The sequence below is a fragment of the Elephas maximus genome, chromosome 3 (genome assembly GCF_024166365.1).
Source record: "Elephas maximus indicus isolate mEleMax1 chromosome 3, mEleMax1 primary haplotype, whole genome shotgun sequence".
Classification (NCBI taxonomy): Eukaryota; Metazoa; Chordata; class Mammalia; order Proboscidea; family Elephantidae; genus Elephas; species Elephas maximus.
This window is the reverse complement of record NC_064821.1, coordinates 73148463-73271188: the sequence shown is the minus strand read 5'-3', so window position 1 is coordinate 73271188 and position 122726 is coordinate 73148463. Positions and strand designations below refer to the sequence as shown.

The 122726-nt window shown below is 47.5% G+C and overlaps 6 protein-coding genes across 8 annotated transcripts; 3 read left to right on the top strand and 3 right to left on the bottom strand.

Annotated features, from left to right (window-relative positions):
- The first annotated feature begins 1133 nt into the window (after nucleotides 1-1133).
- Nucleotides 1134-25310, top strand: BSDC1 (BSD domain containing 1). The gene is made up of 11 exons (XM_049878629.1): nucleotides 1134-1179; nucleotides 1442-1502; nucleotides 5166-5282; nucleotides 7370-7537; nucleotides 10175-10229; nucleotides 12245-12360; nucleotides 12776-12844; nucleotides 13012-13090; nucleotides 15461-15940; nucleotides 22331-22434; nucleotides 23883-25310. The coding sequence occupies exons 1-11, from the start codon at nucleotides 1169-1171 to the stop codon at nucleotides 23913-23915; spliced, it is 1293 nt and encodes a 430-aa protein (XP_049734586.1). The 5' UTR covers nucleotides 1134-1168; the 3' UTR covers nucleotides 23916-25310.
- A 281-nt stretch (nucleotides 25311-25591) lies between these two features.
- FAM229A (family with sequence similarity 229 member A) lies at nucleotides 25592-28987 on the top strand. The gene is made up of 3 exons (XM_049878630.1): nucleotides 25592-28280; nucleotides 28362-28508; nucleotides 28746-28987. The coding sequence occupies exons 1-3, from the start codon at nucleotides 28144-28146 to the stop codon at nucleotides 28846-28848; spliced, it is 387 nt and encodes a 128-aa protein (XP_049734587.1). The 5' UTR covers nucleotides 25592-28143; the 3' UTR covers nucleotides 28849-28987.
- On the bottom strand, nucleotides 26035-27575 carry TSSK3 (testis specific serine kinase 3). Its single transcript, XM_049878632.1, has 2 exons — nucleotides 27431-27575; nucleotides 26035-26696 (listed from the first exon to the last, which is right to left on the bottom strand). Exons 1-2 carry the CDS (start codon nucleotides 27573-27575, stop codon nucleotides 26035-26037), a joined length of 807 nt encoding a protein of 268 aa, XP_049734589.1.
- Nucleotides 28988-51818: 22831 nt separating the features above from the next.
- On the top strand, nucleotides 51819-55368 carry MARCKSL1 (MARCKS like 1). Of its 2 annotated transcripts, XM_049878628.1 has the most exons (4): nucleotides 51819-52040; nucleotides 52251-52655; nucleotides 53035-53221; nucleotides 54081-55368. In XM_049878628.1, the coding sequence occupies exons 3-4, from the start codon at nucleotides 53135-53137 to the stop codon at nucleotides 54591-54593; spliced, it is 600 nt and encodes a 199-aa protein (XP_049734585.1). In that variant the 5' UTR covers nucleotides 51819-52040; nucleotides 52251-52655; nucleotides 53035-53134; the 3' UTR covers nucleotides 54594-55368. The 2 variants fall into 2 exon arrangements, with proteins under 2 accessions (XP_049734585.1, XP_049734584.1); XM_049878627.1 differs by lacking the exons at nucleotides 51819-52040; nucleotides 52251-52655 and having other exon boundaries at nucleotides 52670-53221.
- A 217-nt stretch (nucleotides 55369-55585) lies between these two features.
- On the bottom strand, nucleotides 55586-94504 carry HDAC1 (histone deacetylase 1). The gene is made up of 14 exons (XM_049878626.1): nucleotides 94374-94504; nucleotides 86746-86858; nucleotides 67292-67409; nucleotides 63439-63513; nucleotides 61756-61894; nucleotides 61158-61299; nucleotides 59949-60041; nucleotides 58561-58669; nucleotides 58339-58479; nucleotides 57666-57774; nucleotides 57440-57570; nucleotides 57031-57183; nucleotides 56490-56538; nucleotides 55586-56224 (listed from the first exon to the last, which is right to left on the bottom strand). Exons 1-14 carry the CDS (start codon nucleotides 94420-94422, stop codon nucleotides 56197-56199), a joined length of 1449 nt encoding a protein of 482 aa, XP_049734583.1. The 5' UTR covers nucleotides 94423-94504; the 3' UTR covers nucleotides 55586-56196.
- A 3821-nt stretch (nucleotides 94505-98325) lies between these two features.
- Nucleotides 98326-122126, bottom strand: LCK (LCK proto-oncogene, Src family tyrosine kinase). 2 transcript variants are annotated; one of them, XM_049878625.1, is made up of 13 exons: nucleotides 122013-122126; nucleotides 108094-108203; nucleotides 107759-107840; nucleotides 107478-107568; nucleotides 107104-107202; nucleotides 106859-106962; nucleotides 106482-106631; nucleotides 106038-106190; nucleotides 105745-105924; nucleotides 102243-102319; nucleotides 102000-102153; nucleotides 101784-101915; nucleotides 98326-98993 (listed from the first exon to the last, which is right to left on the bottom strand). In XM_049878625.1, exons 2-13 carry the CDS (start codon nucleotides 108196-108198, stop codon nucleotides 98791-98793), a joined length of 1530 nt encoding a protein of 509 aa, XP_049734582.1. In that variant the 5' UTR covers nucleotides 108199-108203; nucleotides 122013-122126; the 3' UTR covers nucleotides 98326-98790. The 2 variants fall into 2 exon arrangements, with proteins under 2 accessions (XP_049734582.1, XP_049734581.1); XM_049878624.1 differs by lacking the exon at nucleotides 122013-122126 and having other exon boundaries at nucleotides 107478-107840; nucleotides 108094-108184.
- Between the last annotated feature and the right edge of the window lie 600 nt (nucleotides 122127-122726).

Below are 122726 nucleotides of genomic sequence, written 5' to 3'. Positions count from 1 at the left end.
GGACTGACAACTGCCCAATGCTCTTGGCAACACGGATATCTGATTAAAGCGAGTTTAAGAGCGAGTGAGAGGAGAGAGGAGTTGCCAACAGTACTACTGTATAAGTAACTCCAATTTTGCTGTAAAGGGGAATAGGGAAATGGAGAGTCAAGAAAGTCGTTTTTGTTTTTAAGGTGGGAGAAATAACACCATGTATGATGACAGGAATAATCCCGTCAAGAGTGGAAAAACAGGCGCAGGAGAGGGTGAAATACTAGAGCTACGACCTTAAATGGACAAGAGAGGATGAGATCTAGTGCCCAGTGAAGAGGCTGGCCTTAGCTAAGTGTATCCTTGTAGAAGGCAAAGTATGTGAGCAGATGCAGTTGGGTTAGTATGTGAAGCGGTGGAAGCGTGTCCTCCTCCCCCAGAAAGTTCTCAGCTCTCAGTCTGCCTATCGAAATCAATCGAATTTAATCTCTCTCCTCCAGGCGGTTCCCGGATTTCCCTTGACCGCTCAGCTCGCGTAGTTCTAAGCTGGGTCGCCGACAGTAGGAGTAACTGAATCTCTGTCTCCCCAATATCCTGGGAGCTTCCCAAGAGGCTGCATCGAAGTCACCCCAGAATTTTTCACCACACACCTCCAAACCCGCGTCCGAAGCCCCGCAATCTGCGCACGGTGAATTAGCCCGGAGAAACCACCAACGCCTGCTACGCGGCAGGTTTCACAAAGGGGGGCGGTGCTAGCCCTGCGCTTTGGGATCCCAACGTTCGAGCTCCAGTCGCGCTCCCTCCCTTCTTCCCCTCTGCTGCCAATTCTCCGCCGTCCAGACAGCTGGCTGATCCTGTCCCACAGCGGCCACCGTACCGGACGTCAGCGGTAAGGATTTCAGGTTGGTGGGGGTGAGGCTAACGCTCGAGGTGGGGCCTAAGGCTGGGGCTGAATTAGGATTAGACAGAGCGTTCGGGAAGCAATTTGAGGGCGAACTCCGGACGGAGATAGGACCGAACCCCTGACGGAGATAGGACCGAACCCCCCGGGGGTTGGGGCCTAATGGAGCGGGGCGGAGACTGGGCCGAGGGCGGTGCCCGTGCGGGGATTGGGCCGAGCGTTCCAGGGCGGTACTGGGGGGCGGGGCCGTGTCGGAAGTCAAAGGTCAGTAAATAGTGGTGATGTCAGGCGGGCAAGATGGCGGAAGGGTGAGCCAGTCGTCCCGCTCCCGGGCGTTGGGGCCTGAGCTTTCCCAGGGTTGGGGTGCTGGGCCAGGGTCCTCATGGGGAACAGGAGATCAGCCCGGCTTGGACAGAGGTGAAAGGGTGGGGTGGAGTCTCAGTGTGAGAGGGCGGGGAAGCGGCCGGCGAAGCCTCGGCCCGCGGTCCACGTCTCGGGGAAACTGAGGCCGGATCGTGGGGCGAGCAGGGTTCGCACCGCAGGGCCGCCAGATGTGTTTGTCTTCCACAGGGAGGACGTGGGCTGGTGGCGGAGCTGGCTGCAGCAGAGCTACCAAGCAGTCAAAGAGAAGGTAAGCCGGGCCGGCGCCCTTTCTCCGGCAGGGCCCCGCGCTGCCTCTGCAGCCTGGTCACCGGCCCTGGCTCGACCAGTGTGAGCGCCGGGCCTTAGGGATGAGACAACCGGAGCACTGCTTTCAGTCCCTGCCGGTGTATGGCAGGACAGACCCTGAAGCAGATCGGTGTGATACTAGCCGGTGTGAAGTAAGGATTATTTTAAAGGCAAGAACGACCCTTTCGTAGGAATCCACAGCAGGGAGCAATTTATTGCAAGTCGAGAAAGTGAGAACTTCGTCTTAGAAGAGACGGAATTTGATCTAGGTTTTAAAGAAAAAAAGAATTAATGGTAAAACTTATTACTTTAGTTGTTCAAATATAGAATATACGCCACAGACAGCACACTGACAGGTCCTAAGGGTACAGATGTTAAGAAAACAAATGTAGTTCTGAGCCTTACAAAGCTCACAGTTTAGTGGGGAGGCAGCCATTAACCGAATAGTGAAACAAATAGCTGTTTCATTACAATTATGGTAAGTGGTGTGAAAGGAGAGTACAGGAACATGACATCTAGTCTAGATAGTCAGGAACACACCAGGGAAGACCTCCAGGAGGAAGGAACCTGATTGAGTCCAACCCTGCCTAGACAGGACAAGTAGCAAGAACCCAGGCTGAAAGTCAGCATGAGCCACAGACACTGGTACCTGATGGGTTCTGTCATACTGAGCTGTTGGCAGAGGAGGTTAGGGAGGGAGAAGGTTGATGGCCAGAAAAAGGTCCTTGAATTGCTAACTCAGCAATCCCTGTGGGATGAGTGATGCTTGGCTCTGCCAGTGGAGAGTGCCAGTATGTTCCTGTTTCATTCCATGTTGGTTTGTCAAAAACAGCCCCACTGAATTGTGGGAAGAGTTAGTTACTATACTGGGGCAATTCCTGCTTCAGGGTGGACTCCAGGAGGCTTATGGCCTCAGATAAATTAGTTCTCTACTCTGGGAGTATTTTTATTCCTCCCCCAGCCTGGGTACTCCTGGACCAGCCTCTCACCTACAGCCTAGCAAGTCAGAGACCCTGGGCGGCTTTATGTTGTTGATGAGGACTGAGAGAGGTTTAGTAGAAGAGGTTTAAGCCCCATACAAGTTTGGTTCCTGCTGAGCCATCGCCTGGAAGGAGAGTAACCTTAAGCAAATGTTGAGCCAATGCTTCTATGTGGTGTCCTCAAAGTTGGTCCTGCCATAACTCATTAAGAATAAAAAGATGGTCAGCTTTTCATTCTTGTCCTTGCGGGACCTCCCAGTTTGAATCGGGGTGGAGGGCGGGGGGTACGTGTTTTTTCTGCCTTTGGCGATTCTTTAGTTGAAAAGAAAAAACTTAATTTGCATCTTTTAGGTACTTTTAGATGAACTTGGGCAAGTTATTTAAAGTCTTTAGGTCTCAATTCCTCATTAGTAAAATGGGAATAATACTAATATACCTACCTGGTAGAATCATTGTGAGGATTAAATGATAATATCTGTACAGCACTTAGAACAATTTTAAGTACTATTTAAGCATTAGCTGCATTTATAAGTGCTAAGAGTGATGGGGGAACTTCATGGACACTATCAGTCCATTGTTGCTTCCAGTTTTTCTTGGTCTTTCAGTGCTTTCCTGCCCTTGCTTCCTTCCCTTCCATCCTGGATCCATCGGGATCACTTAACTTCTTAACACACTCAATTCCTTTGTACCCTTTATTTAGGGTACATTGCCCCAAAGACTACAACTCAGAGATAGTGCTATAATCTGCCTTCCTCTATGCCTTACTTTCTCCCATTGGAAGTTGTGTGTGTGTGTGTACCACATACTGGTGGAAAAAGTCACATTGCTCATTGACCCCACCACAGATTCCCCAGCCTCAGTACTAACCCCCCAACAAGCCTGTTCAGTCTCTAATTTGCTTCTCCTCCCCTTACCTGCAGAAACTTTCCCAAAACCTAACTCTCCTGTTAAGCCCCCCATTTTTAGCTGCTTGCCTTTTCACCTCACCTTCTACTTTTTAAAATTTGAAGTCAACAAGCATGATCTCTCTTAACACCCTCTCCCCCTGAAGCCACCACTTACAAACTTATCTGTATTCACACTCAGCTTCATATACTACTTGCCAAATCCAATGGGTAGTTTTCAGCCCTTATCTTCCTGGACTTTTCTGCTGCATTTGGCATTGGTGATCACACCCTCTTTCTTGAAACTTTACTCTTGGCTTTCATGACATGATTCTCTTTAAGTTCTCCAGATACTTCTCTCATCTTTCCTGACTCCTTGGTTCATGAGTTTCTCTACCTCTGCCTGCCCCTTAAAGCCAGTGTTCTGCAGAGCCTTGACCTCAGCCCACTGCTCTGCTCACTCTACACACACTTCCTAGGTGACCTCTGCTTTCCTGTTTCCACCAGTCTTTTCCCCTCAGCTTCAAGTTTGAGAACCGCTTCTCGGGGACAATTGTCCCAGATGTCCCTACATTCTGCTCTGGCTTCTACAAAGCTCCCTGTGGCAGTCATGAGCAGAAGGAAGGAGAAGTGTCAGCAGTGCAACCTGAGAGGAGTCCAGGTGAAAGAGCAGGGTGACCTGGAGTAAGGTGGTGGCAGTGTGGATGGAGAGTGTCAAGTAATAAATGATCCCCCCCAACTCCAACTAAGGAGCCCAGAATCTGATAGAGAGGAGCCCTGGTGGCACAATGGTTAAGTGCTTGGCTGCTAACCAGGAGGTTGGCAGTTTGAATCCACCAGCTGCTCCACAGAAGAAAGATGTGACAATCTACTTCCATAAAGACTTACAGCCTTGGAAACCCTATGGGGCAGTTCTCCTCTGCCCTGTAGGGTCGCTATGAGTCAGAATCGACTCAACGGCAACAGATTTGTATTTTTTGGTTTTTTAGTCTGATATGGAGGCATGATTCCCACCCCCAGAGAAGCCCCTGGCTGATAGGTGAGACTGTCCCACTCAGAGACTTCCCCAGCTGATGAGAAGTAGGCAGGCCTTTCCCAGAAGGAGAAACCACCAGAACACTTACTCAGAAACATGCTAATTTAAAAAATGCACGTAAATATCCCCAGTTATGTCCCCAGAAGTGAGAGGACTTGAAGGGGTGAGCCCAGAGATAACCCAGGAAGGCATCCTAGAGTTTCTGAGTATGAAAGAAGACAGGGTGAGACTTAGAAGAGAGCCAAGGGGCTGTAGGCCCAGGCCAAGTGGAGTGCAGGGCAAGAAGGAGGTTGGTTTGACAGGAGCAGATATGAGTTCTGTCCAAAGGAGCTTTCTGGATAAGTAGAACCATGGAGTGGCGGAAAAAGAAGGCCTCAAAGAGAACCTGATCCAGTGTTTCTCATAACTGCTTTCCCCCGCTTTCTTGAATGTAAAAGTCGCACACCTTTTCATGTTATTTGAAATTTGAAACAAATATTATGACTTAAGTGCCTGGGCTGAGACTCAGTTCCTGTTCTCAGAGCAGCAGGAAGCTCTCTTGCATGCTCTGCTATCAGGTAATCCCAGGTCACAGAATTGGGACAAGTGAGCATTGTTTCTGAGCCCAGGCTCCTCCTGTCACTTGCGTTTTCTGTGTGTCAGTCTGCTACTGAAAAAGCACGGGGAACAGGAACAAGGCACGGTGGAGCCAGCTGGCTCTGACGTCCCTCTCTGTCTTCCCATAGTCCTCTGAAGCCTTGGAGTTTATGAAGCGGGACCTGACAGAGTTCTCCCAGGTGGTGCAGCATGACACGGCCTGCACCATCGCAGCCACAGCCAGTGTGGTCAAGGAGAAGCTGGCTGTGAGTACCTCCCACACCCTCCAAGGGACTGCCCCCCCGGCTTCACCCACCTGGGATCCCGATGTGGGCTCCCAACCTTTCTACAGCTAGGTGATTATATTTTGCCATGTTGTTGTTAGGTGCTATGGAGTTGGTGCCAACTCATAGAGACCCTATGTACAACAGAATGAAACACTGCCCGGTCCTGTGCCATCTTCACAATCGGTGTCATGCTTGAACCCACTGTTGTAGCCACTGTGTCAATATTTCTCCCCATAGGCTCTTATTTTGAAAGATTTGTGTTAAACAAGCTAGGTAATTAAGTATTAACTATCTTTCCCGCTTGTGTATTGTGTTAGTACATGTTTTCTTTTTAGCAAAGTCATTCATTGTAGACAATTTAGGAAATACAGATTAAAAAAAAACAAAACTTAGAGACATCCATAATTCAGTCTCCCAGAGATAACCACTGTTAATTTTTTGGAGTATATGCCTTATGCACACTTTGTTTTTGAAAATGGGACCAACTGAATACAATGTTTCGTAACCTTCTCTTTCATTTAATAATCGTTGTAACTTCGTCTACAGTGTCATAAATGGGATGGTAGTCCATTAAGTGGATTTACCCAGTTCCGAGTTTCCTATTTCAGTTTTTTCCATTATTGACTACAGAGCTACAGTGAGCATCCTGATCGCTAACCCTTTGCCCATTGTTGTAATACTTTCTTTATGTTAAAATATTAGAAGGGCTCATAAGGTGAATACAGTTTTAGGCCTTTTAAAATCTATTATAAAACTGCCCTCAAGAAAAGTTGTGCCAAGTTATATTCTTACTGACCCTTTTTTCAATTAATCAGTCCTCTCATGAGGTGGGAGTTAGGTTCCAAAGTCAGTGTAAAAAGTAAAAATTGTGTATGAGCAAAGATAGCCCTGTAAATGTTACGGTTCCAGTGAAGCACTGTGTACTGGTTTGGGATCCAGATTTTCCTTTGGCACTGGAACAGGTTTTAGATTTCTTCATTTAAGCACCAGCTGAATCAGTTACATCGTAATAAGAGGCCATGTTGGAATACGCATTTTGGAGGTTTTGATTTTTTTTTTAAGCCAAGCTTATTTTGGTGAATTCTCTTGTAAAATACTGTCTGCCTGCTAACCAGCTACTGATGAGCGCGAATGATGAATGGTTTCCCCACTGATTGCTCTAAGTCCACCCAGTAGTAGACACACCACTTGTTTCTTTCATTCAGTCATTCCTTTTTTTTTGTTTGTTTGTTCAGCAAATCTGATTGTATTTGTACCAGCATGTGCCAGGCACTGTGGTGAGTTCTAGGTTTAAAATGCCTGGGCAACCTAATCAGGAATAAATATTACAGTTTTCTGTGACAGCCTGAGCCTCTCAGTACCCCATCCCTACCGGCTTGAGGGCATCCTGACCAGTGTGGCACAAGCTTTGTCTCCTACTTGCCCCTTCCAGGAGGTCCATATGTTGACCCCAGACTGGTCCCAGGTTGACCTCAGGCAAGGCTACTTGTGGTTATCCTGCCCATATTTCCTCAACCTTTTCCACAAAGTATTCTACTTCTGAACAACGATAATGATGAATTATTACAATACTGCAGTTTATTACGTGCTTGTTGTATGCCAGGCACTTTACAGGCTTTATCTCCTTTGTTCTTCACAGTAACCCTCTAAGAGATGTATATTTATGCAAATTATATCAGTAAGGAAACAGGGTAGAAAGGTCTCACAACCAACAAGTGATAGAGTTGGGATTCTAGGCCTGACTCCAAAGCTAGTACCTTTTCCACCATTCTATCCATAAGCCCTTCTCCCCACTGAAGTGTCTGTGGCATGGATCCTCTCCTGTCAATTTTTGATTAGCCCGACTAGCCTTGAAATTTTGATGGAACAGCCAATCAAGGATCTCTGCCCTGCCCTACACAGGCCTGCTCCCAGCCCCAGAGATGGGGTGAAAGGTTGTCAGCACTGCCCTGGTCCCCACACACACAGTATACCTTCACCCCTGATGCTTCCGCCCTCATACGCCATACCCCAGATCCGATCCTGCCTCTGGGGCACTCGTTTCCTCTGCTGGCTTCTCTCTGCAGACTGAAGGATCCTCGGGGGCAACGGAGAAAATGAAGAGGGGGCTGTCTGACTTCCTGGGGGTGATCTCAGACACCTTTGCCCCCTCACCGGACAAAACCATCGAATGCGATGTCATCACCCTGATGGGCACGCCCTCTGGCACAGCCGAGCCATATGACGGCACCAAGGTATTCACTGAGGGCTTCGCCTGCAGATGCCCACCAGCTCGCGGTTTTAACGTCCAACCTGTACTCACAAAAGCAATACGTGTTCAGCCTGGGGAGTAAATATATGTACGTAACTCAATTAGAGAACATGAAAAGCAAGGAGAAGGTAATTATTTCTAAACCCATACTTCGATCACCCGAAGAGAACCACTGATTTCTCCTTGGCGTATAACCTTTCCATTTCTTTTTGTTTGCAAGAGTAAGGTAACGACAAAAGCTTGAGTTTTATTTATTTTTAAAAGGGCACTTTATACATACAGTTTTGTAACTTGCTTTTAAAAAAAGCTTCACAACAGACTGAACGTCTTTCCTAATCCCCATCATCTTTAATGACTTTAAAGGTTGCAGTGAGTACAGCATAATTTATCCCACCATTTCCCTAGTGTCACACATTTCACATTTGATTCCTTTCTGCCTTCAGCCCTGATAGGGAAGCTGTGGGAAGGAGCATTTTTGGAGGATACTCTATACATTGGGGTTAAGACTGATTTCCAGTAGAAATAAATGTGAAGTGGGGAGAGTATCCTCAAGAGCACTTAAATCAACAGCCAGGGTAGTGTATTTCTATCTCATTGTATTTTCTCCTCATTCTCCTGTTTGATGTTTTCCCCTAAATTAACAGATTGGCCTTCTTTGTAGCATTTTATCACATTGAATTTCCATTCCAAATGTGCTGATTTTTCAAGCATATTTTTCAGCGCTAGCATTAGCACCACCACTTAGTGGACATTTGAATGGAATTGTGAAATCTTTAAATTATTAGGTTGCAAATGATATCTGTGAACATCACCCAAACCAGTTGGAGAATCTCTAGTGCAGACAGACAGCCGCATTCTTGAGGTGATGCTGAGGAAGGAAGGTGGAGCTTTCTGTTTTCCAGCTAAAGTCTGCCATCCCTGTGGCACCAGTGGGAACACAGCTTACAGTTCACTTGGCAGACTGGCTGTGAAATTAAGAAATTACTAATGGTTTTAATTTGGGGGGGAGCTGTATTATTTCAAAATTTGCCCATGAATTTGGGCTTTATTAGTATGTTTTTTATTTTGTTATGGAGACCATACACCCCAAAATATGCACTAATTCACCAGTTTCTACATGTACCATTTAGTGACGTTGATTACATTCTTCGAGTTGTGCATCCATTCTCACCCACCTTTTCTGAGTTGTTCCTCTCCCATTAACATAAATTCGCTGTCCCCTAAGGCTCTTATGTAATCTTTCAAGTTGCTATTGTGAATTGGATCCCATATAATCAGAAACCAAACCCGTTGCTGCCGAGTCAATTCCAATTCATAGTGACCCTATAGGACAGAGTAGAACTGCCCCATAGGGTTTCCAAGGCAGTAAACCTTTATGGAAGCAAACTATTACATTCTTCTCCTGTGGAGTGGCTGCTGGGTTTGAACCTCGGGCCTATCAGCAGCCAAACACTTACCACTTTGCCACAAGGGCTCCTTTGATCCCATATAGATAGCTCTTAAAAGAGCATAATGGCGTAAGACAGATACTTTTTACTAGTTAAGCTCGACTATTGTTTGGTTTTAAAGAAGACTTCAGGGGATATTTTTGGTTTAAGATTTAAAAATCATCTCAGGGCAATAGCTTTCAGTGGGTCATCCAACCTTTACAGCTCCAGAAAATCTGGAGTCCATAAGAATTTGAAATTCTGTTCTGCATTTTCCCTTTTTTTGGTCAGGATTCTTCTGTGGAATCTTTGATCATAAAAATTTCAGTAATGGTAGCGAGGCTCCATCCAGTTCTTCTGGTCTCATGGCAAAGGAGGCAGTTGAACTGTTCCTGACTCTCCTTCCTCTGTTGTCCCAGGCAAATAGAGACCAATTGTTGGCCCTTGGATGGCTGCTTGCAAGCATTTAGAACTCCAGGCTCTACACATCGAACTAGGAGGTAGAACAGAGGTACTAAACTTGTTATTAGGCTGGTTACCTGGATGTCCCATGAAACCATGACCCTAAAACTTCAAACCAAGAAACCAGATCCCATGAGGTTTTTGGTTATACATAAGCAGCCTCAGCAGCTCCTCTTTTTTTTTTTTTTTTTGCCATTGTTGTAAATATAGCTATCACACAGCTTTTACCAATTCAGTTTTTGACAGGTGTACAACTTAGTGACACCAATTACAATAATGGGATGTACAGCCCTACCCTTAATCATGCAGTATTTCCATCACCTTTAATCCCCCATTTTCCCCCTCCTTCCCACCCCTAGTAACCCCTAGGAAACTTTGTCTTTTCTTGTCCTTTTATATAAGTGAGGTCATACTGGACTTTGTTAATATATTTTCACTAACACTTCAAATTTCACAATTCACAAGCATTTCATACCTACAGTTCTGTAGCCTACATACACTGTATTTTCCTAGTTCTCAGAGATAGAACACAGGGTGAAGACTCTTAACCTGGTTCTCCACTCCTTATGCTGCAGTGTGAATTGACAAATGCCCTGTGGGTGTGGCAGCCAAATGGCTACCTGGTTATGGGAGAAGCTGGGTTGTGGTTGACTGGGTACCCTGGCAAAGAGGGGGTGCTATCTATGCCCTGCACCCCAGAATTTACATTCTCTATTTTCTGTTTCTTCTAGGCTCGCCTCTATAGCCTGCAGTCAGACCCAGCAACCTACTGCAATGAACCAGATGGTGAGGGGGCAGGGGTTAGGCGGTGGGCTTATAAGACAGGGAGACCAAAAGGGTCTGGCCTGTGGGCCCTGTTTGCCTCAGGCAGCAGAGGCCAGGTACCACCTACATAGAGGGGCCAAGGTGGGGCTAGGTGCTTTATGCCTGGTGGGATGGATTGATGCTCCCTTTTCCCCCCGAACCCGGGTATCTTCCTTCCCCTCTGCAGAGGCTTTGCACCTCTCTTCCTTTATCCCATCAGTTCAGCCTCCTTCCCAGTCCTGCTGCCTTCCTACCATCCTTTCAGCACCTGTTTGCTAAGCCCCATGCTGGGAGCTAGAGATGAGACAGGAGTCAAACCTTCAGACCCTGTCTAGCCCTTGAGGAACTTGCTGCTGAGAGAAATGCTGAATAAAGCAGAGATAGTAGAGTGAGGACCTGACAGAAGGATGGGGAGCCCAGAGGAATATCCTTCTGACAGCCAACCAGCCTGAGTCATCTAGGAAGTGATACTTCAATTGGGGCTTTAAGGATAAATCAGAAATAAACTAGAGAGAGAAGTGGGGGAGGGGTGGTCAAGCAAAGGAACAGTATATCTGAAGGCCCAGAAAGAACAGGGAGCACTGGCCATTTGGTAAGGCTGGGCTAAGGAGTGTGTGTGAGTGAGTGAAGGACATAAGAGATGCCCAAGGGATAGACTGTGAAAGGCTTTGTGTGCCAGATTAAGGAGTTTGAATTTCATCCTAATAGGCACCAGTTAGAGCTTCTTAACCTTTTTTAGGCAAAGGTTGTTGAAAATGGCAAACACTCCAGAATAATGCCCATGAAATTTCGTATGCAATATGGGGATTCTTTGACCCTTTGAAATCTATAGAATCTAGCTTTAAAAAGCTCTCCCACAGAGAAGTGTTGGATTTTGAAACCTGAGGTGATCAGATTTGCATTTTATGAAGAGCTTTTGAGCAGTATTTGTGTAGCATAAAATAGAGAAGGGAGAGACAGAGAGAGAAGGTAAGGCCAGAACCTAGGAAGTGGCAGGTAGAATGAAGAGGAAGGTGTGCATGTGAGATACTGAGGACATAGAATTCACAGTGATTGGGGAAGAGAGGAGGCTAGGATGGCCCCCAGGTTTCCAGGTGGATAATCTGGAAAGGAGGGGAAAAAAAGGAGTTCACATTGGGTTTGTAGCACCTACCTAGGTGGGGGTGTCCAGGGGACACCTGGTCCTGTGGATCTGGAGCCCAAAAGAGTGACCTGGGCTACAGACAGAGACTGAGGAGTTGTCAGTGGGAGAAGGGGTTGAAACTCATGGTTTGATGGAGGTTATCTTGGGAGAAAATAGAGAATGCGAAGAAATAAGGGCCGAAAGGAAAAAGAGGAGCCCGTGAAGACTTAGAAGGAGTACCCAGAGAAATGGGAAGAAAATCATAAGAGGGAGAAGCCAGGGGAGGCAAGGGCTTCAAGAGGAAGGCAATGGCTCCCAGGGTCAGAATCTACAGAACAGACACATGAGGAGAGGCAAAATAGAGGGGCCGTGGTGGGGCTAGTGTGTGCCTTATGCCTGGTGGGATGGGTTAATGCTCCCTTTTCCCACCTGAACCTAGGTATCTTCCTCCCCCTCTGTGGAGGCTTTGCTCCTCTCTTTCCTCATCCCATTGGTTCAACCTCCCTCCCAGCCCAGCTGTCTGCATGCCTTCCCTTCAGCACCTGTTTGCTTATGCCCCATGCTGGTGGCTGAGAACAGCAGTTTCAAAGAGGAGGGGATTCAGTAGCCAAGTGCCCAGGGCAAAAAACTGAGCAGGGATGTGAGAAAGTAGAGGCTGCAGCCCCTTCTGAACATCACTTAGGTACCCTGCCCCAATCTCAGTGAGCCCCACCTGTCCCTTTCACCTTTCCTGACCCCCACCCTAAGCCGAATGGCTCTGGAAAAACCCTTAAGCTTTCCTCATTGTCCATGTCCAGGCTTAGGTTTGTTCTGTAGGCCCAGTGTTCTTTCCCCAGGCCCAGGGCACTGACCATCAGCGTCTGTCCCTCTGCAGGGCCCCCGGAATTGTTTGACGCCTGGCTTTCCCAGTTCTGCTTGGAGGAGAAGAAGGGGGAGATCTCAGAGCTCCTTGTAGCCAGCCCCTCGATCCGGGCCCTCTACACCAAGATGGTGAGGGCCCAGCCAGCAGAACCTCAGCCAGCTCCAGGCTTGAGGTGTCGGGAGGTGGGAGGGGCATGTCCAGAGTCAGTGTGGGGTCATCTGGCCCAGAGAGCGATGGGAGACCCTGCAGAGCCAGACCAGCTCCATCCCGAGCCAAGAATCTGCCTGGGAGAAGCTGATTGGCCAGGCTGCTGGCAGTCAGAGAATGGTGAGAAATGGAAGGGTCCGGAAGCCTGATGGGAGTTCTTTTCTTCCTCCTTGGCCAAGCTGGGCCAGGAAGGTAGGTCTGGCTAAAACGTTGGGGGGTGGAAGCACTCTGAGAATTACTGCTAAGGCACTTACTGTGCCTGCGATTCAGAGCAGCTGAGAGCAGACCCCACGCCGCCACTCCCAAACTCTCATTCCTGCTCTCCCCTCCCTTCAGGTCCCAGCAGCTGTATCCCATTCAGAATTTTGGCATCGGTATTTCTATAAAGTCCATCAACTAGAACAGGTATGCTGGCCTGGCCTGGGGAGGCACTGCACTCAGCCCTGGGGGAAGCAGGCTGGATTTTGTTGAGGGAAGAAGGGAGTACAGGGTGCTAAGAGTTCTGGTGTCAGGACCAGGGTCTGAGAAGAGGGCACCCTGACTCTCCTGGCTGTCTGCTCCCCCACACTCAGGAGCAGGCCCGGAGGGATGCCCTGAAGCAGCGGGCAGAGCAGAGCGTCTCTGAAGAGCCTGGCTGGGAGGAGGAAGAAGGTAAGCAGTGTTGAGAGGTGATGGGCAAGGAACAGGACCTGCTCTCTGAAGCCTGGACAGACTTGGTGTCCAGGGAAGAGTAGGAAACGAGGACAGTTTTTGTCTGTGAAGAGGATAGGCTAAGCTAACAAGGGAGATGTTCAACAAGGCTGGTGGAGTCCAGGGCTTAGGTACAGAAATCACATGTCATTGGACAGAGTCCCCTGCCAGCCCGTGGTCCAGCTACTTCATGGTCACTTGGGAAGCTTTTTGAAAATCCAGACTGCCTTCCTCACCTTCTAAATAAGACCCTGTAGGGAAACTTGTGTTTTCTTTCTTTTTTATTGTACGAATACATATAACCAAACATTTGCCATTTTAACATTTTTTACATGTACACTTCAGTGATATTAATTACGTTTATCACGCACAGCCATCACTACTGTTCATTTCCAGGTGTTTCTGTCACTGTTAAGATTGCAGTGCCCTCTAGGTAGTGCCATCCCTACCCCTCCCACTTGCCCTTGGTAACCACTAATAAGCTTTGGTCTCTAAACATTGGCCAAGTCTAGATATTTCACATAAGTAGGATCTTAAACTATTTCTCCTTTTGTGTCTGACTTACTTCACTTAGCGTGTTTTTAAGGTTCACCCATGTGGTAGCATGTGTCAGAACTTGGTTTCTCTTTATGGCTGAGTAGTACTCCATTTTGTTTATTTATTTACTTGCTTGCTTTCTTTGTTACTGACTTACTTTCTTATTTTCTTACTTGCTCACTTACATATTTACTTTTTTATGTTCTTATTTTTTTGCTTTACTTACATATATACATACGTATTAAAATCACATTTTTTTTTATTAATTTTTATTGTGCTTTAAGTGAAAGTTTACAAATCAAGTCAGTCTCTCATACAAAAATTTACATACACCTTGCTATACACTCCTAATTGCTCTCCCTTTGATGAGATAGCACAGTACTTCCTCCACTCTCTCTCCTCGTGTACATTCGGGTAGCTTCTGGCCACCTCTGCCCTCTCATCTCCCCTCCAGACAGTAGATGCCAACATAGTCTCATGTGTTGACTTGATCCAAGAAGTTTGTTCTTCACCAGTCTCATTTTCCAACCCCTATTCCAGTCCAATCCCTGTCTGAAGAGTTGGCTTTGGGAATGGTTCTTGCCCTTGGGGTAACAGAAGGTCTGGGGTCCATGGCCTCCGGGGTCCCTCCAGTCCCAGTCTGACCATTAAGTCTGGTCTTTTTACAAGAATAAAATCACATTTTGTTCATCCATTCATCTGTTGATGGACACTAGAGCTGTTTCCACCTTTTGACTATTGCGATCAGTGTTGTAATGAACAGTGGTGTACAAAATATCTGTGTTCTTGCTTTCAGTTCTTTGGAGTATATACCTAGAAATCGAATTGCTGAGTCATATGGTAATTTATGTTTAACTTCTTGAGAAACCACCAAAATGTTTTCTACAGCAGCACCATTTTACGATTCCACAAGCGCTGGATGAGGGTTCAAGTTTCTCCACGAGCTCGCCAACACTTGTTTTCTGTTTTTCTGATCATAGCCATCCTTTGAAATGGATGGAGTGAAATGGTAAATCCTTGTGGTTTTGATTTGCATTTACCTAATGACTAATGATGTTGAGCATCTTTTCTTGAGCTTGTTGGCCATTCCATCTTCTTTGGTGAAGTGTCTATTCTAGTCCTTTTCCCATTTTTTGACTGGGTTGTTTGTCTTTTTGTTGCTAAATTGTAGGAGTCAAACTTGTGTTTTTAACAAGCTCTCCTGGTAATATTAATGCCCGGCCAGATTTGCGAGCCACCAGCTGTGGCGGTTTGTTGAGCATTCTCTACCTGGTAGCTCAGCTTCGAACAGTGTGTTGGAGCCACCTGCATGATACAGCAGCATTAACACATTTATTAAGTGCTTAGATTATGTGCCCAGCCTGGACCTATAGCTTACATGCATAGCTCTCACAACTCCATTATCCCTATTTCAAGAATGAGGTAGGTAAGTTGAAGTGACGTGCCTAAGATCATGAACCTACGATATAACAGACCCAACCTGAAACCAAAACAAACTCACCTTCAGGTCTTAGCTTTCTGATCTATAACACCATCTTGGGTTGTGTTGATGGAAGCTGAGTGCCAACCAAATATGTGCTGGGCCTCATGGGTAGGAGGGACTTTGACAATCGGAGAGTGTCTGGAAGAAGAACAGTGACGGGAAGGGTGTGAGGGAGGGTAAGAAAGCGTGCTATTTAATCTTGAGCAGGGTAAACTTTGGCAGGAATCTGAGGTCTGTCTTCAGAGAGCTCCAACGATGTTCAAGGTTCTTCAAAGTACACTGCGTTTTTTCTCCTACCTTTTTCTCCACAGAGGAGCCTGTGGGCATTTCACCCACATCTCCAAAGGAGGCAAAGGTCCCCGTGACTAAAACTTCCACATCGCCTGAAGGAAGAGCTGAATCCCAGAGCCCCTGTGGAGAAAATCTGGTGATTCCAGTTGAGACTCCAGCAGAGGTGACTCCATCAGAGAGCAGTGAAAGCATCTCCCTCGTGACACAGATTGCCAACCCTGCCGCCTCACCTGAGGCACCTGTGCTGCCCAAGGACCTGTCCCAAAAGCTGCTAGAGGCATCTTTGGAGGAACAGGGCCTGCCTGTGGATGTGGGCGAGACTGGACCTCCACCCCCAGCTCCCCCCAAACCCCTGACCCCTGATGGCCACCCCAGTAGCCCTGAGCCCAGGCCTTCAGCCAGAGTAGAGACTCTGAGGGAGGAGGCACCCACAGACTTACGGGTGTTTGAGCTGAACTCGGACAGTGGGAAATCCACACCCTCCAACAATGGAAAGAAAGGTACGTTTAGAGGCCTGAGCCCAGGGAGTTGTGAGGGAGCAGGGCAGGGAAGAGTTTGCCTCACAAGGTAAACTCGTCTCCTTGTCTGTTGTTAGGATCCTAGGAACCGAATTCCTTCATCTGTGATACAAATGATGGTAGCTGCTATATGTTACTGTATTTCATCAGTTTTAAGATGCACTTAAATTCTTTGAAATCAGGGTACATCTTACACTAGTTGGGGTCTTAAATTCAACAAAAAATGGTTTATTACCAGCCCTGTGCCAAGGATGTTATATTGCATTTAATTTCTCATTTACACCTCACAGCCAGTGAGATCAGTATTATTATCTTCATTTTACGGATGAAGAAAGTGGGACCCGAAAATGTTAAGTAGCTTGCTCAAATTCTTGCAGCCACAAAGTGGCAAGCCCAGGTTCAGGCCCAGGCCTGTCTGACTTCAAGCCCGTACCCATAATTACCACACTATGCCAGTTTCTGTCCTTTTGGACAGTTCACCCTTACCCTGTGTCATTAGTGTCAAGGGCCTTTTTCCCAGGGTAACCTTAGGAAAATCATTTAGCTTCCCTGAACCTTCATTAATTATTATTAAATATATAAACGAGACTTATATGTACAATTCGAAGAATCAAATGAACATCCATGAACATGCTGTGACTCAGCTTAAGTAACAGAGCTTTAGTTTCTTTTCTTGTGTAATAGAATTTTAGACTGGGGACTCTGGCTTTATGTCAAAGGAAAACCTCTCTCACCCCTGTAATTAAAGGACAAGGTGTCCTTCAATAGCTTTGGTGTCAGTTTTTCACCATATCCAAAATACCTCACCAGGGACAGGATTGTCAGCAAGACGTCCCTTCAGCCCCTCACATTCATCCTCTCTTTGCTAACACTCAGTGCCAGTCAAAAGCCCAGAGCTTGCCTAGCAGGTAAGGCCTGGCCTGCAGGTGCAGTGCGGGACTGGTTTGCTGCAGTATATGGGAAATAGGCCCTACCCATCCCTCCCCTGCCCCCCAGTGGAAACAGCAGGGTTTCCAGTTTCCACCACGGTGCTTTCCTTCTGACTCTGATTCAGTGAGGTCATCTATGGGGCTCCTACCTTCTCTTTATGAGACACTGAGTGGGGAGGGGCAAAGGCTGCAGTCTTTATGATGAAGCATGAAGTATATGGGGCAGGCTTGGTACTAGAGGAGCTCAGAGAAAGAAGGAATCTCTGGGCACCAGTGGTGTTTCCCTGAGAAGACGTCGTATGATAGTTGGATAGTTTGGAGCAGGTGCGAGGGTGTGGTAGTCCAGGCTGAGGGAGCTACAAAGTCCAAATAGTAGAAGGCACAGGGCACACTTACGGGCTGGTGACCAAAGACCACTTTTGTGTACTGTCTCTAGGAAGGGTGGGTGGGTTAGCTCAGAAATAGGATTTACATTAAGAATTTATAATCTTAATCTGTGTTCAGGAGGTTGGACTTGGCGCTATAAAGCAGCAGTGCGTGGAGGCTAAGGGCTCAGGCTCTGGAGTTCAGACAGGACTAGGTTCAAATCCCAGGTTGTTCAGAAGCTGTGTGACTTAAGTTATTGGTCTTTTCTAAGCCTGTGTGATCCTCTATAATTTGGAGGTAGTTGTTTCACAATAGGTTCTCAAGCAGGGAAGAAACTTGGTTAGAGCCCTGCTTTGGGAAAACGATGACGATAGAAAGAGACAATGTTCCCTGAGCACTTTTTATATATCTAGCTCTCTCCTAAGGACTTTATATGCTCATTACTCAATCCTTATAAAAACTCTATGACATATGTTATTTCCCGCATTCTTTACTGGTAGGAAATTGGAATTGATCACCCATTCAGCAAATACTTAGAAAAGTGTAAAGTGGTCCTTTAGGAGAGTGGGGGAGTAGATGGACCCGACAAGGGTAGCGGGCTCGCAGGTGGTTGGTACTAAGGGCTCACTGAAGTAGTGGTCATGGATTTTAAGGGATACCAGTCAACACCATTGTACTTTTGTCCGGCTACATTCAGTTGCTCAGGTGCAGGCCCAGAGCAGATGGGGAGTTGATTTTGATCAGGGTTCAAGATTAGCCAGGTGAAATCAGTGGAAGAAAAGAAGGAGAGAGAGAGAGCCCAAGTGTATGCAAGAAGGGATTGATCAAAATGATGGCTCGTGGAATCTGAGCTGGGTAAGGAAGGGAATGAGGGATAGTGAAACAGTTGGAGGGTTGAAGAATTATGTTCCGTTTGGAATTGGGCTACTGGAGAGGGTGACTCAGATAGCAGTGGTTGGAGCCTCGGTGCTTGAAGTGAGGTTATGGAAGTGGTGCAGTGTGTCTTAATCATCCACTCTGCTCCTCTGATGTACTCAGGGTATGTAAAAGGAGGGGCTGGGGATTCAATGCAGGCACCCACAGAAGCAGCTGTAGCCAAGTGGAGGGTAGCCAGGGTCTTGCTAGGACTAGGGTGGGGGCAATGGGACCAGAGTAAAGGGGGTAAACCTTAAAAGGAAGAATGGAGCTTGGAGGTAGTTTGATTCCTTTTCCCTCTTGTGCTCACATCCCAGGAAGACATGAGGCTTGCTCTCCAGGTACAGCAGAGTCTCTTGGGGTGGCCAAGGCAGAAGGTCCCAGGGCAGTCCCTGGCATTGCAGAGCTGCTTCCCACCTGCACTTTGCCCGAAGGTCCATCTGACCTAGGAGACGACCCTGCCCAGCTTCTCTCAGTGAAGACAAGGGGCTGGAGATGGGGTGCCTGATGGGGTAGGCCTGTAGACTGGAAGGCACAGTCCTGGGTGTAAGCCCCCACGTCACTACCTACAATCTGTGTGACCCAGAAGCGGTTTTTGCCTCCACTTCTTTATTGGGGAAGCAGAGATCTAACTAAACAGTAAAGTGAGCTGTGAGTGACAGCACTGCAAGGTTAGTAATCACCTGGGAACTCCCTTTCTGTAAGTTAGCCTCCATCCTGAAGCCTTCATTTGGTGCAGGTCAGCTTTCTGCCCCCTGTACAGTGGAATGGAGATCTCGGTACCTACCTCGCCCGACAGGCAGGATGGTGGGAGGAGGCAGGTGGCAGAAAGAGCCAGGATTCACCTCTCACTCTGCAACTTGAAGCCATCATTTCCTTATTTGAAAAACTGGGACTGTCACTACCCACCCGGGGGGGATGTGAAGTGCTCCAGAGACGCTGACTGATACTCTGCGTTCTCCCCCTGGAAGGGTTTGCCCTGGCATTTAAGGCTGAAGAGAGCACTTCATGTCCAGAGGGGGCAACCTGAGGAAGGAACACGGCCCTAGCCACAGCCAGCTTCTCACCCACAGGAAGCCTGTGCTGGCAGGGGTACCGCCCAAGTGTCCTGGGGTACAGACAGACTTAGGTGAGGAGTCAGAGGAAAGGGTCTTGGTTGCAGCTCTGCTTCTGACTGGCTGTGGGACCATGGGCAAAATAACCCTTAGACAAAACAAGGCCTTTAGAAGAAATCTGGCTCCACTGGTTAAATAGCCACTATGTATATATGTAACAGAGTCCCTGGGTGGTACAGACACTTAACACGCTTGGCTGTTAACCAAAAGGTTGGAGGTTTGAATCCACCCAGAGATGCCTCTTAAGAGAAGCCTGGCTATCTCCTTCTGAAAAATCTGCCACTAAAAACCCTGGAGAGCACAGTTCTACTCTGACACACCTGGGGTCTCCATCAGTCAGAATGTACTCAGTTGCTGCTGGTTGGGTTTTTTTTTTTAATACATGTAACAGGTACTTTACATTCCTATCTCTAATCCTAAATATTGTTTCTCACACTGGGCCAAGGTCTATATAGAATCACCCAGGTACTTGTTTATAATGCAGAATTCTAGGCTACCACCTAGACCTGTGCAATCTGAATGGTGGGAGTGGGGAAGAAATCTGCACTCCAGTAAGCTTCTTGGTGATTCTTTGCAGACAGAATGGTTTTAGTCTTATTTTATGAACAGACTGAAGCCCAGAATATTTCCCAAGACCATACAATAGATAAAGCAGTAGGGATTCAGCCCCAGTCAGTTGGCTCATAAGACCGCGCCTGCTCTTACCGCACTGGGGCTAGCTAGGCTGAGAGGGGGTAGTGTGAAAACATACAAGGCACGTGGGAGCGGGGCTTAGAGGGACGATTCAGAGGCGGAGTGCCTGGTGAGGAGCAGGTGGGACAAGAACAGAGATGTTCACAGGCCATCCCCCTGGGGGAGCCAGAGATTCAGTCTTTAAAGATGCCTTTTTTTTTTTTAAAACTATTTTGTTGTTAGTTGCCATCGGGTCAGCTCCAACTCATGGCAACTCCACCTACAACTGAACGAAATGTTGCCCGGTCCTGTACCATCCCCATGATCACTGTCCGTTGTTGTGGACACTGTGCATTTTGAGTGTATTCGCACCTAGGGGGGTTGTTTTCCAGAACTGTATCAGACAATATTCTGTTATGATCCATAGGATTTTCATTGATTATTTTTTGGAAGTAGATTAGCAGGCCTTTCTTCCTAGTCTGTTTTAGTCTAGACTGCTCTGCTAAAACCTATTCACCATGGGTGTCCCTACTGGTATTTGAGATACCAGAATCATAGCTTCCAGCATCCTAGCAACATACAAGCCACCACAGTACAACAAACTGACAGAAAGGTAGTGGCTTTGACTATTACAAAATAATATGTGCTCATTTTAGGAAAAAACCACCAAGAAAACTCACCCATGACCCCATCTCCTAGAAGTAACTTTTGCTAGTATTTTTGTGGGCATCTTGGTCATGTTTTCTGTATATGTGCATACATCTTTGAGTGTATTTTTACAATGGAATCATTTGTAGATACTGGGAGTTTTTTTTTTAAGTAATTATGAAGTTTGCTTCTTAGTTATAATTTTCAGTTATACTTAATATTGCCTGTTAAGAAGTCATACTTAAATATGAATATTTAAAGCAGCGGTTGTCAAACTTGAGTGGTCATCAGAATCACTTAGAGTAAGGATTGGAAACTTCTTCTGTAAAGGGCCAGATAGGAAATATTTTAGGCTTTGCAGGCCATACAGTCTCTGTCACAGTTGCTCAGCTCTGCTGTCGTAGCACAAAAGCAGCCAGAGGTGGTATGTCAACAAATGGGCATGGCTGTATTCCAGAAAGTTTTATTTATAAAAACAGATACCATATAAGATATACCGTGAGGAGTGTGCTCCTTAGCTCAAGTAGACACATGAGACTTTGCGGGCAGCTCCTGTCTGGAGGTGAGATGAGAAGGCAGAGGGGGACAGGAGCTGGTTGAATGGACACGGGAAATACAGGGTGGAGAGGGGTATGCTATCTCATTGTAGGGAGAGCAACTAGGGTAACATAACAATGGGTGTCTAAGTTTTTGTACGGGAAACTGACTTGAATTGTAAACTTTCACTTAAAGCACAATTTAAAAAAAAAAAATTGAACTTAAAAAAAAAAAACATGCCAGGCTGGGTTTGCCCCACAGGTTATTGTTTGCCAACCCTTGGTTTAGAGAAGAGGCCCACGGATAATTATTGCATGCCAACTGTGTATTCTAGGTACTTGGAATACATCAGAAAATCAAAGTTTTCTGCCCTTGTAGAGCTTACATTCTAGCTCTTCTGTTATTAAATAATAAACATAATAAGCCTGATTATATGTGTTTTTAGAATGTGATAAATATGGAAATTGAGAGTAGGGGGAATGGTTTGCAATTTAAAATAGGGTGGTCAGGGTAGGGAACATTTAGACGGTGAGATTTAAGCACAAGTGGGAAGGAAGTGAGGTAGTTAGCCGTGTAGATAGCTGAGGAAGTGAGTTCCAGGTACTGGGAACAGCCCATGCTAAGGCCCTAAGGTGGGATTGTACCACCTGGTGTGTTTGAGGATAGCAAACTCAGTGTAGGTAGAATGGAGTGAGTGGGGAGGGAGGAGGTTCACTGTTTATTTCTCCTGGGAGATTTCTGTGGCTCTCAGGGAGTCTCTAGGCAAAGTGCTTCTCTGCTATTTAGTAACCTGCTTGTTCTCACTGAATAGTTTAAGATCATTTACTATGTATGTAAATGTTCTACAGCCTAACTTTTAAAAACTACATAATGTTCTATCATGTGACTATACCATTTATGTATATTAGTAATTCCCTGTCACTAGACTTTCAGGTTGTTTCTAAGTTTTCGTCACTATTATGGCACTAGAGTGAGCGTCCTATTGGCTAAATCTTTGACTAAATCTAGGATTTTTCCTTAGATTTCTAAAAATGGGGTCACTGAGCCACTTATTTGAAAGCATAGAATATAAAGACTTTTGATATGTATCTGTCAGGCTCTCTTTAAGAGTGCCTTCACCCCTAGCCCAGCCTCTTCAGATACCTTTCCTCGCCCCTTCCTTCCTTTCATATCGTGGATTGTGGTTCCAGGCTCAAGCACGGACATCAGTGAGGACTGGGAGAAGGACTTTGACTTGGACATGACCGAAGAAGAAGTGCAGATGGCACTTTCCAAAGTGGATGCCTCTGGTGAGGTGAGTAGGCCTAGCTAGCTACAGGGAAGCAAGCCCAGTGATCCCAGGGTCTGAGAACTCTCCCCATCAAGCTTAACTGTGCCCTCAGGGTGGATCCCTTCTGTCTGAGGTTCCAGGCTTCAGGAAGGAAGCAGAAGTCTCTCACTGTGGCCCAGAACAGTTGTTGTCAGCAGGCTCTACTTCCTCCCATCTCCAGGGTAGATGGATGGGAGAGTTCTTGACCTTAGCTATGCATCAAGATCACTTGAGGAACTACTTAAATATACAGATGCTAAAACCTTGCTGCAGACCTTCTGACTCATGGTCCTGAGGCGTGGGGCCTAAGTAGATTCCTGGCCTTGGAGACAAAAGACCAATGTGATCTAGGGCAAGTCAACCTGAGCATCTGTTTCCCCACCTAAATTATGAGATCGATAATTATAAGACCTGACTTAGAAGCTACAGTGGAGTAATGCATATAGACATGGTAGGCCTTATGCTGGGGACGTGGTAAGCATCAGTGGATGTTAGCAGAAAACACCACAAAACCTATTCCACTTACTAAGTTCAAAGAGGCCTTACTACTCTCGTTCTTCATTACCTCCCAGAATCAAGACTGGGTCATTTCGAATGAAAGCCTGGGCAGTCCAAAGCTCACACAGCTAGTAAGTGACAGGACTGAGGCTCCAGCCCAGACATCTGATTCAAGACAGCATTACTTCCACTGTCACACAAGAACCACATGGTTCCTGCCATCAAGTAATTCTGAAGAGGTGGACAGATTAGAGAGACTTGAAGGGCCTTAGTTTTCATATTAGGAAATTGAAGCCTGAGGTGAGGTAGTGACCTACCCAAGAGTGTATTGCACCTGTGACCTCATGATGCCCGGGCAGGGAAGGCCCATTGCTCCCTATCACGTCGTGGGATCTTGCTGGCGTTTTGTGTCTTTGCAGTCCTTGATAGATCCTGACATATGTTACACCTGAGCAGAATCATTCTATGACCTATCACCCTAGGGATCACCTAACAGCAGGGCAAGAGAAAATTTCCTGGGGGAGGCTCCAGCTTGGGGATAACGGTGCTGGGCCTAGAGGATTGTGAAGGCCCTGTGAGCTCAGTGCCCCCTTGCTTCTGTCTCTCAGAGCCATGGACTTAACTATCCAGCAGGAGACATTTCTCCTGAATAGATGGACTGACTTGCTTCCTTTAGGCAGGGCATCCCTTTGCAGTGGAAGCATTCCTTTTGGGTCTGAAATGATGAGAACAGCAGACCTACCCTTCAGGCAGAGGACAGCTCTGTGCCCCAGACACAGCCCTTAAGGCTGGTAGTTCAGTCTCCTAGAAGGGCCAGGCATCAGGGCTATCGGAAATGGAGGTAGCCCTGCTCTCAGCAAGGGGGGGTGGGCTTGGGTTTGACTCAAAAGACTAAATACATGTCTGTGCTCCCCATTGTCCCCTCCCATTTGCAGCTGGAAGATGTGGAGTGGGAGGACTGGGAATGAGGGAAGTCAGAGCCAGCACTCTCTTACCCACAGCACCTCTCACCTCTCTCGTCCGCCTCAGCCTGGCCCTGGAAGACACTGACTGAGAATGTCCCCAAACGGCCTCTGTCAACCAGAGCTCTGGGCACAGATTCTGGGTTGCTCCCTGCTGGCTTTTTGGCACCTAGAGGGGACTTCTGCTCACACCTGGGAAGGGGCTCTCTACACGCAAGCCAGGAACTCTTGATTTGTGCCAATCACAGGGTGGCCTAAGTGGGAGGAGACCTAGCCCTCTTATGGAAGAGCCTAGATTTCTCTGCTGAGCACCCACGGTTCCCAGGCACTCCTTCTGGGAAGTCCCAAGGGATGGCTCTAGCTCTTCTGCCTGTGTAGACAGAAGCTAACCCACCAGTCTCTTGGAGTAAGCCAAGACAACACACTGTCCATCCAGGAGCAGGCAAGGAAGGCTATGCCACCTGCCCTTGGCTAGAAAGGGACAGAGAGCACATTTTGGTTCCCATCCCAGTGAGTGAGAGGCATTCATCTCTGGGAAATTCTCCTGTCAGGAATCTCTTCCCTAACCCAGGCCTTTTCCATTCCTGGAAAGGTTCCTTGTGGTTCAGAATCTGAAGACCAAACCTGAATTCCCACCTCCTTCCTTTCATCCAGCCCAACCTGGTATGTCCCCAGGCCCTTCCCAGGGCTTCTTCATGTCAGATGCACCCAAGTCCTTAGCCCAGCTGTGCTACCTGCAAGAGTCTGTTCTTGCATTTCTTCTCCTCCCCAAGAAGGGAGGAGGCCACTTCAGGCCCTTTTGTGCATTGCCTGGTGGGATACCTTGACCAACCAGCTACCCACCTCGATTCCCCTGTAGCTTAGGACGTAAGCCAGCTACCAGCGGTACAAAGCAGTGATCAAAGCTGAGTACTTACAGATCTGGTAAGTCCAACCCTTCCACCTGAGCCCTCTGCTGCTTGAAGGGATGTGCTGAGGGTGAACTTCTTGAGACATTGATCAGGCTTCTGCAAAAGCTCTTCCTCCTGAAGACAGAGCCAGCCTCTGTGGCTCTCACCCTCCACTCTGGTAAAGCCGCCCCTCTCTCGGGGTAACGAGGGGCCGCAGGAGTCCCTGGAGACCCTGGTGCTTCACGATGCTGCTCCTGGTGATTCTTGTACATAACCTGGTGTGTTCATCAATGATTTAAAGGGATCATGGTCAGGATGCCAAGGTGTGGTGGTCGCTTCCACTTCTAACCTTCAGTGAGGGGGTGGGATGGAGAGAATGCAGAATCTTTTCTTGACGGGATGGGGCTTTTCTCTTTGTAATTATTTCTTTAGTTTAATTAACCTTTTGGTTGTTTGTGCAATATTATATATTTTAAATTATAATGCATCTCCCCAGAGTATTTTGTAGCCAGGAAAAAAAAAAAAAAAAGATTCTAACAGCTGTTAGTTTTGTAATTATAAAATATGAAAGAAAAAAACTTTGTCCTGAACCTTTTACAGACTTGCCATTAACAGCATTAAAGAGATTAAACAGAAGCTGGAAGGTGTCTGGGGTTCTGTTCTTGCCCCCACAGCAGCTGCATGGAGCCAGAGCAGGACGCACGCGCTGTGCAGGGTGGCTTCCAGGTTGGAGTAGGGAGGGGAGAGTAGGGGCACCCTGGGTCCTGAGGAAGTCCCTAGTCCTCATCCCAGACTCAGCTTGGGTTTTGGGATGAGGAAGGGACCCCACCCCCCACAGGCCTCTCACCAAGACAAGGAGTCAAGAAGCTGTTTCTGCATTCCCAATGCTTCTGCTTTTATTTGGAAAGGACGTTCACCAGCAGTGGTTCCAATCGCTCTTGGGCATTTTTCTCCTCTCCTCTCTTTCCTGTGTGTGTGTGTGGATTCTGGGGTCTATTTTAATTAACATTAAACACCTGTAGGAAAATCACTTGACAGCCACGATAAAAGGGAAGTCTGAATGAGGGCCTTTGGATTCATGAAGATCTTTAAAGGGAAAGAGAAATAAGGCTAGGGAGGGTGTAGGTAAGTTTTAGGATAAGTAAAGTGTAAAATATATATCACCATCTTAGAAGCGGGTTTTTGGGTTTGCTTTCTCCCCCTGCTTTATTGGGGAGGACTTGCCATTGCTTTTATCAAGTGTTTGCTAGCCATGGATGCCAACTAATTTCTTCAATTGAAGGACGGAGAGTCATGTCTGGTTCCAGGAGCCGCTTGAGCAGGTCCTGGCATTCGGCCGAGATGCCCAGATGGGTAGGGAAGGACACCCCCTTCTGCTGCTGCCACAGCATCTTGGGGATGTCTGTGTCGTCAAAAGGTAGGCTGGCACAGAGCATGACATACAGGACCACGCCCATGCTCCAGACGTCACCCTTCTTACTGTCGTGAGGAATACCCTGCAGCACCTCAGGGGCGGCATAGGCTGTGCTGCCACAGAAGGTCTGGCTCAGCTCCCGGCGTGACTTAGGCAGCACCTTGGCAAAGCCAAAGTCAGTCAGCTTCAGGTTGAAGCCCTGCAACAAGGCGTTCTCACATTTGAGGTCCCGGTGGGCCACGCCACAGCCATGGCAGTAGCGAATGGCCTCAACCATCTGACGGAAGAGGGCCTTGGCCCGGCTTTCGGGCAGCGGCCCCCCATTCAGCACACAGTCAAAGACGTCTCCTCCCTCAGCCAGCTCCATCACCAGGTAGATTTTCCCATCAGCAGATTCCAGCATCTCATACACCCGGATGATGTTTTTGTGGTCCAGGGTACGGACAATCTGGAGCTCCCGAGGCAGAAATCTCTGGATAAATTCTGAGAAAACAAGGATAGAGATGGGGTATCAAGTCCAGAAGGGCCTAATTCCTCATTCTTGTTTCCTGCTTTCCAACTTCTGCCTGCCTGCCTGCCTGTCCACCCCAGCTGGGTCTTGTTGCTTGGCTCTCATTAAGGGTCTTAAATGTGTCTAACTGCTTGCACTTTGTAAAGAATGTTTATCTCTACTATTCTTGTAGTTAATATGTAGTTCAATGGAACTACTCCCTGCCCACCTCAGGGACTGTTAAGAGCAACCCAACATCTCAGATGTCAAAGCGCTTTGGGGAATTTTAGACAAAGACATTGAATCTCAGTTATGGGGCCTGATTTGCCCACTGGGTGGTGAACCAGCCCCACCCACGCAGCCTCCTGACCCATAGTTCTTTCCATGAGTCCTGTCTTCCTCTGCCTGCCTTGGCTTCAGCTCCTGCCCTCTGCTAGCCCTGGCTGTGGCCTCTGCCCATCTCTTTTCCCCTCCTGGAATAGGAAAGGTGGACTCAGGTTCTGCCTCTGAAGATCCTTCACCTCCTGCCACTTTAACCTTGGGCTTTGGGAGGCATGATGCACTTAGACTCCCTGCATCATCTCTTCCCCACTGACCTACCCCAGAGCCGTATCTGGCCTGCTTGCTTTGGTTCCAGACTAAAGGCCAGGGAGGAACAATCCTGGCTGGAGGAAGGACCCACCCACCTCATACAGCCCTCCCTTCCAACACAGGGGCCCCAGCTCACCTTCTGGCCCTCCCATCTTGTCTATAATTTTAATTGCCACTTTTCTTTGGTGTTTTTTGGAAAATGCTTCTTTGACTTTTGAGTAGGTCCCTTCCCCAATGGTCTTGCCCAGCTGGTACCCATTGGAGAGCAGAAAGTCCTCCATGCTGTCTAGCGCCTCCTTCCTTCCTATCACCCTCTCAGCTCATGCTGCCTCCGAGAGGCAGCTCTACTCCACCATCGCCCTTGGCCCGCTTCTTTTCCCCCCAAGGACTTCATCCGCAGCCGCCCCCTGCGCTAGAACATTCTCCGACTGGACACAGCCGCGGGTGGTAGGGAGGGAGAGGGACAGACATTTTTAAACTGCGGCCCAATTGTGATGTAAATGCTGTGTGACCCTTGGCCAAAATGAGCAGTGCCCCTACCTGCCCTCACCACCATCACCAAACCCAGCACCGGTTAAGTCATGGCCGGCCCCCCCCCGCCCCCGCCGCCAGGCAGTGAGTCGCGGTCCCGCCTCGGGATGTCTGCGTGCGGCCGGGAATGCCGGGCTCCTCTGCGTGGACGCCACCTCGCTGCGGGTTGCCCTGGCCGCCTGCTCCTCCATCGGGCCAAGAGCCCTCCAGCTCCCAGGCTCCCGCTCGCGCCAAGTGCCAGGGCTGCCCGGAGCGGCGGGGGTTCCTCGGCGGGAAGAACGGTCTCTGTGAGGTCAGCGCGCCACGGCCCGGGTCACAATGCAGCCCTCCCCCTCGACGCCCCGGCTCGGACGCGCCGCAGACACCTGCCCGGCTCCGCCCGGACCGGAGCGTCCTCCCGCGGCCAGGGCTCGGGCAGCTGCTTCCAGCCTGGGACCGGCCTCGGCCTCCCGCAGGTGAGCGACGGCCCAGGGGGCGGGCGCGGGGAGGGAGCGGCCGGCGGCCCTGGAGCGGCCTGACCGCCACTCCCCGCGCAGAGCGCCGCGGGTCCTGGACATGAGCGCTCAGGAGCCCCCGCAAGGTCGGAGATTCCCCATTGAGGCTGGAGACTCCCCTGGCCTTGCCGCCGCCCCCGAGTCCCAGGACAGCCCGGAGCCAGTAGCGACAGAGCACAACCCGGTCAGGTGAGCCCGGCGCCCACCCTCCTCGGTCCCCTCCGGCGGCCTGGACCCCCGCAGACTGCGGCGTGTGCCTCGAGCGCCCCCGGCCCCAACCTCGCCCAGTTGCTCCATGCCCCGCCCCCGTCCCACTCTCCATCCCCGGGGCCCCGGGTACAGTCCCCACATCCACACCCGGTCCTCAGGGGATCGCAGGTGCACTCCCCCTGACTCAGCGCCCCCTTCGCGCCCTGCCCTCCCCAGGCCGCTTCGACGCTGCCCCGGTTGCCACTGCCTGACCCTGCTGCACGTGCCCATCGACGTCTACCTGGCCATGGGCGGGAGCCCCCGGGCCCGCGCCACCTGAGTACGCTGAGCACAGCGGCTCCGCGGGAGCCGGGCGGGGACGAGGCCCGCCGCGGGCCACCACGCTGAGGTCGCGCGCGCCGAGCACGAGACAATGATGCACATTTTAAAATAAAAGAATGATGCACATTTTAATAAAGCACAGCATAAACTGTTCTTTCCACTTCGGGCTGGCCGTGTGTATCTATCCGTCGGACCGGGCCCGCCGGCTGCTCCGCCCACCCAGGAACACTCTCCTTCCCACCGCCTCTTCGCCAGGACGCAGCTCTGGGGACCCGCCCTGCCAGGTCCGCCTTCCTCTCGCCCGGCGCCCCGCCCCACTCCCTTCCCATCTCGCGCAGTCTTTCCCCTCGCACCCGCCTTCATCGTCTCCCGAGGCGGCTTCTTCGGTTCTTCAGTGAAATCCACTTTACTGCGCTAGGCCCAGGAGCCCTGGTGGCGCAGCGGTTAAGTGCTAGGCTGTTAACCAAAAATCTGGCGGTTCGAACCCACCAGCCACTCCGCAGGAGAAGACGTGGCAGCCTGCTTCCGTAAAGAGTGCAGCCTTGGAAACCCTATGCGGCAGTTCTACTCGTCCTGTAGGGTTGCTGAGTCGGAATGGACTCACGGCAATGGGTGGGTGCGGGACGCTGGGGACCCAGAGAAGCTTGGGACTGGAGGGGGATGGGGGGAATCAAAGTCGACTCCTAATAAAGGGAATGGCCAGCCATACCAGGCCTATTTAATTCCCCCAGGCTGGAATTAGGTTCTGCCACTTGCTATTTTGTGACCCTGGACATCACTGACTTTGTCTGCCCCAGTTCATCTTGAGCCTTGGTTTCTCCCATGGTGGCAGCACCACATAAAAAGATTGGGAAAGAAGTCTTTGAAAAACTAGTTTCTTAACAAGTGAGGGAACTTGACAGGTGAGGGAACTGTGCCTTGCCTGGGGTCCTTCAGATGATAGATGTTCTCACTGCCCTCAGAAAGATGGAATGCCCTAATCCATTCATTAAAAAAACAAAAATAAACCCATTACCGTCGAATGGATTCCCACTTAAGTGACCCTAAAGGATGAAGTAAAACTGCCCCACTGGATTTCCAAGGCTATAAATCTTTCACCTCTTTCTCCTGTGGAGCTTGGGGGGGGTTCAATTGCCGACCTTTCAGTTAACAGCCCAGCACTTAACCACTTCACGACCAGGGCTCCTTTTTAATCCATCCATAGGAGGGCTCCAGTACTCACAGGCTGTGTGGGAGTGGTAACAAGCTGAATGAGCATCAACCACTTTCCACTTTTGCTTTAATAAGCTTGTATCATTTTTATTTAAAAAAAATAATGATCATACAGGCTCACTTTTCTTACCTGTTGCTGTCAAGTCGATTCCGACTTTTATTGATTAATTTTATTGGTGAAGGACCAGCAACATGTCCTTCTGTTATACATAAGGTCATTATGAGTCAGAGTCGATCCGACCATGGCAACTAATAATTATCTTATATTGGAAAAAATTTATATATGTGTCCCCTGAGCTCTAAGTTCAACCAACCCAACGCTCCTCTCCTAATCCATGTGGGCAGAAGTCCAAGCTCTCCCTAAAAGCACTTCAGAATTCCTGGACCCCCCAAAAGGCGTAGCCTTCTAGATTTCCACATAAAATACTCTCCCAGACAGTTCCAGTGTAGGAGGCCTACTGAAAGAGGGGAGGGTGCTTGCCAAAAAAAGGGGTCGACTCCGAAGTAAGGACTTTAGATTTGACTGTTCAGCCTCTTGGTTCTTTAGATTTCTTGGGTCCTGAAAGCCCCTCCACGCCTGCCATTCCCCTTCACTGGGAGAGTCCCCAGCTTTAGACCATAGCGCTAGCTCCTGTCTCCTCTTTCCCTTCACTCCTCTCATCCTCTACTCTTTACCGTCAGACTCTCCGTTTTTCTCCCTATTAAGTGGAGTGATCCAGTTCTTTCCATCCCCAACACCAAACACCACTGCAGGCCCTACTCAGCCTAATGGCATATGCTGCTGCTGTCCAGAACAAAAGAGCTTCCTTCCCCATAAACAGTGCTCAGCCTCCTTAGGAGGCTGTTGTAATTTTTTAAAATTGGCCACTGTGTTGGTAAGGTCTCTCCATTGCAAGCAACAGAAGCTAGCTTAAGCAAAAAAGGAAGGCATCGGTGCAGATGTCTGCGAAGTATATTAATATGGACATTAATCATGGGATTTAAGGAAGAACTGTAGGGACCAGGGCATCCATTGGACTAAAATCAAGCATTCAGCTTCACCAGGACTACCCCGTTTTTCCCCTCTTTTCTGGGGATTATCTCTTCTGGGCAGGGAACAGGACTGAGGGAGCTTAGAAACCCCAGGGAGGAAGAGTTGCTTTCTCCCAGCCTTAGTATACCTATCCCTGGGAAGGACAGTGATTGGCCCTTCTTCAATCACATGTACACCCCTTGGCCCAGTCAGAAATAGGAAACTATAACTGATCAACCAGGTGGCCTACAGGCAGGCTACCCGTGAGGTGGAAGCACTGCCAGGTGATTGACAGCATCACCAGAAAATAGTGAGTAGAGATGGAGAAACATTCCAAAAGGGGGGCCAGGGTGATGACTCTATACTATGGCATGAGAAGCCTTTGACAGTCTGAACAGGAGTCAAGACACAGGGTTCTAGTTCAGGCTTTGTCCCTAATCAGTCAACACCTGTCTGCCAGGCAAGTCTGCTCAGGGTGATTCAGCAGTGAACTTGACAGGTGAACTTGATAGACACCGGCCTTGTCCTCATGGACCTCACATTTGCCTGGTGGGAGGCCTCAGGCAAATCCCTTTTCTCTGGCCCATTTCCTCAGTGATTAAAAAAAAAAAAGACACCAGGTCTTCATGGACCTGGCCAACTCCAAAATGTTGGATCCTTCCCATTCTCCATTTTCTGTCTTCTCAACCCTACTTTACTTTAAAAAACATTTATTGTCCCCTCCCACAGGTTTGGTGTGTGAGGGATGCAAAGATTCCAGACACAGACCTTGCCAGTGGGCCAGACTCTGGGGCTAGTTAACTCTAGAATATCCATGGGCAAGGCGAAAGAGCATTCCAGGTGGAGGGAACATTGTGTGCAAAGGCCCTGAAGCAGGAAAGTAGAGGGTTAGTTCAAGCAATTTAATTCAATCAACTTTCACCAACACTTACCTGGGTCAGTCCAAGTACTTGGAACCCAGGCCTGAATTTGACATCACTTGCCCTTGCAGAGCTCAGAATCAGGGGATCCGGGACAGGTTAACAGAAGAGAAGCTAGATTGGGGAGGCCTTCGACTACCAGGTTAAGGAGTCTGAACATTGTTCTGTAGGCAACAGGGAGTGTGTGACAGGCTCCAGCCTGGGGTGTTTCACTCTCCTTTCTTCTCCCCCACTTCCATTCTGTTCTCTGTTTCTTCTTCCTCCTTCCCCCTAGCAAAGCCACTGCCCTGAGCTCTAGTCCTGAGTTCAAGCTCTGACTCTGCTATTTACTAGCAGTGCAACCTTGGACAACTTACTTAGCTTCTCTGAGCCTCCATTTCCACATCTGTAAAATGGAGTTAGTGCCACCTGCCGGAGGGTTTTAGTAAGGTCGCACCAGGCAGGAACCTCATGCAGGCAGCACTTGATGAGCAAGAAAGGCTGTTGCTTCTGCTCCTGCCTTTGACTTCAAGGGGCAGTAGAGAGCCAGACAACCAAGGACACTGTTACCATGGGGCTGGGTGATGTCCACCCCTGGAGGGAGCTGGGAAAACCCCTCTTGCCTCCCTCTACCAACTTCCAGGCAGTTCCTCTCAGAAGCTTAGAGGGGAGGGGGTATGGGGGGTGACGACACCATTTCAAGACAATTCCCAGGTGGGAAAGGTAGAGCTGCCTCCCTTGCCTTGGAGGGTAAAGCTGTCCCCTAGACCCCGAAGCAGGACCCCCAGATCCCAGCCTCCTTCCCTGGGCCTACAGAATGGAGAAGGGTCTAGGGAAAGGGGGATACTCTACTCATTGCCTTCCCCAACTTCTCTCTCAGATGCCTTATTAGCCAGCCCCTCCTCTAAGGGACCCCCTTTTAGAAGGAGGGGGCGAAGTACAGATGGACCCCCCCAGGTTACCGTGGAGATGGCAGGAAAAGGGTTGCTGCATCACCATGGCAACAACTGACGTAAGCGCTACCCTTTCCTATTGCTCGATATGAGACGGGGGAAGCAGCCACCCCATCCACAAGCATATCTCCCACAAAGCCTCTTCCTCTTAATGAGCCAATCAACGAGGGGGTCGACAGGCTTAATATAGCACACGAGTTAAAAGCACAGACTCTGATGTCAGGCAACTATGGTTCAAATCCTGGCTCTGTCTCGTCCTAGTTGTGTGAATTTGAGCAAGTTCCTTAACTCCTAAGTCTCATATGTACAATGGGGATAAATAAACTTCGAGCCTGTAAGGGTTACTGTGAGGATTACATCAGCTAATGCAGGTAATAGGTTGAGGAGCCTGCTCACGTCAAGTGCACAATTGATGTTGAAACTGTCAAGAATCCTGTTCACCACCTTGGGACTTGTCAGGGGAGTGTGATCCTTCAAATATAGATTCACAGCCTCCAGATGGCCACCAGGACTCCAAGAACTCGCCCCCACGGTTTGAGCATCTCAGGATTTGAGGGTCTCAGAGTAGAGCCAGTGACAGTGGAATTTCCAGGCTCTGCGGAAACCCTAGATGCCACTTTCCCTGAAACCCCATCACATCCGGACTCTGACCCAACTTCCCCTTTCTCCTCTTCTGTGCCTCCTCCCAGGCTTTCTGAGCAGCCTTCTGCCTCTAGAGCCTCTATTTGCTCTCTTTAGGATAAAGGATGGATGAGGGACCATGGGAAGACATCAGACAACTGACTCCAGTAGGATAGTGGATTGGACACCAAAGGGATATGGGTGCCCAGGTCCCAGTTGCCTTCTCCTCACTCGTCCTTGGGGTAGGGTACTGCAGTCATTCTCATTTCCTTCCTCTTCTCCAACCCCTAACCCAGATGGCCACAGTCCCTTCTGCCCCAATGCCACTGCCACCACTCTGAACCGGAGCCATATCACTACTAATCCGGATTACTCCAGCAGCCCCAAACTGGTTCCCCTGCTTCCTTCCTCTCTTGGTTCCTCCATTCCAGAATTATTTTATAAAGGCCTCAAGCCCAGCTGTGTCACTTTCCTATTTAAATCTCATCAATGGCTTCTTCACATCACTTGTGGGATAAAATCCAAAATGGCTGACAAGGCCCTGTGGGGCTGGCCTCGGGCCACTCCTTCCCTTGAGCTCTCCAGCCACATCAGTAACCTCTCAGTTCCTGGCAAAACATTCTTCCCACCTTTAAGCACACTGCTCTTTCTGCCTGGAATAACTTTCCTCCTAATCCCACTCACCCCTCAGATCTCCACCAATCATAACTTCTCAAAGAGGTCTCCCCTCACCATCCACCTGGCCACGCACCCATCTATCTCCTCCCACGGCACCCGTTTCTCCCACTGTGTTGCCCCCCCCCACTTATTATCTATTTCCTGTTCCCTGTTTAATGCATGTCTCCCCCCTCACAGTGTGAAGTCCCTTAGGGCAGGGGCTGTCACATTCATCCTAACATCCCCAGGGCCTAGCACAGGAGCGCTCAGGAGTTCGTAGGATGTCTGTGAATTGGACTAACTAGTGAATGACTGCTTGAGAAATCTACAGAGGAGAGCCCCAATGCTGTGAGAAGGAATAGCAAAGCCACTGGCCTGGCTGGAAGTCGGAGATGGCTTCCCTAATGAATGACACTTAACTGAAGGATGAGAGGCAGTTATCCAGGCAAAGACACAGGAGTGACAAAGGTCCCTGGCTTTGGGATTGGTATGTGCCACAAGTGAACTTAGTACTGAAGACACTGTGCAGAGGACACACATGGCTGCTCTGTGAAAGACACTGTGCAGGGGATCGAGAGTGGCAGCAGGGAGATGAGGAGCCAGGAGGCTGTTGCTACCTCCTAGGCAGAAGGTGAGGGGGCCTTGGACACCAACTGTTGGCAGCAGGGGTAGAGAGAAGCTATGGGATTATATAGGTATGTCCTGGAGAGGGAATCGACTGGATCTGATAGCTGTTTGAATATGAAAAGGGAGAGAGGGCAGGGTCAAGAACCAAGCCCAGATTTGTGCTTCAGGAGACTGGGTAAATGACTGCAATGGGGAACATGGGAGGAAAGGCAGGTGTGGGACACCTATCCTGTAAGGTGGGACATCAGGAAAAGGTATCCACGAGGTAGGTGTGGGCAGGAGGGAGAAGTCTGGGCTCAGAAAAAAGAAGTGAGCCTCTGGCACTGAGTGGACACAGATGAGAGTCCCCTGGGACCGTGGTGAAGGCAGTGAGCACACAATGAGAAATTTGTCATGAAGCAGCACCCAGTAAGACAGCAAGAAAACCAAGAGTGCTGTGTCCAGAAAAGCTAGGGCAAAAATGTATTTCAAAGGCAGCTACTGCTAAAGAGTCAAGTCAGATAAGGACTTGCAAGCATCCCTTAGATTTAGCAGCAAGGAGAGGTCAGCGGTGACCTTGACAAGAGCTGTTCCCGTGAAATGGGGTGGGGGGGGGAGCAGACTACAAGCGTTGAGTGAGAAAGTGGAAACAGCGTGTGTACACAACCCTTTCAAGAATGTTGGCTGGGAAGGGGGAGCTGGAGAAGACTCTGGGGTTGAGGGAGAGCTTTCCTTTTTTTCAAAGATAGCAAAGACTAGAGCCTGTTTGTCTGCTGATGGGAAGGAGCCAGTAGGGAGGAAGAGGTTGAAGATATGGAAAAGAGGACTAAAGGAAGGAGGTTCCCCCAGGAGAGAAAAAGGGAGAGTAAATCCCTATATATGGCTGCACAATTGGGGCAGGGGGGGCAAGTTAGGGCCTGTAGCGGGCTCTGTGGGCTCGGAACAGCTGCCCACTCAACTGGCAGCCAGTGTGAGTCACTGGCGGGGGGGCGAATAACCCACACTGGCAGCATGGGAAAGGGAGCCAGGCCAGCTCATTCCTTAGGATCCCCAGGGGGTGGAGGGCAGGGCCCAGCCTGGAGTCAGAGCCCCAGCCCTGAACCCTACACTCTGAGCATGACAAGAGCACAAAAGGGCTTCTCACCCCTTGTAGGGGCAGGCAGAGTAGTAGGAAGCCTGGGTTTTATCTCTGGCTTTTCTCTACTCCTCTCTGAACATCAGTTTCCCCTTCTGCAAAAAGAGTGGGTTGAACCAGATCAAGGGCTTTTAACGTTCTTTGGGGTTAAGGGCCCTTTCCTGATTCTATTTAGATATAGATGTGTGTGTGTGGGTGCTATCTGCAGAGAGTTTAGAGGGTCCTTTAGCCCCAGAAGCACATCCGTGGCCCCCTGATAAGAACTGCACGCAGTTGGCTGAGGACCCTTCTGGCTCTGACATTTAGAGCTCCCCCTGAACAACGGAAAAGGCTCTCAGAAGGCATGTGGGGGGAAGAGGTGAGAGTGCTCCTAAACCGGAGAGCACAGAGGCCTTTTTAGGTGTGGGTTCCGCCTGAACACACGATCAGGGGGGTGTGAGCAGAAGCTGGAGGCCCTGGGTGAGATGAGGGTTTCTCAGTGGGCAGCTGACCTTCCCGATCACGGCCCCTCTTGGCAGCTTCCGTCAGTCCAAGTCCTCAGGGGTCTTCAGATCCGGTGGCTGGCCTCCCCCCACTAAAGCGGCGGTGGGGGTAGACCACTGACTAGACCACGCCTAAGGGGCCAGATCTGGTCCACTCCCTCTGCCAGCTAACACCTCCTGCTAAAAACAGTCGGCCCGAAGGGACTATGGGCTTTCAGGCCTCCCCCTCCATGTCCGGGCAGGTATTAAAGAGGCCGAGGCCGGGCCAGGCGGGCTGGACATCATGCTATTCACCGAGACTGCCCACTTCGTGGTGAATTTTCTTCTGTCCCGGTGAGGGGGCCTCGGGGCTGGGCGCGGGCGGGATAAAGGGCCTAGGCCCGGCGGCTGGGGAGGAGGAGCCCAGGTTCTTGGGGAGGCTCGGGTGGGGAACTCTGATCCCCCTCCACGTCCCTCTAAATCAGCCAGAAGCGACCCCGCCTCGTCCGATCCAAGGCGCCCCCTCCTCCGCGCCCGCCGTGCCCTCCTGGGGTGACCACTGCCCACCCACCCGCAGGCGGCCCCGAGCCACGCCCCCGCACCGCCTGGGCCAGGAGCTGTGTTTCTGGGGCTGCCGGGGCCCGGCACTGCCCGCACCCGCCGCCCGCCGCAGCAGGGGCGACTACTGGCTGAGCCGGCAGCGCCGCCGCCCGCCGGGAGCTGCCTGGCGCTGGCCCACCCGCAGCCTCCTGCTGCTGCCGGGGACCACCGGCCTGGCGGACGTGCCCTCGGCGCGCTGGCCCAGCCGCTACGGCGTGCGCCCGCCTCACGTGAGCTCGCGGGCGGGGCGGCGGCCCTGAGGAGAGGAGGGGCGGGCCTGTTGGGAGGGCGTGGTCTGAGGAAGGGGCGGACCCGCAGGGCCCGGGACCGGCCAGGGGTTGGAGAGGGTGGGCCTGACGGTGCCTGGGAGCCAGGGGAGGAGGTGGAGTTGGGAGGGAAGGGCGGGGCCTCAGGGCGAAGGGGCGCGGGGAGGGGGCGGGGCGATAAGGCGGGGGTGGGCGTAGAATTGGAGGGAGGGTGAGTCTGCCCGCCCAATGTTCTTTCCCTTCAGGTGGAAGCACCGGTGGCAGGACGTTAACTACCAATTCCTAGGCAAGAGGAAGAGACGTCTAGTGCCCCTGCGCCCGTGAGAGCCGTCGAGGGGCGGGACCAAAAGTGGGCGCGGCTCATGGGGCGGGGCGCGGCTGAAGGGGCGGGGCTTCGTGGAGCGGCGGGTCGTGGGGCGTGGCTTAACTGGAGCTGTGGGGGAAGGGCGAGGCCTGAGCGCGAGCTCGGTCCGCGGCGGCCGCGTCTGCTTCCCAGGCGTGGGGACCCACCGGGGTTGAGCCGCAATAGGAGGGGTCCCGCGGGCCGGGGGTGGATCTTTTACCCTTTCCCTTCTGGGACCACCACGAACCTATTTTTAAAAATATTGACAGATTTGACTATGTTAAAAATTTTATTCATCAGAAGGAAACGCTGGTGGCGTAGTGGTTAAGTGCTACCGATGCTAACCAAAGGGTTGGCAGTTCGAATCCGCCAGGCGCTCCTTGGAAACTCTATGGGGCAGTTTTACTCTGTCCTATAGGGTCGCTATGAGTCGGAATCGACCGACGGCACTGGGTTTTTGGTTATTCATCAGACGACACCTAAACAACAGTCACAAACAGGTCTCCTCAAACATGTTAATGCCAGCTTTGTATCCAGGAGTACAGGGACCAGAATATGTCGTCCCCGGCCTAGTGGTGAAGCCGAATGACTGAAGGAAAGAAGACTCAGGGTGGGCCTGAAGGGCAAGGTCGAGACCATCACCCTGTGTGCATCTGGGTGTTCTTCCCGTTTTTGTGCGTCTCTGAATGTCTGTATCCACCTCTAAGCATCGCTGTTTCTCTGTGTATCCCTCTGTCTCTGGTCTCTGTGTCCCTTTATTTATTCAACAAATATTTATCAAAGACTTATTTCAGTGGCTTGTGCCAGGTTAATACACTCAGTCAGTCACTGGGTTCACATTAAGGAAATAAACCCTGGTGGTACCTGCCTCATGGAGCTTACACTCTAGTTGGGAAACAAACAATAAAAAGGGGTCAGAGATAGCAAGTGTGCTTTATATGGGGTGTGCAGGGATCTCATCTTGTTTGAGATCTGTCTTCAGTGCCTACAGCAGTACCTGACACAGAGTTATTGCTGTTGTTAGGTGCCATGGAGTGGATTTTGACTCATAGCAATCCCAAGTGGCCAGATCACCAGCTCTTTCTCCTGCACAGCTGCTGGGTGGGTTCGAACCACTAGCCTTTCTGTTAGCAGCCGAGTGCTTAACCATTGTACCACGAGGGCTCCTGACACAGAGTCGACACTCAGTAAATGTGGAATGAATGCATAGGTTGGTCAGGAGGTACTCTCTGAGGAGATAACTCCTAAACGGAGTCTTGAAGGAAGAGGGGTCAACCGTTTCCAGACCCTGGTAAGAGTGTTCCAGGTGGAGGTAACAGCATATGTCAGGTTGCCCCTTGCCTCTCTGATTCATTCCTGTAGTCTCTCTGTTGCTGCGTCTCTACTTCTGTCTGTTGTTTTTGTGATCTTGGGAGCTGCGGGGCAGGTTTAAACAGGGCCCCTTCTCTGCAGGTGAGTTCACTCCTGAGCAGGCCAACTCTGGCCTAACCAGCCCATCCTGGCCTTACCCCTGGAAGCAACCCCCCACCCCAACCCCGCCCCAGGCCGCATCAGTCCCACAACTTCTGGCTTCTTCCCAGGGCAGCAGCCTGGAAGTCCTTCTTCCAGTCTAACCACAGTTTCTGCTGGGGCATCCCCACTCTTTCCTCTCATTCTGACCAGGGGAGCAGAGGGAAGGAGAAGCACTGTGCTGAGGCAACCACAGCGCAGCGCTTTCCTCTCATTCTGCCCTGGGGGCAGGGAGAAGGGAATGGACTGGTCCAACGGCAGGTCCTGTCTGGACAGAGTCCAGTTAAGACCAGACAGAGTGAGGGTGGCAAACTCCCTGCAGCCCCAGGGAGGCAAAGCTGAAAGGGGCAGAGAGAATCTCTCACCTTGGAAGTCTCTGTCACATCCAGTTTCTCATTTAATCCTTCAACACTCCATTTTACAAAGACTCAGGCAAACCTCACTTTATAGAAGCTCAGTCAGGCCCAGAGAGGAAAACAGTGACATAAATGGGACACAACCCAGGTCCTTTGCTAAAATAATGACAACAGCAGTTAACATTTATTGCACACTTAATCTCTCCCAGATACTGAGCTAAAACTTTCTATGCATTTTCTTCTTTAATCTTCATCACAACCCTATGAGGTGGGCACCATCGTTATTCCCGTTATCCTCAGACAAGGAGACCGAGGCTCAGAGCCCTTAAATGACTTCCCCAAGGGCACCTAGCTAGTTCACAGCAGGGCTGGTTTGAGCCCGGGCAGAGTGGCATGCTCAGCTACACTCACTGTGCCCCAGAGCTCCAGAAGAGTGTGACGGATGTCTGTTTTCCAGGGATTTGGGCGGATAAGTCTCCGGTTCATCCCATGATGATCCGAGGTGGATTTGTGCCAAGCCAGGGATGAGCAGGAAGATGGCCTGGGAGCCTGTGCGATCCAGCGTCCCCTTTCTGGGGATGAAGATTGTCCACCTTTGCCTTTTCTACTGGGGTCTCTGTGTTTCTGCTCCTTCCTCCCAAATAAAATGCTTTTGCCTCTCTCTGGTTCTGTTCACTTTTGGGGAGTGTTGGTCTCAGTTCTCCCCATTCACGTACCCAGAATTAGACTGAACCCACAGGGCCGGGAGGGCATCTGGGGTACCCGCTGACCCTCCCGCTGCACCACTGCCACCCATGAACCCGACCAGTGAAGCAGGCTGGATGAACTAGACCTGGTCCTTGCTCTCCAGACGCTCCCAGTGCCATAAGAGAAAGACAGGGACATCGACCAGCTCAGTGAACATTAGTCTTTTTGGGCACAGTGGGTCCCATGGTGGGTCAGGAGGGGCCTCTTGAGCTGAATATTAACATGTGGGCAGGCACTGGGCAGGCGTACAAGAGGAGCAGCCTTCAGGCTGCGCAAGCAGCGTCAGAAGGGTTGGAGACTTTCAGGCTGAAATCATCATCTCTCCAGGGAACCAGGAGACTGGCAGCCAGGTGGGGCTCTGCTGAAACTGAGGATGGCTGGGGCTGGAGCTTCAAAGACAGTGAAGGCCAGAACAAGGGGTTGGACATTTCCCAGGAGGAAGTGGGAGCCGTGGAATGGTTTAAAGCAAGCAGGGGAGGGAAACGATCCGACTTATGCATTTCAAAGATATTGCTTAAGAGAGAAATAAATCTCATTTCTGGGTGTAGACATCCTGACAAGTATTGCCGACCTGGGTAGGATATGTACAGCGGAATGATGTTAAGGAAGGACAAGGACAGGCCTTGGTAACTGGAGTGGGGGTGGGGAAGAAGGAGCAGTTGGATGACACCCAGGGGACAGTGGCCGAGGTAGGGTCCTGATGCTGAGGGCTGCACCCCAGGGTGGATTAACCAGTAAGCAGGGTACACGGGCTTACCTGTGTTTACTTAGTTGCTAATAGTGCACAATTTCAAAATCAAGATGTGGTGAAACCCGTATGAAATTGTGCACTACAGATTAGTATGTAAACACAGGTAAGCCTGTGTGTACCTTGCTTATTGGGTAATCCGCACCCCAGCACAGCCTGGCCCCGTCACAGACTCTCCAGGCTTAGAGCCCTCCCGGGGGCCTCAGAGTCCACTCTGGTGGGCAGCAAGTGGTCTCTGGCTCTTGACTAGCTCCAAGGTCTTGGGGCACCTGTCTCCATGCTCCTCTGACACACCCTCCCACGTCCTATCTGGCACTGTCTCTGGGTCCTGCCAAGCCTCTCTGCAAAGGTCTGGCAGAGGTGCTTGTGGCTAGAAGGAGTCTTTGGTGGCTACCGTGATTCATCCACTCAATGGTCACAAAAACCCCCCTCCCAGCCAGGCCTGCCGAAGACCCTTCCTGGCCCTTACAGGTCACTCAGTCACATATACAGGTAACTAACCATAGGGCAGCCCAACCCTAACTCCTTAATACCCATCTCTCTGGGTGAGCAGACTCCTAGAGCCATCACCGTCCTCCTCCAGCTCCCTGTCCTGACACACAGAATCAGGCCCCATATCTGGTGCTCTCTGCTCCCTGAATGACTCTGGACTTCATCTTCTCCTCTACCTGTCTGCGCTCGCCTGGCTCAGGCCACCATCGCCTTTGTGTGGACCAGTTCAATTACCTCTTCCCTGGGTTTCTTGCCTCCAGCTTTGTGCCCTCCAATCTGGGTCCACCTGGGAGAGTTTGTCTGTGTCTTGTAGGTCCCTGTGGACATCCCAGGTGATCTCCAGAGGCAGCTAGAATTCTAGCGGGAGATCTGGGCTGGAATTAGAGATTTCAGAGTCATCAGCATGTAGATTTGCTCATAGATGCACATAGAAAAGGAGAGAGAAAAGAGAGATCCACCATTTTTTTTCTTTCTCTCCAACACAGATTACTTCCCCAAACCAAAGATCCTAATGACATCCCAAAGGCATCTTGAACTCAGTCTGTACATAACCAACCTCCGCTTTTCCATGAGCACTCTGCTGCTCCTCTAGGCTTCCCTCCATGACACTTGGCACCTCCTTCCACGCAGTTGCCCCAGCCAGACCCTGGGCACCATCTTTAGTCCTTCTTCCTTCTTCCTCCCAACATCCTTAGTCTTGTCGTTTCTGCCTTCTGAACCCCTCCCATCTCTCTGTCTCCCTCCCCCTTCCATCACCTCTCAGTAGCATTTGATATGGTAGATCACTTCCTCCTCCTGGAAACCCTTCCTTCTCTTGGCCTTAGGGAGCCCCTGCTTCTGGTTCTCCTCCTTTCTCACTGGCCATCAGATGAACCCCCTACTGGCCTCCTCTCAGAGGCTAAATATTGGCAGCCTCCTGGCTCTGTCTTGTCTAGCTGCTCCTAGTCGATCCCATCTTGTCCTATGGTGTCAAGTTTGGAATTGCTCCCTCTTATGAATTGGATTGTGTCCCCTCAAAATATGTGTTGGAATCCTAGCCCCTACACCTGTGGATGCAACCCTGCCTGAAATAAGTTTTACTTTGTTATGGTCATGAAGCCCTATCTGTGTAGGGTGTGTCCTAAACCTAATTACTTCTGGATTGTAAAAAGAATAGATTAGACACAGAAGCAAGCACGAACCTGGGGAAGATAGATGCCACAGTGAAGATTGCCAAGAAACTGAACAACGCCGGGCTCCTGAAGCTGAGACAAGGACCTTCCCTCAGAGCTGATGGGGACTCTTCCCCTATAGCCAGTGGCCTGAATCCAGACTTCTAGCCTCCTAAAAACAAAAAAGCTGTGAGAAAATAAATTTCTGTTCTTTAAAACCACCTGCTTGTGGTATTTCTGTTATAGTAGCACTAAGGAACTAAGACATTCCCCAATTGTTACCTCAAAATGGGGTCTGTCCTCAGAAGTCCAGGCTCACATATCCATGAACTGCCAGCCTGATGTCTCCCCATGGACTCTAATGGACATCTCAGACTAAATGTCCAGGACTGCACCCTGGATCCCCTGATCCGAGAACAGTGCCTCGCTCAGTAAATGTCAGTGTTGGGCCACCCTCTCCCTTCTACCTTAGTTCATGCCCCCCATCCTCGCTTGCCTGGATTACTGCAACACCCCTGTCTAGTTTCTGTGACACATAGCAGAGAAGAAGGCAGTCCAGGCATAGGGGACTGTGTGTGCAAAGGCAGGAAGGAGAGCGAGGTGAGATTGTGGCTTGGCGGAAAGCCCACAGTGTGTTTTGGGGATCAGACAATGAAAACCTTAAATGTAAAGTGCAGACTTTGTCCTGGGGCAGGAGGGAGTCACGGAAAAGTTTAAAGCTCAGGGGCACGTGTTTGAACTTTCTTTCATGCCTTCATTCATTCATTCTTTCCCTCACTCAGTCCTTCAGTCAACAAATATTTATTGAGCACCCTCTATTGGAAAGTGACCCTGAGACACTGGAGAATAGCTGGAAGAGCTGGACTATTGGTAGAAAGGCCAGTAAGGAGGGTGCTGAAATGGTTTAAGCCCAGGGCCAGGCTAGAGGAGGGTCCTCCTCAGGGAGGTGGTTGCAGAGGTGGAGACAGGAGCCTGACAAGCTGAGGTGGGTGGCATGGTAGATGCAGCCCCTGTTCCTGGCTTGGGCAACTGAGTAGATACAGTTGGAGAAGTTCTGAGTGGAACCTAAGCCCAGAGCTATGGAGTATGGGATGCGGAGAGCCATTCCTTCCTCCTGGAGATCTGAAAAGCTCCTCAGGAGGTGGTTTGATCTGGGTTTTAAGAGAAGAGTAGGAATTCAGCAAGTAGAGAAATGGAGAGAGGTATCCTAGGTGGAGGGAACAACATGTTCAAAGGCGTTGAGGCACTCTGAAGAACTAAAAAGCCAGTGGAGTTGAAGCTCAGTGGACCAAGGAGAGAGGAGAGGGAAATGAGCCTGAGAGCTCTATCGATCTTCCCCCTAAAGCATAACCTGGGACCTTGGGGAAGGATCATCTGGAAGTTAAGGCCTCGCCTCTGGGGAAAATTTATTTGGCTTTAATCAGTTACTTAAACAGTAAAGAAATCTGCCTACCCCCAGAATCCTGAGCATTCTCTTCCTCTCCTGAGACCTCTCTTTAATGATTCTCCAGGGAGACATGCTCTGGGGACCCCCTCCTGCACACACACAGCTTTGTCTATCTGCTCCCCACTTTCCTCCTCCCTCCCGTCTGCCCAGGGGGTCGGGAGGCCAGGCCTTAAGTTCTAGTTGATGCTTCCCCAAGATCCCAGATCATGCTTCTGAGCTTCTACCATTAATTTTCTCCTCTCTCTTCTTGGCCTACTGGGCTTCAACTTCACGGGCTTTTCAGTTCTTCGAGTGCCTCAGGGCCTTTGAACATGTTGTTCCCTCCACCTAGAATACCGCTCTCTACTTCTCTACTTGCTGAATTCCTACTTTTCTCTTAAAACCCAGATCAAACCAACTCCTGAGGAGTTTTTCAGATCCGCAGGAGGAAGGAACGGCTCTCCACATCACATATTCCGTAGCTCTGGGCTTAGGTTCCACTCAGCACTTCTACTCTATCTACTCATTTAGCATCCTTAGAACAGCCCAGTCTGACGTCTACCACCTGTTTAGAAGAAATGCAGTGGTTCCCAGACTGTGGAGGAGCCACAGCATTATTCTGGGGTGGTCCTAGAGTCCCATCTCCCCACCCCAGGGCAGGAAGGGAAGAGATGGGAAGGGAATGAGAACACTGTTGACACCACATTTGTGTCAGCCCCTGGCCCCAGCCCTTTCTGTCATAATACCCAGGAACATTGTTTAATGCTTTCAGGGTGTTCTTCCCCTCAGGTGCTCGCTTTTAAGAGCTTTATTTGATTGTACTAACCCATTTATCTCACAAGAACTCTACGAAATGTGTACTATTATCATTCCCACTTTACAGGTGCGGATACCAAGGCTGCATAGCTAGGACTTGACAGAGCCAGCCTTTCACGGTGCTACAATTGCCTCAACATGACAATACCTCATTGAACTCTTGTTGTAACAAAGTACCACAATTGTGGTACCTTGGAACAATAGGAATTTATTCTTTCACGGTTCTGGAGGCTAGAAGTTGGAAATCACGGTGCATCCTTGGAAGCCAGGAGCCTTCCTGGCAGAGTGGGGTGCCTCCTGGCGCTTATCAGTGGAGCTACAGAGCTTTGGAACACTTGCCCCAGCAGGGCAGATGCAGGCATGAGGCCTGAAGAGCCGAGAGGCCAAGAAACCATGAGGCAGAAGCTGAAGAGAAAAGGAACACAAGAAGCTGACCTGCCTCAGTCTCAAAAGGTACGCCCTTGACCTCATAGGTTTCAAAGGGTGGAGCCATGGCCTCTGGTGTTCCTAAGGGTGGAGTTGCCACTCAGATGGTTGAGGAGAATGGTGTGCCCGAAAGCAAGCTGAGGGAGCAGAGCAGCTGTCCCAGCGGGCCTGGAAGGTGGAGTTGAAGCCAAGGGCTGAGGGGTCTCCACTCAGAATATGGAGAATGTGGCGATTACCTAGAGCCTAGAAGGCAGTGCCATTGTATAAATTGTCTCAGAGAACAGAGGATTATTTTCAAAGCCTTGAGGGCTAATGTGTTCTGCTGACTTGCTTGGTGACTGTTATGCCTTCTTTTCCTCCAGTTTTTCCCTTTTTTTTTTTTTTTTTTTATGGAAATGTCTAGCTTGTGCCTGTTCTGCCATTGCACCTTTGGAAGCAAATAACTTATGTTCTAGATTTTACAGATGAAGAGGAATTTTTGGATTTTGGACTTGCAGTTAAGACTTTTGCTATGATATGATGGGGTGAATATGTTTTGCATGTTGCAAGGATATGATTTTGGGGGGCCAAAGGGTGGAATGTCATGAATTGAATTATGTCCCCAAAAAATGTGTATATTAAGTTGTTTAGGCCATGATTCCCAGTATTCTGTGGTTGCCTTCCATTTTGTGATTTTTCTCTGTGTTATAAATCATAATCTCTGCCTGTGGTTAAAGGGATTAGGGTAGGATTATAACACCACCCTTACTCAGGTAGCCTCCCTGATCCAAAGTAAAGGGAGTTTCCCTGGGTGTGTGGTCTGCACCACCTTTTATCTCTCAAGAGATAAAAAGAGAAACAAGCAGAGAGTCAGGGACCTCATACCACCAAGAAAGCAGTACCAGGAGCAGAGTGAGTCCTTTGGATCTGGGGTCCCTGTGCCTGAGAAGCTCCTCAACCAGGGGAAGATTCAGGAGAAGGACCTTCTTCCAGAGCTGACAGGGAGAGAAAGCCTTCCCCCTGGAGCTGACACCCTGAATTTGGACTTGTAGCCTACTGGACTGTGAGAGGATAAACTTTTTTTTTTTTTTTTTTAAAGCCATCCACTTTTGGTATTTCTGTTATAGCAGCACTAGATGACTAAGACATCTAGGAACATTGCTGAACACTTTCAGGGTGCTCCTCCTCTCAGGTGCTTGCTTTTAAGAGCTTTACTTCATTGTGCTAACTCATTTATCTCACAACAACCCTACGAGATGTGTACTATTATCATTCCCACTTTACAGGTGCAGATACTAAGGCTACATAGCTAGGATGGGATGGAGCCAGCCTTTCACTGCTACGAGTGCCTCAACACAATACCTCATTGAACTCTTGCTGTAGCAAAGTACCACAAATGTGGTACCTTGAAAGAACAGGAATTTATTCTTTCAGGGTTCTGGAGGCTAGAAGTTGGAAATCAAGGTGTAGGTGGGGCCATGCTCTCTCCGAAGGCTCTAGGGGAGAATCCTTCCTTGCTTCTTCCCAGCTCAGGGTAGTTGCTGGCAATCCTTGGTGTTCCTTGGCCTGTAGATGCATCACTTTGGTCTCCGCCTCCATCGTCACATGGTGTTCTTCATGTGTCTGTCACTGTCTTTTCTCTTTTTCTTACAAGGACACCAGTCATATTGGATGAGGGCACACCCCATCCAGCATGACCTCATTTTAACTCAATTATGTCTGCAAAAACCCTATTTCCAAATAAGGTCGCATTCACAGGTACCAGCGTTAGGACTTCAACATATTTTTCCTGGGGACACACTTCAACCTCCAACTCCTTGCAACGGCAACCCAGTGCCCCTGTCGTTTGGTTGGTTTGTTTGTGGCTTAAAATAACACAAATTTATTGTTCTACAGTCTGGAGGTCAGAAGCCCAAAAAAGAGCCTTACAGGTTTAAAATCAAGGTGCTAGCAGGGCTGTGTTCCTTCTGGAGGGTCCAGGGGAAATCTCTTTCTTTGCCTTTTCCAATTTCTTCATCCTTAGGCTCATGACTTCATTCTTCCGTCTTCAAATCCCATCACTCCAGCCTCTGCTTCTGTCATCACGTCTCCTTTTTGCGACAGTGCCCCAGTTTTACAGACTGGGCAGAGTCAGGCCTGGTGAGGGGAAGGGACTTGCCCTGAGGTCACCAAGCTGGGAGGTAGCAGTGGTTTGGGGGAAGAGGCTGGATGGGAGAGCTGATGGAGTCCGGCCTGGGTAAAAGGGAAGGAGTGGGATGGAGACTGGATTGGGAGAGAGTTTCAGTTTCCCTTTTGAAGGGACTTCCCCTACGTGGGGGAATTTTGGTTGGAAACTTGTAAGCAATCTGAATTCTACTGGTTTGGCCACCCCCTCTCCAAAGGCTCCTAGGATCTGAAAAGAAACCAAAAGTTGGGAAGATATGGGGGGAAGAATGAAAGGGACAGGCTCAGGGCAGCCCAGATAAACTGGGTTGAATTTCTGGTGACCTCATCAGGCTTGGGGGGAGGTAAAAAGGAGAGCTGGGATTACAAGTCTGTTTGCTGTTGGGGAAACTGAGCCCCAGAGAGACAGCTCTTATTAGTGGCTGGGCCCAGACCAGTTTATGTGACCACTCCCAACACACGCGCGCACACACACCCCCCTAGGGGAGGGGAGAGGAGAAGAGAGAAATAAAAGGTCTGAGCAACCTAGAACTTTCAGAATCCCTCTCCTTGTGATTTGGTGACTGGTTGGATGGTTTGGGTCTCACTGAAGGGCTCTTGAGACACTCCAGTGTCTACGCCTAGGTCCGAGGCTCCTGATGGACAGGGAGGCTGCACATCTGGGTTTTGCTGTCAACCAAGTCAGAACCCAAAGCACTCAGGCGCATGAGAAGCAGCAATGGTTCTGGAGAGTCAAGTCCATTTTGGCCCCGGCCCTGCAGCTACCTTGTCTCTCTCTGTTAGCATCCTCGACTGCTGTTCCCAAAGCATCGAAACCCTTTCCCGATGTTTTCACTTGATTTAGGACCACCAGGTTTCCCAGAGCTCCTGAAAGCCACCTCCTGCTAATCCTCTACCCCTTCCTCTGACCCTGCTCACACAAATGCTTATCCTCACTGTGCGTCCGTGTCCTCCTCTGTAGATGGGAACAGGGATGGTGCACATCTCACAAGGGCGTGTACAGGTAAAGCAGTTGGCACAGGGCTTGGCATACAGTAAGCACTTAATCAGTGCTAGCAGCTATGATTATTATTGTTGTTGGTCATTCCAGCTTTTTAGAAACTCCCCAGTGGTCAAGGTTCTCCATGGCTCTGGGCTTTGGGGCTTTTGTCCCTTCTCTCTGCTGACTCCTTCCCAGGCTCTGTTCTCTCCCGCCCCCTTTCCTCCCACATGGCAGTGCTCCCCACTGCCCAAGGTACTTCTGGGTGACTTCATGAACCACTTGGCTCTGGTTACTGTCTGACTGGCAGCAACCAGAGGCCCAGATTTCCTGGGGTCAGTCCTGATTTAAACTTTCTGTTTATTGTCCCTGTAAGGTTGCTAGCCAGATTTTGGGCCCTAGCCTTTGGCTTAGGAAATGTGAACTCTATGTCTGTGTGCTGGATGGCCCCCTGGATGTTCCCCTCAAGCAACAAGAAAAACAATGCATTGCCATTGAAAGTTGATGCCTATTCATGGCGACCCCATGTGTTACAGAGTAGAGCTGCTCCACAGGGTTTTCTGGGCTGTCATATTTAGGAAAGCAGACCGACAGCCTTTTCTTCTGCGGAGCTGTTGTTGCGTGGGTTCAAACCACCAACTTTTAGGTTAAGTGGAAACCGTTTGCGCTACCCAGGGGTCTTGAATGTTCCCCAGGCACCTCAGACTCAGTGATTCCCTCCCAAGTTCTTTAGTCCTGATGAGCCCGCCTCAGTCACTGGATCCACCTCACCAGCAGTCACCTAAACACAGACATGGACAGAGCCTCATGTCTCGTCTGTCCTCTCCCCGTCCCTGCACCCAGCTACCCAAACCTGGAGCTCCTGTCTGCTAAACCTCTCTCTACCCCGCCTCCTGGCACAGACCATTCGATGTTCCCACTTTGTCCTGCTCTAAGCTCTTCCCCTACCCCTGGCCCACCTACTGCCCCCTCCTCCATGCAGCCTACAGGGCCCTTATCAGACCCTGTCTCTGGCTCTTTCCTCTTTCCATAAGGCACTGCCTGTCTCTTCCTTTTAGGCTGGAAAACCCCTGAGGGCAGGGGCTCTGTGTGACTCACCACCACCTGTGTGAACCGAAGAGGGAACTCCAGTAAGTCTTTGTGAATGTGACTCATGTGCCCAACCCCTCAGTGTACAGATGAGTAAACTGAGGCCAAGACGAGAGAGGGCTGTTTCAGTGTCACATAGCAGGAAGAGGCAGACCTGGGGCTGGAACTAAGGTCTCCAGGCCCAGCCAATGCTTCCCAGAAGGAGATGGGGACTTGGGCTGGGAACTGAGCTGTGTCAAGTCACTGTTACTTGGCTCAGCCCAGCATCCTAGGCCTCCAATGGGACCTAGCCTTTCTCTGCTGTCTCTTCCCATCTCTAGGCCTTTGCATGTGTTGGTCCCTCCACCAGAAAGGCCCATCCCTCCACTTCTGACTAGGTACTGCCTACTCACACCTCACCCAGGGCCTAATCTGATCCCAGCACAGGTCTCTGCTCAGAGGCCTGAAACTGCCCTCCTCTGCCCTCCACCTGGCCTTCTGTCTCTCCTGAGGCCCACGCTTTCTGCCAGGGAAGTCCATTCCCTGCTGTCCATGCTTTGCTAGGTGGGGGCTGGGAGCAGTTCAGGCCAGGCTCCGGTCTTAGCCCTCTCCAGGAGAACTGGGACAGGTGCGAGGGGTTATAAACATGGGGTTTCTGGTCCCTGCAGCTTCCCCTCCCCATCCATCTCAGAGTCACCTGGCCTTCCCTTTTGTCCTTTTCCTGCCACTCTTCTCTAGCAAAGGCCCACATCTCATAGGTTCTGACCACACAACTTCACTGTCCCAGAGAGGCACATGTTGCCACCCATGGGAGACTCACACAAGCATGAAGTAGCCACTCTTCCATCCACACACTCATAGATAGGTATTCTCTCACGTACTCACAGTTACACACCCAAACACCATCAGACAGTCACCAACATGCAGTCCCAGGGACAGGCACACACCCAGAGAGTCACAGAGTCACCAAGAGTCATCAAGCCTCTCCTCACCCTGAATACAGCCAAAGATGCAGACTCATACAACCATAACCCTGCACACCTAGTCACTCACACACAAACACAGGACACCGTTACAAAGTCTCACACATAGACAAATAGAGAGCAATACACACAGTTACGCACAGAGAGAAACAGACATACTCAGTAGCACACAGGCCCCTGGAGACACGGAACAATGGGCGCATTGTCTGGATTGGCAGCAGCTGGGGAGGAAGGAGCTGCAATGTGGACTGAGGAGGCTGTGGGGGCTGCTATGCTATCCCACTCCTCCCCCCAGTATCCTAAGCCTCTTCTCTCTTCTAGAAGCCAGATTTTGCTGGGACTTGGATTTGCTGAGAAACTGGACTCTAAGGCCCCCTCCCCAGCCTTCTGGGATATCTGGGGAGGGGGAAGGGGGCGGCGGTGCAGGGGCCCTCTGTGGGTCTCCCTGCAGGGCTCTGGGGAATCAGGGTCCTTCAGCCCTGATGCTCCCTCCTCATCCTGAGCATCATCCAGGGGTTCGCCTCTGATTTCCATAGGGCAGCACTGGGGAATAGGAATCGGGAGTCTTGGGATCTGCTCTTAAGCCCTGAGCCCAGCCCTCCAGAACTCACACACCCACTCTCTGCGCCCTGCCAGCCGGTGCAGGCAGCGCCTGGCAGCATTGTGGGTTCCCTATTGTGGCTGAGACAGATGCAGGTCACAACACCCATCCCTCAGTGGCAGCGGGTGGAGGGGTCATTGTACTGTCATCGAGCTGCAGAGTGGGGCATGGTGTCCCTCCTTGTCCCAAAGCTAGCTCTCCTTGCCCCTCCCTGACCGGGCAGCCCCAGATCTCTTGGAGTCAGGGGGTGGGGGGGGGGTGGAATTCTTTCAGGGAGTTCTTTAGAGTTCCCAGCCCATTTTATCAGGCCTCTCCAAATCCCTTCTGACTCCGAGCTCCTGCTATCTTCTGTGTGCCCCAGGGCATGTTGCTTTCCCTCTCTGAGCCTCAGTGTCGCTGTCTGTAAAATTGGGGGGGGGGGATCGCTAATGAAGCTAAGAAAGAGTACTCTGCAGCCTCAGAGTGGGGGAGGAGGCTACAGGAGTGAGTACAAAATATAGAAGCCACACCTCCCCCCTGCTCCCCGCCCCCCCACTCTGTGGTCAGGTCTGTGGGGAGTTCCCGATTTCTCAGGCCCTACGGTGTCTCCACACCTCAGAGCCTTAGGTCTCCCAGGAGGCCTTACCCGTGGGAGGTGCTGAGCTGGCCTGAACACAGCTTTTGCAACACTTTGCTTCCTCCAGCCCCCATCCCCTTCCTCCTGGGGGCTAAAGGAGGCAACAGGACACACACATCCGGGACCAGGACTCTGGGGTTCCCACTGGCCTGCCCAGGTCAGGGGAAGAGGAAGTGGCAGAGGACCAGAGTTGGAGAGGCTCCAGCCACTCCAACCCCAGCCCTTCTTCCTGGCTCCCTCATTCTCAGACAAGGTGGGAGCCAGACCGGGCAGCCTTGGGGCCTGTGCTCGAAGGACTGTCCCCAGGGTGGAGAAAGCCTTGGTGGTGTTTTACCCCACCTCTTTAGGACCTGGGGTGTTCTGAGGTATGCTGAGTCCCTTTCTGTGGTTTCTCTGCCTGCACAGGGAGCTCTGAGGTGGGGGAATGTGTGTGTGTTTGGTGGGGGCACCAGACCATAGTCAGACAGGTTGTCAATCTCTTTGAGCCTCAGGCTCCTCAGCTTTCAGGTGGGGATGGAGTTTCCCTTCAAGGTCACAGGCCACCCCCTCCCCACCTCCATGGGTCTTTGTAACAGGTCCACGCTGAGGGCAGGAGCTGTGGGAAAGCTTGTCTGTCCAGGCTCAGCTTGACTGGCCGCCCAGGAGCTGAGGGGAAGGATGCGGCACGAGCCCCACCTCCCTGGCAATAGATGACCCCGAGCAGGTCAGACCCCCCCCCTCAGGCTGGCCTTCTCGGACGGGTAGGGATGTGGGTAGGACCTCTAAGCTGTCCCCAGGCCAGAGGGGATTGTAAACGCGGCAGCCCTGCGCTTTATGACCACATTTTCTGGAGCATAACTCAGGGCCAGCCATCTGACGAGTCTGGGCATGTGAGCCCTTCGGAGAGTTCAAGAGGCCGACTGGCAGGGGCTGCGAGAGCAGAACCAAGGGGATGCTAGTGAATGAGGCCGCTCCACGGTGCTGGGCGCCCACCCTGTGAGGTGAGCGGTGGGGTGACGGAGGCTGATCTCCCCCCTTTACTCTAAGACACCCCCCAGCCCCCAGTTCCTGAAGGACCCGGCTCTCTTCTCCCCAGACCGGACACCTGCTCCTGGTAGTCGGTTAGGGTGGGGGGACCAGACCGCCAGCGTCGCCCACTGCTCAAGTGGGGCTCACGACCTGACCCCGCCTTCGCCCCTCGATTGGGCGCTTATTTAAATGCCCGACCCCGCCCCCGAGCTCCAGGCGCTTATATAGGCGGCTCCGCGGGCGGCGGGCGGCATTCCGGCGCGGAGCAGAGAAGCTGCGGGTGTGGCTAGCGGGTCGCGCGCGAAGCGGGGGTGCAGCTCGGTTTCTCCCCCGACACCCCTCCCCCTCAAGCACGAGCCCCACCCCTCCGCCGGCCGGGTCGACCTCGTCGAACTACCCCCTGCGGCGCGAGCCCGGGGCGGCTCTGGGCGCCCCCAAGCAGACCCCCAGCATGGGTAGCCAGAGCTCTAAGGCTCCCCGGGGCGACGTGAACGCCGAGGAGGCAGCAGGCGCTTCCCCTGCCAAGGCCAACGGACAGGTGGGTGCGCTTGGCATGGCCCGATTCGGCCCGTTCCTCTCGCAGCTCGCCCCCTCTAGGGCCCTGGGCCAAGGCCGCGCGCTTTGTCCGGCCCGGGACACGCGGCGCCCCCTCCCCCGCCCGGTCCCTTTGTTCTCGGCGCCGCAGCCCCCGCGGGCGAAGCAAGGGGAGGGGCGGGGAGGGGGCGCTGGCCGGGCCCCGCCACCTTCTTTGTTCCCGGCCCGGGCCCCGGGCACTGCCCCCGGCCGCCCCGAGTGCAGCGCGGGGAACAAAGGCGCTGCTGGGCCGCGCCAAGGGGGTGCCCAGGGACCGTGGGGCGGGCGCTGGCGGGGAGGACACCCCACCCGCAGAACTCAGCTCGGTGGCCCGCGCGCGGTTTTTTGTTTTTTGTTTTTTTAGGGGGAGTCGGGATGTGAGGAGAGCCTGAGGTGGGTGGGGGGCCGTTTGCACAAAGCCCGAGGCTGGGCTAACAGGCGGTCCAGGTATATTGAGACAGCGCCCGCGGCGGCTTCCCGCCCAATACCGTCTGGCACGGCTCGCCCGCCTGCCCGGGATCCGCGGCCCGGGGCCGTTCCGAACGCGCGGAATAGAGAGCACGCCCCAGGGGAGGGGGCGGGGGGCCACGGGACCCCAGCGCCTCCTGCCGGCCGTGGCCTCTGCGCGCTCGGTTTCATCGCCTTAAGGGGGGCGGGAGAGACTCGGTGTTTGACGGGATCTCCGGTGTAGGGTGAGGCTAAAGCCAGACTTTCGGGTTGCAGTGGAATCGAGTTGGGGGCCGGGTTGTCTGGAAGGGGTCAGGAGCGGGCTGGGGGAGAGGAAAAGAGCCCCCACCCTCATTGCTGTCTCCTCTGCCCTGCAGGAGAATGGCCACGTGAAAAGCAATGGAGACTTATCCCCCAAGGGTGAAGGGGAGTCGTCCCCCGTGAACGGAACAGATGAGGCAGCCGGGGCTACAGGTGATGCCATCGAGCCAGCACCCCCCACCCAGGGCGCAGAGGCCAAGGGAGAGGCCCCTGCCAAGGAGACCCCCAAGAAGAAGAAGAAATTCTCTTTCAAGAAGCCTTTCAAATTGAGCGGCCTGTCTTTCAAGAGAAATCGGAAGGAGGGTGGGGGCGATTCCTCTGCCTCCTCACCCACAGAGGAAGAGCAGGAGCAGGGGGAGATTGGAGCCTGCGGCGAGGAGGGCACTGCCCAGGAAGGGAAGGCTGGTGCCACCCCTGAGAGCCAGGAGCCCCAGGCCACGGGGGCAGAGGCTAGTGCTGCCTTCAAGGGAGGAGACACAGAAGAGGAGGCAGGGCCCCAGGCTGCAGAGCTGTCCACTCCCTCAGGGCCAGAGTGTGGTCCTACACCGGCCAGCGAGCAGAATGAGTAGCTGGGTGGGGGCAGGTGGGTGATCTCTAAGCTGCAAAAACTGTGCTGTCCTTGTGAGGTCACTGCCTGGACCTGGTGCCTGGCTGCCTTCCTGTGCCCAGAAAGGAAGGGGCTGTTGCCCCCTCCCAGCCACATCCCCTCTCCTCCTTTCCCTCCTGTGGATTGTCCCATCATCCATCTGGTCTTCCTCTTGAGGCCAGTTGAAGATGGTCCCTTACAGTTTCCCAAGTTAGGTTAGTGATGTGAAATGCTCCTGCCCCTACCTCCTTCCCTGTCCTCATTCCTGCAGAAAGCAATTGCTGGTTTTCTCCCCAATTCTTTTCCAAGTAGGTTTTGTTTACCCTGCTTTCCAAATCCCTGAGCCAGAAGCGGGGTGCCTGCACTCCCAAACCCTGAGTATCCAGCCTTCCCCCTGTTGAGTTTTTAGTCTCTTGTGCTGTGCCTAGTGGCCCCTGGGCTGGGGAGGACACTGCCCCTGTCTAGGTTTTTATAAATGTCTTACTCAAGTTCAAACCTCCAGCTTGTGAATCAACTGTGTCTCTTTTTTGACTTGGTAAGGAAGTATTAGGTTTTGGGGGTGGGGGGAGGTCTGTAATGTGAAACAACTTCTTGTTGTCTTTTTTCTTCCCCCTCCCTCTTGTTGTAAATAACTTTTAATGGCCAAACCCCAGATTTGTGTTTATTATTATTTTTTTTCTTTTTCTAACTGCTAAAACCATTCTCTTCTATCTGGTTTTACTGTAACATTTGGAAAAGGAATAAATGTTGTCCCTTTAGTGGTGCTTTTAATGAGTGGTCTTCCGGGGTTAGGGTGAGAATGATGGTGGGAAACTAGTTAACTTCAAACCTCAAGGCAGGGATTAAGAAGAGAGGTAAGTTTGTGGGATTTTTTGTTGTTGAGGATCGCCCAGGCCCTCATGGACACTGGAATGGCAGGAAAGCGGAGTCTGAATCAACCCAGGGGCACTACTAGGAAATGGAAGCTCAGGAGAGTAGAGAAATGTACCATTTTATTACAAAGATTCTCACAAACAGGAAAATAGTATCTCAAAAAGGCAACTAGACTATCCACCTCCACCTGCAGAGCTGGGGAGGGCAGGGGGCAGGCAGTGAGAGTTTCTTGGCTCACTTGGGGCCAGGCTGCAACAGTGGGAAGGTATGAGAAAGGAACAAATCTAAAAATGGCTGATGTTACCTTAAGGAACCTGAAAAGAACGAGGGGTCCCCGAAGGCCCAGCTACCCCTCCTAGAATGCTCAATAAGAATACCCTTCCAAAAGTACTAAGCAGGTACTCTACATTTCAGGATTTAGTCCTCTGACTGCTTAAAAGCACCCTTTCCACCCATACCCAGCATTCTTTATGGTTCAAAACTAACAGCTGGGGGAGGGGGGAGGACAGGGGGCAAGGCAGCAGCTGTAAGAGTTTAGCCAACAGAGCTGCCCTGGGCTAGGCTCAGGGCCCTGGTTCCTGTCTAGTCCCTGGGGATATTTATATTTAATATACTTTTATATAAATACACAGAGAAATAGAAAATATAAACTCTGAGGGGTTAGGGGAGAAACGTGGGGAACTTTGCAAGAAGCCAGAGCTGGAGAGGTCTGCTCAGGCCAACTTGACCTCCTCCTTGACCCTGTGGAGAAAGCAAAGATTGGCATGAGATAACCCACCCTAGAGGCCCTGAGGCAAAGGCACAATGACTTCCATAGAACTGAGGCTGCCCAGGTGATTGCTGGGGGCTAGGGCTTCCCAGCTCTGCCCAGAACTTTAGGGACAGGCAGACTTGTCCCTGAAAGAGGCCTTTGTAAACTGGACCAACTGTCCCTGTACCTCAGAGTGGTGGGACAAAGGGGGTAGTGCTCCAATGCCAGGGAGATAGTGGACTACTCCCTCCTCACCCTTTGGCTTCAGGCTTCTCCTCCTTGGTTTTCTCTTCTTCTGTGACTTCTAGAACACAAGAGTGCAGGAATAGGCAAGGGCAGCCCCTCTGGAAAGACCTATGGGGTCTTTCTTCACTTATCTAAAACCCCTCCCCAGAGTTACTCTTGGACACACAGAAAAAGAAAAGCATCCCAGGTGCTCCCAGTGAGCCCTGTTGAGAACAAACAGGTTGGACCGGTTTTACAACCTGCTAGAGCCTGAACCCGGTGGGCGGAGGCAGCCCCCTGGGAAAGGGCTTGAGTGGTATGTGAGAGCCATGCTCCTGACCACAGAGAGTCAAGTCTGCCAGTCCCTGGCCTTGGAGCTTGGAAGGGCTCAATCAGTCAGTGGAGATGAGTCAAGTTTCATTCTTTTGTGGGCCCTGCCACTTCTAGGAGCTACTGAAAGGCCCAAGGAGCTGGCAGGGCCCGAGTCGGCTCACCCCTCCCAATGTCCTACATAGATTCATCCTCCAGGGCCCGGGGATCGAGACCTAAATCCTGGCCCAGTCCAACCCACCTTTCTTCTCTTCTGGGTCTTTCTCTTTTTCATCCTCTGTTTTGACTCTCTTGGCTTTTTTGAAGTTGGAAGAGTTCTTGCGGCCACCCTCTCCCTCCTCATCGGAGTCAGAGAACTCTTCTTCACAAGCAATTCGTTTGTCAGAGGAACAGACTGGGAGACAGTGGAAGGGTATGAGTAAGAGAGCAGGAGATTATGTCAGGGTATGTGCCCAGCGCTTCTAAGATACACCAAGAAAACGGAGGGGGAGGAAATGTGTACTCCGTAACCTGTTCCTACAGGTACTGGACACAAGAAACTTGGGCTTCTCAACAGGCAGGCAGCTTGGGGAATGTGAAACCAGGAGGGTGAAGGGAAGTCAGAACTGCCTAGTAAGTGGGAAGTTACAGGCCCTAGGTCTGGGTCTTACTCGAGATGCGTTTGTCAGGGTCCTCTTCATCCTCATCACCGCTTTCCTCTGGAATGGCATCCTCAGGAATCGCCTGCATTTGGACCCCAGGTGCGTGGGGCAACATTCTCAGGTTCTCAAATAGTCTCTGTCTGTGGCAAATGGGAGAGAAGGTGGCTGGGCTCTGGTAAGGGACAAACCAGCACCTGGAATGTCCAATCAAGGGGAAGCTAGGACGTGTACTCACTTGATCTTCTCCAAGTACTCATTAGTGTTCTGGTTGGTCATATTGGAAGGACTGATGTGAAGTTTGAAATCTGGTCCAAAGTATTCAAAGTAGTCATTGTATGGAAGCTCTGATGGGGCAGGGAAGAAGAGAGTCAAGAGATCAGGCAAGTTTTCCACCATGGGACCTTGAGCAAATCATTTGTAGGTTTCTATGGACCTGTATGCCCATCTGTCAGATGGAGAGAAGACTGCCTCCGAGACAGGGTGAGTATGGACTGCAGTCTTTTTAATGCTATTCTCCTGAGTCCATGCCAGTGAGACAGAGATCACTACTGTGACGAGAAAGCCCAAACTCCAAGTGGCCCCAACTTTAGAAAACCTAAGCATTCTCAACTGCGAGCATACCCTTCACTCCCTACCCCAGTTACCCTACAGAATTAGAGAAATTCCAAAGGTGTAAATAATCACTGGTAACTCTGTCCAAACCAGACGCAGGGAGGAACAGTGTCAAAAAGGACTAGGACGGAACTGATGGCTATGGTCTGTCTCTCAATGGCAAAAGTAAAGAAAAGCAGGAGAATATACGGCTTAGTATCAGAAGAGGACATATGACCAACAGGGAAGGGGTTGTAAAGCTAGAGGGCACACGAGCTGGGGCTCTGCCCAGCCCAACCTTGCCCTGGAGCTATTACCGTTAGGGATATCTGTGCTCAGGGCCACAGCTGTTTCATACGTCCAACACCTGGCGACATTACGAATGGTGTAGCCACCTCCTCCCAGCATCAGCATCGGAAGGTTGAAATTCCTCACAAATTCCACACACTTGGAATGCCCTTTGGTGGGAGAAAGGGTGCTAGATTAAAGGAGAGTCCAGCAGAACCCTGCCCACCCATCCCTGTGCTATTTGGTCTCACCTTTGATGGTCAGATTGAAACAACCTAATCGATCCCCAGAGAGGGAGTCAGAGCCACACTGTAAGACGACTGCACTAGGCTGGAACATCTCCATTACTTTGGATATGACCTGAAAGGACACATCCTGGTCACCACTAGCCTCAAGAAAAGGTATGAGAGGTACAGTAGTGGAAAGGGTGGGTGCCAACACTTTCTGTTCCTTTTACCCTTCTGTCCACTCTTACCTTTGCACTCGTAACCTTCTACTCTCCCTCACACTGGGTGATAGAGAAAAGGGAATCCCAAGCTGGGGTTCTCGTTAACCCACTTTCAATTTGTTTCCCAATTTGAAAGGATCTCTAAGATCATTCTAGTTCTAATAACTCTGAACCTAGAATGGCCTCCTTGTCACCTTCCTAAATTTTCCCCTTCTTTCACCATCTGAGCTTCAGTGCCACTTCCTCTAGGAAACCTTCCACACCCTTAGCTGCATCTGCTCTACTCATTTAGTCCTACCGACTTGGAGCCTTACATCGTGAAGACGTGCTTCACTTTTATATATCTTATTCTAACAACGAGATTCTAACTTTACTGAGGAAAAAGATCTTAACTTAGGTTTCTCTGTCACTCCTACTGTTGGGCACACAGTGGGCACTTGGTATTTGCTGAATGACCACCTGACCTCATTAGGTGAATACTCTATGCTGTTCCCTCTGCTGAATGCCACCCCTCCAGCCCCCGCTTCCTTCACATGGGTAAAGCTTCCAAGTTCAGCTCAAATGTCACCACCTCTGTGAAACCATCTCTGACAACCCTCTTCCCACCCCAGCTAGCAGTGTGTCTCTTGCTCCTTTATTTATCCTTCAGAAACAGTACTGACCGCACACTGTTAGGTATGCGCCTACCTCCCCCACCACAGACTGAGGTTTTCAAGGGCAAAGTCTTAGACATTATTGTATCTAGCAGAGTGCCTGGCCCATGGAAAACACTGGCAAGTATTTGGGATGAATTTTGTTCCCCTAATTGTCAGGTGGGATCAGTCCCTGGAGAAGGACATCATGCTTGGCAGAGTACAGGGTCAGCGGAAAAGAGGACGACCCTCAACGAGGTGGACTGATAAAGTGACTACAACAATGAGCTCAAGCATAACAACGATTGTGAGGATGGTGCAGGACCAGGCAGTGTTTCGTTATGTTGTGCACAGGGTCGCTGTGAGTTGGAACCGACTCGATGGCACCTAACAACAACAACAATTGACCACATGGCATGTAACCCAGGGCTGAAAGACACCTCATTTCCAACCAGCCTCTACAGTACAGAGAGTCCTCTGAGGTATGATGGGGGGCTTTGCTACTCCTCCCCAAGACCAATCCCCCGTTTGTGCCCCAAGAGATGGACAAGTCACTTACCGGCCTGAAAATGGCCTCATAGGACTCATCATCAATCCCATCTCGGAGCGGGTAGTTAACGGCATAATACTTGCCTTTGCCAGCGCCAATATCCTAATCAAGAGGGACATTGAAGTAAAACTGAAAGATGAAGCTGGGAAGAAGTTCAAGGACGGGGGCTGGAAAGCTAAAGAAAGAGGCAGGGGTTCTAAAAGAGACAAGTGGGGCCCAAGAGGTGGACCAGGACAGAGCAGGGGTCCCTTGGTCAGTACCATTCCCGTCACGAGCAAGTCTAGTTCTCTTCACATCTCTGGATACACCATTGAGCCTGCACTCAAGCTGAGAGCTGTTTATGGGCCAGATACTGCATATCCTACCCCACAGCACAAGATTTCTACCTTTGGATTGGGTTAGAGCTGTCTGGTGGCTAGGTCACAGAAATAACCCCCACCTCCAACAATCTCTCCTCTCCAGAGAGCTTTACTGCTCACCCCTCCACCCGTCACTCTCTCCTCTCTAGGGAGAGGGAGAGGGGAAGCAGAGAGAGAAGAAGAGCTCTTCCAACTGACTTCAAAACTGTAAAGGCTCAGTTTCTCTACTGCTCACCATAGCAAACAACTGAGTTAGTACCACTTTTTCACCCAAGGGCTACTGATAGGGCAAAATGGCTGCTTTTACTGTATTCGTGCTAATGGAAGCAGATAGAACAGTTCCATGAATTAGCTTCCAAGGATACTTATCCTGAGGTCCATGGATGGACTTTGGTTAAGAGGATGTGGCTATTAACCCTTCAGTAACATATGTAAAATTTTGTGTACTCTTCTGGGGACAGTCTATAGCTTTCAGTCATGGTCCAAGGGGAAGGTGACCTCAAAATGTTAAGAACCCTTGATAAGATCCATAAAGGTCCCAACTCCTAGCCATGGGAGATAACCTGATGTTTCTATCCCCAACCTCAAGCCTTATGGGACAGGTGAATGGAGCAACCCAGGTGTGGCCGGGAACAATGAGTCAGGAGACCAACCCTCACTACCCCCGGCCTTATGTTCCATCTCTCCCTTCCCCCAGAATAAGGGAGGGAAAGATACCATAGCTAGTGGCAGGTGCCCCAGGCTGGGGTATGGTGTTCTGAAGCAAAAGAGGCAGGAAGTGGTTTTTGGTGATATGAGATAGAAGAGTTAGAGCTGGCAGCTGAGGGTGAGCTGGCTGGTCCCTGAAGGGAGTTCTCACCCGTAAGTCCCCTGTTCCTGGGAAGTACTCTCCATACTTATGAAAGGACACAGTCATGACCCGGTCTGTGGTATAGAAGGCCTCTTCCACTCCATCACCATGGTGAATATCAATGTCAATATACAGCACCCTCTGGTGATACCTAGGATCAGAAGGGGGTCAGGGGTCTGGGGGCTCTTTGGGGATGGGACGCGCCAAGGGCGCCAGGTCCCAGCTTACCAGGCTGGCTGCCTCCCTCAGGTATCTCTAAGCACCAGAGACGTGGAAACTGGCTGAAGGAAGGTGGAAGAGCGGGCGGGTATCTCCAGAGGCCTGACCAAGCCGACCAAGTCCGATCTTCCTACTCTACAGCCAGGGTCAACTCCAGCCACACTGGGACACTTTGGAGGCAGGATCTGAGCAGTGCCTGCCTTTGATCTTGCCGTGGGCTCAGATCAAACCAAGACCCCGTCAAGGAGAGGATGGCCGGAGACACTCAAACACATCCTAGCCAGCACACCGCTAGGAAAAGCAAACTAGGGAGGCAAGCCCAGGGGGAGAGGAAAGTGGGAACCTGGCCTAAAGTGTTTCTCCAAGAGACAAGGCCAGGTAGGCATACTTTAGCAGTTCCAGGATGGCCAAGACGATATCATTGACGTAACAGAAGCCAGATGCCTCGGACTTCTTTGCATGGTGCAGGCCCCCAGCCCAATTCACAGCGATGTCCGTCTGCTGCTTATTAAGTTTCACAGCACTTGCTGGGTATGGGAAGAGAGAACATAAGCCGGTTACCAAGCCGCTCTCCCCACCCCCTAAAAAGCTCAGGGAACCCAGGGAGAGGTAGGACCTGCCTCTTCAACAGCTATATTGCACAATTCACAAGCAGCCCCTTCCCTCTCACCCTATTCGAATAGGGAGTGGATAAGATATTGGCTACTCTTAAAAAAAAATGGTTTTTCAAACTGAGAATGGTAACTCCTTAGTAGGCCTTAACATTGATTTAGTGGGTTATGATTAGTATTATATTTTTAAATGACACAGACTAGAATAAAAATAGAGTAACAGTTATGGTAACTACCCTTTTGTGAAACTTTGGCTTCAGATAGGGTGTGTGTGTATATCTCGGATTGCATTTGTAAATGTATTTCTTACTGTGGTTCATGGTTAACAAATTTTGAAAAGCTACCAAGGTAGTGCTGGCTCCAAGTAAAGTAGGTCAGAGAAAAACTACAAGAGAAACACATACCCACGTGTGCAAGCGCATCTGTGGCAGTGTAACTTTAACAGCAGTAAGGACATGGAACAAACCAAATTACCCAACAACAACGACGAAAACCCGTTGCCAATGAGTTAATTCCAACTCATGGCAATCCCATGTGTTACAGAGCAGAACTGAGCTTCACAGGGTTTTTGGCTGTAATCTTTATGGAAGCAGATCACTAGGCCTTTTTTACATGGTGCCACTGGGTGGGCTCGAACTGCCAACCCTTAGTTTAGTAGTCAAGTGCAAACCATTTGCGCCACCCAGGGACCTTATCCAACAATAGGTGACTGATAGTATCAACTGAATCAGATCCATAAAATGAAATAATCATCCATGCAGCCATTAGAAATCATGCTGTAGAAGGATACTAGAAATTTTAAAGATTTACTAAGTAAAAAATGTAGACATAAAACTATATGTATAATGTGACAATTTTTGTAAAATATCGGTATTATATATATGTTATGCCCAAATACATATACATAGAAAAAAAAAGTGGAAGTATAAACACCAAAATGCTAACAGTGGTTATCCATGGACAGTGTGATTGTGGGTGCTACTAATTTTTTTTCTTTGCACTTCTTTGTTTTCTAAGGTTATATCAGAGGGGAAGGATACAATGATCTCGGTAAATACTTGTAAAGAAAGGGTTTAGAGTAACGAGAAGTAACCCAGCAGTTCCTAATGGAAGTAGAAGATATATAGGGAGTATATTTGACCTCTAAAGGTAATTACTGTCATCGTTTATAAAACAGAAATGATGACACTTCCCATTTTTATGGCACTTTGCAATTCACAAATGGCTTTCAGGTACATTCATCTCAACAACCCCATGAGGTCTTCAGGGAATCCCTCTATATAAGATCTCTTGCTAGGGGAAGACAGTCAAAGACACTCAGTGCCATGAAGAGATTGAACCTGGGGTGGACTAAACCAGAAGGACATTTTAGAGACGTAAGGTAAAAACCTGGAGGGCCATTCTACACGGTCACAGATCAGCCCTACCAGGATGGCGGGGAGGGGATGTATATTCCTTACCCACAGATCCACCAGCAGACAACTGACAGAACTCAAACAGGCCATCAAATACTGGACAGTCCTCACCAACGTTGACTTGAAAGAAAGGTGAAAGGTTAGTCTCCATAATTTCCTTTAGTTGTCATTTAGAAAGTTATGAGCTGATGGAGAAAACGTAATTTGGATTCAGAGGTTTGGGTTCCAGTCCAGGCTCTACTATTCACTGGCTGTGTGACTGGGTCAAGTCATTTAACTTCTTTGAGGCTTAGGCCACAAGCAATAATGATATCCACCTCAACCAATTGTAAAGATTAAGAGAAATCTTATATGAGGAGGCATATGGCAAGTACTTGGAAAATGTTTGTTCATTCCTTGAAAGAGGAAAATTTAGCTGCTTCTTCCAGTCTGAATTTGTCCCTGGACCTCTCTCCAGCTGACCAACAAGGACATGAAGGATCTATATAGCTATCACTTGGTGAACACTTACAACGTGCCAGGCACTCTGCTAAATGCTTTAAATATCTGGTCTCATTTATCCTCACACAACCTTCTTTGGTGCCATTTTATAAATGGGAAATCAAGCTCAGAGAGGTGAACTTTTAGTAGTGCTAGAATGCTCTTTCTGTAATACCCACAAGTGACAACCGGAGTAAAGTTATTTCAAGCCCAAAGGGGTAAAAGTACAAACTAGTACATAATGAGGAAACTCATGCAAACAATAATGCAAATGAAATGAAAAAGAAGGGAAGAGAAGCACACCTGGAGGCTGTAACTTGCAGAGTGAGAGAGAAACTTTACTGCTCCAGGTCTCACAGAAAAGGAAGGTGCTAAGACATCAATGGTACACAGGAAGTCAGAGGCAGGAGTGGGGCTTGATTCTTATTCTCTTGCCTCTCTCTCCCGATTACACCCTGCTGTCGTCAACCAAGGTTCCCAAAGTAGGGCAAGGAGGAAAAGCCCTGGTATGAGGAGGGTAGGACAGCCCAGCTTAGAGAATGGTGGTAACTACTTGGGATACAACTGAAGCCGAAGGCTTGCCTTAACCACAAGAGCTACCAACTCTGGCACTGCCCTACACTTAAGAGGGCGCCCTGATTTGGTGCCCTGACAAGACAGGTACTCTGAGGAAGTGTGGTCTGCATTAAGGGAGTGAGCGGTGGGTGGCTCTCTCCCTGACTTCCAGGGTAAACACTGGAAGGCTGTGTCAATAAGAACTTTGGTCCCTGGAGCCAGGCTATTTATCCACGGGCAACTGATCTTCCCCTCTGCTTGCTTCCTCCTTCAGTGGCTTTCGCATGCCTGGGTTTCCAAAGCTTTGACTGAACAACCATTTGGGATGTGGAGCTCTCAGGGGAGGGAATAGGTGTTTTAGACATGAGAAAAAAATATTTTCCTTCAGGCCCAAGCCATTATGTGGCCCAAATGGCTGGCCCATTTATTACCAGCACAACAAGCTATTTGGTTAGAAATAGAAAAAGGGTAAAATGGGAGAGCAGACCCTTACTTGGGCTAATCTGTGAGGCTAGGGAGGTCTTTTCTGTGGGTTTTCCCTCTTCCCACTATAAACATTTTTCTCATTCTTAGGCTGGCTTTCCACTGAAGGGGAGCAATATAAAATGAGACATGGAGGAGGAGGGTGGAAAAGGCAGTGAAAAGCATAATGCACAAAGAAATGCATGGGCTTAACCACTGACCTCAGGACCCTGCTCCCCTTGGTGGCGGTGGCGATGGGACTGCGGCAGTAGGAGAGAAGTGGTATGTGATCAAGGAGAGTTTCCCAAAGGGGCTTCATCTGTACTGGTAATATTTTCTTAGGCCAGGTAGTGAGTACATGGATGTTCATTATATTCTTTTTTATACTTCTTGTGTGTTTTTTGTTGTGTGTGTCTGAAATATTTTATAATGTAACATTTTTGTAAACTACAGTGCCCAGAATCAGGAGATTATTAGAGTTCCAGTTTCCACTCTACCAACACTTTGCTGTATGATCCCAGGAAAGTCACTTTATCTCCCCGGGCCTCCCTTTATCCATCTACAAAATAGAGGAGAACTTCTCAAATTTTCACCACTACAAAACCCTACTATCATGTTTCCATCATAAGCCCCATGTTTTGATGGATTATCTACCCCAAAAGTTGCATTTACTCACGTGCCCATTTTCACTAATTAGGTGCTCCGTCAGAACTGCTCATCACAATTCCCAAAGTGACCACAAAGAGTTTACTGAATTCCAGCCAAGGGCAAGGAAATCTAACTTAGCCTATCACAGGTATAGCTTCCTAAGTTAGGTGACAGTAAATATTAAAAAAAGAGCTCGTATCTTCCCGTTAACTGTTTCTGCAGATCCCCCCACAAGTTATAAAGTGCTGTGTTAACCGACAACTAACGTCCTTGCCTGCTCTCTCTGTAACTCTATGAATCAGCTTAGTAAAGTGCCTTGAAGCCCTTGGAGAACGTCATCCTTCCTACCCCTATCTTCAGTAAAAGAAAATTTCAGACCTAATTTTTTTATGCACAACTTTAGAATGCTGGTTTCAGGAAAACTGGAGCAACTAGGAGCCAAACCTTTATACTCCTTCTAAGGGCCTAATACTTTGTCTGCCTTGACAGATTTGCAAATAACAAAAATAATTAGTCATAATAGCAAAGGTTACTGTTCATTGAGGGTAGGTGCTTTATACATACATTATCTGAATTATCCTCCTAACCTTCCCTGTGAAATAGGTGCTATTATCTCCCTTTCAAAGAAGAGAAGACAAGGCTCAGAGAAGCTAGGAGACTTACTTAAGATTACACAGCTAAATGGCAGAGCTGGAGAATTCAAACCAAGACACCAAAGCTCATTTTCTTGCTGCAATACCAAGCTGCTTGTCTAATAAGCTCCCCCCCGCCCACCCCCAAGAGCAGCGTCTGGTCCCTGGCCTAAATGGATATGAAAGCCCTAAAGCCATCTAGAGAAAAAGTATGAAAGTGCTGCAACATGGAAGGAAAAAAGACTGTGCCAATTCGGACAGCAAATATCTCACCCAGAGAGGGCAGCAGCTCCTGCAGTTGTGGGTGGCAAAGAAAGTTAATGCAGTAACTTCAAGGAAGGTCTCTGTGGTCCTGCCACTGTTACAGCTGCACAGTTATTATAACTAACAAATAACTTTCTGCTTTGGGAATCAGACCTGTGGCCAGTATCAATAAACAAGTGCCACGGGTTTCTTGATATTTCAAGTTAAACTGTCATAAACTAATCAAAACCTCTTCCAGCCAATGCTGTTAACAGATGTTTTATGAACGAGGTCTTACATGCTAAGAGATAATTTCTAAAATAACACAATGTGATAGTTTCTTCCCAAATGTGAACAAAAACTTTTCTACAGCTAAAATAATCTCCACAATTCCTACAAACTGAGTGTGGCTTCTGAGATGGGACCTCTTCTAGAAGAAGTTTCAGCCCCAGGGCAGGGGTTGAATCACCTCATCCCAAAAGGTTACATCATTTTGAGTATGTCCTGAGTGGACTCCAAATTCTCAATACTCACAAAAGAAAAATCTGAGGGGAAGTGACTTGCTCAGTCAGAGTCAAAGCTGGGACGTATGTCTCCTCTATCTGCCTCTCAGGTCAATGCATTTTCCCTGACAATAATTACAGTATTCTTGGGAGAATGCTGTGAATTTAACTGGGAAAAATCTAACTCCTGTTCTTTACAATCAGGAAACAAGGAAAACCACACTTGAGAAAAAAGCATGACTTTGACACCTATGAGAGGTAGAGAAAATCAGGTGCCAGCTAAGGGGAAGTACAGGGAAGGCAGGGTGGGCCTCTCTGATTGAGCAGAGATCCGAATGGGGACTTGAGAATAGGGAGGTAGAAGAATGGACTTACATCTTTGCATCTGCTTACTGTACTCAGACATGTTGTCTGGGCGGATGGAGCGCAAGAATTTAATGTAGTCATCACTGTGGTACTTGGTCATCTCCTCAGCATTGGCTTTGTGAGGGCGCTAGAGGGCAGAAGGGAGAAAGGGCATGTTATTCTTGACTACTGCCAGTCTTCACTCAGTCTATTTTGAATACTTCTGCCCAGCACTGAGCTAGGTGCTATAAAGGATAAAAAGATATAACGGATTAGAATTAGGCCTCAAGGAAGTTACAATGTAGGAAAACAAGATTATCAAAGCATATTTGCTATGAGAAGACCTAGAATGCAGCTCAAGCTCTGTTGCTTGGGCAAGTCACTCTCTTGAGCTTCAATTTCCTCAAGAATGATAACCATATTTATCTCATTCGGAAGTGGTGAGATTGGATGAAATTGTTTAATCACTTTGCAAACTGTAAAGCACTTTAAAAATTGTTAACTTCTTTTTATTATTAAATACAATATAAAATTATGGGCCAAATTGCTCCAAGAGTTCAAGACAAAAGGGTGACTGATGACCGTTGAAATAGATGGAAAATCCTTTATAAATCATCATATCAACAACCTTGATCAATCACATCCTCCCCACTAAAACTTCCTTGATATGGTAATTTCCCAGTCATCCTAAAATTCTGACTCCTCCTTTCCTCTTCTCTTCAATTCCACTTTTTCTCCCATTCTTTAAACATAAGTCATGTTCAAAAATAACCCTTTTCTTTAACTATCAATACTTTATAACCACCACACATCTGTTAGTTTGTCACACTATGGTGGCCTGTGTCTTGCTATGATGCTGAAAGCTATGCCACCGGTATTTCAAATACGAACAGGGTTGTCCATGGTGGAAAGGTTTCAGTGGAGCTTCCAGACTAAGACAGACTAGGAAGAAAAGCCTAGTGATTTATTTCCAAAAATTAACCAGTGAAAACCCTGTGGATCACAACAGAATATTGTCGGATATAGTGCTAGAAGATGAGCCCCCTAGGTTGGAAGGCATTCAAAATACACAACCGTGGACTTGAGCATATCAATGATTGTACCAAGGATCATGAAGATGGCGCAGGACTAGGCAACATTTTGTTCTGTTGTATGAGGTCGCCATGAATCGGAACCGACTCAAAGACAACTAACAACAAGCTTCATAAAGCATTTTCACATACATGGTTAACATTTATTGAGAGCTTACTCTATGTCAGGCACTATTCTAGGCATTTTATATGTTATATGATGATCCTCACAATAACCTTTTAAAGTTCATATATTATTATCCTCACTTTGCAGCGAGAAAACTGTGGCAGAGAGAATAGAACTAGAATAGAAACCCAGGGGTCCGGCTCTATGCACTATTTTGATTCTCACTTAATTTAACGAGGAATGTAAGACTGAGACAGGGATACTGTCTTAACAAAAACACCCATAAGTGAAAGATCCATGATTTGGCTCCATATACCAACTTGTATTTACTATACCAACCCCTTTACCCTCTCCCTCTTGGCAATCTCATCAAAGCTTGGCTTTGGCTATCTCCTCTAGACTGCCCAAACTCTAACTCCATCTTGATCTCTGTTCTGAGCTCCAGATTATACTTCCAATGTTTTCTCAGCCAGCTCTACCCAGGAATCCTAGAGGCACTTCAAATTCAACTGGATTCAACATGTTACCTTAACTCTCTCAGGCTCCTTTGTTACTAGTTCTACTAATGATTCCAACATCCACCTGTGTCATCTTTAACCCTGCTATTTCATGCCTTCCTATTTCAATCCATTGCCAGTCCCTTCATTATACTTCTATAATCTTGATTGCATAGGACCCCTGGTGGTGCAGTGGTTAAGAGCTTGGCTGCTAACCATAAGATCGGCAGTTCAAATCCACCAGCTACTCTTTGGAAACCCGATGGGGCAGTTCTACTCCGTCTTATAGGGTTGCTATAAGTCCAGAATCAACTGGACTGCAATGGGTAATCTTAATTGCACCCACTCCTTATTTCTCCTTTTCCCATGTTTCCTATTTTAACCACCATCCACCTAGTTGCTCAAGACAGGAACCTGAGTATCACTCTTGATTCCTCCCTCTCCTCATTCGCTACATTCAACTTTTCTTGAAATTATCTCCAATGTTTCTCTCAAACACGTTCACTTCTGTCCCCAAGCCACCACATTTCTGGCTTAGATTGTGGCAATGATATCCTAACTGGTATCCCAGGCTCAATCTTAACCATTTTGTAACTATTCTTAATCCTATAGCCAGAGTAATCTTTATAAAATATTTCTAAAAACCCTTTGGAAGACTTCATTTTGCCGCAAGATCAAGTTCAAACTCTTTGGCCTGGCTTAGAAAATCAGAATAATCTGGTCCCTGCTTGCCTTTTTAGTATCTCCTTAAATATTTTATGCTCGAGCACAGGGAACACCAAATTCAAAGCACTTATAAAGTCCAGGCACTTTAACTAACCTTAACCTGGTGCTTAAAACAAACAAACAAAAAAAACTGGGGAGCAGAGAACAGCCTTTACACAGCTCTAGCTGATTACCGCCATGAGGGACTTTGAGCGCAATGTTGCTAGATTCTTTTTAACTTTACAAGAGCTAGAAATGCATTTTTTGGGTCAAATCTCATTACTTTTTCAGAGGTTGGCCACTAACATTAAGTTCTTAAAAATATTTTGTGAGTGATGGAAAAATATGGAAATGGATAAAGGTGATGGTTGAACAACATGATGAAGGTAAGTTGTCACTGAACTGTACATGTGAAGAATGTTGAAATGCAAATGTTTTGTTACATAGATTTACCACAATTAAAAAAACAAACAAACAAAAAAAAACATGGCTTAAACAAAACACCTTCGAGGGCCTGAATTTGGCTCAGTCACACTGTTTTACTTGCAATTCTCCAAGAGAACTTTCTCACCTTTAGGCCTCTGCACATGCTATGGCCTAGAGCTGCTAACCAAGAGGCTGGCAGTTTGAATTCACCAGGCGCTCCTTGGAAACTCTGTGAGGCAGTTCTACTCTGTCCTATAGGTCACTATGAGTTCGAATTGACTCAGCGGCAGTGGGTTTGGTTTGGCTTTTGGTTTATGGCCTCTAACACTGTTCGCTTCACATCCTTTCTTTCACTTGGCTAATTTCTACCCTGTTAGGTTGCAACTGGAAAGTCAATTCCCCCAGAAAGCTGTTCTTGACCCCAGAGTCTCAGTTCAGCACTTCAGTCTCTGAAGTGCTCCCCTGAGAACTCCGTCCTTCCCCTATCGTCACGTACACGGAACTGCACAGAAACTGCCTGTTGGTTTGGTCTACTCTGGGAGGCCAGCAGCAGGTCTGTCTTATTCAAAGCAACTAGTATGGTGCCTGGCATTTAGCTGGTGCCTTAATAAATTATTGGGTTATTTTTGGTCTCCTAATTGGTCCTATTTACACCTAGCCTTAAGGAGCCATGGTGGCACAGTAATTAAGAACTACAGCTGCTAACCAAAAGGTCGGGAGTTCAAGTCCACCAGCTGCTCCCCTGAAACCTTATGGGGTAGTTCTATTCTGCCCCATACGCAGCTTCAACCTCTTCTAGGAGCCCTGGTGGCACAGTGGTTAAAGCACTCAGCTGCTAACCAAAGGTCAGCAGTTCAAGCCCAACAGCTGCTCCACAGGAGAAAGATGTGGCAGTCTGCTTTTGAAAAGAGTACAGCCTTGGAAACCCTATGGGGCTGTTCTACTCTATCCTATAAGGTCGCTATGAGTCAGAATCAACTCAGTAGCAACGGGTTTGGTAATGGGTTTGGTTTATCCTCTTCTAATCCTCTTCCATACTGGTGTCACAAATATTTTTAAAAGGCAATACCCTGCTCTAAAACATTCGATGGCTCCCATTTACAAAAGAAAATATTCTAAACTCCTTGACACGACAACCAAGGAACTTTACTAAGTCCTTTTCCAATCTAATTCCCCGTGCTTTCTTCCACAAATATTATACTCCAAACAAACTGAACTCTTCCTCAGCAAGACCTGTAGAACTTCCCACCACATCTGCTCATGCTCTTTCTACTAATTGGAATTAGTCCCTTATCCCAAATCTCTGAAGGACATGGACCAGCCCAAAGCCACATCTTTACAAAGTAAAACCAAATCTGGCTGTAAGAACCCACCTTCATCTCAGGCCTCAAAGTTCCAAGAAATATGATCTCACAGACAAAAATCACAAACCACACAAGGAAACAAGGCATAAGGAGTAAGAGCCCACAGAAACAACAAAAAGCAGAATAAGATCTACAGAGACTTTAGATATGTTTAAATAAAAGAGAATTGCATTGCATTTCTCTATACCAGTAAACAACTGAAAAATACAATTTTAAAAAGATACAATTTACAATAGCATAAAAAATAAAGTACTTGGAAAAATACCTAATAAAAGACATGTATGATCTTTATGCAGAAAATTATAAAATCTTAAATACCCATCAATAGTAGAATGAGTAAATTGTGGCATATTCTATAATAAACCACTACACAGCAATTAATATGAACAAGCTACAGCTACACACAAAATAATGCATACCACTATATAAATTCATTTATATCAGGTTCAATGAAATTAAGTTATATTGTTTAGGGATGCTTCATAGATGGCACATTCTCTCTCTGACTCTACAAACCACCTGGAGCTAGGGCAGATCTCACAGTTTAAAAGGACACCATACTTTAGACTGCTAGCTGCAAGCTTGAGAGTCCACCCAACACTCTCATTTTCACCTTCTGGCTCCCCCTTGCCCTTTGGGCTCAATAATTTGCTGAAACAACTCACAGAACTCACGAACAGTATTATACTTACATTTATAGATTTATTATAGCAAAAGAATACAACTCCCAGGATCATCATAAGGAAGAGACACACGGGCAAAGTTTGGGAGGGTTCCCAATGCAGAGCTTCCATGTACCAAAGGATGAGCAATGCTCTCAGATGCATGGATGTCTTTCACCAACCAGGAAGCTCTCTGAGCCTTCATGTTCCGAGTTTTTACTGGCCTGGCCTGCATGCGATGCTAAATCATGCCACCTGAGGATAGTTGATGTCAGCCTCCCAGGTGAGTCTTTTCTGTTCTGGCTAGTCCCCACTCACCAGCACAAATCCCCAGGTGTGGCCTGGAAGTCCCAGACCAAAGCATCCCAATTACTCAAAGTGCTATTTCTCAGAAACCAAGGACAAAGACCACTTCATTTTGGGTAAAACTAAATTCTTTACCCCACAGATGTATATTTAGATAGTTAAATTATGATGAAGCACAAGGAAGGAATTACCAGAAAAGTCAGATTCTGGTCATCTCTGGGGAGAGGAAGGAAGTTGTGATCAGGAAGGGGCCTATGGAGGTTTATGAACTACCAGCAATGTTCTATTTCTTTAAATAGTTGCTGTTTACATAGATGTTTCCTTTACATCAATTTGTTAAATGGTACATTTGTTTTATGCACTGTTTTACATGTGTCTTATATTTCACAACAAAGAAGCTAAAGAAAACATTTTGTGAGATGTTAAAAAAGACCTAAATATGGGACAACTAGATTTCCAAATACAAAAGAATGAAGCTGGACTCATACCTTATGTCATATATAAAAATTAACTCAAAATGGATCAAGGACCTAAATATAACAACTAAAACCATAAAACTCTTAGAAGAAGAAAACATATGGGTAATGCTTCAGGATCTAGTTTTTGACAATGGGTTCTTAGATATGATACCAAAAGCAAAAGGGCCAAAAGATGAAATAGATAAACTGAATTCCATAAGAATTAAAAACTTTTGTACATCAAAGGACTTTATCAACAAAGCAAAGAGACAACCTACAGACTGGAGAAAATTTTTGGAAACCATATTTTGGATAAGGGTTTAATATCCACAACATATAAACACTCCTAAAATTTAGCAACTAAAAGACAAACAATCCAATAAAAAGTGGGCAAAGGACTTGAATAGACATTTCTCCAAAGAAGATACGCAAATGGCCAACAAGCACATGAAAAGATGCTCAACATCATTAGCTATTAACCAGTTGCTGGTTGAGTTGATTCCAACTCATGGCAATCCCATATGTTGCAGAGTAGAACTGTGTTCCACAGGCTTTTCAAAGCTGTGACCTTTTGGAAGCAGATCACCAGGTCTTTCTTCTGAGGTACCTTTGGCTGGGTTCAAACGGCAAACTTTTTGGTTAGAAGTTAATGCAAATCACTTATGCCACCCAGAAACTCCTCATTAGTCATTAGGAAGATGCAAATCAAAACCACAATGAGATACTGTTACACCCACACTAGGATGGCTATGATCAAAAAAAATGGAAAACAAGTATTGGCAAGGATGAAGAAATGAGAACCCTCATCTATTGCTGGTAGAACTGTAAAATGGTTCTGCTGCTATGGAAAATAATTTGGCAGCTCCTCAAAAAAAATAAACATAGAATTACCATATGACCCAGCAATTCCACTTCTAGGTGGATAGCTAAAGAACTGAAAGCAGGAACACAAATATATACTTGTACACCAATGTTCACTGCAGCACTATTCACAAGGGCCAAATGATAGGAACAACCCAAGTGTCCATCAACAGATGAATGGATGCCAAAAACTACGAAGTTCATAGAAGAAAAAATAGGATCAACACTAGAGGCCTTAAAACACAGCATTAACAGGATACAAACCACAATCAACAACACACAAACTCCAGAAGATAAGCTAGATAACTGGGATCTTCTAAAAATGAAATACTTAAGCTCATCAAAAGACTTCACCAAGAGAGTAAAAAGAGAACGTGCTGACCAGGAAAAAAATTTTGCCTATTACAAATCAGACAAAGGTCTAATCTCTAAAACCTACAAGAAAATCCGACACCTCTACAACAAAAAAGACAAATAATCCAATTAAAAAAGGGGCCTAGGAAATGAACAGACACTTCATCAAAGAAGACATTCAAGCAGCCAACAGACACATGAGGAAATGCTCTTGATCACCAGCCATTAGAAAAATGCAAATCAAAACCACAATGAGATACCATCTCACCCCAGCATTATTGGCACGAATCAAAAAAAGAGGAAATAACAAATGCTGGAGAGGCTATGGGGAAATCGGAACTCTTATGCACTGCTGGTGGGAATGCAAGATGATACAACCATTTTGGAAAACAATATGGTGCTTCCTTAGAAAGCTAGAAATAGAAATACCATACGATCCAGCAATCCCACTCCTAGTAACATATCCTAGAGAAATAAGAGTCATCACACGAATAGATATGTGCACACCCATGTTCACTGCAGCATTGTTCACAATAGCAAAAAGATGGAAACAACCTAGATGCCCATCAACAGATGAATGGATAGACAAACTGTGGTACATATAAAAAATGGAGTATTATGCAATGATAAAGAAAAACGATGAATCTGTGAAGCATCTCATAACATGGATGAATCTGAAGGGCGTTATGCTGAGTGAATTATGTCAATCACAAAAGGACAAATATTGTACAAGACCACTACTGTAAAAACTCATGAAAAAGTTTACACACAAAAAGAAACAATCTTTGATAGTTACAAGAGAGGGGAGGGGTAGGGATGGAAAAACACTAAATAGACAATAGATAAGTGGTAACTTTGGTGAAGGGTAAAACAGTACACAATACTGGGGAAGCCAGCACAACTTGTACAAGGCAAGGTCATGGAAGCTCTATAGACACATCCAAACTCCCTGAGGGGCCAAACTGCTGGGCTGAGGGCTGCGGGGATCATGGTCTCGGGGAACATATAGCTCAACCGGCATAATGTAGTTTACAAAGAAAACGTTGTACACTCTACTTTGGTGAGTAGCTTTTGGGGTCTTAAAAGCCTGTGAGCAGCCATCTAGGATACTCCACTGGTCTTACCCCTTTGGGAGCAAGGAAGAACGAAGAAAACTAAAGATACAAGAGAAAGATCAGTCCAAAGGACTAATGGACCACATCTACCATGGTCTCCACCAGGCTGAACCCAGCACAACTAGATGGTGCCTGGCTACCACCACTGACTGCTCTGACAAGGATCAAATAGAGGGTCCCAGACAGAGCTGGGAAAAATGTAGAACAAAATTCTAACTCAAAAAGAAAGAACAGGCTTGTTAGCCTGAAAAGGCTGGAGAAATCCTGAGAGTATGGCTACCGGACACCCTTTCAGCTCAGTAATGACGTCACTCCTGAGGTTCACCCTTCAGCCAAAGACTGGACAGGCCCATAAAACAAAATGAGACTAAAGGGGCATATCAGCCCTGGGGCAAGGCTAGAAGGCAGGAGGGGTCAGGAAAGCTGGTAATAGGGAAATCAAGGTTGAGAAGGGAGAGTGTTGACATGTCACTGGATTTTTAACCAGTCATAAAACAATATGCGTACTGTTTAATGAGAAACTAGTTTGTTCTGTAAACCTTCATCTAAAGTACAATTAAAAAATGAATTTGCAAAAAAAAAAAAAAAAAGATGAATGGATAAACAAAATGTGGTATATACATACAATGGAATATTAGTCATAAAGAGAAATGAAGTCCTGATACATGCTTCAACATGGATAAAGCTTGAAAACATCATGCTAAGTGAAATAAGTCAGACGCAAAAGAACACATATTACACGATCTCAATCATATGAAATATCTAGAACTGACAAATGCTTAGAGACCAAAGTTTATTAGTGGTTATGAGGCACAAAACGGAGGAGGGAAAAGGGAAGTCACTGCTTACAGGGCATTGAGTTTCTGTTAAGGGTGATAGAAAAATTTGGAAATCGATAGTGATAATGGTTGTACAGCATGATGAACATAATATTGAATTGTACTGTAAAAAATGTTGAAATAGCAAATGTTTTGTTATAGATATTTGTATACCAATAAAAAAGACCTAAATAAATGGAGATATACCATGTTCATGGATTTGAAGACTTAATATTCTCAAGATGCCAATTCTCCCCAAGATGATGTATGACATACAATGGGAAAAGAGCCAAGTCACTGTCTTAGAAGAACAAAGTGGGAGGATTTGTGTGACCAGCTATCGAGACATACTATAAAACTACTATAATAAGCCACTGTGGTATTGGCATATGCATCAACAAACAAAGAAAGTGAACAGGACAGAGAGCCCAGAAACAAACCCACACATACTGCCTGGTACAAAGTAGGTGTTCATTAAGTATTTCTGGAATGAATGAATAAATAAACACTTACATTTGATATATAACAGAGTTGACACTTAGATGGGTGGGAAAAGAATGTAGTTTTCCATTAAAAAAGCCAAACCCATTGCCCTCAAGTCGATTCCAACTCATAGCAACCATATAGGACAGAGCAGAACTGCCCCACGGGGTTTCCTAGGAGTGGCTGGTGGATTCAAACTGCAGACCTTCTGGTCAGCAGCCAAGCTTTTAACCCCTGTGCCACCAGGGCTCCTTTCAATAAATAGGCTGGGATAATACTGTATCTGTATGGAAAAAAAATCACAGTAGATTCCTACTTCACACCATTACTTAAAAAAAAAAATCAATTTCAGATACAGTAAAGACCTATACGTGAAAGGCAAACTAATAAAACTTATAAAAGAAGCAATATAACTGACATTGAATATATATAACAGAATACATAAAGAACTCATACAGATTAATAATAATAAAAAAGCCAAATAACCCAAGAGAAAAATAAGAAATAAAATGAGAAGACATTTAACAGTACAAGAAATACAAATGGCTAATAAGCTTATAGGAGAGAGGGAGAGATGGCCAATTTTGTTGGTCATTAGCAAAATGGAAATCAAAAACATAATTATATACCATTTTACACCCATTTGATTGGCAAAATTTAAAGTCTAATACCAAGTGTAGAAAGAGATGTGAATCAAGGTATCTGGAATACATTGCTAGTGGGAGTATAAATTTACTCAAACACATCGAAAAACAATTTGGCATTCTCTTGTAAAGCTCAGCATTCATACATCCTACAATCTAGCACATCCACTTTTAGAGATACAGCCAAAAAAAACTGTTATACATATATAATAAGAGACATGTCAAAGAGAGTTCATTGGAGTACTGCTCATAATATTAAAAAACTAAATACAAATTAAATGTTCAACATAGGCGAATGGATAAATTGCAGTATACTCACATGAGAGAATATTATACAACAGAGAAAAATGAGAACTACAGTCATATGCAAAAAGGTGGACGGATCATACTAACCTTAATAATGTAATGTGCAATAAAAGCAAGTACCAGAAGATTAACCTTAATAATGTAATGTGCAATAAAAGCAAGTACCAGAAGATTACACATAGTATATCCTTTTTATAAAGCTCAAAAACAAGTACATGAATACTATATGTAGTTTAGGAAAACAAACACACACGATAAACTTTTTTACATACGTATAATTTTATTTATTTTGTTGTTGAGAACATACACAACACAACACACACCAATTCAAAGGTTCCTACATGTACCATTTAGTGACATTTGACTATGTTCTTTGAGTTGTGTAACAATTCTCATCATCCTTTTCTAAGTTGTTCCTCCCCCATCAACAAAAATTCACTGCCCCCTAAGGTTCCTAGCTAATCTTTCTAGTTGCTGTTGTTAATTTGATCCCATATAGATAGTTCTTAACAGAGCACAATGCTCAAGGAGGAGAGTTAAGCTAAACTATTTTTAGTTTTAAGAAGGCTTCAGGGGATATTTTTGGTTTAAGGTTTAAAGATTATCTCAGAACAATAGTTTCAAGGGTTCATCCAAACTTCATGGCTCCAGGAAGTCTAGAGTCCATAAGAATTTGAAATTCTGTTCTGTATTTTCCTCCCTTTGATCAGGATTCTTCTATGGAATCTGATCAAGATGTTCAGTAATGGTAGCCAGGTGCCATCCAGTTCTTCTGGTCTCTTGGCAAAGGAGGCAGTTGTTCATGGAGGCAATTAGCCACACATCCCATATCCTCCTCCTATTCCTGACTCTCCTCCTTTTGTTGTCCCAGGTGAACAGAGATCAATGGTTGTGCACTGGGTGGCCGCTTGAAAGCTTTTAAGACCCAGGCACTATACATCAAACTAGGGAGTAGAACAGAGGCACTAAATATGTTATTAGGCCAATTAACTGTGATGTTCCGTGAAACCATGACCTTAAACTTCGAAACAAACCATGAGGTTTTTGGTTGTACATAATCAGCCTCAGCAGCTACTTTTTTTTTTTTTTTTTTTGTCATTGTTGTAAATACACCTACTCCTCACTTATCAACCACCTCGTTATCAGACATTTTGCATTTACAACAATAGTAAAAAAATCTACTATTGATTTTGTCCGTTAAAGACATACATATCCAGCAGTAATGAATGCCGAGGTGCGAACCAAGAGTAACACTGGCTGTGATGGTTAAGGTTATGTGTCATCTTGGCTGGGCCATGCTTCTTGGTGGTTTGGCACTTATGTAATGATGTGGTTTGGCAGTTATGTAATGATGTAATTTGGCAGTTATGTAATGATGTAGTCACCCTCCATCTTGTTATTTTCCCGTAACGCAGATTTTCACTTAACAACCTGTTCTTTGGAACTTAACCAAGTCGATAAGTGAGGAGTGGCTATATATCTATCAATTTTTGCCACTTCAACTTTTTACAGGTGTACAGCTTATTGACAGCAATTACAATAATCAGCTGTGCAACCCTACCCTTAACACAATATTTCTATTTCCATTAATCCCCGCCTTCTCCTCTCCTGCCTGCCCCCAGTAACAACTAACAAACTTTGTTCTCTATACATTTGTCTTTTCATATAAGTGAGTGTCTTAGTCATCTAGTGCTGCTATAACAGAAATACCAAAAGTGGATGGCTTTAACAAAGAGAAATTTATTCTGTCATAGTCAAGCAGGTTAGAAGTCTAAATTTAGGACGTCAGCTCTAGGGGAAGGCTTTCTCTCTCTGATGGCTCTGGAGGAAGGTCCCTGTCATCAGTCTTCCCTTGGTCTGGGAGCATTTCAGTACAGGAACCTCAGGTTCAAAGGATGCACTCTGGTCCTGGCGATGTTTTCTTGGTGGTATGAGGTTCCCAACTCTATGCTTACTTCCTTTTCCTTTTATCTCTTGAGAGATAAAAGGTGGTGCAGGCCATACCCCAGGGAAACTCCCTTTATATTGGATCAGGGATATGACCTGGTAAGGGTGTTACAATCCCTCCCTAATCCTCCTTAACATAAAATTACAATCACGAAATGGAGGGCAACCACAGAAAACTGGGAATCATGGCCTAACCGAGTTAATACACACATTTTGGGGGCGGGGGGGGGGCACATAATTCGATCCATGACAGTGAGGTCATACAATATTTGTCCTTTTGTGATTGACTTATTTCACGCAGCATAATGTCTTCCAGTTCTGTCCATATTGTAGCATGTAACAAGACTTCATTTCTCCTACTCTCTGAGTGGTATTCCATTGTATGTATGTGCCACATTTTGTTTATCCATTCATCTGTTGATGAGCATTTAGGTTGTTTCCACCTTTTGGCTATTGTGAATAGTGCTGCAATGAATATTGGTGTACAAGACCCTGTTTGAGTCCCTGCTTTCAAGTCTTTTGGGTATATACCTAGGAGTGGAATTGCTGGGTCATATAGTAGGTCTATTTTTAGTTTTTTGAGGAATTGCCATACTCTTTTCCACAATGGCTGTACCATTTTTGCATTCTCACCAGCAACGCTTCCAATTTCCCCACATCCTCACCAACATTTGTTGGTTTGTTTTTTTTTATCTTAGCCATCCTAGTGGGAGCGAAATGGAATCTCATTGTGGTTTTGATTTGCATCTCTCTGATGGCTAATGATACTGAGCATCTTTTCACGTGTTTGGTGACTATCTGAATGTCCTCTTTGGTGAAATGTCTATTCAAGTTCTTTGCCCATTTTATAATTGGGTTGTCTTTTTGTTGTTAAGTTGTTGAAGTTATATATATATTTTGGTTATTAGGTTCTTGTCAGATATATGGTTTCTGAAGATAGTCTTCCAGTTGGTAGCTTGTCTACTCACTTTTCTGGTAGTCTTTCAATGAACAAAAGTTTTTAATTTTTATGAGGTCCCATTTATTTATTCTGTCTTTTGCTGTTTCCGTTTCTGTTATAATGTTAGATAATCCATTGTTAACAGCTAGGTCTGACAGTGTCATCCCTGCTTTTTCTTCTAAGAATTTTATTAGTTTGGACATTTAGGTCTTTAATCCATTTTGAATTTGTTTTTATGTATGGTGTGAGGCATGGAGCCTGTTTCATTTTTTGCCATGTGGAAATCCAATTTTCCCAGCACCATTTATGGAAGAGACTCTTCTTTCCCCAATGAATGGACTTAGCACCCTTGTAAAAAAAATCAGTTGACCATAGATGTGTGGGTTTATTTCTGGACTCTCAATTTTATTACATCGGTCTATGTGTCTACGCAGGCTGTTCTGATTACTGGAGATGTATAGTGTATTTTCGAATCAGGAAGTGTGAGTTCTTCTACTTTGTTCTTCTCTTTCAACATTGTTTTAGCTGTTCAGGGCCTCTTGCTATTTCATATAAAGTCAAGGATTGGTTTTTCTATTTCTGTAAAGAAGACTGCTAGAATTTTGATCAGGATTGTGTTGAATCTATAGATCATTTTGGGTAACACTGACATCTTAACAATATTAAGTATTCCAATCCATGAACATGGAACATCTTTCCATTTACTTAAGTCTTCTTAAATCTCTTTCAGTAGTGTTTTACAGCTTTCATTGTTTAACTCCTTCACATTCCTGGTTAGATTTATGCCAAGTGTTTTATTCTCTTAGATGTTATACATATGACAAACTTATTTAAAAAAAAAATGATGATAAACACAAAATTTAGAAGAGTGATTAGGGTTGTGGGAATACGGTTGTTTGTTGCATTATTAAAACATTTAAATGAATAAATAAACTTTTTAAAAAGGAAGGTCAGAGAGGGACCAATGATGATTATGAACCAAGGATAATGATTAACCCAATTTTGTGTATCTGAAGTCCAATTTAAAAAAAAAAAAAATTTTTTTTTAAGACAACCAAACAGAAAATGGGCATAATACTGCTTGAATAGGAACTTCAACAGGGAAACCTGAATGATCAATAAATATGCAAAAAGATACTCAACCTTACTAATAACTAGGGAAATACAAATTGAAATAGTAAGATACTATTTCATGCCTACCTAATTTGGAAGAAAAACTTATACCTGACAAAATCAAGTGTTGAGAAGTACTAAGAACAACTGCAATTCTTCTACACTGCTGGCACTTGGGAACCAATTTGGCATTATCTATTAAGGCTAAAGATGTGCATATGTCTTGACCCAGTAATCCCACTCCCAGTACATCCTCTAGCGAAACTCTTTGGCATATGTGCTCCAAGAAACATGTTCAAGGATGTTCACATCAGCAGTGTCTGTAATACAAAAACTGGAAACAAACCAAATGCCCACCAATAAAAAAACAGACAAATTATATTACATTCATTTGGCAGTATATTCACTCAACGGAATACTGTGCTACATGCGTCACATGTATGACTCTCAGGAGCATGTTAACCAAAAAAAGCAAGTCACATAATAAACACTGTATGGCTCCATTTATATGAAGTTCAAAAACATGTAAAAAATTTTAAATGTATTGTTTAATACAAACTGGTAAAATTATAAAGAAAAGCAATGAAATAATAGATACTGATTCAGGGCAGAGATTAACTCTGGGGAAGAAGAAAGAAGATGGTATCAGTGAAGGGCATATAGAAGCTTTAGCAGTAATGGGAACTTTCTTTGTCTTAACTAGGTGGTATTAATTGAATTGTGAATCTTTAAGCCTTACATATATTTTAGAAAAATTCTTTCATATCTACTCAATTTTTAATAAAAACATTTTTTTAAAACAAAAGAACAGAAGGCGATGAATAAGCACCCTAGGAATATATAAAATTAGCATCCAAGGCAATAAGAGAGCAGGATTCTTGATTATGTAAACAGAAAGATGCCTGGACGAAAGTAAGAACGTAGTTTCTGAAAGATTAATTATATGTGTTGAGACAGAATGTGAGAGAGGGACCGGAGAGGGTGGAATTGTGAAAAAGACCTCGACATGTGTCCTTCAAGTATAGAGATAGGGGTAATACAGGTCTTTAAAACTCTGTAACTTCTATGAGAAGCCTAAGGAGTTTCTTTCAGGACTGACTACCAAAAGTCATCCATTTCAGGATAGATACCAAGAGGGCTATCTGTGCTCTGGGAAAAAGATGCTAGGATCACAGCCCAGAGAAAGGAGAAGAAAAGGGATGAATGGAGAGAAACACTATTGGGGGAATAAAAAACAAAAACAAAAACAAAAAAAACCCAGATGCCATCGAATCCAATGCAACTCATGGTGACCCATGTGTTGCAGAGTGGAATTGCACTTTCATGACTGTGAAGCACTTACCGATGAAGATCAAAGACTAAGTCTGTAGTATGGATTACACCTCAACATAAAGGAAACAAAAATCCTCACAACTGGACCAACAAGCCACATCATGATAAACGGAGAAAATACTGAAGTTGTCAAGAATTTCATTTTACTTAGATCTACATCAACACCCATGGAAGCAGCAATCAAGAAATCAAACGATGCACTGCACTGAGCAAATCTGCTGCAAAAGACTTCTTTAAAGCATCAAAAAGCAAAGATGTAACCTCAAGGACTAAAGTGCACCTGACCCATGCATGTGAAAGCTGGACAATGAGTAAGGAAGACTGAAGAAGTAGTGCATTTGAATGATGGTGTTGGCAAAGAATAACAAATACACCATGGACTGTCAGAAGAACGAACACATCTGTCTTAGAAGAAGTGCAGCCACAATGCTCCTTAGAAGAGAGAATGGCAAGACTTTGTCTTTAGGTACTTGGAACACGTTATCAGGAGAGACCAGTCCCTAGAGAAGGACATCCTGCTTGGTAAAGTAGAAGGTCAGTGAAAAAGAAGAAGACCCTCAATGAGATGGAATGACACAGTGGCTGCAACAATGGACTCAAACATAGCAATGATTGTGAGGATGGCACAGGACCGGGCAGTGTTTCGTTCTGTTGTACATAGGGTTGCTATGAGTTGTTCCAACTGGATGGCACCTAACAACAACATGGCTGTGAACTTTTGGAAGCAGATCACCAGGTCTTTCTTCTGAGGCTCCTCTAGTGGGTTCGAACCGCTAACCTTCCAGTTAGTAGCCAAGCACTTTACCATTTCCACCACCCAGGGAAACAGGACCAAAGATTCACTCTCAATGAGTCAGAGTAGGAAAAAAGATCACATCGAAAAGAACAAGGTCTAGAGATTTGGGAAAGAGAGATTATACTGGTTTTGGACTAGGAGTTTAACAAACTCCAATCTGGTTGAGTGTTAATGTACCCAGCTTCAGGGATCAAACGGTGATTAGTCCAATTCTGGAAGTCCTATTCTCCTTTGCAGGTAAATGGTCTAAGGATGGCAAATGACCCAACGAGATGTAAGGGGAAGTCTATTGGGAAGCTCCTGGGAAAGATTTTTCTCTTTAATAAAAAGGGAGCAAGCGGCAGAGAAGGACCCTGTCTTAGTTATCTAGTGCTGCTGTAACAGAAGTACCACAAGTGGACAGCTTTAACAAAGAGAAATTTATTTCTTCACAGTAAAATAAAACAGGCTTAAAGTCCAAATTCAGGGCGTCAGCTCCAGAGTAAGGTTTTCTCTCTCTGTTAGCTCTGGAGGAAGGTCCTTGTCATCCATCTTCCCTTGGTGGGAGCATCTCGGTGCAGGAACCTCAGGTCCAAAGGACATGCTCTGCTCGCAGGGCTGCTTTCTTGGTGGTATGAGGTCCTCCGTCTCTCTGCTCACTTCTTTCGTTTATATCTCAAGAGACTGATTGCCTCAAGACACAATCCAATTTTGTAGGTTGAGTCCTGCCTCACTAACACAACTGCCATCCATCCTCCCTTATTAACATCATAGAGGCAGGATTTACAACATTTTGGAGAATCACACAGTACCGAGAATCATGGCCCAGCCAAACTGATACACACATTTTTGGGGGGACGTAATTCAATCTGTGACAGATCCATTTTCCCCCTGCCCACTTCCTACTTTGAATGCTACCGTGTGAGGACATGATACTGAGAACTGAGACAACCATCTTGTGACTTCAAGGCAACAAACCTGAGAATGCAATCAAACAGGCCAACCCATGATGGCTAAGCAGAAGGAGAGAATCAGCCTGGATCCCTGATGACATGGCCAAAAAATCCTGGGATCATCTACTTCTAGACTTCTTATTAATGATATTGTTTAAGAAGGGAAGACCAATGCAGAGACACAGACCCTGGAATCAGAAGATCTGGGTTGGAGTCTAAGCTTGTCAGTTAATAGCTATGTGGCTTTGGGCACATTATTTAACCTCTCTGAGCTTATTTTCTCATCTGTAAATTAGAATTGTTATGAGGATCACCTGAAATAACAGGTAGACCCAGGACTGGCACCTTGCAATCTTCAATAAATGTTAAGTTTATTTCCCCTTCACTTGAAGTTTGGATCCATTTTCTAATATCTCAGTATCATCCATGGAGGGTAACACAGTCCCTGGGAAATGACAAAAATCTGCTGAATGAAAGAAGTCAGTCCTGAGGTGATTCCTGAAGATGAGTAAGATTTGACTGGGCAGAGTAAATAATCCTTCGTCAGAATGAGGAAGAATCTGATTAGGCTGACTTGGAGGGCTCCGAGGGCTGAGTGGCAGGAAAGGAGGCAAGTTGGGGCCAGATTAAGCAAAAACCCAGTGCTGTCGAGTCGATTCCGACTCATAGTGACCCTACAGGACAGAACAGAACAGAACTGCCCCATAGAGTTTCCAAGGAGCGCCTGGTGGATTCGAACTGCCGCCCCTTTGGTTAACAGCCATAGCACTTAACCACTACACCACCAGGGTTTCCGGGGCCAGATTAGCATGGTGTAAATGTACAGCAGGTTGCTCTTGAAGGTCTTGGTGCTCACTAGTCCACAGCTTTTCTCTTCTACCTCATTCAAGTACCATCTCTTTATTTAAATGCTATCCTGTTTCCACGAGTCCTTGGAAACCTTTGCCACTTTTCATGTTTATCATTCCCAGGTGCCCCTTCACACCTGAAAAAACTCTCTGGTCCCGAGGTCTGTTTGCTCTTCTGTCCACTTTCCCTCCTTGCTTCTCCAGCTGCCTCCACTGACTTCAGAGATACGACAGAAGACTCACCTCCTTTTAGTCTCTGGAATGGTGAGCAAGTATACTGCTGTTGCTTGGTTACTGAAGCTGTCAGCACAGACTTCTAACAACAGACTCTCACGTTCCAAACTTACACAGCAACATGGACCCATAGCCCCTCTTTATTTTCTCATTTGGACTCTTGTAACAACCTCCTAACTAGCCTTCCTGCTTCTATTCTAGTCCCACTGATCAACACCCATGTCTTTCCCAGTGAGTATTCTAAAATATATGCCTGTTCCTGCCTTTCTTTCTTTTGAAACCCTTCAATTCTTCCTTAATGCCTTCCCAAATCTGTACTGATGTGTTCCGTTTGTGCATAATATTAAAATAAAAAAAAATCTTGGGCCAACATTAAACCTGAAAATTTTTTTTACATAATAATTTTGACTTCCAGTTTCTCTTTTAAAAAACCTAGAATATCAGGCAAAAATCAGCTGGATGAGTTTAAAGGTTCACCCTTTTAAATCTAGTCTATGCTCTCTAGTAACTACGGATTGGCATCTAGTTCAGGCCTAGTCAGTATTTTTTTTAGGCACTGATTAGAATTTTTGATCCTGGCCCACAGGGATAGATCAGAGTTCCTTTAATATAGCACATACAACCTTTGCTGACCTCTCCAGCTCTTTCTCCCCTCACTCATACCTGTGAACTTTATACTACAAGCAATACCTGAATAATGAACTGTTTATATTTCCATAACACACCATACTGTTCTTACCTCTGCCTTTTTTGCCTAAGTTCTTCCCTTGGCCTATAATGCCAGTTCCCTCCTGAATTATACACTAAATTCTATTTAGTCTTTAAAACCCTGCTCAGATATCAGCTCTAACAAACATTCCAAGGCTCCTTTTCTCCTTCATTCTTCATTATCTCTAGATCTTGTACATTTTTTAATTGTTGTACAATATAATAAATTGTAGTACAATTTATTTGTTTATATGTGTCTCCTCCACTAGAGTGAATGCCTTCAAAACAGAGTCTCTATCATTTATAGTGCCTGCCACGTAACAGTCCTCAATCTATGTTTGATAACAAGTGACTAAGTGGTTGAGAAAATTAGATAATGAATGATACATGGGGAACCAGAGGTGCAGTTAGGGAGAACTAGAGCTCACAGTAACTCACATAGATTTCCATCTTTCGGTAGAGACCATAGTTGAGCAGCAAATTGTGAGTCATGCGGATTCGGTGAGGCTTCATTGGGTGACCTTGTCCATAATAGTAATTTCCAACATCCCCTGAAGAAAAAAGAATGACAGCTTCAGTGACACAGTTAGACACACACTCCCAGGAGAACCCAAGAATTCTTGTACCAAACTCCTAAGCAAGCTCTCTTTCTGGCTCATTTCTAGTCTTTAAGATTCTCCTAAGATACAGCTATTGGTCTCTTCCCATCTGGAGCAAAACAGAATGAAGGAAACCAAAAACTCAAAGAAAAAACTAGTCCACAAGACTAAGTGCCCACACGAACCACGGCCTCTTCTAATCTGAGACCTGAAGAACTAGATGGTGCCCAGCTACCACAAGTGACTGTTCTGACCAGGAACACAATACAAGGTCCCAGATAAAATGGGAGAAAAATATAGAATAAAACTCAAATTTCTAAAAAAGACCAGGCTTACTAAACTGATAGCAAGGAGTGCCTGGTGGATTCGAACTGCCAACCTTTTGGTTAGCAACGGTAGCAGTTCACCACTACACAAACACAAATAAGCCCATGCATACCCTGCTTACTGATTAATTCACCCCTGGCTGATAAAGACGAGCAGAACCCTTAAGACTATCGGAACCCTCAAGACTACTGCCCTAAGATACCCTTTTAACTTGGAACTGAAGCCACTCCTGGAGGTCTCCTTTCAGGCAAATTAATAGATTGGCTTATAAAATAAACAATATCACCTGTAAGGAATGTGCTACCTTAAACAATCAACTACAGGAGAACAAACAGTCAACATTTACCCAAAAGCAAAGATGAGAAGACAAGAAGGGGCAGGGAAGCTAGATAAATGGAAACAAAACAAACAAAATGGAAATAATGAGAATGCTGACACATTGCAAAAATTGTCACAGAATAATTTGTGCAGAAATTGCTAAATGGGAATCTAATTTGCTGTATAAACATTCACCTAAAACACACAAAAAATGTTTTAAAAAGATTCTCTTCCAACTTGAGGATAGTAACTTAAAAAAAAAAAAAATCAGGCAACCCTGATGAGGTCAGCATTTAAAGCATGTCAAAGCCTAGCCCAGTTTCTTCCCCTGGAACTCACAAGTATTAGGATAGTATGAAGGGTTATTTCTGAGCTACTGGGTAACAGCGGCCAGTGAGAAGACTAGCTTACTGTGCCTTACTATACCTCCAAGGATATTCCCGCCCCCAGGAAAAAAATAACCATTACTACTCAGAATTATTACAAGCACAGTTCACCTCTTACATATTGTGACACTTTATGGTATCAAAGCACATTCACATCCATTTACTTACTGGATCCTCACAATAACCCTGTAAAATAGGTAAACCAAAACCCGCTGCTGTTGAGTCGATTCTGACTCATCGCGACCCTATAGGACAGAGTAGAACTGCCCCACAGTCTGCTTTATGTAAGCTGACTGCCACATCTTCCTCCTGCAGAGTGGCTGGTGGGTTCAAATCACCGGTCTTTCGGTTAGCAGCCAAACACTTAACCACTGTGCCACCAGACTCCATTGTAAAATAGGTAGGAACCATTATTCCCATTTTATAGATAAGAAAACCAAACCCACCTCTTACTTGGCAAGCCTTCTAATTGATCCCTCTGCCTTCAATTCAAACTATCTGCCACACTGTTACCAGAGTGGTCTTCCTAATCTGCAGCTCTGGTAACATCCCTCCCCTGCTCAAAATACTTAATGGATCCCCATGCCCTACTGGATAAACAGTAAACAATAACCTTAGTAGCCTGGTATTCAAGGACTTAAGAATCTATCTTTCCAACTTCATCTACTACTACTTACTACCATTCCTCTCCCACAACACACACATTCACTCCCCACTGGTCAAGACTGGAATCGGCAAACTATGGACCTGGGACCAAATCCACTGGCCACCTGTTTTTGTGAATAAAATTTTACTGGAACACAGCACGCCATTAGTTTTTATATTGTCTGTGGCTTCCACATGATATTGGCAGAACTGAGTAGTTAAATAGTTGCAACAGAGGCCCACCCCTATAGTGCACAAAGCCTTAAATATTACTATGTGGCCCTTTACAAGAGCCCTGGTGGCACAGTGGTTAAGGGCTCGGCTGCTAACCAAAAGGTCAGCAGTTCAAATCCCCCAGCTGTTCCTTGGAAGACCTATGAGGCAGTTCTATTCTGTCCTATAGGGTTGCTATGAGTTGGAATCAACTTGACCACAGCTGGTTTTTGATTTGGGCCCTTTACAGAAAAAGTTTTCCAGCCCCTGCTCTAGACATACCAGATTACTGTCAACATCCTGAACATGGCATTCACCTTCCCACCAAAGAATACCTTGTTCAGACTGTTCCTTCAGCCTGGAATGACCTCCCTTCTCCCATGAGCACAGCTCAAGTCCCAAACTCCTTCCTGATCAGAATGGTCTTTTCCTCCACATGCAATATACATATAGCACTTAACTTTGTTTTGTGTCTGAGTTATTTGAAGGGGCAACGGTAGTTCAGCGGTTGAATTCCTGCCTTCCATGTAGGAGATCTGGGTTTGATTCTTGGCCAATGTACCTCAAGCACAGCCATGACCTGTTTGTCATTGGAGGCTTGCACGTTGCTATGAGGTTTAACAGGTTTTAGCGGAGCTTCCAGACTAAGACAGTCTAGGAAGAAAGACCTGGTGATCTACTTCTGAAAAATCAGCCAATGAAAACCGTAAGATCACATCTGTCTGATCCCATTGTTTATGGGGTCAACATGTCTCAGGGGCCAACTTGAAAGCAGCTAACAACAACAATCTTAGTTATTTACATATATAGTTCTGTACTGCATAACATCCATTCGGGCAATGTCCGACTGCATACACTTCCGTGGTCCCATGAGTTTATAATAGAGTTTAGAAATCTCAATTGGAGAACAGGGCGTAGTGGATGCAACACTTAAGGAATACTTCCAAACCGTGCAATGTCTTCATGAGCATCACAAAGTAGTGCATGTATTAGTTACCATGAACCACTGTATGTATTTAGCTCAAATTTTTAATATAATAGGCTTTATAACAGTCCATTCTTAAGAACGAGTTGTCCATGTGTCTGAAAGTTAGATGTTCATAACCTGAGGACTACCTGTATAAGTGTTCGCACAACCTTCAAATCACATAATGCCCTATTCACAGAATGTATCACGGACATTAAGCTACACATGACTGTATATCTATATCAACAAGACTGGGTACTCCTCGAAGACAAGGATGACTATACCCTGACCATCAAAGAAACTCAATAAAGATGCAATAACTCAGTGAAGTGCTCATCCAAGATCATATAGCTAATGAGTAATCTGGGAATCAACTTTTCTGACTCCAAATCCAGTATGCTGAGAGCTACACCGGGGGCCTACTTCAGTTTTTACTTAATCTAGAGTGCTCTGTGGGTCTACTTGGTAGAAAGTTCCTTGAACAGTATCCCAAAATCAACAGGACTACACACCCAAAGACCTTTTCTTAGAGCCCATCAGGATGAGCTTTCAGCACCTAATAGGAAAAAGTTTCAACCTCTTAGGCATAATGGTTTGGTGGCCCCAGGAACAGGCTCTGTTCTGGGGTACAATTCATTTTGGGGAATGCCACCACAGCACTCAAGCCACACTCCAACTCTCTTTGTCATAGACATGGCCTGGGAAAATGAGACACTTGTAAACAGTTGAATGTTTAGAATCTCATCCTTTTCTCTCTCTCTCCCGCTTTTTTTTTTTTTTTAAATAGACTATTTTTCAGAACAGTTTTAGATTTATTTAAATTTAAAGAAAAGTTGCAAAGATATACCCTGAACACAGCTTCCTCTACTATTAACATCTACATTAGTTAATAGTTTCCCCTGTTAACATCTTATATTAATATGGTATATTTCTTACAATTAATGAACCGGTAACAGTAAATTATCATTAATTAAAGCCCATACTTTATTCAGATTTCCTTTGTTTTTACCTAATGTCCTTTCATCCTCTTCTCTTAATTCTAGTGAGGCCTCTGAAGGTAGGGACCATGCTCTCGGCCAGAGCTGCAAGCCAGTGGCTGCCATATAGTGGCAGTCAATAGGGATACTTGTCTCCAGGGTCCCTCAGAAAACCTTATTAGCCATAGGGATGGGAAGAATAGGCCTTTAAAAGCACTGGCTGAGGCATCCAGGTGCAGAACCAATTTGTGGGCAGTCAGTAGTCACACGGCCATGTGACTGGATTCCTGCTTACTCACTTCCTGGCATGGGCCTTAATCCCTACCAACTTACTTGTCTATCAAGTCTGGATGTGGCCAAGGCACAAACCTGGGGAACTAAGATACCTTATCTAGAAGGCTAAATGAGTACCTGAGGGTGGAACCCTACCCTTTTATGGTTCTGATCAGATGCTGAGAGACTTTATAGGGGAAAAACAGCAGGAAATAATCCTTTTTATTTCGATACTATATTAAACTTTTAAAGAGCTTTCCTTTAACTATTATAACAGAAACTGCTATTCTTTCAGTTTTACAAGAGAGTGACCTAAGGCTCTGATGGATTAAGTGACTTGCAAAGCTTCTGAGTGGCAGAGCCAAATCTGTGTCCCAAGCTAGTACCCTGACTGCAAAACTCACAATTTTTCAAGAAGTAACAAGTCTGATCCTTTCTCCAAAGACTGCAATCTTTCTACTTTCTCTTCTTTTGAATCAAGAGTATTGAGATCATAAAATCCTACAAACGGAAATAGCTCCAGCCTCAAGAGGGCCTCACCACTGCACAGTGATCTAGATTTATTTCCCTAACTCCCTCTTTCACGACAGCTAATCTCTCTCTTCAAGATTCCTACTCCAGCAGCTGTCCTCCCTCACTCTCAGGAAAGAGAATATTCTCTTCATCTAAGAACGCTCTCAACATTTTCCCTACCTTCTCCTCTTTAAATTTACCTACGTTTAAACTTTTCCTTGCCCCTCACCCTCTTGTCACAAAGGAACTTCCTCTTGAAGGCTCCCGTTTCCATCTTACCTGATCTCATCAGGAACCTCCATCACCACTAGCCACCAGCCTTTCTCTCCTATATCTTAAACCTCTCCCTACCGCCTGGCTTGTTTTAGAATTTGAACACGCTCAACTCCCAGCCACTACAACTCCCCTTTATCAACAACTGTCTCTCCTTGCTCCCTTAAAAAGGATTTAAAAATCCTTAAAAAGGATTTAACTTGATGTCTCCTCTTCACACATCCATTCACTCCTCAATTTACTACAATCTAGCTTCTGCCCTAGCCCCTGCCCAGAAACAGTTCTTGCCAACAACTGACTACTCCCTCTCTCCTTTCGTTTCTGTAACCCAGCACTTCCTGGTTCACGTACCTCCCTGGTCACTCCCTCTGTGTCTTTATTAATTTATGCAACAAATATTTATTGAAAGCCTACTATAAGCTACATGCTGCTTGTTTGTTTTAATATATTATATGAGAGCCTTCACAACTAGGGGGTTGGGGATACAGAGGTAGGCAAGGCATAACCCCTTTCCTTAAAAGGCTTACTGTCCGTAAGAAATATGAACAAGTTAACGGGCAATTTCAGTACACCGTGACAAGGACTATGACAGAGAAGTACAGAGCATGAGGGGCATTAGACTTCCCAAATATTCCTTTTCCTCTGAATTCCACCCTGGATCCTCTTTTCACCCTATACAACTTCTTGGGTGACTTCATTCTCTCCCATGAGCAAAATTACCATCTATGTATGCTGACAACTAAATAAACTATCTTATCATCCCTCTCTTCTAAACTGCAGATTAAAATGGTCAACTGCCTACTAGACATCCCTCTTTGGATGTCTCCAGGTATCTTAACAGATGTTGCTAAAAAAAAAAAAGTATCAACTGACATGGCCTTCTCCCACACCCACCATCAGGTTGCACAAGCTAGAAATTTGGGATCCTTGTTTTCTTCCTCATCCCTGTTGTTGTTGTTGTTGCTGTGAGGTGCTATCAAATCAATTTCAACTCACAGCGACCCCATGGGACAGAGCTGAACATAGGGTTTCCTTGACTGTAATCTTTACAGAAACAGTTCACGAGGTCTTTCTCCTACCAAGCCCCTACATTCATAAATTTAATTTATGCCCCAGAGCGATATTTCTAAGGCATAAATCTGATAGAATTTCAATGAATAAAACTTCAATCGCTCACAAATGCCCTCAGATTTAAGTCTAACTTCCTTGGGATAGCATGCCTGGCCCCTCGTGATCTGATCCCCATTTACTCCCCCAGCCTCCTCACTTGCAACCCTTCCCCCATTCCTGCTCCCTACCTTCTACATTCTGCCCCCAACTCTATGCCTCAGCCTTATATACATATATCTGTTATTTTCAAAGGTGCTGTCCTCTCTCTAAGGAGTCCTGGTGGCACAGTGGTGAAGTGCTCAGCTGCTAACTGAAAGGTCAGCAGTGCAAACTCACCAGCTGCTCCACGGCAGAGACATGTGGCAGTCTGCTTCCATAAAGATTACAGCCTTGGAAACCCTGTGGGGCAGTTCTACTCTGTCCTAGAGGGTCACTATGAGTTGGAATCAACTCAATGCCAATGGTTTTTTTTTTGGGGGGGGGGTCCTCTCTAGACCCTAAACTTGCTGTAATCTTTGCTTTCCCTGTGCTTGGCTAACTCCTGTTCTTCAGGTTCTGAGACAGCACCTCCTTCCCTGACTCCCCAGGCTGGGTTGGATGTCTCTTTTCTGCTCAACTCTGAGTTTTCCTTTATCCCAACAGTAATACTGGAGAGTAATTCTCTGTCATTGTCTATCCTTCCCTCTAGATTGTGAGCTGAAGATGGGAAGTGTGACTTGATCATCCCCATGGCGCCAGGACCTAAACGCTACCTAGTAGAGAGTAAGTCATTGACACATTTTTGTTAAAAGAAAAAGTTCGTTTTAACAGGTTGCATCCTTCTCCTTCCAACCCCGGGGGCCCCAACTCCCAGCAGCAATTGCAAGCCCTGTTCAGAGACTGGGGAGAGAGGAAGCTGGTGACCACTAGTTGGCGATTCTCTCAGGACTCTCACTGAAAAGGATGAATAAGGGACAGGGAAAGACCTGTGTATTCTCAGCAGGAATATATGTCCTTTCAACCTTCTCCATCAGACTACCTCCCCCCTCAGACTCAGCCTCCCCTCTAAAAGTACCACCCAAACCCAAACTCTACATCAGACTTCTTCAGAATCCTCCCAAGACTACCTCAGTCCTCGCCCAAACAACTCCCTCTGGCCTCAGCCTCCTCCCTCTGCCTCGACCTCCTTTCCCCTCTCAGCTTCCTCCCTCAGTTTTACCCGCCTTCCTCTCAGTCTCCTCCTTCAGCCTCGACCTCCTCTTCTCCTCAGCCTCATCCTCCTTCCTTTATCTGCCTCCTCTCTCAGCCTCCACCTTTTCCTGGCTCCTTCAGCCTCCTCCCTCAGTCGCGACCTCATTCGTCTCAACCTCCTCACTCAGCCTCTCCTCAACGCCTCAGCCTTCTCTCAGAGCTCCTCGACCTAAGCCTCCTTCTCCCGGGTTCGGCCCGGCCCAGGCCCCGCCCCCGCCGCGAGGACAGTGCTCACCGTCGTAGTAGTAACAGACTTTCCTCTTGGTGCCCTGAGTCTGCGCCATCTTGCTCGCCTCCCGTCCCTCCCGTCAGTCGGTCCGTCTGCCCTCCCGCCCGCGGCTCCGCGCAGCGTCCGACCCAGGGGGGAGAGGGCGGGCCTCCAGCCCGCTCCGCCCGTCCCCTCCCGGGCTCACCTATAGCCGCGCAGCCCGGGCACCTCTCCAGCCAATCAGCTTGAGCAGGGACGGGCCCGGAACTCGGCAGGGGGCAAGGGCAGCCCTGAGAGGCAGCCGAGGGCCCCCTGGGCCTGTACCAAGGTCGCGACAGGGGGTGGGGGAAACTGCCCGGGGACCGTACCATTAGTCCCGGGGGAGGAAAACAGATCTGTAAACTTCGCTGTCCCATTTCGTCGTTGGAAGAGTGCTTGGAGATCAGAGGCCAATTTTGTAATTTTACAGAGAATAAAATGAGGCCTATAGAGGAAAGAAGAAGTACAGCCAGAATGCTCCTTAGAAGCGAGGATGGCTAGACTTGTCTCACGTACTTTGGACATGTTATCAGGAGGGCCCAGTCCCTGGAGAAGGACGTCGTGCTTGGTAAAGTAAAGGGTCAAGAAAAAGAGGAAGACCCTCAATGAGATGGATTGACACAGTGACTGCAACAATGGGCTCAAACAGAACGAGTGTGAAGTTAGGGAGTGTGAGGTTAGCGCAGGACCGGGCAGTGTTTCCTTCTGTCGCTATGAGCTGGAACCAACTCTATGACACCTAACAACAACACAGAGGAAAAGTGATTTGCCTAAGGTCACCTACTAAGGAAGGGGCTGCACCTGAATTAGGACGCAAGTTTAGAGGAGAGAGAAATAAAATGACAAACTGTCAAGGGCTTGCTGGAGACCAAGTACTGTGCAATAGCTTTACCACACTCTTCTCAGTTATTCCTCATAATAGTTTTGGAAGCGGGCTTTTCATCCCCATTTTACAGATAAAGATAATGAAGTTCAGACCTCTGTGAACTGCTGAGTCACATGATTAATTGTTAAATTTAATTTTCACTTTTACAGAATTTTTGACTACCCACTGTATGCCAGAGGCTTTGTAACAAAGCGGCAGAAACCTCGCTGGTGCATCGCCCGGGAGGATTAAGGAGTATCTTCACATGGGGTCACCCTGGAGCAGAATCCACTTGAGGGCTACTAGTTTGTTTTTTTGGTTTTGTTGTTGTTGTTGTTAGGTGCCATTCAGTCAGTTCGGACTCATAGCGACCATACAGGACAGAGTAGAACTGCCCCGTAGGGTTTCCAAGGAGCGGCTGGTGGAGTCAAACTGCTGACGTTCTGGTTAACAGCTGAGCTCTTAACCACTATGCCACCAGGGCTCCCTAATGTTTTTTTGGCTTTAGGCAGGAGTAACCTGTATTGCCCTGTTCCCTAGATTAGAGTTTCTCAACCTTGGAGGTATTGGGGCCAGGTAATTCTTAGTTTTGGGGGGCTGTCCTGTGCATTGCATTGTAGGACATTTAGCAGCATCCCTGCCCTCTACCCATTAGATGCCAGTAACATCCTCCACCCCCCGGTTAGGACAACTAAAAATGTCTGCAGACATTGCCAAATGTCCCTGGGGCAGGGAAAGCTCAAACCACCCACCATACTCCCCTTGAGAAGGACTGCACTAGATCAATTCATCATCAACTGGCCATTGTTGAAACTGAAAGAGTGAAAAGCACTGTGCTGAGCTATGAAGATAACGACTACAACAACATTAATATTTAATGAGCGCTTACTATGTACCAAGCATTATACTAAGTAGGTAGCTTACCCTTAGTATTACAGTCAATAGGATACATTTTTATGCCTCTTTACAGATCAAGGAGTGTTTGGGGACATGTGTTCTCACTTAGGAACTGCGTTTGAACCATTAATTATAAAGGTTACAGGCGATCTAAGACTGGACCTTTCATTCTATTATAAAAATAACAATGAACTAGGGAACAAACTCTATTCCGGGGTCTGCGTTGCTACTTCTTAGCTGTTCTTGGGTGGGTTTACTTAACCTTACTGGACCTCCATTTTCCTGTTGAAAAATGGGGAGGATAAGAATACAAAGTTCACCAACTCTGTGGCGGTACACAGTGTCCAAAACAGGAGGAGGGTGGGAATCAGATGAGATTATGGGTGTGGCAGCACTTTATAAACAGGGGTCACAAACTCAGATGTCTACAGAGCTCAAATGTTGTTGTTTGGTGCCATTGAGTTGATTTCTACTCGTAGCAACCCCATGTGACAGAGTAGAACTGCACCTTAGGGTTTTCTAGAGTGCAATGTTTACAGGAGCAGATTGCCAGGTCTTTCTACAGCACAGCAGCTGGGTGGATTCGAACCCCCAACCTTAGCAGCTGAGTGCTTAACCCTTGTACCACCAGAGATCAGGTAGGTGATGTAAATGAGTGAAATTTATGTTTTTTTTACTGAGATGCTCTTTGTTTGCATGTTTTAAAAATTGGGCCATTTTTCATTTTTGTAAAGAAATATGCCTTTCTCCTACCTTTCTTTAAACACACTGCCATCTTGGGGTATCTTTAATTTTCTCACTTTTTAATGGAGATGTGGATACCAAAAAAAATTAGTTTTCCTGTTTATTATAAGAACAATGATGTTAAACACTTATTAACACTCAATTTCATTGTCTCAGAGCAAAAGGGAGGGAGAGCTCATACCCCACTTAAACGGGGCAGCCGCTACTTAGCTCCATGAGGGCCCAAAACGGTCAACTCTTCCTATCTTTCAAAAGAAAGCAGAAATCTGAAGTTTTATTCAAAACCTCCCCAGTTTTATACATTGGCTGTTAATGCAGTCAGTTCTCAATACAGTGGTAAGAGACATCCTTTTAAAATGTGATGTTGCTGTTGAGTCAAGATTCCGACTCATAGTGACCCCATGTAACAGAGTAGAACTGCCCCATAGGGTTTTCTAGGCTGTAATCTTAAGGGAAGCAGATCGCCAGGACTTTCTCCCAGAGAATAGGTGTTTGGGTTGAAACCACCAACCGTTTGGCTAGCAGCCCCACTTTTAACCGTTGTACCACTAGGGCTCCTTTTTAAAATGTAAGTCAGATCATATCATAGCTCTGCACAAATCTTTGCAAAGGCTTCTCAAAATGGCTCCTGCAAAGGGCACAAGGCCGAGGTCCTAGGATTTAATTCCCTCTCTCTGGCCACCATTACCGCTCTGAACATGCCAGGCAAACTCCTGCCTCAGACTATTCCCTCAGCTCCTTCAAATCTTTGCTCAAATGTCATCTTCTCAATGAGGCCTTCCCTGACCACCTTCTTTAAAATGGCAAACTTTTCCCCAAACATGGCATTCCTAATCCCCTTTGCTCTGCTCTGTTTTTCCCCTAGCACCTTGTAGCATATGATATAATTTATTTATGATGTTTATTGTTTATTGTCTGTCTTCCCTTACTAGAATGTAAGTTCACAAAGGCAGAGATTTGCGTGTGAGTTTTATCAACTGTATATCCTATGAGCCTAGAACAGTAGACGGTTAATACATATTTGTTAAATAAATTAACTAATTCAATTTTTAAAAACATCCTGAAGGTAAATCAAAACATATTCAAGGCCAGATGCAGCCCTTGAATTACTGGCTGTAAAAAAATGCAATTGCCCTTATACAGTGGGAGGGAGGGGATCCAATGACGCACTGGAGGCAATTCCAGGTGGGGATTGAACTGAATCCATGGGGGTAGAGGTGAGGTGTACTGTTCCATTTGAAGGGATTGGGAGAGCCCATACAGCAAAGTGTAGGCACGTCCCCTTGGCCCCCAGCATCACCAGGACTGGAAAAAAGTTCAGATGTTCCCTCAGGGTGTAACCAATTCAGGGTGATCCAGTTTCCCTCTTCTGAATCCCCACTCCACACCCCAAGGACGAGGAGATGGGAGTGGGGAACAGAGACATGTACCACATTCATCAACAAACAGACATTTATTGAGCTCCTGATGTGTGCTAGGCACCAAGGAGGAGCATAGAGAGGTATCAGACAAGGTCCCAGCCCTCTAGGAGTTCTTGCTCACCAGGGGAAAGAAGAGGGAGTGGGGCCAGAAGCTGGTGTCAGTCACGGGCCTCTGTCCTTTCTCTTGTGGTCTCAGAAAGTAGGACAGCCCAGAAAGGGACACCTTGGACAGGTGCCCAAAACATAAAGGCACAGGCCACACATGTACAAGACACATGTGAAGAGCCCACACAAGTACAGGACACATGCACAAAACACAAAATGTGTACGTGTTACATGTGACAGGATTCATGTGCAGAGTGCTTACGTGCATAGGTTACATGGGTAAAGCACTGGCACTCTATCTCCCCAAGTCAGGCTGAGAGACACAGGTGGCTAGATGGGGGGAGGCCTTCAGGCCCCAGGGCCATGAGGCCCTTCAAGGTTGTGGTTGGTACTGGCCCTCTGTGGCTGTGAAGAAGTCCTCCAGCACACTGCGCAGGTAGTCGAAGGTGGGCCGATCCTCTGGGCGCTCCTTCCAGCATAGCAGCATGAGGTCATACAGCTCTTCGGGACAGTTGTCAGGTCGCACCATGCGGTAGCCTCGCTCTAGGTTCTGAATCACCTCAGGATTGGTCATCCCTAGAGTTTGATGGGAGAAAGAACATCAAGGCTCCAGGCTTTGGAAATCCACAGGCAGGGATAATATTCAAAATATTTAACAGCTGACACGGCGTGAGCACCAATCTGAAATGTCAGTCATGCCACTTGGAGTGCCTGGTATAGCTTAGAGACACTCTGTAACACACACGTTAATTGCGGTGACCTTGGACAAACTACCACATCCCTTTGAGCCTCAGTTTCGTCATGTAGAAAATGGAATAAATAGTAGTTCCTAGCTCACGAGGTTGTTATAAGGATTGAATGAGATAATGCCTATAAAGCACCAAGTATAGGGCCTGGATAGGAGATGCTTCATAAAGGGTAGCTGTGATTATTATTATCTGGTAGGAAAGTAAGAGTGGTCATGGCTCAGGGCAGGATAGGAGCCCATAGCCAGGACAGTGGTGAGTTTCTCTAGCTTTGACAGCAGGCACGTGAGAGGCTGTATCAGGAAGCCAGATGGATCCTGAGCTCCAGCAAAGCAGACCCTGCACGGGGCCGAGAAAGTTCACCAGCCCCCTCCATGATGCAGATGAAATGGTCATTGGGCCAGTTCCCTCCCTTTGCACTGGTCCTGGCCCCTGTAGCAGGCTTCTGACATGCAGACCCTGAGAGGAGCTGCTGTGAAGAACTTCATGGTCACGGCAAAAACACAGCCTCCTGTTTCTAAATTACCCTGTTGGTCTCTAGTTTCTCCTGCAGTCTCCTAAGAGGAGACTGTGATAGGCAGTCCCCAAAGACTAAGCCCTTCTAGGGCCCTGGCAAAATAGAAGTTTTGCTTCTCCAAAGCTTGGGACTAGACCCTAGTCAGTGAAGATCCCTGTCTCTAGGCCCTGCCCCTGGGAGGCCTCTAGCTATGGGTCCCTTATGTTCTAGAGTCAGGACTTTGGAGGACATAGGCCAGGGAACCAAATACACTTGGCTAGAGTCATGGTGGCAAACTGTTGGCCAGTAGGCCAAACCCAGCCCAAATATAGCCCACAGATCTACTATGGTTTGGCCCATATGGTGTTTTTAAACAATTTGAATCAATCACCAGTATTTAGAAATAAGAAAAATTTTTCTAAAAGTCTGAGTTTTGGCCTCTCTGGAAAAACAGGTCTGTTTTTTGGGCCTCCATGTCTTTATGGCAACTATCTGCTGGAGCAGATGCAAGTTCACCAAGGGCGGCGTTACTCTCCTTTGTCTCCCTGACCCTGAAGCCACTTGTCAGTTGCCATTTATCATGATGTTTTCACTGCCTTTTTTCTTCTAGGAGAGAAATGCTGTATGGGTTAGCCTCTATGGCACAGTGGAGGAGCAGAAAAGGCCCTTGGCAGGATGACTGAGTCTGGTTACAGCCCCAGCAGTGCCCCTGGACTCTGTGTGACAGTGGGCAAGTCCAGGACAGGAAGGGCCTTCAGGCCTCTCACCTGATTCTAAGGTGCCCTTACCTTTCTAGGAGGAAAGTTTTGTTCATTGCTCTGGGGATGTTTCTGCACATCCGGCCACTATGCTCTGTGACCGCCCTACTACTGTCTTTATGTTCCATTTCCTTTCCCCAGAGCTTCTTAGCAAGTTCTTTTTAAAAAATTCTATCTCTGTCTGGACTGAATTAAGGGGTGAAGGCCTTTGTCCAGGAGATAAAGGGAGGGGTGAGTGAGAGAGGGTGAGAATTAGTTGCTTAAACATGTCTCTCTCCCTCTCTAAGAAGGCCTGGTGGCACAGTAAGTGCGTGGCTGCTAATCGAGAGGTGATTGGTTCAAACCCACCAGCTTCTTCGCTGGAGAAAGATGTGGCAGTCTGCTTCTGTAAAGGTTACAGCTTTGGAAACCCTATGAGGCAGTTCTACTCTGTCCTGTAGGGTCACTATGAGACAGAATTGACTCAGTGGCAATGGGTTTGTTTGTTTTTCTCTTTAGGTGGAAAGCTTCAGAGGGAAGAGAAGACCCAGGTCCTTGGTCAGTGTTTAGTGAGCACCTACTATGAGTCCGAAGTCCCTGAGTGATGGAAGTGGTTAATGCGCTTGGCTGCTAACCAAAAGGTTAGAGGTTGAGTCCTCCTAGAGACAGCTAAGAAGAAAGGCCTGGTGACCTACTTCCAGAAAATCAGCCATTAAAACCTCATGAAGTCTGGTTCTGACACACACGGGGTTGCCGTGAATCAAATCAACTTGACAGCAACTGGGTTGGTACTACGAATCGGGCTCCTTCACTGATAGTCTCTTTTTTTTCATATGAGAAAACTGAGGCTCAGAGAAGTCATACAGTGATGGTTAATAATAAAACCTAACACACTTGAGTACTTGCTATAGGCCAGGCGCTGTTCTAACTTCAATGAAGTTTCATAACAACCCTGCAATTCTACCTCACAGAGATGCCGTCAAGGTTAAAATAGTACATGTAAAGTGCTTAGAACAGTAGTTAGCGTGTAGTAGGAAAGAAGGAAAAAAGGAAGTATATGTTCAAAGCCAAACAGAAAGTTAGCATCAGTGGTAGATCTGGTAATAAAAGGTAGGCCTCTTGCCTCCCAGGCCAGATCTACTACCATACTAGGCTGCCATACCAGAACATAAGAAAAGAGCTGGTGTTATTGAAGGAGGAGAGATCCAGAGACAGAGATGGAAGCCAGCTCTGGGAGATGTGGCATCTGTTTGAGGATGCTGGAGTCACACCCCTGAGAGGATGAAGAAGCAGTTAGAAAGTTTCAGACTGGGAAGAAGTGAGTGGAAAAACATGAATTGGCTGCCCTTCCCTGTCACCCCTCCCAGTTCCTGCCCTTGGTTCTAACCTGGATAGGGGATACGGCCGTGGGTGACAATCTCTGTCAGCAGGATCCCAAAAGACCACACATCCGATTTGATGGTGAACGTCCCATAGTTAATGGCTTCTGGTGCTGTCCACTTAATGGGAAACTTGGCCCCTGTGGGGAGGCAAAGTGAGGCCACCTGGATCTGCTTGATTTGAACCTGCCAGGCCCCAGACCTCTCTCAGACCCCGCACTTACCCTCCCTGGCCGTGTACTCATTGTCCTCAATGAGGCGTGCTAGGCCAAAGTCTGCAATCTTACAGCTCAGGGTGTCAGACACCAGGATGTTGGCGGCCCGCAGGTCACGGTGGATATAATTCCGCTCCTCAATGAATGCCATGCCCTCAGCGATCTGCAGGCCAGGTACAGGTCAGCAGTCTTGGGCCAGACATCCTTCCCCAGTGGCCAGTGCCCAGGCCCAGCCTTCCCCAGGCTCCTTACCTGAGCAGCCATGTCCAAGAGTTTGTTGATGGTCAGCTTGATGCCTGGGGGGGTCTTGAGGAAATCCACCAGGCTCCCTGTGGGCAGGAGCATGAGTAGTGAGCAGAGCGAGCAGAAGGAGGAAAGATCCTCCGGCAGAACTCACCCAAGTCAACTCAGGGGGAGGCCACCAGACCCTTCTCCCCAGCTGGGAATCTAGAAGCAGTGTTTGACATGTGGAAAGGAAGAATAAGGGGTGTAAATAGAAGGGTATGTTCTCAGGGTAAGGATGCCCAAGATATGTGAAGGTCTTTTCTGGGCACCCTCACCCTGAGCACAGGAAGGCTGAGAGGGAGCATCTTGTAGGTTTCTTGTCACCAATGGGGTAAAGCCCAAACCCCTCAGCCAGGGATCCAAAGTCCTGCATGGTCCACATTTGTAGCTTCTCCTCCCCTCCCCTACCCCTGCCTCCTTCACCACAGCCACCCTATACAATTTTGAGATTCTTCAGACAGACCACTTGGCTGTCATCCTGAAGTCTTTGTCCATCCCTACCTGCTGAACATTCCAGTTTTCTTTCATGGCCCAGCTCCCCCTTTAGGAAGCCACTCTAGTCCTACCAGGCATAATAAATTACATCATCTTCTGCATTCCTGTGGTGTGCTAGAAACTTCCCATGGCACAAACTCTGTCTTCCCAGTGCCCATTACTAAAATCATGAGTTTCCCTAACAGCAGAAATCTTGTTCACTTATCTAGTGCCCAGCCCAGAGTAAGCAGCAATGACTGTGTGCTGAAGGTATTGAATGGAATATGGAAAGAGATCCTGGGGGCCTTGGGGCATCTCTCGTAGTGGAGGGTGGCTGGAAGAAAAACACTATGGAAGTTGCTAGGATGAAGCTTGTGACCAGTGGCACTTCCCAAGAGATTAAAACCTCATATGAGGATGACAGCATACCTGAGTGTCCCCACTATGGGGCTAAATTAGTCACCAAAAACAAAGGCCTCACCCAGAGGCAGCAAATATGTGGATATATACAGCCATTCCTCTATTGTGTCTGTGACAAATGTTGCTAATCACAGTACTCACTCCAGTGAGCTTCAGAATCCTTCTCAACCCAGCTCTCCAAGCAACTACCAACCAATCAAAGTTGGCACCTATAATGAAACCTACTTGCCATGTCTAGAATCTATTAGCCAATTACCTTTTTCCCTTCCTGAAAGAGGGACAGATAATGTATTTCCAAAGAATCAGAACTAGATAAAAACAACAAATGTATGATGTAGCTAACATATGGCAGGCACTGTTCTAACTTTCATCCTCACAAAGACCCTATGAGGAAGTTACTATTCCATTATTATCACCATTTTACAGATGAGAAAACCAAGGCAGAGAGAAGGTAAGTGATTAGTCCAAGACCACTGTAGTGCAATTGATCACTTTTATATGGCCTTTCTCACCATAGCCTTGTAACTCTCACGGAATGACTGAGTGGGACTATGCAAAAAGTGCTTGTGGCCCACCAGGGAGATTGGACAGCTTGCTAATAATGGTGCACACCACCCTTGTGTGGGTGGAGCCATGTAAATAAGGTCAGTTTTGCTGTCCCACTAGGCTTAAAACAAGCCATTCCAGAGGCAGAAAGGGAGGACCTCACTACCATGAAGAAAGAAGAGCTGGGAGTGGAGTGCATCCTTTGGACCCAGGATCCCTGCACTGAGAACCTCCTAGACCCAGGAAACAGCTGTAACACCGGAGATGGCGCAAGACACCGAGAAGCAGTGGCAGAGAAATAGTGGCAGCAGAGGCACCAGGAGACCAGCAGGAGATGGTGCAGCTGGCTGCATGGCCCACAGAATGAGAAAGCTGGGCACCTTTGGGCCCAGGTTTACTGGCAGAGTAGGGTGCCTCTGGACACTTATTGGTGGAGCTAAAGAGCTTTGTAACACTTGCCTGACCAGGCCAGAGGCTGGGCCAGCCCAAGAGGTTTGAGAGGCCGAGAGGCCAAGAACCAGGTAGAGGCCTACTTGTGCGCATGGCCGAGAAGCTGTCCTAACTGAAGAACTATATCTTGAGTTATCCCTGATCCTGAATTTTAACCTGTTACTTCCCTAATAAATGCCAAAACTCTGAGTATGATCTATGAGTTTTGTGTGGCCATTGCAACAAATTATCGAACCCATCAGAGAAGTAGAGCGTGCTGTGGGAGGGGTAGCTGGTGTCACAATTGGTGAAAAGGTTGGAGGGTAGAGGTATGTCTGACCTTCATCTCATAGGAATCAGCCTCGGGCTGATGCTGATGGTGATTCTCCTCTTTCCTTACGAAGTTAGAGGAGGAGGTCAGACGCCACCCCCATGCCATTTTTACAACCACACAACCATGAAGACAGGATTCTAATCCAGGCAGTCAGACTCTAGAGCCCTTAATGACTATATTCTTTCTGGGTGAGCTCATTTAGATTTTCTGCTGTTAAAGCAGGAGCTGCACACGTGGGTTTGCCATGAGTCAGAATCAACTGATGACAACTAATAACACAACGTCTTTAGGGAAACTGAGGACCGGAGGTGCTATGGGGACTTAGCCTGGGTCACACAGCAAATCAGTGTCAAAGTGGAGCTTAGAAACTCAGTCTCTGCCTTTCCGGGCTCTCTGTCTAATAGTACAGCCCCTACAGCAACACCTTCCAGGGGAGGGGGAGGGGGAAAGGACTCACCCACAGCTGGAAAAAAAGGGCCTTGGGGCAGATCTAAGGAACCCTGGTGGTACAGGGGTTAAGTGCCTGGCTGCTAACAGAAAACAAAACAAAACAGAAAGGTCAGCAGTAGGAGCTCACCAGCCGCTTCACGGGAGAAAGGTGTAGCACTCTGCTTTGGTAAAAATTGCCATTGAGGCTGAGTCGACTCTGACCCATAGCAACCCTGTACGACAGAGTGGAATTGCCCCATAGGGTTTCCAAGGCTGTAAATCTTTACCCAGGCAGACTGCCACATCCTTTGCCTGTGGAGTGCCTGCTGGGTTCAAACTGCTGACCATTCGGTTAGCAGCCAAGCACTTAGCCACTCTGCCAGCAGGGCTCCTTCTCCATACCTTCTCCATAAAGATTACAGCCTTGGAAATCCTGTGGGGCAGTTCTACTCTGTCCTATAGGGTCACTATGATTTCCAAACCACTCGACAGCAATGGGCTGGGACAGATCTGTCCTCCCAAGGGTCAGGAAGGACAAAAAGGGGAGAAAAGAACCTAGGGGCCCATTCAACTCCTGAGATCTAGCATCCTGAGATCAAGACAGGGTTTTGAAGAAAGCAAAGGAGACTGCAGGTAAGGGAAGATCGAGGCGAATGCTCTTCCAGGCTCTGCCACCGTAGACTGGGCCCCCAGATAATATGTCCGGTTCTAGTCCTTGGCGGTGCGCCTTCAGCGGCCCAGGAAGCCCATCTAGAAACCCTTTATGCTGAGCCAGAGGACAATGCAGAACCCCACCCTCCAGGAGGGGCGCAGGGGACCGCGGCGCCTGGAGCGCACCGTTCTCCATGTATTCCGTGATGATGTAGATGGGCTCTTGGGTGACCACGGCATAGAGCCGGACCAGCCGCTGGTGTTGCAGCTGCTTCATGAGATTGGCCTCGGCCAGAAAGGCGTCGGGAGACATGCTGCCCTGCTTCAGGCTCTTCACTGCCACTTTCGTGTGCCCGTTATAGTACCCTGAGGGAGAAGGGGTTGGGGGAGTCACCCGCTGCCAGTGCACCTGTACTCAGAGCTTTCTGCGGACGCCTCCCCTCCCTCCTTCCCCGGCAACCCTGGAGGGCCACACTCACCCATCCACACCTCCCCGAACTGGCCAGCCCCTAGCCGCTCCACCAACTTCAGCGTCTCCCTGGGAACCTCCCACTCGTCCTCCCACCACGGTTTCTGGGGCTTCTGGGTCTGGCAAGGGCGACTCAACCGCGTGCACAACCCGTCCGGAGCATCTGCGGGGACACGGGAGAAGTGTGAAGGCAGGCCTTGGGTCACCCCACCCAGCGCCCACCTCACCGAGTCCCGGTGTAGGAGAAACGGACTGGCAGGGCGGTGTGGGGCTGTCACCCGACACCTGGGACTGTAGGGTCGGAGACCCCGCCCCACCCACTGGGGGAAATGAAGGAGCACGCTCAGAAATGGGGGGAGGGTAACTCTGAGAGAAACTGGGGGGAGGGGGCAGGCTGGTACGGCAGAGGAGAAGGGGCCTGGGGCAAATCTGAGGGAGTCCTGGAGTTGCTCACTGGTGTAATGGCGGACCAGTTCATGCAGGCCGGGGAAAGTGATGCGTGGGGAGATGTAGAAGCCGCCGTTGTCCAGGTTACGGATCTTGTAATGTTTCACCACCTCTCCCTGGTTCTGGTCAAAGTCCCGGACCGACAGTGAGAACGATCCTGAACGAATGAATGAATGAATGAACAAAAGAATGCAAAAGAGGGCGGGGTCGCCTTCCCCGAGCCGCGCACGCCACCCATGCCCTTCTGCTCGGGCTCACCCAGGTGGCACCATGCCGCCTCACTGCCCTGCCTTGCCAGCCCGCGACCCCGCCCACTGGGAGGCCCCCAGCCTGAGGTCCCGCCCCCGCGGCCCCGCCCCGGCTGTGGCCCCCCCAACCGCTCACCCACTGTGCTCTCGCTCTCCCGGATCAGGAAGGAGCCGTGCGTGTTGCCGGGCGCCAGCAGCTGCCGCTCCGCGTCCTTGCGGCTCAGGTTCTTGAAGAACCAGCTGAGCAGGGCAGAAACGACGGCTGTCGTCTGTTAGTCCCTTCTTCTTCCGTCCCCCTCAACCAGTCACCACGACTCCGAGCACCCACTCTGGGGTCGCCACATGTGTTCCCGCCCATCCCCACGACAAGCCCCCACTCACGGTTCGGGCTCCAGGCTGTTTGCTTTGGCCACGAAGTTGAAGGGGATGAAGCCTTCCTGGCCCGTGGTCAGAGACTGTGCCTTCCACCACTCGCCGCTCCTGCACCACAGCGATGGTCAGCGCGGCCTGCCCAGCCCTCGACTGAGCAGGAGACCCTTCCTTTGAGTCCTCAGCTCCACCAGGTCTCCCTCCCCACAGCTCAGCACTCTAGAGCTTCCCGTTTGTTCCAAGGGCCCCCCCCCCCAGCCAATCAGGACCTCAGGGTGTAGCTGGAGGTACCGGGTAACTCTGAGGATGGGGGTCTTAGACCAACAGCCCCCTCCCTCACAGACCCCACTAGGACTGTGGTGGATGGGATGAAGAGGGCACTCAACTGCTCCAAGATGCGGAGCTGTTCGCCCTTCTCGAACCCCAGGTCTCCGTCGTGAGAGGGCTCATAGTTGTGCAGGGCGATAACCAGGTTGTCTGTAAAGATAGGGGGCGTCAGGGCGAACCGGCCTGGGGTAGGCTGGGAGCATGGAGGTCGGGAGTTATAGGGCCAGAGACAGGACTGGGGGCAGGAGGGGCCGAAAAGGGTAGAGGGTTCGGAGGAGATGAAGGCAGACAGCCAAGGATCCACAGGCCTCATCTTCCAGGCCCTGCTGGTTGGGGTCACCTTGCAGTGGTGAGGCCGGAGGGATGGAGCCCTCGTAGGTGACCAGTGGGTCCCGCACATCAGAGCCATTCCGCATGGGTAGCTGTGGGGTGGAGGATGAGGGTGGGGTTAGAGAGCAAGAGGCTGGGTCTTATCACTAACTTTGTCAGCTATTTGCTGTGTGACTTTGGGAGATTCCCTTCCCCTCTCTGGGCCTCTCTTTTCTGTATACCGGGGTAGATGGTCAACTGTGTTATTTCAGGGACCTGTAGTTGTGGTCCATTCTTTCTCCTGAGTGTCCCTGGGCCCTGCACTTCACCTAATTCCCTCACCAAGTCCACTCTCTTGCCTCTTACCATGGCTTTGCTATCCAGTGGGACTATGGGGTAATGGCAGTTCTCACACACATCGATGTTTTCCATCCAGTCATCTTCAGGATTCGAGCTGCAGCTGCAGCCCATGGTCCCTGGGGGAATGGAAAGGGGAGTGAAGGGACTTCACGCAAGACCTGCAGCCCCAATACCAGACATCCTAGGGCGAGGTTGTCAACCCCCCCCCCCCCCCCATTCACCAGCCACAGAAAATCTGAAATGGTGGGCCCTAACTCCTGACTGGTGCTCTCTTGGAGCTCCAGGGCCACAAACAAAGTCACATAAAGCCCTAGGCCCCGCCCTCCCACCTGGGATGGGCAAACTGCCACAGATACCTTTCTTAGTTGAGTTGCCCACTTCCTGCCTCTCCCCTCTCTCTTTCCCTCTGCCTGTCCCCCACGTTGGGGGACTCCCTCCCAGAGAACACACATACATATTTACCCAAGCCCTGTGGAAGACCTAAATTTTTATCAGATCCTCCCCTCCCAGAGAGGTGTACAGGCCCTATCTCTTAATTACAATCCCTCTCCAGCCTAGGAAGCTGGGTCAGAGACACCTGTCCCCAAAGGTCAGGCATTAGAGCCCTCCGCCATACACAAAGCCTCCTTCAGAGGGTTTCTTCCAACAGGGTCTTACCTCCCCCCAGCATAACCCTCCAGTGGCCCTGTTGGCCATAACTTTTTTTTTGTCTTAGCAGTGCAACCTTTTTGTCAGGTGAAGTCAGGCAGAGCTCTGTAAATAAAGTAGGTAAAAGTGGAATTGCTCTGTCTGAAGCAGAGTGGCACCTCACCCTGAAGCCCCCAGAGTCCCTGAAGCACCTCTTTCCCTAGGGCTGCCCCTCACAGCTGTGTGGAAAGCACTAGTCTTCAGACAAAGTCTAATTTGCCATGGCACAATATCAAGACCAAATCCACCTCCTCAGTCTATTTTGCTACACACACACACATAAACAGCCACACACGCTCACGCACCCTGTGTCTGAACCCCTCTTGCCTTTCCTAAACACCCCGCACTGTTTTCTTACTGCACGGCTTTGCACATGTGGTCCTCCTGTCGTGGAATGCTCTATTTTGTTCATCGGCTGAACTCTAACTCAGCCTTCAAGTTTCAGCTCAAATATCACCTTCTCTATGAAGCCTTCCCAATAATCTTTGCTACCCTTTCACTCCTAGTTCCTACAACATTCTGCTCAGGCCCCAATCATCAACCTCAGCGCTGAGTGCCATGATGACTGATTTATGTGTTAGTTCCACCACGTCCCACCATCCCCAGACTCCAGGTTCATCAAGAGCAGAAGCTGCGCTTTATTTGCCTTAATGCCCCAGGCACCCAGAACCAGTTGCTATTTTAAATTTTGAATGATATGAGGAGGTTTAATGCACCAATTCTTCTATCTGCACAAGTCTTAGAAACAACCAGGTCTAACCTTTGATTTTAGATTAATAAACCAAGACCCATGCTGGGACCAGGTGGGGATGAGGAGCAATGGGGTTTTCTGGTTAACAAGAGTCAGAGCACAGATCCAGGAGCCAGAGAGAACTAAGTTCAAATCCCGATTCTAACACTGTGTGACCTTGCGGAAATCATTCTTCCAAAGCCTCACTTTTCCTCTTCTGTCAAATGGGTATCATCAGTCTTTTCTCATAAAAAAAAAAAATTTAAGCTTATGTTAATGTTAGCTTAGTTTAGAACTTCGAAAGACCTCCCCGCTCTCCACCAGGGCCCATTCTGTCCTACCAGCCCCTGCTTTGTAGGGTAGGGGAATGGGACTGGTAAATAATCCTCTTTGCTGCTCATGTTTCTTAAACTGACATACTCCTGACCCCCCATGGATATCAGATGTCATGGGTGTGCATCTTCCCAGAGTGCCAGTGGTTCCTGAATTTATTCATATAGCTAAATAAACATAGACCTATTATGGAACAAATGCAAAATGACATGAAATTTTAAGCCAAATCAAGAGTCTTAAAGGAAAAGAATACATATCTACTCTTCCTCCCACTGTTAGGAGTCCTTTGTGGGGGGGGGCGGGGGTTCATTTGAGAAGTCCTTCTAGGCCAGAGTCCACCCATCTGTGGCTGCAAATGGCTTTCTGATTTGCTGATTTTATTATGGCCAGGAACTAATTAGCAGCAAATGCCTCCAGGAAAGGAGCAATAGAGACTTGGAAGTAGCCTAAGAAGAACTGAGCTATCTAGTAAGATAGCAAGCATCCTATGGCTTGTGATACTGGGAAACCACAGGTTGGTCCTGTAGTAGAGAAAATCCCAACATCAGATGAATTATGGACTTAGATCAATAAAGTTCCTCCCAGGCTTAACATTCTGGGAGGCTCTGGAAAAGGGCAAGAGAACAATGGGAAAACAATGGGCTTGAGACGGGGGATGAACTGGGCCAAGACCAAGAGCCTGTGAAAGTCCTGGGATGCAGTGGTGAGGAGAGGCAGCTAGAAGGGCAGAAGGAACCCAGGCTGGAGATCAAGGGACTAGATGGCACCCGGTGCAGGCTGGGGTCAGGTAGGAAGGGAAAAGGAGCCACGGGCCTTGGGGTGAGGTCCAAGAGAGCCTGCAGGAGGACCTAGAGCCTGGACAGAATCTGGGCCCACCGGAAAGGACCTCACATCCCTAAGGAGAGTGAGAAAAGGCCAGGCTCTGTTAAATTAAACCAAGAGGAACTCTGTAACTCTGACCCTGACTGCTTTCCCTATGGCTTATTTTGTGCTCCTGGAGCCCTTCAACTGAAGGAAGCACATCTTGCCTTCTACAAGTGTGTGAGCATTAGCGTGAAGAGCCTGGCAGCAACCAGGAGACCCCAGAATTTGACAATAAGAGAAATTATAAGGTAACTTTTTTAATGGTAAATATGTATGTAACAAAACATTTGCCATTTCGTCAATCATCACGTGGGTAGTTAGGTCAGTGACAGTAATTATGTTCACCATGTTATTCAACCACTACCCATACCCATTCCCAAATCTTTCCGTCATCAGAGATGAGTTTGGTGGTTCCCAACCTAGTGTTTGCATGCTCCCAGAAGAAAATAGTGTTGAATACCTTCAGGGTATTTTAAAATTTCAAAAATCTACATGGAAATTATACTACTACTAGTTATTGTTCCCTCATTGCATACTTAGTTAAGTCTCTGATCAAATTTTGAAGTAGAAAAATAAGAAAATTAGTGCCTAAACAACGTAGTTTGTTAGGGAAAATGTTTAAAATCATGAGATCCATGGAGGGGGGTGGGAGGTGGCAAAGGAGTCCTTGGGAGGGAAAAGTTTGGGAACCACTGAGGAAATCCACCGGCCTCGTTTTAAAGATGGAGAAGCTGGGGAATCAAAGAGGGTAAGTGATTTTCTCAACAGCACACCGAGGGGTCTTGGCAGAGGCAAAACTCAAATCAGGCCCCTACATTCCTTATCAATGGACCCTCCTCTGCTCCTCGCTCCCTGGGAGATCTAAAGAATGTGGGGGGATCTTGAGAGATCATAGAGAAAGCAGGTGGGGGGCAAGAATCGTTAGTGGTCATGCAGAGAGCAGTTGGGTGGGAGGACAGGTGTGACAGTGGGTTTACTCTTCATCAAGTACTTGATCATTGTGCTATTAACAAAGACCTTTCTCTTCAAGACAATTTTTCCCTCTGCTTAGAATACACATTTCTGAGTGTACATTTACCTGACTCAGTGTAGGTGAGTCTGTGCACATGGAGGCATAAGATTTAGTGAGTGTCATGCTTATGTGTGCACACCTGTGCATTTGTATGAATCCGCATGCACAGATGGACATCTAACAGAATGGGAGTATTTATAGCTTGCTGGTATCCCCACGTAATTGTAAGATCATATATGCATTCACCTAGTTTTACAAAATATAGGTCCCATCCTCCCAGTCTCAGCTTGACAAAGCCTGCTGGGTAGCCAAAATGATATAACCAGGTTAGTAAAACCAGGTCAATAAAAATTTCTCATTATCTGAAAAAAGGAAGAAAAAGAGAAAAGCAACAAACAGTAGATTCAAGGAGCTGCTGGCAATAAGAATAAGAACCGGCAATAAGGACAGATAGTGGGGTGAATGAAACAGGACATTCTCTTCTCCCAGCTCAGGAATCCAAGGTCAAGAGTAGAAATTTCATAGATCCTATATCACCTCTGGAAACCCTGGTGGCGTAGTGGTTAAGTGGTACAGCTGCTAACCAAAGGGTCGGCAGTTCAAATCCGCCAGGCGCTCCTTGGAAACTCTATGGGGCAGTTCTACTCTGTCCTATAGGGTTGCTATGAGTCGGAATTGACTCGACGGCACTGGGTTTGGTTTTTTTGGGTTTATATCACCTCTGACTGGGGCCTGTAATGCTCTCAGTGAAACTCAAGTTTGCCCATGGTCTATACAGCACTTTGTGCAAACTATAAAAATGTCACCCCTCCCACGGGCTGCAAACTTAGAGAGTGGACTGAGGGCTAGGTTTCAGCCTCCCCCCTCCCACCACTTTTTGCTTCTCAACACAATTCCCAACCTGCTCAACATACCCAGTGGCCCTGCTCATGTCATATATGTATGTTGTTGTTGTTAGGTGCCATTGAGTTGATTTTGACTCATAGTGACCCCATGTGACAGAGTAGAACTGCCCCCATATTGTTTTCTTGGCTGCAGTCTCTACAGGAGCAGATCGACAGGTCTTTCTCTCACAGCGCCATGAGGTAGGCTTGAACTGCTGCCAGCCTTTCCATTAGCAGCCAAGCATTTAACCATTTGCAACACCAGGGCTCCTTATATATACTGTATACAATTGATCAAAAATTCCAGGCTGCAGAAAGCTCCTGGACTGGGTTTTGTGATCCCAGAGTGTTTTAGAACCATATCACAGTGAGTTCTGATTCTTGACAACTTGTTCACTTTTATCAACTCCACCAACATTATCTTCTTTGGGTGGGCTCAGAACGTGTTCTTGTCCATTTTTTCAAAAAGGGCAGTACTTTCCTTCTCCTAAACCATAGACCTATTCATTTATTGAACCAAACCAAAAACCAAACACACTGCCATCGAGTCGATTCTGACTCACAGCGGCCCTATAGGACAGAGTAGAACTGCCCCATAGAGTTTCCAGGGAGTGCCTGGTGTATTCGAGCTGCCGGCCTCTTGGTTAGCGCCAAAGCACTTAGCCACTATGCCACCAGGGTTTCCATTTATCGAATATTCCATCCAAAATGCTTCCCAGCTTCTTGCCGGGGTTTCTCAGTCCAGTGTTCTTCATCAAGAACAGGCCGGTTATTCCACTCCAGACCATTGTACTCAGGGCCACCTTGTGGCAAAAGCTGTCAGGAATAATTTAAAACATAATCTTGGCCTTTGTCTCTGACCAGGATTTGGTTTTTGGCTAAGTTGCATCTGTTCAATGGCAATGCCCACACGGAAACTTGTCAAAATATAATAGTCAAGAATCAGGGTTGGCGGGCAGAGTAAATAATTTCTAATGGGTAAAACAGGGATGTGTCCTGGGTTCCCTCCTTTTTCATGTGTTCCTTTTTGATACAATTGTTGTTAGCTGGCATCAAGTTGACCCTCAACTCATGGTGACCCCATGCACAATGGGACTGGATCTTTGTGATCCATAAGGTTTTCATCGGCTGATTTTTGAAAGTAGGTTGTCAGGCCTTTCTTCCGAGTGCATCCTAGTCTGGAAGCCCCGTCAAAACCTGTTCAGCATCATAGCAACACTATAAGGTGCCTGAGGTGCACTGACCAGGAGTTGAAACTGTGTCTCCAGCATGGAAGGTGAGAATTCTACCACTGAACTGCCCCCTTTTGATATAATATCACTTTTGAATTAACTTTGTGACCTGTTGCCACAGAGAACAGAAAGATAAGTCTTCTCTTACATGCAAACAGATGAATTCATTATCACAAACTGGGAATAACTTGAACACAGAACTGACTGTTAGTTAATTATTGCCATAAAGAAGGGCCCTTCTTCTTTTAAGGGTGATGGAAAGATTTGGAAATGAATAGTAGTGATGGCTGAACTCACTGAATTGTACAGGTTAAAGATGTTGAAGTGGCAAGTGTTTTGTTACATATATATTTGCCACAATTTAAAGAGGAAGAAGAGCTACAGAGCAATTATTCTAAGCTAAAGCTGGTATTTTCCTAGAGAGGTCCCCCAACTAGTAAAGTGTATGCACCTAGTAATTCCTTTCAGTGAGTTTCCTCGTGTGGCACAATGGCTCATTTTTGTGTGGTGTTTCTAGCCATGGTCTTGTAACTCCCACCCGACTTATTGGGTGGGACTTTGCAAATAAGACAATTGTGGCCCACCATGGAGATGGGTCAGTTTTGCTTTAAAAGAGAGCCAGTTCCAGAACAGAGAGAGGATTTCACCACCACCAAGAAAGAATAGCCAGGAGCAGAGAGCACGTCCTTTGGACCCAGGATCCCGGAGCTGAGAAGCTCCTGAACCCAGGCGGTAAAGAGATAGCTGTAACACTAAAGAGGGAGATATGGTGGCAGAGAAACAGCAGCAGGCGAGACCAGCAGGAGATGGCGCAGTAGGCTTCCTAGCCCACAGAGCGAGAAAGCTGAGTGCCTTTCGGCAGGAGGCTTGCTGGAGGAGTAGAGTGCTTCTGGGCACTTGGTGGGGCTAGTTTTGCAAACCCAGGAAGCTAGAGCTGAGCACCTTCCGTGAGGCTTAGTGGTGGAGTGAGGTGCCTCAGAGCACTTATTGACAGACCTAAAAAAGCTCTGTAACACGTGCCCCTGAGCAGGGCCAAGGCTGAAGGGCCAGAGAGAGGCATGTCTTCGGCAAGGCTGGGAAGAGGCTGTTCTGATGGATAAACTGTATCCTGAGTGTTCCTTAACCTGAATTGTAACCTATTGCTTCTCTAAGAAACCCCATAATTGTGAGTATTGTCTGTGAATTCTGTGTGGCCATTGCAATGAAACACCAAACTCAGCAGAGAAGTAGAGAGTGCTGTAGGAGGGAGGGTTGGTGTCAGTATTGGTAAAGATGGCGGAGAAAGGAGGCGTATCTGACCTCCGCCTCATAGGAATCAGCCTTGGGCTGGTGATCTTTATTTTCCTTCCTCCGCGTGAAGTTAGAGGAGGTCAGATGCTGTCCCCACGCCATTTTTACACATCCCTTTGGTACCTCCGTGTGTGTTTTCCCTCAGAGCCTTTATCAGGATAGAGCCTTACTTACAGCTTGGTAATTTATGTATGCTATTTTATTAAAGTTTCTGGGAGTCTACTGGTCATGAGGTCCTACACACAATGCCCATGTCATAGTGACCCAAATATAACCCCAAGGTCCCCCAGTCACTCACTGGCAGAGGCCTTTGGAGAGCTTACTAAAACTCTCTGTGCCTCTCTCAGTTACTTCATGTGCAAAAGGGGAATAAAAACAGGACCTGCATCTAGGGCTATTGTAAACATTATATGAGATAATATATAAAAAGGGCTTAACATAGTGCTTAGTACATAGTAACCCATTGCCATCGAGTTGAATCTGACTCAAGGTGACCCTATAGGACCGTAGAACTGCCCCATAGGGTTTCCAAGGCTGTCACATCTTTCTCCCGTGGAGCGGCTGGTGGGTTTGAACCACAACCTTTTGGTTAGCAGCCGAGTGCTCAACCACTGTGCCACCAGGGCTTCTTAGTACATAATAAGGACTCAATAAATGAACATAATTGTTATTCAAGGCTAGGGTAAGCATTTCATTACACCAGCTGTTATGAATTGAATTGTGCCTCCCCCCTCAGAGGTATGCTAAAGTCTTAACCCCCAGTTCCTATGGAATGTGACTTTGTCCTTTGGAGCCTTTGTCCTTTGGAGCCGGGATCCCTGCGCTGAGAAGCTCCTGAAGCCAGGAAGTTGTTGTTATTGTTAGCTGCCATGGAATCAGCCCCTGACTCATGGTGACCCAATGCACAATGGAATGAAATGCTGCCCCTTCCTGGGCCATCCACATGATGGGTTGAGGATCAGCGGTTGTGATCCGTGGGATTTTCATTGGCTGATTTTCAGAAGTAGATTGCCAAATCTTTCTTCCCAGTCTTTCTCAGTCTGGAAGCTCCACTGAACTCAGTTCAGCATCGTAGCAACACCCAAGCCGCCACAGACAGAGGGGTGGGTGGTGGCTGCTGTTGACGTGTATTGGCTGGGAATTGAAGCTGGGTGTCCCACACAGGGTGGGGGGCAGGGAGAATTCTGTCACTGAACTTTTGGAAACAGGGTCTCTGAACATGTTACTAGTTAAGTTCACATGAGGTCATACTGGAGTATGAGTGGTGTCCTTATAAAAGAGAAGAGACACAGACAGGCACAGAGAGAAAACAGCCATGTGAAGACTGCCTCAGGCAGAGATTGGCACATCAAAGATCACAGGCTGCCACTGGAAGCTAGGAGAGAGGCATGGAAAAGGTTCTCCCTCAGAGTTCTCAGAAGGAGTCAACACAACCAACACCCTGATTTCTAGCCTCTAGAACTGTGAGACAGTAAGTTCCTCTTCTTATAAACCACTGAGTCTGTAGTACTTTGTTACAAGAGCCCTAGGAAAATAGTTTGTGGTTGTTAGGTGCCCTCCAGTCAGCTTCAACTCATAGCAACTTCGTATATAACAGAATGAAATGTTACACGATCCTGCTCACAATCTTTGAGCCCGTTGTTGCAGCCACTGTGTCAATCCGTTTAATTGAGGGTCATCCTATTTTCCACTGACCCTCTATTTTACCAAGGAAACTAATACACCAGCCTTAAACGTTTTCCAGACTAAGATGATTATTTTCATTTTCCTCATGATTTTTACCACTGCCACAGAATGCCTTTTCACCTTTAATATATTTAGGTAAAAAGGAAAGTTGACTACCATAGATGGAAAACCAGTATCACTAGCCATAAATAGAATCACACACAAACTCGTACACATTAAAATAAACACATAAGATAACACATAAACTAACAGTTTTCAACATTCATCCATTTCCTCCTAAAATCACCTCACACACATCAGTGATGTACAGGCCACACTTTGGGTAACACTGCCCTGTGAGAGAGAGCTTTGGGCTTAGGCCTCGGTCGGTGGGTTAGAGGAGACGGCTTTCTGAGTTGGCCAGCCTATTGACAAATATGTAATCAATGTCACTGAACTATACTCGTAAAGACTGTTGAAATGTCAGATGTTTTGTTACATATAGATTTTACAACAATAAAAAAAAATAAGTAAAACTAGGCTGGACCCTTAGGTTTGGGGGAGGAATCATAAAGCCCTTAGGGAAACTTTTGAATTATTTTATGTCTCTAAGGAGAATATGTGGGATTTACAATTAATTTTACCCGAAGGATTTAGTCTTTGTCCTTAGTTTCTGAGGGCTAACCTCTAAAACCTTGGAATTTCCCCAGTGATTGAAGAGTTTTTTACATCCATAGGGCTCCAGATCACATCTGAGGTTTTACGCTAATGCGTGAATTTTGGGTTGGGGCTGGGGAGACCAGAAAGACCCACCACTTGCTATGACCTGACCTCAGGTGGGAAAAGCTGAAGGTTGAGTTCAATCAATCGTGCCTACATAAAGAGGCCCCAATAAAGGCTCTAGACAGGGAAGCTCCATGGACTTCCTGGTTGGTGAAGTTATCGGTGTATGTGGGAGGGTAGTGAGTCATTTGGGACATGGACACTCCATATTGGGAACCCTCCCAGACCTTGCCCTATATGTCTTCTAATTTGTAACTTTTTCTTATAATAGAACTGAAATTATTTAAAAAAAAAAAAAAAATTAATTGTTACCTCCTATGTGTCAGGCTCTGGGCTAGTGCTAGGAACAGAGTGGTGCCCAGCTACTTGGCCCTGCCCTCTGTGACGGAGGTGGATGCCCCTCAGGGGGGTCACTCCATTTTCACAGAAGGCCATAAGGCCCGTGAGCAGTTTGTTGATCGATCGGTAATGTCTGTGACTAACAACAACACCGGCGATGAAAGACAGGTTTTCTTGCCAGGAAGTAGCATCTCAAATACCACCATTACCCATCTACCAAGCTAATGTTTAGTGAAAACCGTTAAAAGAATGAAGTAGACCTCCATGTATTGATATGAAAAGATTTCCCAGATATACCATGGCAAGCAAGTTGCAGAACGGAATGTAAAGTATAAGCTTATCTGCGTTTAAGTATGTATATATATAGATTTTTTTTTTTTTAAGCCAGGTTCTGTGTTAAGCCTTTATTTGCATGATATCAGGTAATCTTCACAATAATCCTGCTGAGATATGTGCTATTATTATACCTATTTTACAGATGCAAAAACCGAGGCCTCTAGAGGGTAAAATGATTTGTCTTAGGCCTTACAACAAATAAATATGCGGTGGACCTGTGAGATGAACCTCTCAGTCTGCGTGCGCCCGAGACTAGGCCTTTAACCACTACACTCTTCAGCAGCTGTACATAGAAAATCTAGAAGAATGCACACTAAATTATTCACAGTGAGCACATCCCAGAAGCGGATTGGAGGGGGCTGTGTTTCTGTTTCTTAATATGCTCTGTGCTGTTTGAATTTTTTAAAATAGCCATGTGCTAATTTTGTAAATGAAAAGCAAAAAACGACAAAACCACCACCAACGCAAAGACTCTGCCGAGAGGTGATCCTTTGGGGAGGATCAGCTGGGCCATATTCTCCCACTCCTCTACTCCTTTCAAGAAGCGTGGGATGCGCGCTAGGTGATAGAGGAAAAAAAAGGTACTGTGACCAAGGAAGTTTGGGAAACACTGGCTTAAACAAAATTCATCACGCTTCTTCTCTGGAGAAGACTTTAAGAGCTTTAGCAAGCTAATGTTGATTGTGAATTAATATGGGGGACAGAGTTTGTAGCTGAAGCCATGTGGGTTTGCTCCTAGAACCCTTTCTTTCCAGGTGCCTCGTGGAAATCATGTTCCTTGGAACAGGCTTTGGTAATGCAACTCCAGATACTTTAAACCCAACACTGGGGCTGGTTGTTAAAGGCCACATCCCTGGAAGTTATTATCTTGGGTCCATCTGTCCCCACCCCATCCAGCTCCCTTTGGAAATGCTTTCATTGAATTGAGCTTGTCCTCAAAGCCAAAAGCTTATATGGTGGAGCACAGCAGACCTTTAGAACTCACGATTGTTCTATTATCATATTGTACATGACTTCCAAGTGCCTTCTGTAGATATTAAAACCAAGATAATTGGCTCCTCCTGAAAAAAAATTTTTTTTTTTTTAATCTGGATGTTTTCGTCTTTGCGCTGGTTGCTAGGAAGCTTAGGGCAAAGTTGTCATTTCTGTAGCAATTGCTTAGGATTTTAACGCTAACATTTTATGTTCTGACCTCATATTGGTCCATTTCATGTTTCTGTCCTTATTTTATCTTTGTCTTATCTTTCTCTCCCAGTATTTTCAGCTTTCTTTTCAACACCCTTAATTCTTTTTTTCTCACGGGTGGGGAGGTGATGGGGGATGGACGGTTAAATGGGTAGCTGGAAAGAGAAACAGCGTCCAATATGTGTTGGATGGGGAAGAGGGAATGTGTGTCCATATGTAGGTACTTATGAGTGTGTGTATGAGTTTATATGATCCAGCATGTGTTGTGTGTGTACTTCCTGCTTCTGAATATGTTGTTGTTGGGTGCCATCCAGTCAACAGCAACCCCATGTGACAGAGTAGAACTGCTCCATGGTATTTTCTTGGCTGTAATCTTTACAGAAGCAGATTGCCAGGTCTTTCTTCTATGGGGCCACTGGGTAGATTTGAACTGCTAATCTTCCAGTTAACAAATGAGTGCTTAACTGTTGTACCACCAGGGCTCCTTGCCTCTGAACATACATGTACACATACATTTCCTCATGATAATACCAATTATATTTTGGATAAGGAGATGCATGTGTGTGTGCGTGTATATGTATGTGTGTTTATGAACCTGTCTGTGGACCCTCCTCTGGGGCAGACCCAATGGCCCAGCCTAGAATCCAGCCTGCCTGAGTTCTCACACCCACTATACACAGGAAACAAGCTTATATGCAAAGCCACACCACAAGTGTGAGGGAATGGGCGGTTCTCTGGCCTGACAAGGTGCTGAGCGGGTGTAATTCTGGGTGAGGATGGCCCTCCCTCTGGTGCACCATTTGCAGGCGGAGGGAGTGCCCAACCTCCATTAAGCATCTACTACGTGTCGGGTACTACCTAGGGTACACCACAGTCATTATTTTCCCTTCAGTTCCCACGAGCACACTGTAAGGGAGGAATTTATCATTGCCTCTTTACAGATAAGTAAACTAAAATTCAGAGAGGTGGAGCCACTCACCGAAGGAAATGGCAGAACTGGAATTGTACCTGAGTCTACCTGACTCTGAAACACATGCTCTTTGCACTACACTGTATTCATTGGCTGTCTTCCCTTGGTCTTGCTCTGAAGCCTCTGGCATCATGATACCCCAGGAATAGAGCCCAGGGAGAGTGACCTTGGCTTCATGTCCTAGGCACTCTCCAAAGCGGGCCTTTGTCCTCAGAATTGCCCTGGCTCTTCCAGGAAGTCTCTCAGATCCCCCTGAGGGAAGTCTTCTGCCTTCTCTGAATCCTCAGCCCTTTCTCTACCCCCATCACTTGGCTCTTTCTCCATTTGTGAAGAGCCTGTGTTCCCACACCCCGTGTGTAAGGGACCCTGTTATTCATCTACCACCCCCAGGCTGAGTGGAGGGGGCTGTTCTTGTCCAAGGAGGGGATGAGCTCCCCTGAAGAACAGAGCTGAGCAGCGTGTCCCCCAGTTGCGACATGAGGCTGCAGGCCTGGGTATGGGGAGAAGTTGGGATATACTGAAAACTGTGTGTCAAGAAAATCTCCAGTGGTGATGGGTAAGGCCGGGGAACCCTGGAATGTCTGGCTGAGGTGGGGAACTCCCCCAATAAACTGAAGACTTAGAGCTCAAAAATGAGGGGGTGGGCAGGTAGCTGACTATGCCTTCCTGGGCCTCCACCTCTCTTAGGGTTGAAGTGAGAATCAGCAGGACCAACTGGCCCTATACTTGCAGCTGCAGTGTACGGGGCTGAAGCAGGAGGAGCAAGGGGACAGTGTCTGTGACACTTGGCAGGGGCAGGAATGGCAACTTTCCAAATGGAAGTTCAGAAGTTCCTTGCCCAGGACCAACTGCATCTCTGTTGGGGATAAAAATAGCCCTTCTTCTCCCATTTACCCATCATTCTCTCACCCCTTTAACTTCCCAAAGTCAGACCAGACTTTTCTGCCTTGGAGAGTCCATCCCAGATGATAAGTGTCCATCTGTTCCAGCCAGAAGACTCCTCCGTCTCTCAAGCAGTGCTGGGCAGTGAGAGCTAAAATCACTTCTCATGTGTCTATCCAGGTGCCCTCGGTGACTCCTCTCTCTCAGGAGGTCTGGTCACTAGGTCTGCCCAGGAACCAGAAGGATTCCTGGGTCCCCCTGACTCAAGCCTGTCCATCACTCTGTGGCATGGGGGGCAGAAGGGGGGTCACAGTTTAGGCTACTACTGTCTCCTAGGGCATTCTAGCCTGGCTCAGCCACTGCCTTGGGACTGTGGAGGAGTGAGCGTCTTGCCCTTTCTGCATCTTAGGAGGCTCATCCTTCACATAAAGTACTGGGCTTGGTGGTTTCTGAAGGCTGTTTTAACAGCTCACAGTCCATGTGCCAGGTCTTCCAAGAATGTACTACCAGTGAGGTAGGGGCTGGTGGCACATGCGGTGTGGCAGTGGGCAAGAGCCACCAGTTATGCAGATAAGAGGTAGTCCAGTCACACCCCATGCCTCCCAGCTGACCACCAGTGAGGTTTCTCTGTCCCCCAGCCAGAAGAGCTCCTGCATACCTTGTGCCAGGCTGTTGCCCCTGCTATCAGACCCCCCACCAGAGCCTCTAGGCCCTTGTTCCCAGTGCTCCTTACCTGCCCAGCCCGGGAGCCCTCTGGCCCTATTCACATGGTCCTCCTGGCCAAGCCTGGTTGCCCAGACACAGTCTCAGCTTCCCTCGCCGTGGTAGCCACCGCCTGTCTCCCCTCGCCCACGTCCCACCCTGACTTCCTGCCTCCTCCTGAGGGCTCCTCAGCCAACCCAGCCCCAGCAACCCAACCACAAGCCTCCAGCACCCCAAGCTTCCTGCCGCCATAGCCCTCCACCTCTCAGCCCTAGGGGTCCTATATATCTCCAGGGGCAGGTTCTCAGAGTGGATACTTGAAGGATAAAAGTTGAAGTGAGAATCTTTGATGGGGCCTCCCCTCCTGCCCCCCAGGGTGCGCCTAGGCAAGAGATTCAAGGACAGCCTTTGAGCCTAGTGAGCAGGGGGCAAGCAGAGACACACTCAGCCTATAGTGAAAGGCAGGTCACCCTGCAGTTACAGTCTGAGAGCTAAGTGACCCTTTTATTACTATCTGCGATCAAGGTAGCATCACTTCAGAGGCAGAGGAGAGGACAATATCCCTGTTAAGTAGCTGGAGAGTAGAACAACACCCCTGTTACAGTATGATAACAGGCTAACAACACCCATCTCCTACTCAGGGGACAGGACGATAGCTTTATGAGAGTCAGAGAGATGGCTAACACCCCTCCTACATACAGAATGCCAGACAGCAGCCTGTTGCAGAAGCAGGCAGGACAACTCC

What these genes read in the sequence shown, in the direction of transcription:
- BSDC1 (XM_049878629.1), top strand. An exon ending in CTACTGCAATGAACCAGATG is followed by an intron (nt 10,230 to 12,244) that starts GTGAGGGGGCAG and finishes GTCCCTCTGCAG; the next exon opens with GGCCCCCGGAATTGTTTGAC. An exon ending in TGGCTGGGAGGAGGAAGAAG is followed by an intron (nt 13,091 to 15,460) that starts GTAAGCAGTGTT and finishes TTTTCTCCACAG; the next exon opens with AGGAGCCTGTGGGCATTTCA.
- TSSK3 (XM_049878632.1), bottom strand. Translation starts at nt 27,575, where the DNA reads ATGGAGGACTTTCTGCTCTCCAATGGGTACCAGCTGGGCAAGACCATT. An exon ending in CAAGATGGGAGGGCCAGAAG is followed by an intron (nt 26,697 to 27,430) that starts GTGAGCTGGGGC and finishes TTGTTTTCTCAG; the next exon opens with AATTTATCCAGAGATTTCTG.
- FAM229A (XM_049878630.1), top strand. Translation starts at nt 28,144, where the DNA reads ATGCAGCCCTCCCCCTCGACGCCCCGGCTCGGACGCGCCGCAGACACC. An exon ending in CCGGCCTCGGCCTCCCGCAG is followed by an intron (nt 28,281 to 28,361) that starts GTGAGCGACGGC and finishes CTCCCCGCGCAG; the next exon opens with AGCGCCGCGGGTCCTGGACA. An exon ending in ACAGAGCACAACCCGGTCAG is followed by an intron (nt 28,509 to 28,745) that starts GTGAGCCCGGCG and finishes TGCCCTCCCCAG; the next exon opens with GCCGCTTCGACGCTGCCCCG.
- MARCKSL1 (XM_049878628.1), top strand. Translation starts at nt 53,135, where the DNA reads ATGGGTAGCCAGAGCTCTAAGGCTCCCCGGGGCGACGTGAACGCCGAG. An exon ending in CTGCCAAGGCCAACGGACAG is followed by an intron (nt 53,222 to 54,080) that starts GTGGGTGCGCTT and finishes TCTGCCCTGCAG; the next exon opens with GAGAATGGCCACGTGAAAAG.
- HDAC1 (XM_049878626.1), bottom strand. Translation starts at nt 94,422, where the DNA reads ATGGCGCAGACTCAGGGCACCAAGAGGAAAGTCTGTTACTACTACGAC. An exon ending in ATGAGGCCATTTTCAGGCCG is followed by an intron (nt 58,670 to 59,948) that starts GTAAGTGACTTG and finishes GTGTCCTTTCAG; the next exon opens with GTCATATCCAAAGTAATGGA. An exon ending in CCCTGACAAACGCATCTCGA is followed by an intron (nt 57,184 to 57,439) that starts GTAAGACCCAGA and finishes ACTGTCTCCCAG; the next exon opens with TCTGTTCCTCTGACAAACGA.
- LCK (XM_049878624.1), bottom strand. Translation starts at nt 107,827, where the DNA reads ATGGCTCTGATGTGCGGGACCCACTGGTCACCTACGAGGGCTCCATCC. An exon ending in CAGCTCCGCATCTTGGAGCA is followed by an intron (nt 107,203 to 107,477) that starts GTTGAGTGCCCT and finishes GCTGTGGTGCAG; the next exon opens with GAGCGGCGAGTGGTGGAAGG. An exon ending in AACAGCCTGGAGCCCGAACC is followed by an intron (nt 106,963 to 107,103) that starts GTGAGTGGGGGC and finishes TGCCCTGCTCAG; the next exon opens with CTGGTTCTTCAAGAACCTGA.